Here is a 144179-nt window from a genome sequence, read left to right on the forward strand (position 1 = left end):
CCGGAAAGGTGCTGAACTCGCTCTTCCAGTCTGGTATATCCCTCTTGGAGCGACTTCACAGCCTGTGTAAGGGCCGCTAGGTGGGTGCAGATCTCCTTCATGGCAGAAGCTTCTCCCGCAGACTCAGTCATGGCTGTTTGTACTGTTAGGTACTTGGTGATGAGCCTGACTTGATGGAAGAAGACTTCTCTTACAGCTCTGGTTCAGGGACCACTGGAGTGGAGACAGTGGCCCGTGAGCGCAGCGGGGTAGGAGTGTATGACTGGAAGCAACAGCTGGTAACTTCTGGATGCTGGAACCGCAGAGAAGATGGTAGACAGGCAGGCAGCGATCAGCAGGCAAGGCAGCGGCAGCAAGGACTGGGTGCAGCACACTTGGACAGCAGAAGAATGGTCAGGCGGGCCGGGTCACAACGGATAAGCAGACAGGTAAGTATAGCAGGCAGAAGAGAAGTGCAGGCAGGCAGAGGTTCGGCAACGGAGGTACAGTCCAAAGAGGGGTCAAGCAGGCCGGGGTCAGAGCAGGAGAGGTCAGCAAGGTCAGACGGAAGCTGGGTCAGATATCACAACAGCAGGCAGATAGCAGGTAGTTCGGGTACAGAGCTGCTGACAAACAGCACTGAGTAGATGCAGCAGCCTCCTTTAAATAGGGCCACTGGCGCCAAACAGCGCTAATGCACGCACATGCGCATCTGCCCATTCCGTGCGGGAGAAACCCTGACAATCTACAACCTGTAAATCGCACATATCTGCATTCTGCAACCTGTAAATCGCACATATCTGCATTCTGCAACCTGTAAATCATACACATCTGCATTCTGCAACCTGTAACTTGCACATATCTGCATTCTGTAAATCGCACATATCTGCATTCTGCAACCTGTACATCGCACATATCTGCATTTAGGTGGGGTGGGGGGGGGGCATGTGCTGCCGCTGACCACCACAAAAGTTTAAACAAGTAGTTAAGATGGGGGCAGGTGGGTGCTGCCGAGGACGATCGAAAATGTGCAAACAAGTTATTAAGCGAGAGAGGGCTGCCGCTGACCACCATAAATGTGAAAACAAGTTGATAAGCGAGTGGGGGGGTTGTTTGTGCTGACACCGACCACCGAAAATGTGAAAACAAGTTGATAAGCCAGTTTGGGGTGCTGCCGCCGACCACCTACATTTCTTTTAACGGGACATGTTTATATATATATATATATATATATATATATATATATATATATATATATATATATATATATATATATATATTTTTTTTTTTTTTTTTTACATTAGCCACTGATACAAAATTTGCATATACACCTATGTGCCCCTTTTAACCAAAACCTGTAAATTGCACATATCTCATTTATGAAACCTGTAAATTACACATACGGTATCTGCATTCTGCAACCTGTAAATCGCACATATCTGCATTCTGCAACCTGTAAATCGCACATATCTGCATTCTGAAACCTGTAAATCGCACATATCTGCATTTTGAAACCTGTAAATTGCACATATCTGAAGTCTGCAACCTGTAAATTGCACATATCTGCATTCTGAAACCTGTAAATCGCACATATCTGCATTCTGTAAATCGCACATATCTGCATTCTGCAACCTGTAAATCGTACATATCTGCATTCTGCAACCTGTAATTTGCATATATCTGCACTCTGCAAACTGTAAATCGCACATAACTGCATTCAGCAACCTGTATTTGCACATATCTGCAACCTGTAAATTGCACATATCTGCATTCTGCAACCTGTAAATTGCACATATCTGCACTCTGCAAACTGTAAATCGCACATAACTGCATTCAGCAACCTGTATTTGCACATATCTGCAACCTGTAAATTGCACATATCTGCATTCTGCAACCTGTAAATTGCACATATCTGCATTCTATAACCTATAAATTGCACATATCTGCATTCTGTAAATTGCACATAACTGCATTCTGCAACCTGTAAATCGCACATATCTGCATTCTGTAAATCGCACATATCTGCATTCTGCAACCTGTAAGTCACACATAAGTGCATTCTGCCACCTGTAAAATAGCACATAACTGCATTCAGCAACCTGTAAATCGCACATATCTGCATTCTGCAAGCTGTAAATTGCACATAACTGCATTCTGCAAACTGTAAATTGCACATAACTGCATTCAGCAACCTGTAAATTGCACATATCTACAACCTGTAAATCGCACATATCTGTATTCTGCAACCTGTAAAACATACATATCTGCATTCTGCAACCTGTAAATTGCACATATCTGCATTCTGTAAATCACACATATCTGCATTCTGCAACCTGCAAGTCGCACATATCTGCATTCTGCAACCTGTAAATCGCACATATCTGCATTCTGAAACCTGTAAATCGCACATATCTGCATTTTGAAACCTGTAAATTGCACATATCTGAAGTCTGCAACCTGTAAATTGCACATATCTGCATTCTGAAACCTGTAAATCGCACATATCTGCATTCTGTAAATCGCACATATCTGCATTCTGCAACCTGTAAATCGTACATATCTGCATTCTGCAACCTGTAAATTGCACATATCTGCACTCTGCAAACTGTAAATCGCACATAACTGCATTCAGCAACCTGTATTTGCACATATCTGCAACCTGTAAATTGCACATATCTGCATTCTGCAACCTGTAAATTGCACATATCTGCATTCTATAACCTATAAATTGCACATATCTGCATTCTGTAAATTGCACATAACTGCATTCTGCAACCTGTAAATCGCACATATCTGCATTCTGTAAATCGCACATATCTGCATTCTGCAACCTGTAAGTCACACATAAGTGCATTCTGCCACCTGTAAAATAGCACATAACTGCATTCAGCAACCTGTAAATCGCACATATCTGCATTCTGCAAGCTGTAAATTGCACATAACTGCATTCTGCAAACTGTAAATTGCACATAACTGCATTCAGCAACCTGTAAATTGCACATATCTACAACCTGTAAATCGCACATATCTGTATTCTGCAACCTGTAAAACATACATATCTGCATTCTGCAACCTGTAAATTGCACATATCTGCATTCTGTAAATCACACATATCTGCATTCTGCAACCTGCAAGTCGCACATATCTGCATTCTGCAACCTGTAAATCGCACATATCTGCATTCTGAAACCTGTAAATCGCACATATCTGCATTTTGAAACCTGTAAATTGCACATATCTGAAGTCTGCAACCTGTAAATTGCACATATCTGCATTCTGAAACCTGTAAATCGCACATATCTGCATTCTGTAAATCGCACATATCTGCATTCTGCAACCTGTAAATCGTACATATCTGCATTCTGCAACCTGTAAATTGCACATATCTGCACTCTGCAAACTGTAAATCGCACATAACTGCATTCTGCAACCTGTAAATTGCACATATCTGCACTCTGCAAACTGTAAATCGCACATAACTGCATTCAGCAACCTGTATTTGCACATATCTGCAACCTGTAAATTGCACATATCTGCATTCTGCAACCTGTAAATTGCACATATCTGCATTCTATAACCTATAAATTGCACATATCTGCATTCTGTAAATTGCACATAACTGCATTCTGCAACCTGTAAATCGCACATATCTGCATTCTGTAAATCGCACATATCTGCATTCTGCAACCTGTAAGTCACACATAAGTGCATTCTGCCACCTGTAAAATAGCACATAACTGCATTCAGCAACCTGTAAATCGCACATATCTGCATTCTGCAAGCTGTAAATTGCACATAACTGCATTCTGCAAACTGTAAATTGCACATAACTGCATTCAGCAACCTGTAAATTGCACATATCTACAACCTGTAAATCGCACATATCTGTATTCTGCAACCTGTAAAACATACATATCTGCATTCTGCAACCTGTAAATTGCACATATCTGCATTCTGTAAATCACACATATCTGCATTCTGCAACCTGCAAGTCGCACATATCTGCATTCTGCAACCTGTACATCGCACATAGCACAAATCTGCATTCGGGCGGGGTGGGGGGGCATGTGCTGCCGCTGACCACCACAAAAGTTTGTCGACAACGATCAAAAATGTGCAAACAAGTTATTAAGCGAGAGAGAGCTGCCGCTGACCACCATAAATGTGAAAACAAGTTGATAAGCGAGTGCGGGGGGGTTGTTTGTGCTGACGCCAACCACCAAAAATGTGAAAACAAGTTGATAAGCCAGTTTGGGGTGCTGCCGTCGACCACCTCCATTTTTTTTAAAGGGACATATGTGTATATATATATATATATATATATATATATACATACAGTTCCTTGCGAAAGTATTCGGCCCCCTTGAACTTTTCAACCTTTTGCCACATTTCAGGCTTCAAACATGAAGATATAACATTTTTATTTTTTGTGAAGAATCACCAACAAGTGGGACACAATTGTGAAGTGAAGTGGAACGAAATCTTTGAAACTTTTTTAACTAATAAAAAAATGAAAAGTGGGGCATGCAAAATTATTCGGCCCCCTTGCGTTAATACTTTGTAGAGCCACCTTTTGCTGCGATTACAGCTGCAAGTCGCTTGGGGTATGTCTCTATCAGTTTTGCACATCGAGAGACTGAAATTCTTGCCCATTCTTCCTTGCAAAACAGCTTGAGCTCAGTGAGGTTAGATGGAGAGCGTTTGTGAACAGCAGTTTTCAGCTCTTTCCACAGATTCTCGATTGGATTCAGGTCTGGACTTTGACTTGGCCATTCTAACACCTGGATACGTTTATTTGTGAACCATTCCTTTGTAGATTTTGCTGTATGTTTGGGATCATTGTCTTGTTGGAAGACAAATCTCCGTCCCAGTTTCAGGTCTTTTGCAGACTCCAACAGGTTTTCATCCAGAATGGTCCTGTATTTGGCTGCATCCATCTTCCCCTCAATTTTAACCATCTTCCCTGTCCCTGCTGAAGAAAAGCAGGCCCAAACCATGATGCTGCCACCACCATGTTTGACAGTGGGGATGGTGTGTTGAGGGTGATGAGCTGTGTTGCTTTTACGCCAAACATATCGTTTTGCATTGTGGGCAAAAAGTTCGATTTTGGTTTCATCTGACCAGAGCACCTTCTTCCACATGTTTGGTGTGTCTCCCAGGTGGCTTGTGGCAAACTTTAGAGGAGACTTTTTATGGATATCTTTGAGAAATGGCTTTCTTCTTGCCACTCTTCCATAAAGGCCAGATGTGTGCAGTGTACGACTGATTGTTGTCCTATGGACAGACTCTCCCACCTCAGCTGTAGTTCTCTGCAGTTCATCCAGAGTGATCATGGGCCTCTTGGCTGCATCTCTGATCAGTCTTCTCCTTGTCTGAGCTGAAAGTTTAGAGGGACGGCCAGGTCTTGGTAGATTTGCAGTGGTCTGATACTCCTTCCATTTCAAAATGATCACTTGCACAGTGCTCCTTGGGATGTTTAAAGCTTGGGAAATCTTTTTGTATCCAAATCCGGCTTTAAACTTCTCCACAACAGTATTACGGACCTGCCTGGTGTGTTCCTTGGTCTTCATGATGCTCTTTGCGCTTTCAACAGAACCCTGAGACTATCACAGAGCAGGTGCAATTATACAGAGACTTGATTACACACAGGTGGATTCTATTTATCACCATCAGTCATTTAGGACAGTGGTCATCAACCCTGTCCTCAGGGCCCACTAACAGGCCAGGTTTGCAAGATAACTGAAATACATCACAGGTGATATCATTTGCTGCTCAGTAATTGCAGTATTCTAGTCTGCATCTCCCCAAGGTAATACATAAAACCTGGCCTGTTAGTGGACCCTGAGGACAGGGTTGATGACCACTGATTTAGGACAACATTGGATCATTCAGAGATCCTCGCTGAACTTCTGGAGTGAGTTTGCTGCACTGAAAGTAAAGGGGCCTTTTCAGTTTTTTATTTGCTAAAAAAGTTTAAATTATCCAATAGATTTTGTTCCACTTCACAATTGTGTCCCACTTGTTGGTGATTCTTCACAAAAAATTTAAATTTTATATCTTTATGTTTGAAGCCTGAAATGTGGCAAAAGGTTGAAAAGTTCAAGGGGGCCGAATACTTTCGCAAGGCACTGTATGTATGTATGTATATGTATATATATATATATATATATATATATATATATATAATTTTTTTATTTTTTTTACATTAGCCATTGATACATGCCACTGATACAAAATTTGCATATACACCTATGTCCCCGTTTTACCAAAACAAAAAAAAAAAAAAGTAAAAACACATTGACAAATTGTTAAGTGGGGGGGCGGGGGGATGTCGGTCGTGCCAAATATGATATGGTGTTTGCTGTCGGTTCCCAGGTAATAATAAAAAACAAGTTTCTGAGTGGGGGGGGGGCGGGGATGGGTGGGGATTTTCCGCCGACCTCCGAATATCAAAAACATGTGAGAGGGGGGTAAGGTGTCCTGCCGCCGACCAACGATAATTTCCACAAGTTCAAAAACAGAAGAGCATGCCTTATCTGCTCCTCTCAGGTGGGAGGTTCCACTGAGCAGCAGAGTGCAAACGTCATTTCCTGGAGTGACATCGGAAGCACCACCCATTAGAACTGAAAGTGCAAGTCTATGCACTCACAGAGACAGTTTTTTGGGGCAAATGAAGCACCGCATCTGCAATCTCGTGATTGCATAGACGTGGTGCTTCCCATATTGCACTGTGCCCGGCGCCCGCCGCCAGGACACAGTGCACATAAAGACATTTAAAAAAAAAAATTTTTTTTAAAGGGACATGCTTAACCACTTCCCACCCGGCCAATGTACATATATACGGTTGGGTGGGAGCCGTCTACTTCTGATAGGACGTTCAGGAACGTCCTTCAGAAGGAGGGGGATTGCGCATGCATGCCCACGCAGTGGCGCGATCCCGATGTGCTCGTGTCACCCGGACACGGCGCATCTCGGATCGGCAGGAGGGCTCTGTGATTGGCCCTCCTGATCACATGACGGCCGTGTCCAATCACGGCCATCATGTGATGTAAACAAACAGCCGGTTGCTAGGCAATCGGCTCCTCCTCTCCTCACACGGAAGTCATCGCTGAGGAGAGGACAGCAGATCGCTGCAGCCAGCTGGTGATCAGTGAGTATGAGCTGTTTTTACAGCTTTTTACTAACTGATCACCAGTCTAGTGTAAACACACATCACCACACAGTGTAAACACACATGTCACCACAATACACATGTCACCACACATGTCCCCAAATAATAAAAAGACATGTCCCCAAATAAAAAAACACATGTCCCCCACATATGTCCCACTAAAATCACATGTTCCAATGATTATCTGCACACATATGTACGTGATCACCTGCACACATATGTACATGATCATTTGCGTACATATGTCCGTGATCACACAAACCAATTATTATACACTTAACGGAATTTTTTTTTACCAAAAACATGTAGCAGAATACATTTTGGCTTAAATTTATGACAAAATTTGATTTTATTGGATTTCTTTTAAAATAGAAAAAAAATATATCGCAAATAAAAAAAAACGGAGTCGTGAATAAATACCACCAAAATAAAGCTCTATTTGTGCGAACAAAATGATAAAAATTTAATTTGGGTACAGTGTAGCATGACCGTGCAATTGTCATTGAAAGTGCGAGAGCGATGAAAGCTGAAATTTGGGCTGGGAAGGAAGGGGACGAAAGTGCCCTGTATTGTAGTGGTTAAATATATATATATTTTTTTTAACTTTTTTTTTTAAGCCACTGGTGCATAGGCTCGGAAGGAACGCATACCAATGCCGTTTCTTCAGAGCTGTGTACCATGGCAAAGACTCCCACATGCATGCGTGGTAGTGAAATCATCGCCATTCAAGTAGCTGCAGCCCGTGAACCCAGAAGAAAGACCAGGAGAAGATGAAAGCCTCTGCAGTGGTGGCAGCCAGCTTTGTTCCAAGGTAAGTGTTTCATAATGTGCAAGTTTGCGATGCATGCTAGCACATTATGATATTGTCTTGCAGTAGGAAACTTTTTTTTTTTAACTTTACTACCGCTTTAAGTGCTTGCCGACCGTATACTGTACATATACGGCGGCAAGGTGGCTCTTGTGCGCAGGATCACATACCAATCAGCGGGTGCCACTAATTGATCACCAGCACCCGGTGATTGGCTCCGGACAAGAGAGCCCTGTGTAAGTAAACAAACACAGTGCTCTCTGACAGCAGCAATGTGCTGTTTTTTTTTTTTTCATCCTGCAAAGTAAGAAGTAAAAAACAGCACATTGCTTAGTAAAAACAGCACACACAGTAACACATGTTGGCCACACATTTAACCCTGTGATCGCCCCCTATATGTTAACCCCTTCCCTGCCAGTGTCATTAGTGCAGTGTATATTTTTAGCATTGATCACTGTATGGGTATCACTGGTTCCCAAAAAAGTGTCAAAAGTGTCAGTTAGGTGTCCGATTTGTCCACCACAATATCGCAGTCCCACCTATAAGTTGCTTATTGCCGCCTGGTAAAAACTAGTAACTAGATAAAAAAATCCATAAATACATCCCATAGTTTTTGGATGCTATAAATTGGGATTATTTTACCAAAAATATGTAGCCAAATACATTTTGGCCTAAATTCATTAAGAAATGTGATTTTTTTACATTTTTTTATTGGCTGTGTTTTATACCAGAAAGTAAAAAATATTGTTTTTTTTTTGTTTATAGTGCAAAAACTTAAAACCGCAGAAGTGATAAAATACCACCAAAAGAAAGCTCTATTAGAAAAAAAAGGACATAAATTTTATTTGGATACAGTGTCACACGACCGCGCAATTGTCAGTTAAAGTAATGCAGTGCCATATCACAAAAAATGGCCTGGTCATGAAGGGGGTAAAACCTTCCGGAGGTCAAGTGGTTAAAAACTGACCACACTAAGCAGGAGAACACACGGTGTTCAGTTCTCTAGCTATGCTGGGAACTCAGCCTGCTCTCCTCCAATGATCAGACTTGTCCTAACAACAGTGTTGTTAACTCCCTGAAGTGAAATTTACTGACAGGAAGCCCAAAATTTACAAACAGCACCAATTTTTAACCACTTGCTTACTGGGCACTTAAACCCCCCTCAGTCCCAGACCAATTTTCAGCTTTCAGCGCTGATGCACTTTGAATGACAATTGCGCGGGCATACAACACTGTACCCAAATGAAATTTTTATCATTTTTTTCCCACAAATAGAGCTTTCTTTTGGTGGTATTTAGTTACAGCTCGGAGTTTTATTTTTTGCTAAACAAACAAAAAAAGATGCAAAAAAAAAAAAATCATGTTTTAATAGTTTGTTATACAATTTTGCAAACGGGTCATTTTTCTCCTTCATTGAAGTGCGCTGATTAGGCGGCACTGATGGCTGCATTGGTGGGCACTGATGGGCTGCATTGGTGGGCACTGATAGGCTGCATTGGTGGGCACTGATAGGCTGCACTGGTGGGCACTGATAGGCATAGTTAAGGCGGCACTAATAGGCACAGATAAGGTGGCACCGATCGGCACAGATAAGGCGGCACTGATGGGCAAAGATGGGCACAGATAAGATGGCATGGATGGGTGGCACAGATAAGTGGCACGGATGGGTGGCACGGATGGGCACTGATAGGTACCACTGATAGATGGGACTGATGGGCACTGATAGGTGGCACTGATAGGTGGCTCTGATAGGTGGCACTGCTGGGCACTGATGGGCGGCACTGCTGGGCACTGATGGGCGGCACTGGGGTGCAGCACCTTTAAGGAAGATTGTGGGCACTGTGGGTGGCACTGTTGGTGGCACTGCTGGATGGCACTGTGGGTGGCATTGTGGGTGGCACTGTGGGTGGCACTGTGGGTGGCGCTGTGGGCACTATGGGCACTGCTGGGTGGCACTGATGGGGGGCACTTACTTTCATTCAGGATGGCACTGCGGTGGGCACTGGCAGGAGGCAGGTGGTCAGCTGTATTGCTGGCCGTGATCGGGACTGATGTCCCGATCACGGCCGCCGGTGATCGGCTTTTTTTTTCTCTCCTCGCGCTGTCAGCGCGAGGAGGAATAATAGCCGATTACCGGCTCCGTTCTGTCACATGATCAGCTGTCATTGGCTGACAGCTGATCACGTGATAAGGGGTCGGGATCGACCCCTTGCACGGATCGGTGATCAGGCGAGTCTCGTGGACTCGCCGATCACAGAGCGCGCCACGCGCACCCCTCAGGGGGCGCGCAGGCCGCTCGTAACCGGGACGACGTCAATAGACGTAGTCCCGGAAAAGTAGATCCGCGCTAATGCCGTCATTTGGCAATAGCGCGGATCTCAAGTGGTTAACTGCCAAAAATCATGACATTTGCTGACAAAGCCACATTTTTTTACTGGCACTTCAAAAAAGTACATAAAACGGCTGTTTCAAGTGCAAAACAGTGCAAATATCAATATTTAAGCTTAAGTAACAAGTCAAAAAACATATTTCTCCATTTACATGAAGGTCAGGTTAACCACTTGCTGACCACTGGGAACAAGAGCTAGAATGGGGATTTGTGTGTGTAAACACACAAATCTATGTTCTGTCAGGGGTAGGAAGTTCCTAGTAAGTAGGAACAAAGATTTGTCTCCTCTTCCAGTCAGTCCTATCCCCATACAGTTAGAAACACTAACTAGAGAACACATTTAACCCCTTGATGCCCCCCTAGTGTTAACTCTTTCCCCACCAGTGACATTTACACAGTAATTTTATAGCTCTGATCACTGTATAAATTTCAATGGTCCCAAAAATGTGTCAAAAGTGTCCGATCTGTCCGCCGCAATGTCGCAGTACCGCTAAAAATTGCAGATCAATGCCAGCACTAGTAAAAAAATAAAATAATAACAAAAATGCCTTAAATCTTACCCACAGTTTGTAGACGCTATAACTTTTGCGCAAACCAATCAATATACACTTATTGCGTGTTTTTTTTTACCAAAAAAATGTAGAAGGATATATATCGGCCTAAACTGATTTGTTTTTAAAAACTTTTTTGGGGATATTTATTATAGCAAAAAGTAAAAAATATGTTTGCTTTTTTTCAAATATGTTGCTCTTTTTTTGTTTATAATGCAAAAAATAAAAACCGCAGAGGTGATCAAATACCAAGAAATTTTGTCTGGGTACAACGTTGCACGACCGCACAATTGTCAGTTAAACTGAGCAGTTAATATAACTTAGCACCAGAGTCCACAGCGTTACCCTTTACATCAGGGTCTGCAGAGTTCCCCTTGCACTGTAAGGGGGAATCCTGCAGACTCTGATGTATAGGGAATCTCTGAGGACACTAATTTAAGGGGGAACACCAGGAACTCTGATGTGGTTTAGACTCTGGTGACCAAAGACCACCTACTGCAGAGTGGATACGCTAAGGTAAGGGGGGGGGGTGGTTTGCTGATATAATGGGGAACCTTTATATTAGTGCCCCCTTACATCAGTGAACCCTCCCTCAGACTGGCTTTGTGGCACTGACCTCCTCTTGTGCACTGTGCAGCTCAGTCAGATGGTCCTCTTCAGGTTCCAGCTTGGCAGCTCTGGTTTCATCCTATAATCCCCTCTTCCCAGTCCACACACATCTGACTCCCGTGACCCTAGTCCCTGTAGCGCTCCCGTTCTTGACTCCTCTGCAGGCTTCCCCTCAGAGACTGCAGACATGATATAAGACATGAGATGGTTAGAGATTGTAGACATGATACAGGAGATGGTTATAAGCTGCAGACATGATACAATAGATGGTTAGAAGCTGCGGACATGATAGAGGAGATGGTTAAAAGTTGTGGGCATAAAACAGGAAATAGAGACTGCGGACCTGATGCAGGAGATGATTAAAGGCTGCGGACATGATACAGGAGATGGTTAGAGGCTGCAAACATGATACTAGAGAGGATTAGAGGCTGCGGACATGATACAGGAGATGGTTAGAGGACATGATAGAGGACATGATACAGAAGAGGGTTAGAGGCTGTGGATGTGATAGATGGTTAAAGGTTGCAGACATGATAGATGGTTAGAGGCTGTGGACAAGATACAGAAGATTGTTAGAGGCTGCACACATGATACAGGCAATGGTTAGAGGCTGTTGACATGAGAGTGGGGGATGGAGTGAGTTAGATGGAGGTGAAGGGGGATAGAGTCCTCAGCCTTACTCGACGGATCGATCCCAGGCATGATCATCCATGACAGAGCCAGGCGGATGGAGGAGAAGGGGGACAGAGCAAGGTGGATAGAAGAGGAAGGGGATGGAGCCAGGTAGAGGGGAGGATTATTATTATTATTATACACGATTTATATAGCGCCAACAGTTTACGCAGTGCTTTACAATGTATAGGGGGGACAACACAATTACAGTACAATACAAAAGGTAGAGGAGGGCCCTGCTCGTAGATCTTACATTCTAAAGGGAGGGGGTGGTGGTACAAACGGTAATAGCTGCAGAGAATGATTTGATGGGGGTGGCCCAATGTACAAAAGAGAGGGGGGATGGAGCCAGTTGGATGGAGGTGAGCGGGGAACAGAGTGATCAGCCTTACTCAACAGATGGATCCCAGGCATGGTCATCCATGATAGAGACAGGTGGATGGAGGAGAAGGGGGACAGAGTCAGGCTCAGAGGGGGGCGGAGCCAGCTGGACAGAAGAGGGAGGGGATGGAGCCAGGTGGAGGAAAGGATGGAGCCAGTTGGATAGCTGAAAGGGGAGGGTGGAGTCAGGTGGAGGGAAGGATGGAGCCAGTTGGACGGATGAAAGAGCGGGATGGAGCCAGGTGGTAGGGAGGATGGAGCCAGGTGGACAAAAGAGAGAGGGGATGGAGCCAGGTGGACAGAACAGAGAAGGGGTGGAGCCAGGTGGACAAAAGAGAGGCAGTGATGGAGTCAGGTGGGTGGAGGTGAGGGGGGGGACAGAGTCCTGAGCCTTACTCAACTGGATCCCAGGCATGATCATCCACACAAATCTCCTGGTCCCAAAACACTAGATGTGAATGGGGCCTCAAGGGGGTGGATTTATTAAAGGCAAATAGACTGTGCACTTTGCAAGTGTGGTTGTTCTCATTTCCCACTGAGCTTAGTAAATAAGTTTTTTTCTATTTCTATAATCTAATCATGTGCAAGCATAAATGCTAGGTGTAGTCCTGGACTCTGAACTCCCCTTTCAGTCCCACATTCAATCAATTTCCATAGCTTGCCGCCTAAACCTCTGCATCGTCTCCAAAACACGTCACTTCCTAGCAAATGACACCACAAAGCTCCCAAATCCACTCCCTGGTTATCTCTCGCCTCGACTACGGCAACTCCCTCCTCCCTGGTCTACCTTTACATAGGATATCGCCTATTCAGTCCATCATGAATGCTGCTGCCAGACTCATCCACCTTACAAACCACTCAGTGTCTGCTGCCCCTCTCTGCCAATCAATTCATTGGCTGCCACTCACCCTATATATTAAATCCAAAATACTAACAATAACTTACAAAACCATCCACATCTCTGCCCCCAGCTACATCACTAACCTGGTCTCAAAATACCAACCGAATCATTCTACTTGTTCCTCCTCCCAAGACCTCCTGCTCTCTAGTTCCCTCGTCACCTCCTCCCATATTTGCCTCCAGGACTTCTCCCAAGCCTCTCCCATTCTCTGGAACTCCCTAGAACTACCCCAATCTGTCAGACTATAGCCTACTCTATCCACTTTTAGGAGATATCCAGCCTCCACCTAACAACTGTATTTTTATTTTCTCCACCAGCTCATCCCCCCACAGTTATTACCGTTTGTATCACTTGACCCTCCCTTCTATATTGTAAGCTCTAACGAGAAGGGCCCTCTGATTCCTCCTGCATCGAATTGTATTGTAACTGTACTGTCTGCCCTCATGTTATAAAGCGCTGAGCAAACTGTTAGCGCTATATAAATCCTGTATTATAATAATATTATATTTATTTCAAGTCATATGAATTTTTGTCATTTTTTTATTCATTTACCGTATGTACTCATCAATTTGACTAGATAGCATACTTTAACCACTTTCAGACCGGACCAATTTGCTGGTCAAAGACCAGACCACTTTTTGCGATTCGGCACTGCGTCGCTTTAACTGACAATTGCGCGGTCGTGCGACGTGGCTCCCAAACAAAATTGACGTCCTTTTTTTCCCACAAATAGAGCTTTCTTTTGGTGGTATTTGATCACCCCTGCGGTTTTTATTTTTTGCGCTATAAACAAAAATAGAGCGACAATTTTGAAAAAAACGCATTATTTTTTACTTTTTGTTATAATAAATATCCCCCAAAAATATATAAAAAAACATTTTTTTCCCTCAATTTAGGCCGATACGTATTCTTCTACATATTTTTGGTAAAAAAAATCGCAATAAGCGATTATTGATTGGTTTGCGCAAAAGTTATAGCGTTTACAAAATAGGGATAGTTTTATAGCATTTTTATTAATAATTTTTTATTATTTTTTTTTTTACTAGTAATGGCGGCGATCTGCGATTTTTATTGTGACTGCGACATTGTCGGGGACCCATCGGACATTTTTGACACATTTTTGGGACCATTGTCATTTATACAGTAATCACTGCTATATAAATGCAGTGATTCCTGTGTAAATGACACTGGCAGTGAAAGGGTTAACCTGTGGGTGGCAGTGTAGGGGTTAAGTGTTCCTAGGGGTGTGTTACTAACTGTGGGGGGGTTGGGCTTTCATTTAGTGTACACTGATCTCTGCTCCAATCACATGGAGCAGAGATCAGCGTCACTAGTTGCTAGGCAGAATGGGAAAATGTTGTTTATACAGCATTTCCTCCATTCGGCCGCTCCGTGAGACGATCGCGGGGATGCCCGCGGCGATCGAGTCCGCGGGTCCCACGACCGGACTCACGGGGGTCCCAACCAGCGCGGGAGCGCGCCGCCGCGCTCCCGATGGCACGGCGGCAACGAATATTGGACGTACATGTACGCCAATATGCCTGCCCGTGCCATTCTGTCGACGTACATCGTCGTGCGCTGGTCGGGAAGTGGTTAATATGTATGAATTTCTTTTTGCACTTCTTGTTTGTCACATTGGGTATTATTATTTTCAGCGCGGTCACACTTATTTATTCACTTTTTAGACATCTGGGATGTTACATTCGACTGCAACGACCGGACTTTCCGGCAGACTAGGTCCGACGGACTTTCGGCAGAGTTCCGACTGACTTTCTGAACGAATGGGCTTGGCCACACACGAACAGACTAAGTCCATTTAAAAGTCCGTTTGTTTTGAAGGTGATGACGTAAGACAGGACTAAAAAAGAAAGTTCAATAGCCAGTAGCCAATAGCTTCCCTTGCATCATATTTAGTCCAGCATAAGGACGAACGGTTTTCCCGATAGGAATTGAGTCCGTCGGACAGATTTTAAACATGTTCTAGTTCTAGGTCCATAAGATTTTTTAGATGAAAAACGATTGGATTAACCCACACACGATCGGATTGTCCGACGGACTGATTCCATCGGACCTAGTCTGCCCGAAAGTCTGGTTGTGTGTACGCGGCATTAGTGATTGATTAATACAAATAATCTGAGGCGCAGACCATCTTGATTTTTGTTTTTAACCACTTGCCAACCACCCACCAGTGGCGGCTCGCTCCTGCTGTGATTTTACACAATGGGGGCTGATCAGTGGGACCTGATGTCCACTGGCACCCACTGATCGTTCGGTACACTGACAGAATGACCGCCTGAAGGGATGGATCCTATGTTTCTGTAAAGCAGAAACTCTGATCCGTGTCTTCTCCTAGTACAGGCACCTCCCTCACAGTATTAAAACACAGGTTAGGCACACCATTTGATCTTCTCTGATGTTAATCCATTCCCTGCCAGTGTCATTAGTACAGTGACAGTGCATATTTTTTAGCAATGATCACTGTAATACTGTCACTGGTCCTCAAATAAGTGTCAGTTATGCCGCGTAGACGCGACCGGACTTTCCGGCAGACTAGGTGCGACGGAATCAGTCCATCGGACAATCTGAAAGTGTGTGGGCTAATCCAATCGTTTTTCGTTTAAAAAAAATCCCTAGTCTGTTTTGAAAGTCTGGTCGTGTGTACGCGGCATTAGGTGTCCGATCTGTCCACCGCAATATCACAGTCCCTCTATAATTTGCTGATCACTGCCATTACTAGTAAAAAACATTAAACAAATATATATCTCATAGTTTGTGGACGCTATAACTTTTGCGCAAGCCAATCAATATATGCTTATTGTTTTTTTTTTTTTACCAAAAATATGTATCAGAATACATATTGGTCTAAACTGATGAAGAAATTAGATTTTTACATTATTTTAATGGATATGTTTTATAGCAGAAAGTAAAAAAAAATATTATTTTTTTCAAAATTGTCAGTCATTCTTTGTTTATAGCGCAAATATAAAAACCGCAGAGTTGATTAAATACCACCAAAAGAAAGCATTATTTGTGGGAAAAAAAGACATCAATTTTATTTGTCAGTTAAAGCAGAGTTCCAGGCATTTTATCAACTCCACCCCCACACCGCGTTCGTGACAAGTTCCTGTGTTTTCATGATTTTTTTTTTCTTTTCTTCCAAGCAGTGGAAATACCTTTTTTTTTTTTGTGATCCTTTCTTCCGCAGTACCTAGTTGCCGTGAGGTACATCATGCGCTGCGCAATGGCTCCTCGAATATGATTATCAACAATCCCAGGAGACAATGTACTGCCGCTGCTTGTAGCATCCCTATGGTGTTTATGCACATGATCAGGAGGTGCATGCTGGGTAGCCAGCAGCACCATATCCCAGGAGCACATACCAGTTGGCTTCGGCTGCCCACGCTCAAGATGGGAACGAGCTTGGTGGGGACTGCTAAATAACATTTAAAAAAATCTACATTAGATACTAATGCCGCTTGCTATAGGTTTTGTGCGAACATAATAGGGGTGTTTTTCAAGAAAAAAAAAAATGCTTTAACCACTTCAACTCCGGAAAGGTTTTGCCCCCTTAGTGACCAGGCTATTTTAATGCGATACAGAACTGCGCCACTTTAACTGACAATTGCGCGGTCATGTGACGCTGTACCCAAACAAAATCGATGTCCTTTTTGTTCCACAAATAGAGCTTTTTTTGTGGTATTTTATCTCCTCTGCATTTTTTTTATTGCACTATAAACAAAAAAAAAAATAGCAACAATTTTGAAAAAAAAACAAACAAAAAAAACAATATTTTTTACTTTCCCAACAATTTTTTTTGAAAATCGAATTTCTTCATCAATTTAGGCCAATATGTATTCTGCTACATAATTTTGGAAATAAAAAATCCCAATAAGTGTATATTGATTGGTTTCTGAAAAAGTTATATCATCTACAAACTATGAGATATTTTTATGGACTTTTTATTTTCTTTATTGTTTTTACTAGGAATCGCGGTGATCAGTGATTTTTTGTGGGATTGCGACGGACAGATCTGACACTAAGGCTACTTTCACACTGGGGCAGGCGGGCATCGGCGGTAAAGCGGCGCTATTTTTCGTGCCGATTTACCATCGTTTTAGCAGCAGTATTTGGCAGACAGATCTGACACTAAGGCTACTTTTACACTGGGGCGGGCAGGCGTTGGCGGTAAAGTGGCTTTACCGTCGTTTTAGCGGCACTATTCGGCGGACAGATCTGACACTAAGGCTACTTTCACACTGGGGTGCGCGGGTGTCGGGGTTAAAGCGACTTTACTGTAGTTTTAGTGGCGCTATTCGGCTGCTAGCGGGCCAGTTTTAACCCCCGCTAGTAGACAAAGAAGGGTTAAAACTGCTGCAGCAGCGCTTTACCGGCACTGCCCCATTGATTTCAATGGGCAGGGGCACATTAGGAGCAGCTCCTACAGTGCTGCAAAGATGTTGCTTGCAGGACTTTTTTTTACCATCCTGTAAGCGCACCGCTCTTTACAGGTGCTATGCAGGCGCTATTTTTAGCGCTGTAGCACCTCAGTGTGAAAGTAGCCTAAATGACACTATTTGGGGACCAGTGACACCAATACAGTGATCACTGCTTAAAAAAATGCACTGTCACTGTATAAATGACACTGGCAGGGAAGAGGTTAACACCAGGGATGATCAAAGGGTTAAATGTGCTGAGTGTTTTCTAACTGTGGGGGGTGGGGGGGGGGGGTGGATGCACTGGATGAAAATAAAGATTTGTGTTTTTGATTAGCAGAAACACAAGATCTCTTTTTTCCTCCCTGACAGAACAGGGAGGAAAAAGACTGCAGCTATGTCTTTCCCCTGAATGATCAGTTGGTCCCGACGGCCATCGGGATCGCCAGACCTGCTGATTGGCTCCCGCTTTCATAGCTCCCAATTGTCCCTGATTTTGAGTGGTTGTCTGATTTGGCACAATGGCCCTCTTTCCTCCTCATTTGTCCCTCATTTTTGTCTGATCTATATAGTTATATATAAAATGCACTTTTTCTCTTTCAAAAAGTGTTTCCCAGTGCTAAACCTTTCATCCTGTTTCTAAATGGCTGCATTTGTAAATTTGAAAAGCCAATATAAAGGAATAGAAGTGGTAAGAAAAAAAGCCCTTGTGGATTGAATTAACCTTTTGTTCTTGGTTAATTCTTCAAGAGGGGTGTGGCAGGGGGCGTGTCCTATGCCTACATACGTTTGCTAGTAGGTGTCCCTCATTCCCATCTCAAAATGTTGGGAGGTATGCCTGCTGTGTCCAATCACAGCAGGAGCTGCGCGCCACCAGATCGCGTGCACGAAATCACATCCATCTTTGGAGCGGTGTATTCACTCAATGGGACAGCGCGGCTATACCGCTGGCAAAGCGCTGTTGCAGCGGGCGGTTTTAACCCCTTTTCGGCTGCTAGCAGGGCGATTTTAACCCCCGCTAGGGGCCGCATACCACCACTAAAACGCCGCTAAAAATTGCGGCGCTTTACCGCCGATGCCCGCACAGCCCCAGTGTGAAAGGGGTCTAACTTTCACAAAGACCAAATAATATCCACTAATTTGGGTTATTTTTACCAAGGATATAAAGCAGTATAAATTGTGGCCAAAATGTATGAAGAAAAATTACTAATTTGCTAAATTTTATCACAGAAACAAAGAAAAATTTTTTTTTTTTTTTTAATTTTTCGGTCTTTTTTTCATTTATAACGCAAAAAATAAAAAACCCAGGAGGTGATCAAATACCACCAAAAGAAAGCTCTATTTGTGGGGGGAAAAAAGGACAAAAAATGCATTTGGGTACAGTGTTGCATGACTGAGTAATTGTCATTCAAAGTGTGAGAGCATCGAAAGCTGAAAATTGGTGTGGTCAAGAGGGGGGTTTAAGTGCCCAGTTGTCAAGTGGTTAAGTAAATAAACTCCAAGGATTCCCTCACTTCCTCTTTTGGCTACAGGACAGGAAGTGAAGGGAAATCTCCTCAGTGGGAGACCTATGATGAAAAAAATAAGAGAGGTTATAACCTTTTATATTCAAAATAATAGAGAAAATAAGTGTCGCCTTTAGTAATGAGCTGAGAAGTAGAGGGCTGGAAGGGGAGACTATGAGGTAAACAGAAAGTTGTGTGAAAGTGAAAGCAGAAGAAGAGGGGGGTGGGGATGTGTGCCCCCCTCCTTGCAGTGCCCCCCTGTGTATGAGGTGACACCTCACTAGCCCTGTCCTGCCATGCCAGTGACTTTCCTCCAGTGAGCGGGCTCTCCCCTCCCTGCCATGTGCCGGAGTGGGAGGTGTGTGTGCAGATGATGGAGCCGACTGGACTTCCTTGTTTAGCTTTGCCCCAGTAGCAGGCCTGGCTCCTCACCATGAAGACGGTGGGCCCGGCCCGGCTCGGCTGACATAGGAAGCGTTAGCACCGTGTGTTGTTCGCAGTGTGGACGGCTCTGGGATCTGCTATGTGACTGAACGACCATGGGCTGAGTGCGGAGCGGACACCACAGAGTCCCGGATGAAGAAGTTTCAGTCATGGCTGTGCTGAGCTCCGTCAGTGCGGATCGTTGTTAAGCCTTGTATACGGACATGAGCGGACTCGGTGCGGAGTGAGCCGCAGACAAGTGATTGGTCACTGTGAGGGGGGACTCCGGGGGACAAAGGCTTGGCATGTTCTCTCCTCTGTGCCCCCCTATGCCCGGGGGCTCTTCTCTCAGCCAACCCCCCGCCCCAGCCCTGTCCACCTCGTCCTCAGCCGCCTCCTCCGTGTCCGGACACCGCCACAGGCCCCGGGAATCGTCCGGGAAGCGGAGGAAAGAGCGGCACGGCAAAAGGAAACGGAGGCCCGAAGAGGCCACTATGGGCCTGATGGAGGAGGGAGAAGTGCCAGCTGTCCCTCGGGGAGCCCGGCACCATAGAGACAAAAAGAAGAGGCAGAGAGAACGTAGGAACCTCCTCAGGAAGGTCGGCACTCTACACAGCGCCCCGGTGGAATACGACGACGTCAGTTCGCTGTCCGAAGGCGAGCAAGGCCAGGAGTCTTCCTTCGCCCCGGCGCTAGGCCTCATCCCATCCCCGGCCTCCGATAGGTGCCCCTCGCCGCCTATGCTGCACCAGACGCCGCTGCCGCTCCTACGCCAGGCCGGGGACTCTGACCGGAGCGGCCGGAGGAAGAGGCGAAGGCAGGAGTCGGCTCCTAGGAACGATGGCCGGGGTGGAGGGAGGACCGAAGACAGGAGGAATAGGCAGGCCACGGGAAACCTGTTGCTCCCCGCCGAGCCTCTAATGCACGTTCAGCCCTGGAGGCCTCAGGAGGAGTCCGCCAAGAGGACAGAAGTCAGGGCCGCGGCCTCCCACAGGCCGAAGAGAGAGGAGGCCGCCGCGGCCTCGTACAGCAAGCAGACGCCCAAGGCCTACAGAGGGGACCGGGGCTCGTCCAGGGCCTCGCCCCAAGGGAACCATCGCAAGAAATCGGCCAGCCCGGCCCGATCACCCAGCCCTGGTTACAGTGGACACCGGCTAGGCCGCCGATCTCCCACCTATGAGAGGACAGACACTTCTCCGGGCCGCCGGAGATCTCGGAGCCCGTACAGCCCGGTCACTAGGTGAGCCCCGATCCCTCCATACAATGTTTGGGGGGCTGATTGCAGGTACTGGGGTCATCACGTGTGTCCTGCTGTCACCTGTCACCTGCTGGGAGCTTACATTGTATCTTAGGGCTCATTCACACATGGAGATTTGATTGTATTCCTTGTGGATTCACTTCTCTAAAAAAAAAAAAAAAAAGTAGGACATTTTTGCACAGTTCGGCTCATTTGGATGCACTGTTAAGCAGGATGATTGCATTTTCTTTCCTTCCACCACGGGTGGAAGGAAAGAAAATGACAAGATTCCCTCAACACAGTCAGACTCAATTCACACTTGAGCAACTCCAGAGTCCCGCGACTTTGATCTGACTTTACACACTCTATCAAAATTCACATCAAAGTAGCGTAGGCACCTTTTCAAAGTCGCATCAGTTTGTACGGATGCCATTGAACAGAATGGGCTGCAACTTGTCATGGGACTTTGATGGCACATGACAAGTCACACAAGTGTGAATGGAGCCCAAGCCCGCATTCACATTGGAGCAACTTGTCATGTGATTTGACGGGTCAAAAAGCATGACAAGTCACATCCTATTGCCAGCAATCGCACTGTTCGCTGATTTTGCTGTGCCGCATCAATTTGGAAAAGCAGTATATGCACTACTTTTTGGTGATTTGAGGTGCGTCTTGAGTAGAGGTCTTCAAAGTCGCACCCAAAGTCACACTAATATGCGGCTTTGAAATTTGTGTGACTTCAGATGAAGTTACACAATTTCAAAGCCACATTCAATGTGGAAGAGGGCTCAGTCTTAATGGGGGAATCCCTCCCGCAGCGCTAATATATCCTGTCGTCGGGGAGCCTTCCTGGCCGGCAGAACAAGAGGGTTACTAATAGCAGCTATAGCCGCCACCAAAGATCACATATAAAAAAAAATCCAACAGACTTGTTGTAATGAAGTCATCCCATGGATTGACTTGGGTACAACCAGCCTGCCCATGGGTGGATTGAATCTCTGCTGAAAGGCCCAAGATGGGATTCATTTATGGCTGGCTTTGGGGCTAATTTACATCAGCTGCTGATTTCAGTGCATCGCACTGTTCACTTGCTTTTTTTTAAACAGACTTTATTGAAATCTCACACAGACATTTCATAAAGTTCAGTTGGCCACCGCACTGTGTAAAGTGCTTGCCTCGTACTGCACTGAAAAAAGTGCTGCATGCAGTAGTGTTGTGGGTGTTTTTTTTTTTTTTGTTTTGTTTTTTGTTTTGTTTTTTTCAGCGCACACCACCCCATTGTAGCAATGTGACCTGGGCACACAGGAGACAGCATTTTGCCTTGTCATGTGGTGGGTGGCCACCACTAGCACAGTCCCAGCGCAGTCATATTGCATCTGGTATGAATATACGCTAATACATCACAATGCACTGGCACATAATGGTGTGTGTGTATATATATATATATATATATATATATATATATAAATTCTAAATTTTCTGGTGTGAATGAGCCCTAATTTTAAAATGTTTTTTTTTTTTTTTAAGGAAAGTACGCTTTAAAACTTTCCAGCTCTTCCTGGCCACCCTTTAAAGTCTACGATCTGTTTCACACAGGCTTCAGCTTTTATAAGAGCAGTGTGAACAGCAAGCTTTGACAAAGCATTTTCATAACTCAGCAAGCTTTGTTGAAACTTTTAAAGTACCATTTAGCTCCAGTTTGTAAATATTAAACACAGATCCTAATGGGTGTGTTGATTTCTGCTTTAGGCAAGCTGCTAGCAGGCTTCAGCACTCTAAAGCTTGTTGAAAGCCTACTAGCAGCTTGCCTAAAGTGGCAATCAACACTCCCATTAGGATCTGTTCAACAGTTACAAACTGGATTTGAATAGTAATTTAAAAGCTTCAACAAAGCTTGCTGAAGGCTCTGCAAATGCTTTGTCAAAGCTCGCTGTTCACACCGCTCTTATACAAGCGGAAACCCGTGTGAAACATGATTAACTTCAGATTTGCTTTTTTTAAATAGTTCATTTGGGCTAAGCTGGTCCAGATGAACTATTTCCTTTACTAATTGCTGGGGCTGCTGTCAGCGTAGTATAAACTGTATGCAGCGCTGTTTCAGTTGCCACATGGGGACTTCCATCTTCTGTTGGAACAAAAGTGAGTTGGGCTGAGGACTACTAGCAGAAGCTTTGTATTTTATTCATAAATACAAGGCTTTCCTCTGAATGGCTAAAGGGTGGAGAGGTGGGCAGATATCACAATTGATATCCACCTCAGCCAATCAGAGGTATTCCTTGATAAAATACAAGGCTACCCATGAATGCTAAAGCAGTGCCAAACTCTGTTTTGTTCCATGATCGAGAACCCTCCATACCGCTGCTGGCACAGTGTGCTGCAAACTGCATATAGCTAATGCTACATACGATTTATAGTGCTGATAGCAGCCACAGAAATTTCTTAAAGTGATACAGCTGGAATTGGGCTTTAAGTGGATTTTAATGCCAGTAGGCAGAACACACTTCTTGATCACATAATCACTGGGATTGGCTGTCAGTTTTCACATGATCAGGAGCCTGTCTTTGACAAACACTGTCACTATGCTGGAACTGCACAATGAGTGGGCTCTCGACAGAGAAAGCTCATTCCTCATTAATGCATACGTGGGCGGCGTTAAAACCCACCCTCCCTGCCACCACACATATGCATTACATGGTCAGCAAGAGGATAAGAAGGAACTTTACTCCCATCTATGCTTCCCCCCCCGTCTGCTGTTTGTCCTAAAATCTATACTCGTACACCCAGGGAATCCAGCGTTGTTTGGTGTAATACACTGCCCCATCCCCATGCTGGTTCCTGTGCTGCCATTTTCTCTTCTCATGTTATTCGGGTTGGAAGTGGTGCAGATATCTCTTTCTGGAACTTGCAGCGGACCCCCCCCCGTGACATGCCTTGGCGCATGCACAGTGTTGTGGTGATTGTCCTAAAGTTCCCTGGGATAAGTGACATGGTATATTAGGAGGCTGCAGGAAGCTGTCTGATGTCATTCTCAACCTAGGTTAGAAAGAAGAAAGTGCAGGGTCAGGCCTTGTAAAGAAAATGGTTTTCAAAATAAAACCCTCCTAAAAATAAACATCCAGTTGTGTAACAAGAAGGAAGGAGGAAAGTGGTGTAAAGTTGTTGCGGAGGGTGAAGGTCCGCTTTAAAACAATGTTCACTTATTGTCTTTGCCCTGACCTGACCAACCCCCACCTGCCCGCTTCACAGATGTATACTTACCGAGATTTGGTGGTTGCAGCCTCCTGTGATTGTTTACTTCTGGTGCTACAAGTCCTGGCGGTGCCTGTGCAGTACCGGCTCACTTACATTCGCCACCACCCTCAGGAGACAAATGTAAACAACTTCCATAGAAGTTTGTGGGGACAGTGAGGACTTGTGATGCTCTATGTAAACACACCCTGGAAATTGCAGTCATCTGATTTCAGTACAGTAAGTCTACATCTGTTGAGGGGGAGGGTGGGATTGGTTAGGTTGGAGCATAAAAGATAAGTGCGTTTTATTTAAAAGGACAGATATCCTGTAAACTTCAGGTAGAGTCAAGAATGGTTAGAACCCTCACAAGGTTCTCACTTCCTAATTTGTATACACAAGAGGAAGTGAAAAGAAATCTCTGCAAAGTCGGGGTACATTTCTTCTCTTTTTTTTTAGATGTAACTGGAAACAATTTTCCCATTGGAAGATTCCTCACCTTCAGTTCTGTGACAACCTTTTACATTTTGTTTCCCATTGCTTTCTGCTCTGAAGACAGTGATCACAAGGTCAAATATAAAAGTTGATACTCTCCAGCTGGTACACAGACAGTAATAATAACTCAGCAGCTCTGAGTTTCTATCCTTTTGCTACTCTATCCAAAATGAAAATATCATTTTTGGCTCTGCATGCACTTTACTGTCATTTTATTATCGAATAGCTCTTGATGACATCATGTTTGTTAAGCTGTCACCTGCTTTGCAGTAGTGATGTCATGTTTTGTAAATGTAGAACCCCATTTCTAACAGCAGATATTGCTGCCCAAATTGTCAGAATAACATTTTAGTAAATAAATACAGCTTTATTTAAAGCAGACCTCATGCAGGAATAATTATTTTCACCATTCCAACCCTCCCTACTCCTGAAAGTCCCCTGCATTTAGCCATTTTCTTATTCTCACGTTCAACTTGCCCCCGCCTCAATTTTTGCCTAGTCACGAACGACATAAATCTTGCCCTGCAGCCTCCTGGGATATATGTCCCATACTCCAGGAGGCATTGACTGAGGCACCACAAGCCATTGAAAGATGGACCTGGTGGCACATTGTTGGGGAAGACTGCAAGCATCCAGAAGGGACAGCTGTCTCCCATTGAAATGAGAAATGAAGATGACACCTCAGGGCCTGTTATTCAGAACAACCCTGGATTTACTGGGTGTATTATGTTTATGGAGAATAATTCAGCAAATAAGGTAAGTGGAGACTGAAACAACTTGCAGTGCAGCAGAGGATCTGTTACTGGAGGAGAAGACTTTGACAGTTGAGGTACCTGGGCTCCCCCCTAACTTTTTTATTTTTTTTTCCCCAAAATTCATCATGTTTACTGTTCTCAACTGGCATTGAGATCCCTAACTTGACAACATTTAGTTTGCTCTGTGCATAAAAAAAACTGCCATTTTTTTTTTCATAAAATACTGTTTTTAGCATTGCCACTTAGTTTATACTGCAGCGTTGCTTGTATTTTCTAGCAAGTGCATGTGTTATCACTTGATAATAGAAAATGCCTGAACCAGGACCTTGATTTTAGTAAGATCAAAAGATCTGGATTATAAGTGGCATGTTAGCACAATTTGCGTGCCACTTTTTTGCAGATCATGTTTCCAAGTGTCAGTTCAAACAACTGTTAGGAGTAATGTCAGTAGCATAAGTTTAACCACTTTAGCTCCAGGAGGTTTACCCCCTTAATGACCAGGCCATGTTTTGTGATACGACACTGCGTTACTTTACCTGACAATTGCGCAGTCGTGCAATACTGTACTCAAAATGTGTGTCCTTTTCTTTCCCCACAAATAGAGCTTTATTTTGTTGGTATATGATCACCCCCTTTTGGATTTTATTTTTTGGATTTTATTTTTTGCGCTATAAACAAAAAAAGCTGACAATTTTGAAAAATAAAAAATATTCGAAATAACACGGTTTAGGAGATATTTACCGCTATCTATGGCGCATTCCCCCGTAGACAGCGGTGTGCGGGCGCACTGTCGCTATGCATAGTAGCCCATTATGCTTTACCTTTGCAGGGAGACGGGTTTACTTCCTCTAACTTTCTGCTGTAAAACACATTCAGTAAAAAAAAGAATTTCTTCATCAATTTAGGCCAATATGTATTCTGCTACATATTTTTGGTAAAAAAAAAAATCCCAATAAGCATATACTGATTGGTTAGCACAAAAGTTATAGTGTCTACAAACTAGGGGAGAGTTTTATGGAATTTTTTTTTTTAATACTAGTAATGGCAGTGATCAGCGTAAAGGAACTTGCATGGTTCAAGAACATTGCATTTTTGGTATACAAGATGTTAACACTGTGGCCTATCAATTTAAGGCACAAAATAGGAAAAAAAAAAGGAAAAAGGAAACAGCTTTGGCATCTAAGTATAGTGTTGGTGGCTTGTAGCCATGCATGTATTTTAGACACCACGTGTTGTTCCTTTTTGCTTTGTGAGGAGAATCAAACTTAAATATATATATATATTTTTTTATCACGTTGGCAACAGTATTTACTTTGTATTCTTTCTTTTTTTTTTCGATAGGAGGTCTGCAAGGTCAAGGAGCAGAAGTCCTTATAAGTCTCGACGCTCTCGTTCACGAAGTAGACATAGGGTGTCAAGATCGAGAAGCAGACAGTCTAGCATCTCCCCAAGCACCTTGACGCTGAAGAGCAGCCTGGCTGCAGAGATGAACAAAAACAAGAAAGCCAGGGAAGCAGAGGCTGCTAGAGCATTAGCAAAAGCTTCCAGCACCTCCACCCCTACTAAGGGACAGCCAGAGGCTGCCAGCAACTCCCAACAAGCAAATCATGCCAAGGAGCAAAAGAAAACAAAAATAGACAATGCCCCTGCCCCCTCCCCTTCCCCTTCTGTCAAAAGTGACAAAACTAAGGTGAAAACCTTGACTCCAGCACTAACTGTGGATAATAGTGTACAAGCTGATAAATCAGCCAAGGCAAGTGGAAAGGTGAAGAAGATGGACACTGTGAAAGAGGAGGCATCTATTCCGAAAGAGAAAAGCAAAGCACATAAAAGTGTATCAACTGGCTCTGAGAAGACTAAAAGTTCAGGAATGTCGCCAGCAGTACCTTTATCTCTACCTCTTCCGACCGCCCTCTCTAGTGATGCAAATAGGTAAGCAATAAATATCACCTTTTTTAAATGAATTTCATTGTTTATCATATATATATATATATATATTTGTTTCTTCTTGATATGCAATCCTTCCATAATGACATAGTATGGGTTCCCAGTAAAGGATTTTAACTGGTTAGAATTTTTATTTTTTTTTCCCCTCAAAAGGGCAACTTAATGCGCTTAACACTTACCTTTCTCCTCTCACAAATCCAGCGCTGTCCCAGCTGCAGCACCATTCCTCTAATTCCTGGTCTCACAGGAGACACAAGCAGCGGCAAGGGCCATAGGCTCCTTCTGCTGTCAGTCAAACTCCTGCAAGGAGGGAGCGCGGGGGCGGGGGGGGGGGCTGACTTTCCAGTGCTATATGTATGTGTATGGATGCACACAGCCAATGTCGGGAGCATGCCTGCACGAGTCACCCCTTAGCATACAGTTTGCTCAGCTGAGGGGGGCACCTAGAGGAAAGAGGAGCAGAGAGCAGCGGTGAGGGGACTTTAGAAGTGCAGGGAAGTATAACCTTTTTTGTTTTAATGCAAAAAAAAAATCCTTTAGTATCCCTTTAACAGACTAGACCATTGAGGCCTTTAGTCTTGAATTGGAACATCCGGCAACAAATATTGTTTCAGGTAGAGTAGAAAAGTTTGATTCCCGGTCTGTCTTGCTGTTGGGGAGATTTCCCCTCGCTTTCTGTTAAGGCAGTGGTACAGAAAATAAACAGAGATCTTCTCTGATTCTTATTGCTTTCTGTATATCTCGAAGGAGATTTTTACGCTCATATCCTGCCCCAGTGATAATTGTTTTCCCAACTTAAAGTGGAGCCCCACCCAAAAGGAAGTACCGCTTGTTTGCACCCCCCCCCCCTCATTTGCCATATGGCACTTTTTGGGGGAGATGGGGCAGCGGGTACCTGGTTTTGACAGGTACCCATTCTCACTTCTGGGTAAGATCAACATTTCTGGCCCCTCCTGCTTTCCCCACCCCAGCCACAGCTGCCTTCTAGGACACACACAAGTCCCAGAAGTAAGCGGGACCATTCAGAAAGAGCAGTGCGACTCGCGAATGCACAGTAGGAAACCGGCTGTGAAGCTGAAGGCTTCACTGATTATTTCCCTTACTTACAATGCTGGTGCCGACATTGCGGGATCCCTGGATTAGTAAGTGCCCTTATATAATGTGCTGACATTTATTTATTTTATAGACTGGAGCTCCTCTTTAATTATAAAGGATTTAAGCAAAGCTATACAATATTAAAATTCCATACAAGGGTGTTTGGAAGGCCCTGCTTGTGAGAGCTTACAAATAAAGTCTTTAACAGCTTAAATGGCGCCCGCGTCCTTGGATTTGATTGACTGCAGCAGGAGCCAGTGGCTGCGCTGCTATCAGTTTATCCAATCAAGAGTCGGGACCCCGTGCAAAGAGGGAGAGCGCCTCTCCGTCGAGGAAATTTACGGATGTCAGGTGAGTAAAGAGGGGGGGGGGGGTCTGGGGGGCCGGTCACTGGCAGAAGTTTTTTCACCTTAAAGCATAGGGTGCATTAAAGTGGTTGTAAACCCTCCCACATAACTTTTTGCTCATGTTAATCAGCAGTGAATACAGTGCTAATCGCTATGTGTAGATGTCACTATACCTTCTCTGTTTACTTGTAATCTGTCCCGTTTTATTTAATGACGATGCTTGCGCATCTTCTCCCTGATTAACGCATGCTCTTTGTGCTGTCAGTCCATTAATAAGTATGCCATGTCCGTCATTTCCCCTCTCTGTAGCACTGCGCCGAGATACCATGAGATTTTAGTCCCATTTAGAAGTGCCTGATACCTATGTAACCTTAATCCTCAAAAGGTCTTCTATGATAGGCGGGACATGGTTGCCATAGCAATCCCAGGGCTAGAATGAGGCTTGGCTAAGGAAGAATGGTGCATGTGCGAGATAACAGCTAGGAATAGAAAAGAGGGCGGAAGTATATTACAATGCAGACTTGGAAAATCACACTTAAAATGGAGCTGACTTATACCAGGAAGCACGGGTTTTAAAACTGCTGCAGAAAAGTAAGAAACACGCAAATGGGGGTTATTATACTGTAGAATGTGTTGTAATACTTTTATACTGTGTGTTTTTTTTGTTTTTTTTTATTATTATTATTATTTTTTAAATGGCATCTGAGGGGCAGAGTTTACTTACTCTTTAAGGTGAAAAAACCCCAGGGCTCACAACACCTTTTTAATTAAGCTCTGGAAGTTTTTAACCCCTTCAGGATCAGTCCATTTTTTACTATTCGACACTGTGCTTACAATTGTGCGGTCATGCAACGCTGTACTCAAATAAAATTTCTTTATCGTACATCACAGGACACAGAATCATAGTAGTTACTATGTGACTTATATAGACCACTTTTTAGGTGATGTACACTGGCACACCCTAAGACAGGAAGTTGACTCCTTATATAACCTCTGTTTTTGGCCAGTGTCTTAGGTGTTGATCACGAGTAAAGATGTGCTTTGCTGAGCTCCACTGGAATAATCCTTTGCTGGGGCAAGCTATACAGCCGGATCCATTCAAAGTTTATTTTCATGCCGAATTGAATGGTACCTGGGCTTCGTGTCAGAAGAAACGAGGTTTAGTCTGTAACGCTTCTGTTCCCCAGGATGCAGTGCTTTGGTTTTTTCAGCCACAAAGCTTCCTGGCGGGGTGCTATATGGGTCCAAGGGTGTGGGGCCCCGGTCCTTGAAGGTTTTTTTTTAACGGAGCCCGCCATGAGGGGTGAAGATTGACTCTGTCTGTTTTTACCACAGAATCCCTGCAGCAGGATAAGGTAAGTGGAGATTCCTAAGGAATTTTACATTTTCTTACGGATTTCTCCTTTTAAAAGTAAATCATGTCATGCCTAAAGTCACCACTGGGGGCTGTTTTGAGCACATACCGTGTTCCTGCTTCCATACCTTGCTGCAGGCTTCCTCCGGCTAAGTAGTCCCAAGCCTCGGTAAGATGTTGGAGGGGGGATTTTTTTTCTTAAAATAACCCCCACCTGGGCAGAAGCTCTCCCCTCTCCCAGAATAGGCAGGGGGAGCCCAAAACGATTGGCGGATGCCACTCCACTCTTTCACCAAAGTTGTGAGAGCAGCAGAATAGGAGGGAATGCATAAATCAGTGAAAAATTTATTCCACGGGACGACCAACGCATCCGTTCCGCATGTTAGCGGATCCTACTCTCTCCGGGTCTGGTATTCCATCCTACCTTACAAACGTTAAATTTAACGGTTTGGCTATTGAGACCCACATTCTGAAGAAGCGTGGGGTGTCAGGTTCAGTGTTATCTACCTTGATTAATGCAAGGAAGCCAGCCTAGTCTACAATCTTATATTATAGAGTCTGGAAGGGATATGTTTCCTGGTGTGAATTCTGGGGTTAGCATCCCAGAAAGTATGTTATAGGAAGAATCTTTGCCGTTCTACAAATGGGGTTAGAAATGAACCTGGCCTTGAGTACTATCAAAGGCCAGGTCTCGGCCTTATCGGCATTGTTTTAACCACTTGCTTCTCATTCTTTGGTCCGTAGCTTTATACAGGGGGTAATGCGGATTTAACCAACGGTTAGATAACCCCTGAACCTTTGGGACTTGGATTTCGTTCTGTTGGCATTACAGAAACAGCCTTTTGAGCCAATACAACATATTCCCTTGGTCCTTTTGACAAGGAAGCTAGTTTTTCTGGTAGCCATATCTTCTGCAAGAAGGGTATCAGAGTTGGCTGCTGTTTCTTGTAAAGAGCCATATTTAATTATTCACAAGGATAGGGTAGTATTGTGTCCTCATTCTAACTTTCTACAGAAGGTAGTGTCAGGTTTTCATCTATACCAGGTTATTGTTCTACCTTCGATTTTTCCAGAACCCTGTTCTAAGGAAGAAAAGTCGCTATATTCTCTTGATGTGGTGAGAGCAGTCAAAACCTACTTGAAGGCGACTGCTCAGATTTGAAAAAAGGATGTTTTGTTTGTGTTGCCTGAAGGCCCTAAAAGAGGACAGGCAGCATCGAATTCTACAATTTCTAAGTGGATTCAGCAAATAATTGTTCAAGCTTATGGTTTGAAGAGGAAGATTCCACCTTTTCAAATCAAAGCATACTCCACCAGGGCTGTTAGTGCTTCGTGGGCAGTGCATCATCAAGCCTCCATGGCTCAAATCTGCAAGGCAGCAACTTGGTCTCGGCATGAGGCATATCGCCTTTGGGCGCAGTGTGCTGCAGGTAGCAGTATAGGTCCCCTGGTCTGATGGTGCCCTACTTTTGTTGTATCTCCCTCCCCTCAGTTGGCATTGCTGTAAGACATTCCACATAGTAACTACTATGGCTCTGTGTCCCATGATGTACGATAAAGAAAATAGGATTTTTAAAATGGCTTACTTGTAAAATCCTTTCCTTTTTTGTACATCACGGGACACAGAGGTCCCTCCCCTATTTTTTGATACACGAATATAGCTTTGCTACAAAAACTTAGATACTCCCAGTAATGAGAGGTGTTTATTTAGGGAGTGAACTTCTTGTCTTGGGGTGTGCCAATGTTTATATACTTTTTTTTTTCACATAAATAGAGCTTTCTTTTGGTGGTATTTAATCACCACTGGATTATTTTATTATATAAGTGAAATAAGACCAACAATTTTGAAAGGAAAAAAACCCCAATATTTTTTACTTATAAAACGTATAAGAACATGAAGTTAAGCAAGCTGCGGGAGGCAGTGGAGGACAGAAGAGCCTGGTGCTCTATGGTCCATGAGGTCACGAAGAGTTGGACACGACTGAACAACAATACATATCCAATAATGTAAAATGCTAAATAAAATTTTCTTCATAATTTTAGCCAAGATATTTTGTTGCAATAATCCCAATAAGTGTATATTGATTGGTTTGCGTGAAAGTTCTAGCATCTGAAAACTATGGTATATATACTGGAATTGTTTTTTTTTTTTTTTTTTTTTTTTTTTTTTTTTATATACTAATGACACTGGTTGTGAAGAGGTTAACATTTACAGTGCCTTGCGAAAGTATTCGGCCCCCTTGAACTTTTCAACCTTTTGCCACATTTCAGGCTTCAAACCTAAAGATATAAAATTTTAATTTTTTGTGAAGAATCACCAACAAGTGGGACACAATTGTGAAGTGGAACGAAATCTATTGGATAATTTAAACTTTTTTAGCAAATAAAAAAACTGAAAAGTGGTGTGCGAAAAATTATTCGGCCCCTTTACTTTCAGTGCAGCAAACTCACTCCAGATGTTCAGCAAGGATCTCTGAATGATCCAATGTTGTCCTAAATGACTGATGGTGATAAATAGAATCCACCTGTGTGTAATCAAGTCTCTGTATAAATGCACCTGCTCTGTGATAGTCTCAGGGTTCTGTTGAAAGCGCAGAGAGCATCATGAAGACCAAGGAACACATCAGGCAGGTCCGTAATACTGTTGTGGAGAAGTTTAAAGCTGGATTTGGATACAAAAAGATTTCCCAAGCTTTAAACATCCCAAGGAGCACTGTGCAAGCGATCATTTTGAAATGGAGGAGTATCAGACCACTGCAAATCTACCAAGACCTGGCCCTCCCTCTAAACTTTCAGCTCAGACAAGGAGAAGACTGATCAGAGATGCAGCCAAGAGGCCCATGATCACTCTGGATGAACTGCAGAGAACTACAGCTGAGGTGGGAGAGTCCGTCCATAGGAGAACAATCAGTCGTACACTGCACAAATCTGGCCTTTATAGAAGAGTGGCAAGAAGAAAGCCATTTCTCAAAGATATCCATAAAAAGTCTCGTCTAACGTTTGCCACAAGCCACCTGGGAGACACACCAAACATGTGGAAGAAGGTGCCCTGGTCAGATGAAACCAAAATCCAACTTTTTGCCCACAATGCAAAACGATATGTTTGGCGTAAAAGCAACACAGCTCATCACCCTCAACACACCATCCCCACTGTCAAACATGGTGGTGGCAGCATCATGGTTTGGGCCTGCTTTTCTTTAGCAGGGACAGGGAAGATGGTTAAAATTGAGGGGAAGATGGATGCAGCCAAATACAGGACCATTCTGGATGAAAACCTGTTGGAGTCTGCAAAAGACCTGAAACTGGGACGGAGATTTATCTTCCAACAAGACAATGATCCCAAACATACAGCAAAATCTACAAATAATGGTTCACAAATAAACGTATCCAGGTGTTAGAATGGCCAAGTCAAAGTCCAGACCTGAATCCAATCGAGAATCTGTGGAAAGAGATGAAAACTGCTGTTCACAAACGCTTTCCATCCAACCTCACTGAGCTCTAGCTGTTTTGCAAGGAAGAATGGGCAAGAATTTCAGTCTCTCGATGTGCAAAACTGATAGAGACATACCCCAAGCGACTTGCAGCTGTAATCGCAGCAAAAGGTGGCTCTACAAAGTATTAACGCAAGGGGGCCGAATAATTTTGCACGCCCCACTTTTCATTTGTTTATTAGTTTAAAAAGTTTCAAAAATCCAATAGATTTCGTTCCACTTCACAATTGTGTCCCACTTGTTGGTGATTCTTCACAAAAAATGAAAAAATTATATCTTTATGTTTGAAGCCTGAAATGTGGCAAAAGGTTGGAAAGGGGGCCGAATACTTTCGCAAGGCACTGTAGGGGCCATCAAAGGGTAGCAGTGTGACGTTTTTTACTCCCAGCTTTGCAGGGAGAGAAAAAAACCAGCACAATCGCTGCTGTTTGTAGAGAGTTCTCTTCTGTCATTCACTCAGCCAATCAGTGGATATTAGCCAGGACCCAGCTTAGTAAATTGAACCTAGTGAATCACAAAAAGATGGGTTTGTGGGCTTGTGGGCATGTGTGGAGCATCACACCATATTGTTCATCTTTGATGCTGTTTTGAGTCTGTTTTTGAGTCTGAGAAGAACAAAAAAAAATACTTGCCCTATAGATCATCATCCTTCGCAGTCAGAGCTGAAAACAATGTTGTTTATGGCAAAAAAAACATTTTTAAGCACCGCCCCACGTACATTTGCTGCAGCAGGGTGGCCCTTAAGTGCAAAATCAGGTACCTGTACGTGATCGCTGTTGTCTCTGTGATTGGACCCGCCAATCATTCAGATGAGAAACAACAGCGGATAAACAAAGCAGACCGCTGTTCTGTGAGGGGGGAAAATGGAGACTTTGTGTTTCTGCTATTTCCCCCACAGTTAAAAAGCACTCCCTAGGCACACACGTAGCCCTTTGATCACCCCAATGTTAACCCCTTCCCTACCAGTGTCATTTATACGGTGACAGTGCATTTTTATTTTTTATTTTTTTAGCACTGGTCCCCAAAAAGTGTCACTTAGTGTCAGATTTGTCCGCCCCGCAATGTTGCAGGCCTGCTTAAAATCGCTGATCTCTGCCATTACTAGTAAAAACAATTAAAAAATGAAAAGTCCATAAGTCTATCCCATAGTTTGGTTTTCGCAAAAGTTATAGGGTCTACAATCAATATATGCTTATTGGGATTTTTTTTTTTTAACCAAAAATATGTAGCAGAATACATAATGGCCTAAACTGATGAAGACATTTTATATATATTTTTTTTTTAAATTGGATGTGTTTTATAGCAGAAAGTAATTTTTTCAAAATTGTTTATAGCGCAACAAATAAAAATCGCAGAGGTGATTAAATACCATCAAAATACAGATCTATTTGTGGGGAAAAAGAGACCTAAATTTTTTTTTTGGGGTAAAGTGTCCTATGACTGCTTAATTGTTAAAGAAACGCAGTGCAATATAGCAAAAATTGGCCTGGTCAGGAAAGGGGTAAAACCTTCCATAGCTGAAGTGGTTAAAGTTTAGTGCACCTGCATCATTATAGAAATTGCAGCCTGTACGAGAACCGCTCAAGTGCAGAGCAGTTCCCAGTGTGGGAGTGATTTCCAGTACATGCGGCATGACATTAGGATTAATGACACCCGCACACATCTCTTGCGGGTTTCTGCAGCGGCAATTACCTACACAGATTTGTACCTTGAATATAGAACCTCCACCACAGAGGTATTCTCTGAACCCACATGTACAAAATGTAAATGGGGACATATGAAAACGTTACTCTAAATGCTGTGGCACTCCCTAAGGGCTCTTTCAAACGGGGCGGATCTATGATGATCTGCCCCTTGGATATCCGCTTGCTCAGCAGGGATTGCTCCGTCGATCCCCGCTGAGCAGGAAGGTGACAGGTCCCTCTCTGCACCCTGACTGATGAAAAAGTAGGTTTTCCCCTGTCACACTTTTTTTTTTTTTCTATCGGAGCGGGTCGGATGTCAGCGACATGTCACCACTGAAATCCGTCGCTCCAAAGAGGTCTATGGAGCATCCGTTCAGGTCTGCCTGAAAAACTGACAGGCGGACCTGAACGGATTGGTCGTGTGAACGAGCCCTAAAGCTGCACAACTTGGTGAAATATCCCTGGTACTTTTAGGACTGGTGTTTTTCACTTCATTTTCTGAAGATCCAGTGGTCTTTATTCTGCCATGATGTAACAAAGGACAGTCAGTTGACATAACTCAAGCACTATTGTTGTTGTTAAGCTAATATTTGAAACCAAAAATTTCCCCACCCGTAAGAAATGACTAATCGAAAAATAATTTTATATGTCCGCAATCCCTATGATGTAGACAAAAAAAAAAACATGGACTGGTTGATATTGGGTGAGTTATGTGGAGTTGTTACAGTCAACTGATTCTGCTTCATCTGGGGTTATTTTCTATTTGGTATGTGACCCACAAATTGGGCTAAGTTGCTAATGAACTCCTTCTTCTTCTTCTTCTTCTTCTTCTTCTTCTTCTTCTTCTTCTTCTTCTTCTTCCTCTTCCTCTTCCTCTTCCTCTTCCTCTTCCTCTTCCTCTTCCTCTTCCTCTTCCTCTTCCTCTTCCTCTTCCTCTTCCTCCTCTTCTTCCTCTTCTTCCTCTTCTTCCTCTTCTTCCTCTTCTTCCTCTTCTTCCTCTTCTTCCTCTTCTTCCTCCTCCTCCTGAACCCTCCCCCCAAAAAAAAACACCTCTCTCGCAAAACACCCTTAACTCGCCTAAGATTAACCAGTCCATGTTTTTGTTTGTCTACATCATAGGAATTGCCCTATACGGACATTTAAAAATAGTTTTTCGATTAGTCACTTCTTATGGGTGGGGAAATCTTTGGTTTCAAATATTAACTTAAGAACAACAATAGTGCTTGAGTTATGTCAACTGACTGTCCTTTGTCACTGTCCTTAAAGCAACACAGAACATATAAGGAGGGTCAAAGGAAAGATGATTTAATTAGGACCAACCGCGGTATTACAAAATGTGAAAAAAAAACACAGAGCGATGTCGAACTGACTTGCAACAACGAGGCTTGGTATGGATCGCGCATGTGGTGGTAGAGCAGATGAAAAGCTGTCAGCAGGCTGTAGTCATGACAAAGTGTTTTGGGCGTGGTCCTTTATCAAATTATTATTATTATTATTATACACGATTTATATAATGCCAACAGTTTGCGCAGCGTTTTACAATGTATAGGGGGACAACACAATTACAGTGCAATACAAAAGGTACAGGCGGGCCCTGCTCGTAGAGCTTACATTCTAAAGGGAGGGGGCGGTGGTACAAAAGGTAATGGCTGCAGAGAACGTTTTGATGGGGGTGGCTCGGGGACAGTTGTGGGTGTGGGATAGGCTTCCCTGAATAAATGAGTTTTCAGGGATCTCCTAAAGGTGGACAGGGGGGTAGGGGCTGATTGGGCAGACTGGGGCAGGGATTTCCAGAGGATGGGAGAGGCTCTAGAGAAGTCTTGAAGATGAGCATGAGAGGAGGTAACAAGGGAGCTAGAAAGCAAGAGGTCCTGGGAGGAGCGGTGGGGACGATTTGGGCGATAAAGAGCCACGCCACGCATTGTCATGACTCCAGCCTGCTGACAGCTTTTCATATGCTCTACCACCTTCTATCCCTCCCAAGCCTCATTGTGGTGAGTCGGTTCAACATCGCTCTACTTTGGTGAAGTAACATCCAGCAATCCACCCGACCACACCAGCTGCACCATCTGGCGGTTTGTAATCCTATGTCAAGTCTATTAGGGGCGTCTCCACATCCCCCAGCCCTCATCACTGCTGAGGTTTTGGTGACATGAGGTTCAAAATCAAGCATGATGTTTAACATTGATGGACTGTCAGCCATATGTTAACCCTTTGATTTTACAATAAATCTTTTTATCACAAAATTAGACCTTTTATGACTTTTCTGAGGTATGCTTTGAGTGGTTTGTAGTAGCCATTACCCTCCCAACCCCATCCCAAGCGCTGGATTTAGAGGCATCTTTTGTTTGTTCTTCTACAAGACTGCTATATAGCGATGATGAGAAAATGTATTTAGCAGTTTGTATTTACTAAAATAATTGCATTTCCATGTTCTGTGTACAGTGGGAGACCAGATATAGTGTATGCAGGGTCCTGGGTTTAGTGAATGCAGGGTCCTGGGTTTAGTAACGCTTTAAGGTTCAGTCAAATAACAGAAGCAGTAAACCTGTGGTTTGGAAACACACTAACAAGAAGCTTTGTGGTACCAAACCTGGACATTGTGTAAATAAACTTTTACTTTACATACCTCAGCATGCTATCTCAACTTTGAGCTGTGAATTACAATGCATCCAGAAAGTATTCACAGAGCTTCACTTTTTCTACATTTTGTTATGTTACAGCCTTTTACCAAAATGGAATTCAATTCATGATTTTTTTTTTCCTCAAAATTATACAAACTGTACCCCATAATGACAACGTGAAATAAGTTTGTTTGAGATCTTTGCAAATATATATATAAAAAAATCACGTACATACTTTCCGGATGCACTGTAAGGTTACCTGATGAGTTTACTTCCTCTTTCATTCCCTGCAAAGGCAAAGCATAATGGACTACTATGCATCGTGTAGTAGCCCATTATGTGTCACTTACCTGACACAGGAACCTGCGAAGTCACCGCTGTCCCCTGTAGTCCAGCGCATCCATCTTCTCGGTGGGGTCTCGCAGCTCCGCCGCTGTCATTCAGCGAAGCCGCGATGATGTCACTGCCGTGCATGCGCACGGGAGCTGACACGCGCGGCAGCTCCAATGTTGGAAATGCCGCGCTCAGTGCGCCTGCGCGCCGCTGTCTACGGCGCATGCGCCGTAGACAGCGGTGCCTGTCTTCGGGCAAATATCTCCTAAACCGTATAGGTTTAGGAGATATTTCTTGGACCTACAGGTAAGCCTTAATCTAGGCTTACCTGTAGGCCAAAGTGGTTTGTAAGGGCTTACAACCACTTTAACCCCTGTAGAATATAAAAGCTATTAATATTTGAAGACATTTTACCATCTCTTTTAAGTTACAACCACCATTACTCTTACTATGTAGCTACAGCAAGGTCTTGTTCACACAGGCTCACTGAAAGGACACCCGTATGGGAAGCAATTTTAACAAATGTGCTGGTGTGCATGCATCCTAAAAATTGAATTAAAGCTACGTTCATATAGGCGATTAGCACAGACTGTGCGAATTCCATTGGGAAGAATCTGCCAATACAAAGCAATGACAGGCTGGTAGAAAATGCAGGTATAAGTCTGTTTGCACAGCAAGCCATTAACTATGGACAGCTGCAAACTGTAAGGGATAGCTGCAGTCACCATGAGCCTGTCATTGCTTTGTATGGGCTGGGCAGCCACAGCTCTTCACACGCGCACACACACCTGTCATTTCAGCCCCAGGAATCAGCACATTCTTGCCACTGATATTTACAGTGTGTGCTAATCGCCCAGGTAAGCGCATCCTTATGGCCCGTACACACGATCCAAAAATCAAACAAAAAATATCCCCTTTGACGCAATCGTACGATAATCAGATAGTTAGTACAGAGCTTTCGAGAGCCGATCACAACAATACATCCAATATTATTAGATTGGACAAGCTTGAAAATTTTCCTCGTATGATACCAGATCGTACGATTTTAATTTAGTCAGTACAGTACAGAAAATACATTACAAATACACTACAACACATGACATCACTTCCGTTGTTTTTTTTTTATTTTTTTTTTATTTTTTTTGTCGTACGAGAATTTTCTTGACTTTAGTAACCTATTCAATTTCTAATTGCAACTAGTAAATGAAAAAAAGTCGGACGATCTGTCGTCTGATTTTCGGATCGTGTGTACGGGGCATTAAGGTCGAATTGTAGATACAAAATATTTGAGTCCGGTTACAGAGGTGAGGTGGGTCATGTGTTTTTAGATGTAGGTGCAGGTACAGATGTAGACCCACACAGGTCTATATTGGTTTATTAATGATATAAACAAAGGTGTAATATGCTTCTGTATCGTAAATAATTATGTCTTTAATTCAGTTTCCGAGTCTGTATCCCTGGAAAATTGGTCAAGAAGGAAATGGAGCGAAAACTTCGGCACTTGTTGTCTGACTTGCCCCTCCCACCTGTCCATTATGGAAGTGGAGACCCGTCATGTAGTCCAGAGGGGAAGAAATCGGCTTTAAAGAACAAACGGAGGCCTAAGTATGACTTTACTTTAAAAGCACAAATTTGATTATGTTTGTTTCTAATAATCACTAAAATACTTTAAGGCCACACACACACACACACACACACACACACACACACACACACACACACACACACACACACACACACACACACACCATTTGTCTGTGTGTTTTTTTTTTTTATCCATCCGTTTACAAATGAAAAACTGACATCAGTGCACCTCTATGAAAAAAACGGGTGTAAACAGATGATCATCTGCTTCTGTCAACATCCGTTTTTTTTTTTGTTTGTTTTTTTGGAACTTATCACCCTATTTTTCTTTTGTTAAAAAAAAATGGATCAGATGAAAAACCGATGTAAACGGACAAACAGTTTGTCTTTGCATGGAAAATCTGGCTCCAGAGACTCAAGTGGTCAAAAACCATAACTGGTGGATGTAAAAACTGATGGAAAAACTGATTCATACTTTATCCATTCTTTTCTTTGAAAAAAACTTGACTGAACTGATGAAACAAATGGTCCGCATGTGTGAAAGGAGCCCGTTTTTTTAAAAGTGTATATAAACACCAAAAACAAACTTTTTTTTCTTTTTGGTCTATTAATTATATAACATCTCCCCTTCATCTTCCTCATCCCAATAACATAGTGGGGGGGGGGGTGCCCTGTATTCCTAACACATTTCCTATCTGAATGTGATAACACTGCTCCTCAATAGATACAGCACAGTGAGTGAGTGGTGAGTGTTGTCCCGGACAGGAAGTGTTACTGGCAGGATCCCCAGTTAAAAATACAGAGAATAAAAGAATGAAGAAAAACGAATGCAGACACCACATGAAAAGCCTGTTAAGCTGTGAGATATTCTGCTTTGTTTTTGGGTTTAGATGCACTGGCGCCTAGGCTGCCACCAGCCCACTCGTTATAACTCCCGATACCCTAGACATGCAGTGCATTAACATTGACCGCCATCATCCTCCCTTCTCCACACTCAGCGCGGTGCTTGATGCTTGCCTGTGTGAAACTGACGAGTAACACAGAGAGGAGAGAGGAGGATCTGTCAGATTTGTGCTCAGTGTGAAACCTGCCACCGCCAATCAGTGCCACCTACCAGTGCCACCTGCCACTGCCAACCAGTGCTACCGCCAATCAGTGCCACCTGCCACTGCCAACCAGTGCCACCGCCAATCAGTAGTGCCTGCCATTGCCACCTGCTATCACAAACCAGTGCCAATAGTGCCACCTGCCAGTTCCAAACCAGTGTCACCTGCCAGTGCCCCTGCCAATCAGTGCCAACCAATGCCACCAGCCAGTGCCATCTGTCAGTTCCACGTGCCACCTGCCAGTTCCAATCCAGTGCCACCTGCCAGTTCCAATCCAGTACCACCTGCCTAAGCCAACCAGTGGCACCTGCCAGAGCCAACCAGTTCCATCTGTTGCCAGCCTTACTCTTTCTGATCAGCCCATAACCCTGATGTAACAGTGTTACATTGGAGTTATTGACTGGGTGCTCCGTTGTGAGTTAGGGTTAGGGGGTGAAAATGACTGGCCTTACCCCGGGAACTGACAATCCATACTACTCTAAAAAAAAAAACTGGCTCCTAACTTTTGTAACTGGCTCCTAGATTCAAAGCAAATTTGTCAAGCCCTCTATTATAGCGAGGTTATAGGTGCTTGCAGATATAGCCCTCTGCGGGGTCACAGGGTAGGCCTTGTCTCCGGAGCTCACTGGCAGTCATTGGCTGGCATCTAAGATATCTAGGTGGTGTCCAAAAATCATCCGAAAATCTCAGTGGGTCAGATGTCCCATAGCATAAGGAAAAGAGGCCGTTTCCTAATCAATATACAGCTGTCACATGACCCAGATCTTTCCGGGCCTGTCTGGGGAAACATAAGCAGGAGGAGCCTCTGGTGCTGGTCACAAAAAAAAAATCAGCCCTTTTGTCCACCAGATGTGCAGATTATCATTCATTGTCCCCTACCTTCCCCTTATGATGGCGTCACTCCTCTTTGGGATTCTGAAATGAGCTGCGCTGGACAGTCAATAAGAAGTGTCTTTTATCATGCAAACAGTGATGTGGAAACTTGAAGGACCAAGTCTATTCGCTCAGCAGGAATCCATGGTTCTCTCTGCAACATGTTCTCTCTCCGATATGTGTTCTCCACACCACAGACAGGGCCTACCCTGTTACCCCGCAGAGGGCTATATCTGCAAGCGCCTGTGACCTTGCTATAATAGGAGGTCTACACCTTCCGGTAAGAGTTCTCACAGAATGACCAATACATAAATAACTCCTTTCCCTTGATAGTGGCTGAATAGCTTTGGATCATTCCATCCTGCTGCAACTTTTTTCACCTTTTTGGAATCTTGTGGTTTCAGTATTGCACTCCTCTATCAGAGACATTATTCACCTATTAACTCACAATTATTTATGTCGCCATTTCAATACTCGCCTGTATTGCTCTAATCACTGGATTAATATTTTTGGCTTTAATTTGAATTAGCGTGGCTATACATACATGCATGTAAGACACGTCTACATCCTAGCGCGGTATGCCTCTTGCCTCTTTTGTATAATGTATGTATAGCCACACTTATTTGTAATGTGTGCATATTTTCCTATTTTTTGTTTTAAGGGGAATATTTAGTCTTTTTATAAGTTTTCATTTTTCTTATTTTACATAATATATGCATGTGAAAGTAGCTTAATTTACTTAAACTTATATGTTTTTATGTATATACATGGGGCAGATTATTTTGCTTAATACTGCTTTGAAGTGCTGCAAAATAGTTGCTCCTTGGTAATATTTTAAATGTACGTTTACAGGTCACGTTTGGCTATTTGAAATGTTGCTGGGAAATTCTCTTTCCAGTTCATGCATACACTAAATGATTGCAGTCAACCAGAGATGACCATTGGTGGAAGAATCTACTAATGTCTGTATTGAAGATCTGGTTCACACCTATGTGTTTTTCAATGCGTTTTCCATTTTGCAGAAACGTAGTGCAATCCATTTATCATGGGTTTCCTATGCTATGGGTCATGTTCACATCTCTGCGTTTTTTCCACTGGTGTTTTTTTGCTAAGTGTCAGGGACTTTTCTTTTCCTGCAGCAGGTTGCATTTTTGGTTCCGTAGACTTTAATGGAAACGCAGCAGAAATGCATAAAAAATGCAGTGCTTGCATTTTTTTATGCATTTCTTCTGTGTTTTTGCTAGTTTCTTCCTGCAAGACCAGATACCTGCTAAAAACATACAAAAAACACATCAAAAATGCCTGTGGAAACACGCATTGGGGAAACGCATCGATCGCAACCAGGCCTAATACAATAATGGAAGCATGGTACCACTAGCATGCAAAATGCAAGTGGTTGTAAAAAGTAACTTTTGTGGTTACTATGGGCATTATTTACTAAATCTGTAAAGTGCATAGAAACCGATCAGCTTCCAGGTTTTATTGCCAAAGCTTTATTGAACAGCTTATTGGCTACAATGCATAGTTGCACCGGATTCTGAGTGCACCAGTTTTAGTAAATCTGCCTCTATGTGCTCACTACGAGGAGCAGAGAATTTGGAGCAGCTCTGCATAGTAACCAGCTTCTTATTTCAGCTCATTGAAAATGAAAGCTAGAAACGTTTTTAATCAGCTCAGTGTATAGTGTATTTTTATATATATAATTATACTGTGTGTATGTATATGTATGTATGTGTGTATATATATATATATATATATATATATATATATATATATATATATAATAATAATAATAATTTTATGTTTATGCTTAAAAACTAAGATGTATTTTTCTTTAGTCAGGTAATATATTGCATATGAATATTTCCAGGCAGCAGGTGGACCTTTTATGCATACATTCTTTGCCAAAATGAACATTAAAATCCTGCTAGGGACCCCTACTGTCCTCTAGCTAATTGCTGCAACAATAAGCCTGATCTAAATGACCCAAATCTGTGGGTCCTGAGTTTTCTCTCTTCTAGGTTGCAGTGTCCTCCTTGTCCACATCACACACTGTCACTCCCCGCTGTCAGAATACAAAAGCTCTGCGTCATTTTTTTTTTTCTTTCAACCTGCGGATTGAATGAAGGAAAATGAATCGTGTATGCTCTGGCTTATGCTGAAAATTGTACAATGTGTACTCCCTATCCTGACCCGTTTCCCCTTTTTTTTTTTTGTTTTTTTTTTGTTTTTTTTTTGTTTTTTTTTTTTGTAATGTAATGATAAAACTATAGATAATGCATAAAAAACTGATTTTATTTCAAGAAATTAAAGATTTTACCACTAGTTTAAAAATGTAAAGTAAAAAAAAAAATCTGTTTATAATAACTAAATCTGTTATACTTCCCCCCCCCCTTTGTTCCTTATGTATTCCCCTGAGCTTGTGTTGTATGTTGCTTAGATTCAGGAACTTGTAATTGTTTTCATAAGATGGTGTTAAACCCTTATATTGGCCTCAAGAAGTAACTCTTTATTTCACTTTTCTTTTACTGTTAAGATAAACTATCATCCACACAGCTAGTGCATTGTATTTACCTTCACTTTGTAGCAGTGCAAAACAGAAACCAGAGCTTTTGTCTGTAGTCAGTAAATATGGCTGCCTTGTGTAAATGAATCTCTAACTACACATGGAAGCATAGTTTTAAAACTATTAATACATATGGATAAGCTTTCGATCAAACTGATATTCTAAACATATATGTTTCAAAATACATTGAAAAGTATTCATGTTGCTTTTAACCCCTTCACGCCTAAGGGTAAAACAAATGTTAAAGCCCAAGCCCAATTTTGCAACTTTGATATGGGTTAGTAAAACTACATATCAACACAACTACTTTGTACATCTAGATGCATATTTTTTTTTTTTTCAGGACAAATTAGGCTTTCATTTAGTTGTTAATGGATATCTCCTGAATTTTCTTTTTTATAATCTAAGGAAAACTGTCCCAAAATAGTAAAAAAAAAATGTTTTAAATATAATTGTATATTTCTTGCTACTATCATAACCTACCACCAAAGAACAACCCAAAATAAAATTTCCTGATGAATGCAGCAATACCACATATGCTTGTTGCATGTTGATGTATGTACCCGTAGTACAGCCCAGAAAAAAATGTGCATTTTGCTTTTTGTTTGATTTAAAAAAAAATTCTATCCTACCTATAACACACTGAAACTGATACTAATTAAAAAAAATATGCTGCCCAAAAAAGAACCCTGACCTTAGCACTAACCCCCTTTTTATATATAATATCGGAGGCTATTGCAGCGGTCAGGTGACCCGGAATTGGACATTCCAGTCCCAACCGTTAGAACGGGGCTCTCGGTGAGACCCCGGTCTTGGTGCTGGTAGCGCGCCATGCACTGCTTCCAGCACAAAGGGAGATGCACAAATATGTGGCCCTGCAATAAAAAAGCTCAGCCCAGTAGGGCCACATATTTGAAGAGGTTAATGGAGTCCTCTTCAGTCCTGTAGTATTAAAAGGTTTTTAAGGCTAAATGCACCTTCTGCACCATGTTACATGTTAAGCTGGCCATAGACAGAAAAAAAATGCTTGCTTGCTTCCCCCATCCAATAGCTGCTAGCAATAACTGCATGTAAAATCCGACAGGCTGGTTGTACCCAAGTTGATCGATTTTGATCAGCTTGGGCGCTATCAGCCTGCCCATACATGGTTTGAATCTCGGCTGGTCCCTGCTGAACCGGACAAGATTGGAACAATCTATATGTGGCTTTACACCTGTATTTAGGATGTAACATGACGCAAATTCTCCCACATGACAGCATGCATGGTTTCTTCAACTCCCACCCCCGCAGCCGCTGTCACTTCGAAATTTTTCATGCCTGTGCTCAAAGGGAGGCTTTTACAGGTAAATGCCATGCATAAAATATGTTAAATGCATGTTTAAACTAATATGAAGACTTTTGTTGAAATTATTGTTGTATACAGGGTCTCATTAATATAAATAGTGACTTGCTTTCTATTTATGGTTTAAAGGATCTGCGGGCCACGCTGTGGTGAAATACCTGAGAAAGACATTGACTGGGGAAAGCGATGTGTGGACAAGTTTGACATCATTGGGATCATTGGAGAAGGCACCTATGGACAAGTGTACAAAGCCAGAGATAAAGACACTGGTATGACTGCCTACTGTTCTATATCTGCAACACTTTAGACTACTCTTGAGACTTGTGTATATTAAAATAATCATTTCAAATTATTTGCATTCAACAAAAGTGAAGTGAGGGATGGATTTGCTCTAGTAGTAGCACCATATTCTTTTGTACACTTTGTAGCTGATAAGCAAGCAATATAATATTGAGGTAGATTTTGGCAGAGGCTCATTTTTTAAAGCATTTTTATCATTTTCAATTGCCATGATAGTGGCAATAATATAAAATGAACCCCCCCCCCCCCACCTCTTTGGTCAAAATACAAATATAAATGTACTACGTTTTTTAACCCTTACACTGCTACCCTCCCCCCCCCCCCCCCCCAATCGAAAAGATGTTACAATTACTTGCTCTGTGCAGTGGTATCGCACAGAGTGGCTCCTTACCTCCCCTTCCAGGGTTCTCCATACCTCCTCTTCTGGAAATGCCCCCATTTGCAAGACGGGACTCGTACGGGTGTGCTCTTGAGCTGGGCTCTGTGTTCGGCACCACACCCTCCTCACAGGACTTGATTGACAACAGCCTATGCCTCCCGTTGGAAAATTGTTGGTAGCCTCCACAGTCAGTATTAATGAATACATGAGATCAAACACAGGTTGTAACATCATCCAAAGAATTGAGAAATTATTATTTTTTTATTTAGAAATAAAGGGGTTGGGAGTCTGGTCCCCAGCCAGGGTTTGCCAAGAAAAAAATTATTGGCAAATGGGCTATCTCTGTACAGTACAATGAGGATAAATTCAAATATATGAGTAATTGTATAAAATGGTACAACATTTTATTGATACATAACGCATAACAAAGATATCAACGGTAAATTAAAACCTGAGTGACAGTCCATGTGTATCACCAAGATCATACTCCCCAAACGGGGAAGATCACAGTGGGATAGTGGATCAATCTAGTTTCGAGGACTAGGCCACTGCATCAGGAAGGTATCCGAATCCCGACAAACACAAGACACAGGGCATAAAGGGATCTCCAGCCGCGACTGGGGGAGACTAACAATTCAAGGGGCTGGAGTCTAGTTTTCAAGTAAGTTTTCAAGTAAGAGTAGATGAAGGCTGGATAGTCGACCCGAGAGTAGCCTTGTCATTCAATTAAACCTAATATCTGGGTGGGAGTGCGGTTTGTCTACGCTGTCGCTCTTCACCCTCTCTCCATAGTATCCTCAATTCAGTGGTATATATTGGTATTCCTCTTCAGTGGGACCTTAATGCATAGAATGATAAAACGTCTAGACAAATGTGAATACAGTCCTGCGTTGCCTCTATTCCCCTCAATCTCTCCCCCTCTCTCCCTCCCCAAAAGTTTTTGTTGTGCCTACCCCAAAGAATTACTCAAAGTAATCATCATGATGCATCATATGATGAACTGCAAAACACTAATTACATAAATTACATAAAAGCATCAAAATCACTTAATTGAAAAACTGTGCAAAAAAAAAAAGTCCAGATATAATAAACGTGAGTCTCTCAATTTCTAGTATTATTCATCTTTATAACGTGACTCTCAAATCCCCCATTCAGTTTCTTTCTCAAATATGTGCAGTCACTCCCACCCCCAATACACTTTTGCTCTCACCTCCGGGTATAGACCTGCAAACAATCAGGTCACACGCGGTTCACCTCTACAGGGCTGTACTCAAATTCCACTCTACCAATATGTCTCTCCACTCTTTTTCCTATGCCAAAAAAACTTGGGAAAAATTTGGAAAACTTCTGTTGAATGGATGATAAATTGAAAGGTTAATGTGTTTGTCAACCATAAAAAAAAATGAACTGTTCGCACTGCGCATATGTAATTGAGAAGCAAAAAACAAACCTGAAACTGATTCATTTATGTCCATTGAACAATTTATCGTTTGAAATTCGGTCATTGCACAATGGCAATATTGTTTGCTCTAGTGCCCGAGTGTTCATTTTTTGAAAACCGGTTTGAACGATTTGTCAATTGGTGTATGGCTAGCAGTCTTCAAACGAGGCTAGTCAGTTGTGAATGACAGAAGGCATTGTGTAGTTGCCGCTTTCCCTAGTCATTTTCATCTGTTTCTATCACTAAGCAGCTTTTCCTGCTGCCAGACGAAGGTGCCATGATGACACCATCACCGTAATCCAATAATTAGGAGTGGCTGAAAGATACTGTGCTGATGTCAGTCATGATTGGCATTTGTGATGCTAGAAGAAAAAGCTCGGCTGCATCTAATGGTCAAATTAAATGGCTATGATAAAACCCTAATAGCCAGCTCTAGATGTTAAAGTCAACTAGAACTGAAAAAGCAAAGGTTTGATATGTAAAAAGGAAGTTTTAGAAATGTTAATAGTGTCTAAGCACTACAGTGAAAAATTTTAATTTTTAAAAACATTGGTGCAATTTCTGATATGCAAGGGTGCCTAGGCACTTCTGCGCCATCAGCCTCGTAGCTGTATATGTGTGGGTTAAGGCCCCTTTCACACGGCGCCTCCGCTAAGCGGAATTTGCTTGCTCAGTGGGGGATCTCTCTGCTGATCCCCCCCCCCCCCCCAAAGACGACGCACGACAGGTCCGTGTCCGCTCTGCTATGCAGAGTGCACATGGGCACAGTCCCGCTCTCCTCTATGGGGCAACCGAATGGAAATGGCCTGTGTGTTTCCATCCAATTTGATCTGCTGGACGGATGGGGAATAGGACTACCATTCATCTGTTTTTGGGGGATTGATGGCAGCAGGTGTTAGCAGGTTACATCTGCCGCTCAATAGAACAGACTGGAAGGTCCGATCAGGACTCCCTGAAAAACTGACAGGCGGACTTAATCGAACAGCACATGTGAAAGGGGCCTAAGGCACTGTGGCCTCTGATAGTCTCAGGAGAATTTGTAAATTGACTTCTGCTCATTGTTTTGCTTTCTGGAGGCTTTGACGTGAGGAATCAAAGTTCTGCCTCTATCAAGATGGCCATCTTCACACATACAGTGCAGAACTATCTGTGCTAAGAATAGGGAAGGGTCAGCTGCAAAAGCAACACAGGCAACACCGATGACTAATCCTTTGCCCTCTGGCTACTTTTTTTTGGGGGGGGGGGGGATACAGAACAGCTTCTAGAGTTCCTTTTTAACTATGGGTCTGCTTTAAGTTATTGTGTTGAAATAAACACCCATGTAGTGCAGATAATGTTTACATCTTCAAAATATGAATATCCATCAATGGTTAGCTTCTCATTGTTGAGGATGTGATGCAAAAAAAAAAAAAAAAAAAGTTTTCTAAATACCAGCAGAGATTAAATTTGTACTTGATGCACTCTAAAATTTAAAAATGAGAGTGTATATATATTATCTAGCAGAAGTACACCTATGTGGTGTAATTAAAAATAAAGACAGATCATGATCTTGGCTGTAGGATATACCTCAGGTGAGGTAAGTACTGCTTATAAAGGTGACAAAAAATATGCCTTGAGTTTTCTTTACAAAAAAATAACTGTTATGGGCCCATCATGACTGCCTGGGAAGTAGCATTATGAGAAATTTAAGTCTGTTATGACGGCCTCCAGTATCCATGTCACATTTCCTTTTTCATGTGCAACTTTCATTAACTGAACTGAAAATGTGTAATATGTGTTGATGATTGATTTATTTCAGAAGCAAGTCAAAGTTGTGGTTTCCTCCTGGAAAAAAATATAAACTAAGAATTTTTTAATTTCCCAGTGTCTGAAAGTCACTTTAGGACCATGTTAAACCCATTGTCTGGATGTAACATGGTGCTAATTGGATGACTCCACCCCCAAATGGCACATTTTTTTTCCTGAAAATAAACGGTATGCGCATTTTATTATTTTTAGGCAGACTAAAACTTAGTATAGACTAACCAGTTTTAGACTAACAGACTAAAACTGAAGAGCTTGGGAGGAGATCCTGTACTAACAATCCAATGTTAGTACAGCAATCTCCCTGCTAAGCTATTGTGTTCTGACAGGAGGCAGCACCCCCGCTAGAACACATTGGCTGAGAGGGCTGATCGGATGCCAATCAGCAGACCTTTTTCGGTAATGGCCCTTCTATAGGAGCCGGACCCACGGACCAAATGTCAGCCGGTTTCTATTCAAGCGGCCAATGCCGTCCAATATTAGGCCCGTGTGTGCGAGCTTTAGCCTTAAAGGCAAAGAGTTGTTTAGGCAGGGCTAAAAAGGGCTGAAGTGATGCAATCTGCTTATTGTATAACTTATAGTAACTGTTTCCTCCTGCTTTGTCATAATAAAAAAAACAAAAGGAGAAATGGTGGCTTTGAAGAAAGTGCGCTTGGACAATGAGAAGGAAGGTTTCCCCATCACAGCTATCAGAGAAATTAAGATCCTTCGTCAACTCAACCACCAGAGCATTATTAACATGAAGGAAATAGTCACAGACAAAGAAGATGCCGTAGACTTTAAGAAAGATAAAGGTAATGCTGTTTGTTTATATTTGTATATGCTGTTTATTTATATACATTTATTATTTATATACAAATTCATGGGCATTCCTTTAATTTTTTTTATTTGTATTTATTTTGATCTTACTTTGACAAATTTCACAGATAAACACCAGTAAAAAAAAAAAAAGTCAATACAACCTGAATAGTTTGAGGTGATTCATTTTTCAGGTGTTGGTTGTTTCACAAATTGCTAATGATTAGTTACCGGGCAAGCAAATTTTATTATTATTTAAGGTGTTTATATAGCGCTGTCAGTTTACGCAGCGCTTTAAATATACATTGTACATTCACATCAGTCCCTACACTCAAGGAGCTTATAATCTAATGTCCCTAACTCACATTCATATATCAGGGCCAATTTAGACAAGCCAATTAACCTACCAGCATAGCATGTCTTCGGAGTGTGGGAGGAAACCGGAGTACCAGGAGGAAACCCACATAGGCATAGGGAGAATATGCAAACTGCAGGCAGGTAGTGCCGTGGTTGGGATTCGAACCAGTGACCCTTTTTAGCACTGCTAGGCAAAAGTGCTACCCACTACACCACTGTGCCGCCCATTTTATTGTTTTTTTTTTTTTTTTTTTTTATTCGACTTTATTAGATTTTAATGCAAGTTACTTAAATTAAAACCCATTAGCTCTGGATAACAGAATTAGCGGAGCTAAAGCTCGATCTCTGACCTCACGTTATAAAGCAAAAATAACTTTCCTTTAAACTGTAAAATATTAAATGAAAGGTCCTAACATGGTGAAGGCTATTAATTTCCTTGATGGTGCTCTGAAAGGCACAGAACACCATTGCTACTCCCTGTTTACCTTCTCCTGTATGGCAGACACATTGAGCAGCCGGGCACAACACTATTCCTGTAAAGATAGCTTAGAGGGCAAAAGATTGAGAGCGAAGTAGGTGAGAGGAGAAGACTGGCATAAAGCAACTGTCTGCCTTGTTCTTTACTGGCAGGATCCAGTTTACATGAATCTGGCAGCATAAACAAATCCATAGCCGTGTTTTTGTGTGGAAATGATTAGAATGGCCACTGTTTGTGTCAGCATTGCAGGCACAGTGGGCTGAAGAGCAAAAAAGAGAGATATGCATATATATAACAATACTGCAGTTCTGCTGCCTCACTCTGTGCTGGCAGAAACAAGACGCTGAGGTAGATTTACGAACACTGGTGATTGTAGCCATTCGGCTTTTAACTTCAGTTTGTTTAATTGAAGGTTTGGAAACTGAACTTGGAACCTGATTTGGTTTTAATGCAGATTTGCAGTTTCTAAATCATTGACCCAGAACAAGCAATGCAGCTTGTGAAGTTAAAGTACTGAGATCAGATTTTGAATTCTGAATTTCTAAGAGCCACAAGCTGTCTGGGTGGCCTCTTTATCATATGAGCTTACCACTGAGGAGTCAGTCTTCTGCCATTACTTCCAAATTGTTGCAGTATGTTATAAGTTCATCCCAATGCTTCCATCAGTACTATTCTCAATCTAGGATCTTTAAAGCCCCTAAGACCACCTGCGGGTGGGTGCGGGAACAGGTGCGACTACCGCAACCACCCGCAATAGTGTGAACCTAGCCTTACACATTCTGGTAAACGGACATTTAGGAGCAGTTGGGTTTTTCTTTTTCAGCTTCCCTACCCCTGAACTCTACTGTGTTATTTTATCAGTACATGCAAACAGGGTCGTTACTAGGCAGTTGAGTTTAGAAGCATTTTTTGGAAAGCAAATAAATGCATTCAGAACGGATGTTTGAAGGCATTTGAAAGGCCAAATGCCTGTAAACGCGGCAACTCACGTTTAGCCGCATTTTCTTTTACAGGTGTTTTTCATGGAGATACATGGACTTCTTTTGATGCCGACTTCAGGCATAAGGTCCTTCAGCCAGCCTTGAGCTGCATTTTCTTGGGCCAGTTGGCGTTTGTTTGCTGTGTGCTTAACCCTTAAAAGGACAGATTTGGACATTCCAGAGGTGAAAGACTTGCTTTGTCCCTCAATGGACAAGAAGAAAAAAGGGAATTTTGTACTCCACATTAAAAATCCTTTCATTGGATTTCATTAAAGCGGGGTTCCACCCTAAAGTGGAACTTCCGCTGATCGGAACCCTCCCCCCCTCCGGTGTCACAATTGGCACCTTTCAGGGGGGAGGGGGGTGGAGATACCTGTCAAAGACAGGTATTTACACCCACTTCCGGGCATAGACTCCCGTGGGAGTCTATGCCTCTTCCTGTCCTGCCGCGCTGTCTGCTGGGACACACACGGGTCCCAGAGACAGCGCGGACAATTCCTATTGCGCTGCGCGACTCGCGCATGCGCAGTAGGGAACCGGGAAGTGAAGCCGATTCGCTTCACTTCCTGATTCCCTCACCTAGAATGGTGGCGGCAGCAGCCGAGAGCCGAGCGATCGATCGGCCTCGGCTGCCGGCATCGCTGGAACCCGGGACAGGTGAGTGTCCATTTATTAAAAGTCCGCAGCTGTAGTATTTATAGCTGCTGGCTTTTAATATTTTTTTGTAGGTGGAATCCCTCTTTAAGTCCATTTGTTACAAAACTTTAACTGGAATCCCAAGAAACTGATTTTATGGTCAGTATATAACTTCTATTTTTCTGAGAAGATGAGCAATAGCAGCCGCAGTAATTCTCTCAGTACACGTTTCAAGTGCTCTCCCTCTGGCAAAAACCTTAGTGAGAATAGTTTCTTGAGTCATGGCAGAAAGTAAATGCCAGGTTTCACTTGAGTTTTATAAATGGCCTTCTTAGTGTAATAAGAAAATGATTTTCATACAGTTTTCTGCTTGCAGGAGCTTTTTATTTGGTGTTTGAATATATGGATCACGACTTGATGGGTCTGCTGGAATCAGGATTAGTGCACTTCAATGAACTTCACATAAAGTCTTTTATGAAGCAACTTATGGAAGGTTTGGACTACTGTCATAAAAAGAACTTTTTGCACAGGGATATTAAATGCTCAAATATTCTACTAAATAACAGGTATGTATTGTTTGTGATTTATATATTATATATAATATCTTAAGGGAACATTTTGTATTCTGTATAGTAAGCGAGGGACAGTAGCTATTTGAGAAATATATAGAATATACACAGTTGTTCTCATAAGTTTACATACCCTGGCAGAATTTTATGATTTCTTGGCTATTTTTTAGAGAATGTGAATGATAACACAAAAATGTTTCTTTCACTCATGGTTAGTGTTTGGCTGAAGCCATTTATTATTAATCAACTACCCAAATGACCCTGATCAAAAGTTTACCCCAGTGCTTAATACCGTGTATTGCCCCCCTTTAACATCAATGACAGCTTGAAGTCTTTTGTGGTATTTGCGGATGAGGCTCTTTATCTTCTCAGATGGTAAAGCTGCCCATTCCTCTTGGCAAAAAGCCTCCATCCAGTCCCTGTAAATTCCTGGGCTGTGTTGCATGAACTGTTTGAAAACTCCCCAGAGTGGCTCAATAATATTTGAGGTCAGGAGACTGAGATGGCCACTCTAGAACCTTCACTTTATTCTGCTGTAGCTAATGACAGGTTGACTTGGCCTTGTGTTTTGGATCATTTTTTGTATATTTTGGTAACATACTGCATTCATCTTGCCAACAATTTTGACCACATTTCCTGTGCCTGGGCTATTTATCCTATATAGAACAGGAGAGCACTGTTCTCCTAGTCGGTAGGCGTTGGGGTGTTGCACTCAAGGTTCTACATATTGAACCCACTCATCTGTTTAGGGTGCTGATGGTAGACTAGACTCCCCTGTTTTTATCTCCTATTGTGCATTCTCTTGGAGGTATAGGGGAAATTGGATCCGTTGAGTATTTCACAATTTGTCAGTTAGCCTTCTTCACTGTTGCAGCAGGTCATCTGACTTGAGAAACACGTCAAATTTACTTGGGTCCCATCACTACAATCTGCATGTAAGACTAAAATGATATCTTACTGATAAATATAATGTCTTTATGGCTGTGGTAACTACTGTATTCAGTGGAAAGGTGCATTGTAAAAACGGAGGCTCGGTTAGGCCTCCTTGGCCTAATGAAAGATTTTTAGTAATATATAATGGGGTTGATTTACTAAAGTTGGTAAGTGCAAAATCTGGCAGAGATGTACATGGCAGCCAATCGGCTTCTAACTTCAGTTTGTTCAGTTAAGTGTTGATAAAACCTGGAAGCTGATTGGTTTCTATGCAGAGCTGCACCAGATTTTGCACTCTCCAGTTGTTATAGTAAATCAACCCCAATGTATATTGAACCCATTTGAGATTTTGAGTTCATGAAGTAGGGGATGTGGTGCATGTACATTGGAAGCCAGCCACAATTATTAGGCATACAGAAAAAAAGTGCACTTTTATAAAATATCAGGGACCTTAGCTGTTTATAGCAATTTGTTCAGTGAGATTTGGTTAAGTACAACTGTAGAATATGTTGTGTTAATAAGTTTGTTATAGTTTCAAATTATTGCCTTGCTAAACAATTTGCTGGTCCCTTTTTTTAGGGAGTCCTGAGTATTTGTAATAGATTACAAATGTATTTGTGTGTTTGATTTGTCAGTATAGTCCTCATTTAACCTGTGAAGTACTTCAGTGATTTATTCCTTTTGATACCATGTAAAGATGCAGATTAAAATGCATTGTGGCCTGACACCTATACATTGATTTTAAATAAAAGAAGCTGCATTTTTATAATCTGTAAAAATGCTTTCTTCGTTTGCGGTGTGTTGTGATTGGTATACTGTTGTAGTGTATTGCTTCATTCTTTATATTTGTTTCCACAAGGGGGCAGATCAAACTTGCAGATTTTGGACTAGCAAGATTGTACAGTTCAGAAGAAAGGTAAGATCTTGTTCACCAACTTGAACTCACTGAGGGCTGTTGTCATTTATTGTAAAAATAACAAAATATAATACAATGATAACTAAAGTGCCAGCTGTCTCGTACACACTCTGTGGGAACTTTACTAACTTGAGACATGAAACATGAACATAAAAAAAATATAAGTAGTAAAGTTTTTATATTGTACATACAAAGTTAGTAACATACTTGTGTGTCTATTTAGTGTACTTTTAGTAATCTCTAAGACCGGGGTTGACAAATTTGCTTGGAATCTAGGAGCCAGCTAAAAAAGTTAGGAGCCAGATCTGGACCTGTCCCTGGCCTGACATGGAGACGAGTGAGGGGAAGATAGCCCCCAGCCCCCCACCTGTCTCCAAGTCATTGCCCATAGCTCCTAGAGGGACATTTTATTTTATTTTTTTCAAATGACAATTTTTTTTTAAATTGCATTTTAGTGTAAATATGAGATATGAGGTCTCTCTGACCCCAGATCTCATATATAAGAGGACCTGTCATGCTTTTTTCTATTAGAAGGGATTTTTACATTCCTTGTAATAGGAATAAAAGTGACACACTTTTTTTTTTTTTTTTTTTTTTTTTTTTTAAAAGAACAGTGAAAAAAATAAAATTTTTAAGTTAAAATAAGAAAGAAGAACATTTTTTAAACGCCCCCTGTCCCACCAAGCTTGCGTGCAGAAGCGAACGCATATAAAAGCAGTGTTCAAACCACACATATGAGGTATCGCTGCGATCGGTAGAGTAAGAGCAATAATTCTAGCCCTAGACCTCCTCTGTAACTTAAAATGTGCAACCTGTAGAATTTTTTAAACGTCGCCTATGGAGATTTTATAGGGTAAAAGTTTGTCGCCATTCCATAATCGGGCTTAATTTTGAAGCATGACATGTTGGGTATCGATTTACTCTGCGTAACATTTTCTTTCACAATATAAAAAAAATTGGACTAACTTTACTGTTGTCTTTTTTTATTTTATTAAATAAATTATTTTTCCCCAAAAAAGTGCGCTTGTAAGTCCGCAGTGCAAATACGGTGTGACAGACAGTATTGCAATGACCACCATTTTATTCTCTAGGGTGTTAGAATAAAAAAAAAATTATATATATATATATATATATATATATATTTATATTTTATAATGTTTAGGGGTTCTAAGTAAAGGGAAGGAGATAGGCTGGCAGGCAGGGGAAGCTCCATTAGCATTGCTGGTTGTCATTCCAACGGCCACCACAAGAGGGCGCCAGATTCCAGCAGGAACCATAGGATCGCAGAAGGCCTCAAAGCTGGGGGTTCAATCGGCAGCGCGGCCCGACGCGATCACGCCAGGGGGGTCCACGGAGACAGGATACCCCCAGCTATGCTGCGCCAGGTCGCTAATTCTAGTCGCAAATGCGACCTGGCGCCCAGGTTTTATCGAGCCCTCCTCTAAGATATAAAGTGCACTACACAATATACGGTGGGTGTATATACATTCTATAACTATTCTGTCCTCTTGGTTTACAGTGGCATATAGTGCATTACATTTGAGAAAAGCACAGAGCACAACCGAGTATCCAGCGGTATTTTGTCAAATGTCTGTACTGAATGGCATTTATATTCTGGATCAGTCGATTTCCATGGATATGGAACTGATGTTCCATATCCTGATGTTCCATATCCTTTATCCGGAAGGATATGCCCCTTTCCTGACTAAGCCATTTTTTTTTTTGCGATATGGCACTGCGTCGCTTTAACTGACAATTGCGCGGTCGTGCAACATTGTACCCAAACAAAATTTATGTACCCCCCACAAATAGAGCTTTCTTTTGGAGGTATTTGATCACCTCTGCAGTTTTTACTTTTTGCAATATAAATAAAAGTAGAGCGATAATAAAACAAAACAAAAAAAAACACAATTTCTTCATCAGTTTGAGCCGTTAACACTAGGGGGTGCTAAAGGGGTTAAATGTGTTCCCTCAGTGTATTCTAACTGTGGGGGCATGGGACTGACTTTGGGAGACCAGTCTTTGTTCCTATATACTAGGAACAACAGATCAGTCTCCTCACCCCTGACAGAACATAGATTTGTGTGTTAACAAGCACAAATCCCTGTTCTCGCAGGTGCCCGGCAGACATCACGCCTCGGCTCCTTAGGGACGCGGCAGGCGCGCCCCCTATACTCGCAGCTACGGTGATTTGTGCAGGAGTTCCATTCTGCTGTCGTCAAACAACGGCAGGCAGTTGGCAAGTGGTATATAGCTCTAGATTTTTGTACCTTTCTGTATGCCTTTTATATGTAACATTTTTTTTAAAGAAGTTTTTTTTATTTTTTTATTGTTTTAGTCGGCCTTACACCAATAAAGTTATTACATTGTGGTATCGTCCTCCTGAGTTGCTGCTTGGGGAGGAACGGTACACTCCAGCTATTGACGTCTGGAGCTGTGGGTGAGTAATATAAATGTGGACCACTATACTATATTTAGTATGTGCATACTAAATTGTTATTCACAGCTCCCTTTTATTCTGTAACCTTCATATACTATTTAAGTATTTCCAGTTAATGATTACATATGTTTATATTGTGATATTTGCTGACAGTGGACATGATTTTCCCCAGCAGTAAAATAACCTTGTAGTATGTTCTGTGATACTTTGCTATGATCTCATTGTTTGCTAGCATTTCATTTTAAAACTGTTATTTACTGTTTCTGTGAAATGTGACCCTTGTGTAAGACAGTGTTTTATAATGCGCAATATAATGTGCAAATAAAAAATTGCATATAGTAAATACGGTCCTTTGACTCCTTGTTTTAATGTCTTAGGTGTATTCTTGGCGAGTTGTTTACAAAGAAACCGATCTTCCAAGCTAATCAAGAACTTGCACAACTTGAATTAATAAGGTGAGTTCTGTTTTTGGCTATTTTTTATTTTTATTTTGCCATTGTGCCATAACCATATGGGAAGTGGCATTTTGTAGGTTCAGCCAATTGGGCCTCTTATCCCAATAGTGTCGTTAGTACATATTGAATTGATCAGTTGTTTTGTCTGTAATTACGGCATGCAAAGTATCTGCCTTTGTTTTTATGTACTGTACTTTCTTTATTTGCAGTCATTAGCACATTATATTTATAGCATTTATTTGATTTTCATTTTAAGCCGCATGTGTGGAAGTCCATGCCCTGCTGTTTGGCCTGATGTGATAAAGTTACCATATTTCAACACCATGAAACCAAAGAAGCAATATCGACGAAAAATCAGAGAGGAGTTTGCTTTGTAAGAATACTTTCTTTACCATAGGTTTCAGAACCAACAAATAAGTTAGGAGCTTGTGTCACAAATATTAAGATCTATTGAAAGATGTGTTAGGTTAAAGTGATATTAAATGCTTTCTTTAAAAAAGCAAGAAAAACAACAAGCAAGTAAACCCGTTATACTCAACTGCTTTGTGTAATGGTTTAGCACAGAGCAGCCCAAGCCTCCTCTTCTGGGGGCTCCCAAGCAGACTCGTTCCGGAGCCACGGCTCAGCTTGTTCACATACACACACACAGCACCCCCCCCCCCCCCCATTGGCTTATTGGCTGTGATGATTAACAGCAGTGTGAGACTGCTGCTGTTTCAGCCAATGGGGATGGAGAGTCCTCGAAGAGCCGAGGCTCTTGTGCACATCACAGAATGGAGTAGGTTATTTTTACCTTCACGCATAGAATTCATGATGGTAAAAAAAAATATATATATATATATTGAGCCTTTAGAACCACTTTAATGTTTAAAGGCTTAATCTATATGATCGTAAAAATGATGTGCTTGACGGATATTCAGTGACTGCCATCAGACCTGAAAGTGTGTACAGAGTTGAAAAACTGTTAGAAATTGCTTCTTGCTCCACCAAACAGGCCTGTGCCTGCTAAGCAATATTGTCCTATTAAAGTGTAAGCTAACCTTTAGTAACTTTCATCTAATCTAGTAAAATTCATCTATGCAAATCTAGATCCCATAAATAGTACATACCAGCAGTCCTCATTTTAAAAGGCTTCTGCTGCTTTCCTTTACATATGCAGCTGTGGGGGCCATTCCCCAAAACCTATTGACCCTTCTATCTTCCCCCATCTTGTCATTTGCAAGACAGGCTGGATGCTACAAGTGTACACCCCCTAGCAGCTGTTCAGTCTGTACACGCTCTCCTCCTCTAGCTCCAATATCTGAGCTTAGCCACTGCAACTAGAGAAGGTGAAAGCACACTGAGCTTGTGTGCAGTTTCGAAGGGCTGAGCAGCTTCTAGTGGCGTACACTTGTAGCATTGTGCAAACAGTAGGACCAAGCAGGATTGAGGGCCAGCAATTTCTTGTAGAGGCCCCCACAGCTGCATGTGTAAAGCAGGAACGCTGGTATGTACTATTTATGGGATCTGGAGTTGCATAGGAGGATTTTTGTGAAGAGTTACTAAAGGTCAATTTACACTTTAAATCTCCCTTTTACAGTTGGGGTAGTATAAAATTATATTCTAGGCAGCGAAGTCTAATGCCGACTTTCTTAAGAACATATTTGGAAAACTGGTTTCTGTCTGTAGTATATTTGAGTATCCTATGCCATAATATACCCCAAGATCTCTAATATTGAGGATGGGTGTACAGGGAAGCAAAATAGCGCTAATATGCATTATAAGTTTTACAGGTACATTTACTGTTGTTTTCTTCCACCAGCATACCCACTCCTGCACTGGACCTGTTTGACCACATGCTAGCATTGGACCCTAGCAAACGGTGTACTGCTGAACAAGCGCTACAGTGCGAATTTCTCCGAGATGTAGACCCATCTAAAATGGCCCCCCCTGAGTAAGCTGTTTCTAAAATATTTGTGTACAAGGCATTTTATTGATCTTGTATTTTTTACATTTTCATTAGTGTTGCTTCTTTAATAATTCTACAGAACATTCCTTATAGTTGGTACTGCTGCTCCTTTACAGCCACCTTCACCCAAAACTGATATACACTCACTGGCTACTTTATTAGGTACACCTGCTCAGTTGCTTGGTAACACAAATTGCTAATCAGCCATTCACGTGGCAGCAACTCAATGTATCTAGACTGGTGAAGACAACTTGCTGTTCAAACATCGGAATGGGCAAGAAAGGGGTTTTAAGTGACTGAGCAAAAATGCAACACAATGACAGATTGCAAAAGATAGTAGGGCAAACCCCAAAAAAATTCTTCAAATATATTAATAGTAAAAAGGTCAGGGCTGAGCATGTAGGCCCTTTACAAAATAATCTAGAGTGGGTGACTGGGGACAAAGAAAAAGGCAAATTAATTAAATACATTCTTCAGCTCTGTGTACACAAAGGAGCATGGGGGAGCTCATGTCCATAATCGTGATGGTATTGACAGCCCCAAATGATCCCTACTGGAATAAAATATTTTAAGTAACAGACAGCATGGATCCACGAAAAACAGAAGTTGTAAAACAAATCTAATTTCTTTTTACTAATTTATTTTTATGAAGAGGTAAGTAAAACCTTGTACAGAGGGGTGGCAGTGGACGTGGTATACTTGAATTTTTCAAAAGTGTTTCACACAGTTCGACACAGTTCCTCACACACTGCTAATGTGTAAGGTAAAGTCTATAGGCTTGGAAAAATCAGTTTGTAAATGGATAGAAAACTGGCTAAAAGACAGAATTCAGAGAGTATGGTCTAAGGTTATCAGTGGTGTATCTCAAGGTTCAGTGCTGGGACCCTTACTTTTTAATATCTTTTATAAATGATATTGGATCTGTGATTAAAAGTACAATTTCAGTCTTTGAAGATGATACCAAGCTATGCAGTGGAATGACGTCCTTACAGGATGTCTCCAATTTACAAGCCGACCTCAATGCTGTCTAATTGGGCGACACTGGCAGATGACATTTAATGTTGATAAATGTAGTTATGCACTTAGGGGTTAAGAATATGCATGCATCATACATGCTAGGGGAAGTACAACTGGGTGGAACCATAGTAGAGAAGGATCTGGGGGTTTTGGCAGATCATAAGCTCAATAATAGCAAGCAATGCCAAGCTACGATTTCCAAAGCGAGCGAAGTCCTTTCTTGTATTAAGAGAGGTATGTACTCCAGAGAGAGATATCATTTTGCCCCTGTTTAAATCATTAGTAAGCCCTCACCTGGAATATGCAGTTCTGTTTTGGGCACCAGTTCTCAAAAAGGATATTGGGGAACTGGAGAAAGTGCAGAGAAGGGCCACCAAACTGATAAGAGGCATGGAGGAGCTCCGCTATGAGGAAAGATTAGAGGAGCTGAATTTATTCTCTCTTGAGAAGAGGAAATTAAGGGGCGGATATGATCAACATGTACATATATATAAGGGGTCCATATAGTGAACTTGGTGTTGAGTTCTTCACTTTATGGTCAACACAGTGGACAAGGGGGCACTCTTTACGCCTAGAGGAAAACATATTTAATCTCCAAATACAGAACGGTTTATTCACAGTAAGAGCTGTGAAAATGTGGAATAGACTCCTTCCAGAGGTGGTTCTGGCCAGCTCAGTAGATTGCTTTAAGAAAGGTCATGAATTCTTTCCTATATATCATATAACTGGGTGCGAACATTTATAGATAAAGCTGATCCAGGGAAATCTGAATTTTTTTTTTTCCCCTGTTGTAGCAAATTAGATCATGCTTTGCTGGGGTTTGTCGCCTTCCTATGGATCAACTGTGGGTATAGGATTGGGTATATGACATTGTTTGATTTTTTAATTTTTATGGTTGATGGACTTGTCTTTTTTAAACCTGGCTAACTATGTAACTTTGAACATGGGATGGTTGCTGCTGCCACACGGACTGGTCTGAGTATTTCAAAAACTGCTGATCTACTGGAATTTTCACGTATAACCATCTCTAGGGTTTACAGAAATTGGTCCAAAAAAGAGAAAATATCCAGTGAGTGGCAGTTGTGTGGATAAAAACGCTTTGCTGATGTCAGAGCAAAATAGGCAGCCTAGTTCCAGATGATAGAAAGGCAGCAGTAACTCAAATAACCACTCGTTACAACCAAGGTATAAAGAATACCATCTCTGAATGCACAACACATTGACCTTGAAGCAGATGGGCTACGGCAGCAGAAGACCACACCGGATGCCACTCCTGTTAGCTAAGAGCAGGAAACTGAGGCTACAATTGGCACAGGGTCACCAAACTTGGACAATGGAAGACTGGAAAAATGTTGTCTGAGTCTCCATTTCAGCTGCAACACTCAGATGGTAGGGTCAGAATTTGGCGTAAACAACATGAAAGCATGGATCTATCCTGCTTTGTTTCAATGGTTCAGGCTAGTGGCAGTAGTGTAATGGTGTGGGGAATATTTTCTTGGCACACTTTGGGCCCCTTAGTACCAATTGAACATTTTTTAAATGATGTGGCCTACCTGAATATTATTGCTGACCATGTCCATCCCTTTATGACTACAGTGTACCCATCTTCTAATTTCTACTTCCAGCAGTTTTAACAGACTAGGGGAGCGCAGCAGATCCAGGGAGTGGCAATCAGTCAATGAGGATAAAATCCATAAGTACCATAAACAGTTTATCGATTAAAAAAATTGTGTATCCACAAAATACAATTGGAGCTATGTACACTGCGTGTAATTTGAGGAAGGGGTTAAACCCAGAAACATGTAGTTCAACACCTCAAGCTCTGACACCTTGTCATCCTGACTCCCTTTCCACTCCCTGCTCTGAGACACATGACCTGCTGTGGTCCGCCGATGTCTATCCGCGATTGGAGCGTGTGATGCGGCCAGGAAGGAGCTCTGTGGTGTCTGGACACCCGGAAGTGGTGTTTTGCTCTCATCGGTCAATGGGCTATTTTTCCAGTATCAATCCCTTGGTTTCACCAGCTCTGTCCTCCCCTCCCTGGGCGTACTGGTCATGTACCCTGGATCCATGCCAAGTCTCCTTCCCCTCTAACATCGTATGGTGATCTGGCCCATAATCCCTGCATCCAGAACCTGGAAGGATTCTATCTGGCTCTCCAGTATTTGGTTACTAGCCCCTTCCCCCTACAGCTTCCACAGAAGTGAGACCGCCATCCTTTCACCACCTTTGGTTTTATCACTGGCATCACCACAGTGAGTTCACGTTCCCTTGACTTTTTTTTTTATATATGTCTTCAATTGTATTTTGTGGATACACAATATTTTATCTATTTATCAATAAACTGTTGATGGTACTTATGGATTTCATCCAGGTTGCCTGATTGCCACACTCTGGATCTGTGCTCCCCTAGTCTGTCATTTCTGTCCCTTATCATTTTGGTCATTTTGAGTGTGGTAGCTGCGGTTCAGCGTGACGTCTAAGTTTTGGCTCCTTGGTTTTACTTTTTGCGCCTAGCTTCCTGTTTGAACTTCCAGCAGTATAATTCACCGTGTCACAAAGCTCAAATCATCTCAAAGTGGTTTCTTGAACATGACAATGAGGTCACTGTACTCCAATGGCCCCCACAGTCACCAGATCTCAATCCACCTTTGTGGATGTGGTGGAATGGGAGATTCGCATGATGTATATGCAGACAAATCTGCAGCAACCACATGATGATATCATGTCAATTTTGACCAAAATCTCTCAGCAATGTTTCCAACACCTTGTTGAATCTATGCCACTAAGAATTAACCTCCCTGGCGGTACGATTATTTCAGATTTTAGGTGCTGAAAGCGGTACAATTATTTTGCATGAAAATTTTGGCGTTTTATATTGTAGTCCTCTAATTCTTAGAAATAACTCACTTAAATCTGTCCAAACCAGAGTCTTAGGGCCGGTTCACACTGCAGGCGAGGCGAGGCGACTCCGACTTGCCTCGCCGCGACCTGCAGCAGCCTCGGCGGCGACTTGCAAATGACTTCTGTATAGAAGTCAATGCAAGTCGCCCCGAGGTCGCCCAAAAGTAGTACAGGAACCTTTTTTCTGAGTCGGAGCGACTCAATTCGCTCCTCTCAGAACGGTTCCATTGTACAGAACCGGGGCGACTTGCGAGAGCGAGGCGAGGCGAGTCGTGTCGCCTCGCATCGCCCGCTGTGTGAACCGGCTCTAATAGACATCCCGGGTATGATAAAGTTTGAAAAATTAAATCATAAATGATAATATAACTATAAATAATTGTACCAAATAATAATATAACAATAATAAAAATTATTCAATAATGTAATCAAATCAAAAACCCTGAAATTTGCTCAGTTGCAGAATTGTTACTGTCATTACTTTTCAATATTTGATGACGGATCTCCCCACAAATCGCTATCGCTCAATTCTGCAAGTGATTCCAATTTATTATCGCTGTTTTCTAGCTTCTCTAAAATCATTTTTGATGTAAAGGGACAGTTTTGGTTGCTATGGACAATCTCCAGTTTCCAGGCATAAAGAACAGTTTTTATAATATAAAACTGTATGCAGGACACTGGGCAGACCACTAGGGACAAAGGGGATGTGAAATAATTACATACAGCAATGTAATCTCGCAGGGAACGGAGATCGGCTCCGTGATGGATTGAGCGGAGGACGAGCCGCTCGTGCAGCGGGGGGAAATCGCTGGATCCAAGGGAGAAGGTAAGTAAACCTCTCCCTGCATACAGCGATGCGGTCCCGAGTCTGGCTCGGGGTTACCACTTTTGGTACAAAACTTCCACCCCGAGCCAGACTCGGAAACACCGCCAGGGGGGTTAAGGCAGTTCTGAAGGCAAAAGGGGGTCCAGCCCTGTACTAGCAAGGTGTAACTAATAAAGTGGCCGGTGAGTGTATGTTTTGGGTCAGTACCACTGGTTTTATTTAGCTGCCAGGCACATTTCACTCACAGAAGAGATAATGGAGAAGATGTATCTCTTACAGCTCACAACAATTACATTATTTTAGAATCTGTTAGGGGCATATGATAGCATTGTCTATTGGTTTTACAACAGGCACAGCTGTTGGGATATATCTCACAGTTCTCACCTTGGAGTCCTGAGAGAGGTATAGGAAACCGTGTGACATTGTTTTCATGCAAAGACACATAGACCCCTTTCACATTGAGGGAGTTTTCCGCCTCCCATTCATTTCAGTGTGACTTTTCACACTGGGGCAGTGCGCGTGTGCGGGACCTTAGGAAAAGTCCTGCAAGCAGCACCTTTAGGGTGGTTAGGGAGCACTGTATTTAGTGCTCCCAAAACGCACCCTGCCCATTGAAATGTGCTTCGGAAGTGCCAAAACATGGGCGCTTTTAACCCCTGCCTTGTCCGGCTAGTGGCCGAAAAGCGCAGTGGTCCCAATGTGAAAGGGGTCATAAGTGAATAAATAGAAATCCAGTCAAAACTTTTTTGATTTTGTGTGGAGCACAGAAGGGTTAAAAGCTGTTGGGTTTTAGTGTTTTTTTTTTTCCTACAAAGAGGAGACATTTACAATCTTAAACCTCTATTGTCTGGCCCCAATGCATAAGCTTGTACAGTAGCATATTCCGATTGCTGTCTATGGGTGGTTGTATGCGGCAGCAGCTGCAAGCCCTCTTGCGGCCGTGTGCATGAACCCTCAATGTAGAACTAAAGACATTGTTCTGGATTGAGCAGGAAGGTTTTGAACCTCCTGGTCATTTTTATGAAGCTTGTCTCCATAAGACCAAACGTTCAATGATTTTGTTAAGTAATGTATTCCTTTCTGAGTCATTTTGAAACTTTGTGGAATGTTTTGCAGTATGCCACTCACTAGAAATGTAAGCAGTGTAACTTCATTTTTGTATATAGGGTTTATATGGTGAATACCTGGAAGCAAGGATCTCAAGTTAAACATGCGTTTGGTTTTAAAGTATAACTAAAGGCAAAACTTTTTTTAAATTTTGGATAGAGTGGAGTTGGATTAGAACACCTGTCAGTGTCCCTGTTAAGGAGATTCCCCCTCTTTATTTGTCCTGTTTACATTCAACCCCTGAAAGTGAAAGTTTAAAAGAAAATCCCACATTTTGGGTTGTTCCCAGAAAAGGGATTGTGTGGTTATCTTTTAGTGGGGACACTGGCTCTGGTGACAAGGGATTTCCTTTCACTTCCTGTTTGGCTATGGGGCAGGAAGAGAAGGGGTATCTCCAATGTGACACAGTTGTCAAAAATAACCCTTAAAGGGATTATAATCCGCCCCTAAGAATTCTTCCAGAAAACAGTGTTGCATTGTTTTTAAATGTGATTGGCATAAACAATAGCTTCAATATATTGGCTGTATGCAGAAGAAAACCTGTCTAATATTATCAAAAATATAGTTAAGCTTAATAAAAAATTAGTGGGTGAACCAAGGAAGATGCTGCCCGACCAGATATAGTCAGTGTATGGCCTCAGTTGGCACTGCTCCAGCCGAGCCAGCTGACGCGTTTCACCCCACTTACTGTGAGCTTGATCGCCGAGACCAAGCCCCCGGTGGGTAGAGCAAAATTTGTCAGCTGTGGCCATATACCTTGACTATATTGAGTCAGTTGGAGCTGCTTATCTTCCTCGGTTTACCCACACTTCTGGATTGGTGCAATCGAACGCCTGCTCCTGTGTTCTGGGTACCAGCAGGGAGATCCTGAAACTTCTAGCTTGGAGTGGCGTTACAATCCTTTTGTGACTTTAATGGAAAATGAATTTTATTGTCTCCAGGCTTGTAAGCAGTTACTGGTGTGATTTTTTTTTTTTTTTATTCTAGTTAAAAGCAACTAGTTTGATGTAGTTTGTCAATCAACCCTTGACCTCACCTAGTCCTAGCCTAGTATCTGATTTACCAAGACTGCTCCTGTTACTGAAACCCTCCCACTGTGAGCATCTAGTACACAAATGGAGGAGGATTTGGTTCAGTGAGGAAAAGTAAAGGAGGTTTGAGGATTGTACATCACATAGTAACTAGATTTGGGACTTCGAGCTATGTAATGATTTGTTTCCCTCCATTTCCTGTAGCCTTCCTCTTTGGCAAGACTGCCATGAGTTATGGAGTAAGAAACGCAGAAGACAGAAACAAATGGGAATGATTGATGATGTAACCGCACCAAAAGTACCAAGGAAAGATTTATCTGCTGGAATGGATGACAGCAGAAACAGCACTCCTCAAGGGATGCAGACATCTTCTCAGATGAAGCCTCAGGGATTTCCTGGTGTTGGATTAGGTAAGTGTGTGTTGGCTTTATGTATGTGTCAAACTAAAGTTTCTTTTTTCATACATCATGGGACACAGAATTAGGCTAATATTCATTACCTGCTGGGTTATACACCATCTCTAGGTGAATGGACACTGGTAGACAAAGTCTTAGACCAGAAGTGGTCCCCTACATAACCCCTCCCATACAGGAAATACATCAGTTTTTTGACCAGTGTCTGCAAGGTGGGTGGGCATGTTTGTTTGAGCTCGCTGAGCTCCAGTTCTCTAGTCCCACAATCATTTCCTAAATGAATCAAGGGATTCACTGATTGGATCCATTTGACACAGGCTCAATATGCTTAGATAAATGGTACCCGAGCCTCTAAAAGAAGACATTTGATCCTGTGAGGTTTTGCCTGTAATGTGACCTCCGGGCGCTGGACCCTGCAAAGTGGAATCTTGGACACCACAGTGCTAAGGCATTCCTGCAGGGTGCTGTACAGGTACAAGGGAGTGGACCCTAAACATGAAAAGGGTACCCAGTCCTTGAAGATCCTCAAGTGACAGGAACCCACAGTGATGAGTGAAGATTGGGCTCTTAGTTTCTAAGCTTGCTGATCGCCACCGTTACTAGTAAAAAAAAAAAAAAAAATATATATATATATATATATATATATATATATATATATATATATATATTATATTAATAAAAATGCCATAAAACTATCCCCTATTTTGTAGACGGTATAACGTTTTGCGCAAACCAATCAATAAATGCTTTATGCTTTTTTTATTTTTTTTCCAAAAATATGTAGAAGAATACGTATCAGACTAAACTGAGGGATTTTTTTTTTATATATATATATATTTTTGGGGGGATATTTATTATAGAAAAAAGTCAATAATAATGCGTTTTTTTTTTCAAAACTTTCGCTCTTTCTTTGTTTATAGCGCAAAAAATAAAAACCGCAGAGGTGATCAAATACCACCAAAAGAAAGCTCTATTTGTGGGAAAAAAAGGACGCCAATTTTGTTTTGGAGCTACGTCGCACGACCGCGCAATTGTCAATTAAAGCGACGCAGTCCTGAATCTCAAACGCTCTGGTCAGGAAGGGGGTAAATCCTTCTGGGGCTGAAGTGGTTAATACTACACCCAAGTAATCCCTTTTTTTGAGGCTTAAGAGGAGCGGAAATAACACTACAGGGAAGGGCACACCTATGTTGTGTATGTCAGTATCTCTTGATGAACCTAGTTGTATCCCCTGAAAGACCATAGGCTTCCGGGCAATCTGAGCCGCTGCGCCTATCTGGTATGGTGCCTACAGTTGACCATGCTGCGTCACTCTTTATCACCAAGGTTGAAATGTTTAGAGCAGAGGATTGCTGGCATGATTGCCTCCATCCCACAAGGCGCCAAGAAACCTAACAGATCCCCCTCCCCTGAGCTTCCTAGTTTGGAGCAGGAATGGGTTGAGGATGGGGAAGAGCTAAAAGCTCAGGATTCTGTGGAGGGTCTAGCCCGATGAGTCTGCTTCTGAGCAAGAAGATATCTGGGCAAGAAGATATCCAGTTGGTGTCTGCCTCTCAGTGGCAGAGGCTTTTATTCCAGACTTATACTGAGATGGTTCTTTCTGCCTTTGTTTCCCCCGTGCAGAGGTTACTGAGCCCCCCTGGTCCTCTTTGTGGTTCCTGAGGCCTCTTCAGGCCGCACAGGCTTTCCCCTTACACCCACTGTTGGAACAGGCGCTGTATGCTGATTGGGAATATCCTGACAGGATTTTTGTTCCTCCTAAGAGGTTTTCCCTTTTTATATCCCATGGATGAAAAGTTCATCAAAAAGTGGAGCATGCCACCCGTAGATGCAGCAGTCTCTTCCTTAAACAAGAACTTAACTTGTCCAGTGGATAATACACAGGGCTTGAAACTGGACAAGAAACTGAAGTCATTATTAAAGACTTGCTTTTCTTTGGCCAATTCAGCTATTCAGCCAGCTGTACATATGCATAGACTTTTGTGGCTTAAGAACTGGTCAGCCGAGCTTCCTTAAGAAGTTATTGGCAGGTTTCTCCTTTCATGGTGAACGTTTTTTGTTTGGTGATGATTTGCACAAATATATCCAAAAGATTTCCGGAGGGAATGCTCTCTACTTCCTATAAAGAGAAGCACCAGGCGTCCCTCGTTTTTAAAACCTCAGGGACTGCTTCCTCAGGTGTCTCAGTGCCAAGGCAGTTCCGCCGTCAATGGTGCTAGAGCCAGAGGCAAGCCACAAGGCCAGGGCCAGAAAAAGCCCTGGGTCCAAAACGCTTCCAAACCCGGCACCAAGACCTCCTTTTGAGGGGATGCCCCCCCACTCTATCGGGTGGGGGGAAAGGTTGCTGCACTTTGGAGAAGAGTGGTTCAGGACGAGTGGATCACCTTGACTATATCTCGCGGTTACGAGCTGGAGTTACAGGGGGTTCCCCCTCAGGTTTCTAAGAACCAGTGTTCCCTCGGATCCTCCAAAAATAAACTTACTACAGGCACTACATCATTTAGTGCATCAAGGAGTGATTGTACAGGTTCCTGTATCCGAAAGGGGTTTATTCAAACCTGTTTACGGTTCAAAAGCCAAACGGGGACACAAGGCCCATATTGGATCTAAAATCCCTAAACCAGTGTCTACTAAATTAAATAAATACCAGGAGTCGTTTAGCTCTGAAGGAGGTGAACGGCTTACTAGCCTGGGCAGAGGGACATGTGCCGATTCTATCGGCAGTCCATATCCCGAGATTAGAGCATTGGAAGGCAGATTATTTCAGCCGCCAGAAGACGTGCCCGGGGGAATGGTCCCGACACCCAGGGGTGTTCCAGGAAATTTGCTAGCTTTGGGAATGGCCAGAGGTTGAGTCATTGGTTTCCAGGTACGACAACGAGCTACCGCAGTTTGTGTCCCAAACACAAGGGATCTTCTGGCAATCGAAGCAGATGCTCTGGTAGTTCCATGGAGTCAGTACTCCCTGGTTTATGCCCCCCCCCCAATCCCTTTACTTCTACATTTTGTTGCGCAGAATTTTGGAGCGCGAGATGCTGTCACTAGGAAGATCTATCATAAGGTCTTGAAGACTTATATTGCTTGGTTATGAAGCCAGAAAATGGCATCCTCAGAAATTCGTGATTGGGAGAATTCTCTTTTTTTCTTTTTTTTTTTTTTACAGTCAGCTGTGGAAATCAGATTGGCTTTGAGTACAATCAGAGGTCAGATTTCAGCCCTGTCAGTATTCTTCCAAAGGCCTCTAGCCTCCCATTCGCTAGTCTGAACCTTTATGCAGGGGGCAACTTGTTTGCTTCCCCCCATTAGGTCACCTATGTGTCTTTGGGACTTGAAATTGGTGCTGTCTGTGTTGCAGAAACAACCATTTGAGTCTATCAAGGAAATTCCATTAGCCTTCCTGATGACCATCACCTCGGCTAGAAGGGTGTTGGAGTTAGCGGCCCAAGGATCGGACTCCTTTTTTGTTTACCAAAAGGAACCAAGAAGGGGCAGGCAGCTTCCATTGCCAATTGGGTCCATTAATTGGTAATTCAGGCCTGTGGTCTGAAACGTACAACACCTCCCTTTTAGGGTGAGAGCTCATTCTACCAGGGGTGTAGGAACCTCCTGGGCTTTTCACCATTGGGTATCTGTGGCTCAGATTTGTAAGGGTGCATACGTTCACAAAATCTTATCAAGTGGATGTTCGAGTAGCCACAGTGTACAGTGGGCTGCCGTTTAAGGTCTGATGGCTATTGTTTGGCAGGGTGTCTCCCTTGCCTCAAGGCTAGTACTCTGGGATGTCCCAGTAGGTAATGAATATTAGCCTAACTAACTCTGTGTTCCATGATGTATGAAAAAAGAAAATTTAGGATTTTTACGTCATACTTACCTGTAAAATCCTTTTCTTTGAGTACATCCTTCCCCTCTTTTATGAGGATTCAGTGCTTGCTATAAAACTGATGTACTTAATGTATAAGATGGGGTTAAATAGGGGATCACTTCCTGTCTAAGACTTTCTTTACCAGTGTCCGTTCACCTAGAGATGGTGTGTAACCCAGTAGGTAATGAATATTAGCCTGTGTCCCATGATGTACTCAAAAGAAAAAGATTTTACAGGTAAGTATGACAAAAAAATCATATTTAATATTTTTTTAGGTGGAAAAAAGTGATCAAAAATATATGAAAGCCTTACAATTTATATTCCATTAAACATCTCTGTATACTTTTCCTAAGGTCACCCAAGTTCTGGACAGCAGCTGAATCAGAATTCAGTGGCCATTTTACTGAACTTACTACAGTCCCAGACCAGTTGTGTCAGCATGGCACAGTTGGCACAGGTTATGAATATCAAGGTGAATCCAGAAACTCAGCAACAGCTGAACAATCTAACTCTTCCAGCTGGTATTCTTGCATCTGCCGATAAATCCCCAGAGTCAAAAGAGGAGCCTCCCATTCCATCTGTAGCACCGGAACCTGAACAGCCCACCTTCCCATCACTGACTATACCTAAGGCTAAGCCTGATGCAGCTCAGACAACCATGCAGCGCACTTTTTCAGCCTTACTGGCTCATTTATTAAAAAATCAAGAACAAAAACAACAAGCGGAGGCAGCACAAGAGCCTCCTGAGGAGAAGTTAGAAGAAGAAACGCTGAAACCCAGACGACCTCCAAGCCCTGCACCTATTGGTATGAATTTATTTTTTATGGTCTCAGGGCTGCTTCACAACAGAATGTGCCATTTTGTGTGGTCCGTTTTTGATAGCCCATTTGTTTCAGTGGGCTGTCGAACACAAAAGAATGCACAAAAAGTACTGTAGGCACAACTTATAAAAATTAGCGCCACACCAAACCACATGGTACAGTGGTACCTTGTTGGTTTGGTGGCCCCAAACATGCTGCATTTGTTAAATGATTTTTGGGTGCCCTTAACAATTAATGGCACCTTTGCACATCTAACAAGGGAAGTGTGTTCCCATGCGGTACAAGCTTGAACATGCCCTTAAAGCAGTAATTTCTAGTAGCATCTTGCATATTTTTTGAATGAAATTTGATCGGTTGAGATATTAGAAGGGTTTTTGGGTTTAGTTTAAGAGTTATAGTGGAAGTCCACCCTAAGACCCCTTTCACACTAGGGCGCTTTGCAGGTCGCTACATCGCTAAAAATAGCGCCTTCAAAGCGCCCTGAAAGAGCCGCTCCATTCACTCCAATGTGAAAGTCTGAGGGCTTTCACACTGGAGCGGTGCGCTGGCAGGACTGTAAAAAAAAAAGTCCTAGCAACATCTTTACACACCGCTCCTCCACTGCTCCTGCCTATTGAAATCAATGGGGCAGCACGGCTATACCGCTAGCAAAGCACTGCTGCAGCAGTGCTTTGAGGGTGGCTTTAACCCTTTTTCGGCCGCTAGCGGAGGTTAAAAGCACCCCGCTGGCGGGCAAATACCCCCAGCAAATACGATGGTAAAGCGCCACTAAAAATAGCGGCGCTTTACCGCCAATGGACCCACCGCCCCAGTGTGAAAAGGGCTTAACACTTAAATTCTCCCCTGCAATTATTAACCACTTAAGGACTAGGCCACTTTTTTAGATGTGTTTTACAAGTTAAAAACTGTTTTTTTTGCTAGAAAATTACTTAGAACCCCCAAACATTATACATTTTTTTTTCTCTAACACCCAAACTACGGCCCTCCAGTTGTTCAGGAACTACAATTGCCATCATGTCTAGTTATGTCTGTGAAGGTCAGAGTTTTACAATGCCTCATAGGATGTGTAGTTCCGCAACAGCAGGAGGGCCGTAGTTTGGAGATCTCTGCCCTAGAGAATAAAATGGCGGTCGTTGTAATACTTTGTCACACTGTATTTGCGTAGTGGTCTTGCAAGCGCACTAGTTTTGGGAAAAAAAAATATTTTTTTATTAAAAAATAAGACAACAGTAAAGTAAGCTCAATTTTTTTTTTATATTGTGAAAGCTAATTTTACGCCGAGTAAATTGATACCCAACATGTCACGCTTCAAAACTGCAGCCGCTCGTGGAATGGCGACAAACTTTTACCCTTAAAAATCTCCATAGGCGATGTTTACAAAATTCTACAGGTTGCATGTTTTGAGCTACAGAGGAGGTTATTGTTCTCACTCTATCGATCGCGGTGATACCTCACATGTGTGGTTTTAGGGCCGTTTTCATTTGCAGGCCCTACTCGCATATGCATTCGCTTCTGCGCGCAAGTTTGGCGGGACAGGGCACGGCTAAAAAAAATTTTCTTTATTTTTTTTATTTACACTGTTAGAAAAAAAGTGTCACTTTTATTCTTATTTCAAGGGATGTTTAAAAAAAAATAAAAATATATGACAGGACCTCTTAAATATGAGATCTGGGGTCAAAAAGACCTCAGATCTCATATTTACACTAAAATGCAATAAAAAAAAAATTGCAATTTAAAAAAAAAATGGCCCTTTTTAAAAGCTAATGGCGGAAGTGACGTTTTGACGTCGCTTCCACCCTGCAGTGTCATGGAGACTGGTGGGGGCCATCTTCCCCTCACTCATCTTCATGTAAAGCCACTGAGAGGACAGGATCGCCTCCGCTGCTGCCCACGGCTCTGGTAAGCGGTGGAGGGCACTGGAATGCGGCAGGAGGGGGGGGGGCCTTTCCCACCGCCGATAAAAGTGAGCTTGCGGCGAATCCGCCGCAGAGACCACTTTTATATTGTAGCTAGCAGAACACGGGGATACCGGGATTATGGTTAATTTGAGCTAAGTTCAGCTTTATGCCTCAAAATTAGAAAATACCAGTTTTTCTACCTTTTTATCTTGCAGTATCCTGTGCTGTCACATGACTACAATTCTACTTCATAGTTACATAGTTAGCAAGGTTGAATAAAGACACCAGTTCAACCTGAGTGAGGTGTCTACAATTGTCCCTATCCCTGTACATTGCACACTCACATCGGTCCCTACCCTCAAGGAGCCCACAATCCAGGTCCCCATTAATATACTAGGGCCACTTTTGGACAGAAGCCAATTAACCTACCTGCATGTCTTTTAGAGTGTGGGAGGGAACCAGAGTACCAGGAGGAAACCCACGCAGGCACAGGGAGAACATGCAAACTCCAGGCAGGTAGTGTTGTGGTTGGGATTCAACTTACTGCTAGGCGAGAGTGCTAACCACTACACCACTGTGCTGCCCCACAGCTTCCACTGTACTTCCTTTTGAGTCTAAAAGCAGCCAGTGGGTTTGGTTACTGAAAGCTAGTGACATCACTTCCAGGGAGGGACACTGTTCTTGTGTAGCCAGTGGGCATATACAATATGGGAGGAGCTGATCATAGGTTCCTGCTCAGTGTTCTCTCATCAGTAAGGATGCATTGTACATCCTAATTCATGAGAAAATTAAGAAATAAAAAAATAGCCATCCACACAAGAAACGGGGGGGGGGGGGGGGGGGACAGTATAGCTGTGCAGGGCTTTGAGTGAAGACTACCACAGGAGAAGGGAGCTGGACGCCGGAGGGAACTGTCAGTGTAGCTGGAAGTGCTCTGGGGTCTCAGCTCACAGTCTACATTGATCACTATACACTAAAGGAACAGTACAGGCAACCAAACTAAGGCTCAGTTTCCGCTAGTATGACTTGTCATGCGACTTTGGGCATATAGTCACATGACAAGTCACAGCCCATTGATTTCAATGGCACCCGTTCCCACCTATGCGACTTTGAAAAAGTACCTGCACTACTTTAATGCAACTTTTGATTCAGAGTGTAAAGTTGGATCAAAGCAGCACTCGGTTGCACTCCAGCCTTAGGCTACGTTTCCATTAGTTTGACTTGAGTCCCACGATTTAGAGTGCGGCTGAGTGCAGCCTTGATCTAACTTTACACTCTGCATCAAAGTTGCATCAAAGTTGTGCAAGCACCTCTTCAAAGTCGCATTGATGGGAACGTTTTCCATTGAAATCAATGGTCTGACTTGTGATGATACTTTGTGTCCAAAGTCGCATGACAAGTTGCACTAGTGGAAACGGAGCCTTAAACTTGTTACTCGCATGTAATGAGCAATAGAAATTGATCTGTATCCTTCCAAACTTTCCAAAAATGTTCCTTTGTACCCCATTTCTTTCATATTTCTTCCCCAGCTCCTTCTGCTATTCACGCCAGCTGGGCGTATGCCACACCATGCATACAGTGCCCATCAGTACCATGCAGAAACAACCACGTGGTTCTACACTGTAAAAATCTGCAGCATGTTGCATTGTAATCTATTTTACAGTTTATAACATACTTCCAAAGCCAGCCTGCCTCTCCTCTCTCAGCTGCTGACCAAAACAAGGCTATGAAGCTGGGAGAGGATTATGTTCTGTGAGGGATAGGAGGGGTGGGGCTGGGCAGGTCTAGGCATTCGACTTTATTTTAAGGGATTAAGTTAAGTTTTCTGTTGAGGGTTTTAAACTGTTATGGTAAGCTTAAAAGGTTAAAGCCCAAATAGTCCTGTAGCTTTATATATTATGATGGGAAAAATTTTTGCTAGTTAACTACTGTATTAATCGACGTATAACACGCACCCCAAGTTTAGGAGGAAAGTTTAAGGGAAAAAAAATGTACATTTTAAATGCCCATCAATGCAGCCTTGCACACTGTCCATCTGCAGCCTTGCCCAAAATTGCAGCATGATGGATTTTTAAATCTAGCACAGCCGAGATACACAGATGTTGTGTGTATTCAGCTCCTCTCCGCTGTCTCTGAGGGCAATAGGGGTGCCACCGACATATGCCGAGTGTGCTGTGTACTCTGCTCCACTCGCAGTAGCTCCCCATCCCACCCCTTGGCCCGGCTGCTATGATGGACACAACACTGGTCCAATGGCGGGACATAAAGGCTAAAAGGCGTGACTGCTAGTTGAGCCTAGCTGAGTACACAGTACGCTCGGCTCGGTCAATGTTGGCGGCACTCCTCTTGCCTTCACAGACAGCGGGATCGGAGTATAACACACACCCACGATTTTTCCCCTGATTTTAAGGGGGGGAAAAAATGCGTGTTATACTTTATACTTAAAGCGGTTGTTACCCTAACACTTTATATTCCTGATATGTGGCTGCTGTATCATGTACTTGTATGGGAAAATATCCTGTTCTCTTTTTGTATTACTTCCTTTGAGTGAAAACCTTTGGTGTTCCTGCTAGTCCCCTTGTTTTCCTATTAAAAACTGACCACGCTAAGCGGAAGTGCACACCCTGGTCAGTTCTCTAGCTATGCTGGGACCTCAGTCTTTTCCTCCTTCAATGATAAGACTTGTCCTGACACATCCCCCTCCACACCCATTCACTGACAAGCTCATTGTGCTGCTGCTTCTCCTCCCCCAGCTCTCATGCAGCTAAGAACAGAGGGAATCTAATAATTTATTTAAAAAAAGGAAAAAAGGTATTTTATAATGTGTGTTTTTTATATATATATATATATATATATATATATATATATATATATATATATATATATATATATATATATATATAATTTTATTATACTCTATACAAAAATGTTTTGCCCTTCATTTATATTTTAAACTGAATGGGTTGTGTTAGAAGGTGATCATTTACAATCGCTTTAAATTGCCCTTAAAAATGTTGATTCCATCCCTCACACTACAGTGTAATGCCCAGTTTTTACAGAGCTTACTACCAGCAACAACCCTCATAGATTTTTTTTTTTTGCTGAGAATGTGGGAGGCGGTGTGTTTTGAATCTTGTTTGGTTACATTACAGAGAACAGTGGTTCTTGGGGCTTGTTTACACTTGTGGTTGAGGGGTAGTTAAAACATGCAGTTGAGCCACAGTACCCCCCCCCCCCCCAAATACTTTACATTAAAGCGTTTGTAAACCACAAAAAAAAAGAATCTCCCAGCAAATGAATCTTCTAATGTGCTAGTATGCATCGTATACTAGCACATTATGAAAGACTTGCCCAACTCCTGTCCTCAGGACCCACTAACAGGCCAGGTTTGCAAGATAACTGAAATACATCCCAGGTGATATCATTTGCTGCTCAGTGATTGCAGTATTCTAGTCTGCATCTCTCCAAGGTAATGCATAAAACCAGGCCTGTTTGGGGTTCCTGAGAACAGGAGTGGAGAACCACTGCTGTAGACTCACCGCTGACGGGCTTTCATCTTCACCCAGTCTTCCTTCTGTTTGGCTGAGTTGCGATGATGCCACTCCCATGGCACGGCTCTCTATGAATGGCAGGCCATCCATTGAGAGCGCAGTGCCTATGTGCTGGTGACATCACCAGGGCTGCTAAAGTAAATATTTCCTAAACTGTGTACATTTTAGGAGATATTTACTGTACCTACAGGTAAGCCTCATGTTTAAGGCCTCATGCACACTGGTTTCCTGTAAACACTGTTTATACTAACAGGAGAAAATCTGCATTCTAAGCCTAAGCTTCAATCAAGTTGAGCACAGTTTATCAGTGTTTGGCATTGATCGTGTGTGTATTTCATTTTCCAGAAAATATAATTGGCTTTTGAGTGAGCCTACTCGTCCCCATAGCAAGCACTTGTTATAGGGGCAGACACTTGAGATGAGGAGGGGACAGTGCCAGTGGGGGACCCCAGAAGAGGTTATTCAGGGCTGCTCTGTGTAATAGAGACAGACAGTGAAACTGAGACCGACACACATTGAGATTATGATTGTAATCCTGTTTAGTTGTTAGAATAGTAGCTGTTCTTAATATATGTTTGTGCTTTTAGATGAAAATGAACTTGTTGATCACCGTGATCCATCACTGAAAAGCATATCGCCTGAACCAAATCATCCTCAAATACTGCCTCCAGATCAGCGGCCCCCAGAGCCACCAGAACCTCCTCCTGTGGGAGAGGAAGATCTTGATTACCGGACAGAAAGGCAGCAAGTACCCAACACCAGCATGTCTGCTTGTGACCCCCATGCAGAAGTTAAAGCAGCACTATTGCAAATAATCGCCCAGCACCAGGCTCAGGAACAAGATACAGTTGGTGTAGACTACTCTGGTGGCAAACCATTTACTAAGACTTCAGACAGCACTGAGCAATGTGGACCATCTTTCCTCACAACCCCCTATAGCAGTGACAGACCTAGTAACATGCCTGCTACTGTTTTGGAAAGGCACCCGGAAAACCAGCCTGTTGATAAATACAGTACTCCTTCATCTCAGATCAGTAACCGGCTTCCTGCAAACCCTCCTTTTCCAGAATCCTTCTGTAATTCTGCCACTACTTACAGGGACAGCTACCTCAGTGCTGGTTCCATGTTATTTAGTGGTGATAAAGACCATAGATTTGAATATAGTCACAGCCCCCCAATTATTTTGGCAAACAATAATCTCTCTGCAGGAATGGACAGTCGTACAATGCCAACAAAAATGCCTAACTTTAGCTACAGCACTAATGTACCAGAACATCCTGGTCTACCTGCGATAATGCACAGACCTGTGTGGGCGTCCCCCCACCAGGCACCTGCTTTCTCTCAAGGACATGGGGGACATATGGGTACATATGTCAGAGGTCGTGGGAGGGGCTTACCATTTTGATTTATTTGATTTTTTTTTTTTTTTTCCCTCAGGCAAAGTATTTCTATCTGGAATGACTTTTTAATTTTTGTCAAAGCTGCATTTTCCAGCAGCTGCAAAATAGACTTAAGAATGAGTCTGACAACAGCTTTATTTTTTATGTAATATAAAATGGTTTTGCAATACGACAGCAAACAGTGGCGGGGAGGGCAAATACTGCAATTTATGTATTTGAGAGCTAAATAACTAATTTACACATTGACAAATATTGGTTAAAAAATCTTCATTTTGTACTTTACCATTTTTGAAGTTTAATTATTTTACGGGCATCAACTTTGTTTTCCCCACTGGCACTTGCAAGAATTTAGAAGAATATGGCACATTTGTGCTTATTTTTTGTACATTTGGACCAATGACTGGTAATTACAAGGCAGTGCTTTAATTCCTTGGTATCTGTTTCTTTGTACAAAAACTACCTTTAGTCAAAGGTCATTGTCGGTTCTTTCACTGCTTTCAGTGTCATTGTGAAACTAGTGCTCATTTCAGACAGAATAATAAAACAAGCTTTTTCTTGTGATGCAAACGTTTGATCAACTGTTTTTTTTTTTTTTTCTTTACGCATAAAGAAATAAATGTTGATTAAACCATATTCTTTTGATGACTCCTTTTTATTAAGATTTTACCACAGACAGGTGGATTCCTGCTTCCAAACCAAAGGATGGCACTCCATGGTCAACTGTAAGCAGTAGGAGAAACATAAGCTGTCACAGGTAATATTATGTTCATTCAATTAAAGATTTGGCTTGAAAATCAACATTTACAATTGTTCTTTTTTTTCCTCTTCATTGTTCACGTTTGGGTTTGTGTTTCGCATTTATGAACTGCGGCTTATACTGTACTTGCAGGAGATTGGACACTAGGCACAAAAAAAGGTCAGCCGCTAGGACCCAAAACTCCCCTATTACCATCTTGCTGGGGCATCCCTATGTTTATATAAATTCAAAGGGTCCAAAGTTTTGTCAACCCACACTGAAGATCCCACCACTGCGCCAATGATGAGTCAACACTAAAATTGAAACTTATCATTGCCACTTGAATGAATAACTACCATAAAAACTTCTAAAGTGAATAGTGGCGCTGTGAATAAATAACTGAATTAACCTAAAATAATACAAAGATCACCCAGTGACAAGTGATAATATATGACGACATGCAAGAACAAACGAGTAAATTAAGTCCTTGTATGTGACGGTGATTAGTCAATAAAGATTCACAATGTGTTGGAAGCAGATTCAATATGATTCATCCACCACAAAACACGTAAACAGTGATTCCACTCCCCTCTGGGTGTCCACTCACCAGATGACGTTCCCTTGCACTCTCATGCTCGGCAAATAAGCCTCAACCCATAAAGGATTAAATCATCCAATGATCTCCCATCCATATGACCGATCCCATGAAAAGATCCACATAAAAAAAAAAAGTGCTCCAATAGTGCAGTAACGTATGATAAAAAATGTATTAAAAAGATTTCAAACATTGCACTCACACAGGTTGAATTCAAATTATGCATGTAATGCATCCAGTGCAGCAGCATAGGATTGGCAAAGCATGGTCTCAACGAACTCTGCATGTAATAGTCTCACCCACACCAGAATGGTCACCACCTGAACGCCGCTACCAGTGTGGGTGAGACTATTACATGCCGAGTATGTTGTGACCATGCTTTGCCAGTCCTATGCTGCTGCATTGGATGTATTGCATGCATAATTTGAATTCAACCTGTGTGAGTGCAATGTTGGAAATCTTTTTATAAATTTTTGATCATACTTTACTGCACTATTGGAGCACTTTTTTTTTTTTTTTTTTTATGTGGATCTTTTTATGGCATCTATCATATGGATGGAAGATCGTTTGATGATTTAACCCTTTATGGGTTGAGGCTTATTTGCCAAGCATGAGAGTGCAAGGGAACGTCATCTGGTGAGTGGACGCCCAGAGGGGAGTGGAATCACTGTTTACACGTGGTGTGGTGGATGAATCTTCTTCCAACACATTGTGAATCTTTATTCATTAATCACCGTCCCATATAAGGACTTAATTTACTCTTGTTTGTTCTTGCATGTTGTCTTATATATTATCACTTGTCACTGGTTGATCTTTGTATTATTTGAGGTTAATTCAGTTAATTATTCACAGCGCCACTATTCACTTTAGAAGCTTATATGGTAGTTTCTCATCCCCGTTGGTATGCTCAGTCCTTCAACGGTTACTATTGTGCTGGTTGCGTAATACCTTGTAACTTTTTCTCTGTATGTAGGCCGTTTGGTGCTAGTCCTTTTTTGGAATCATTTTATTTTCACTTTCCTACGATTGCTGCCAATGCTTTAATCATGGTGGCCATTGTGCAAGCTTTGCTCAGTTTTTCTAAGGGGTATACGTTGTTTTAAGGGTTACCCATTCCCATCTGACCTCACTAAATTTAGTAGGTGAGGGAACCCGACTAGCTTGTCAGTCCTTTTTGACTCAGGATGTGTGGCTGCATTTTGGCCTTGGTCCACATATCCACTGAGCTGTTTTGGTGGATGTTGGCTTGAGGTTGTATGGTTTTGCTGCATGCAGGTGACTAGGCAATTCCTGTTTTCTTTGCTGCTTGAGCTCTGTTTATATGTGCTGCTGGATTGCCTACTCCTCCGTTTCTTTATTTAACCACTTCCCGACCAGCGCACGACGATGTACGTCGACCGAATGGCACGGGCAGGCATATTGGCGTACATGTACGTCCAATATTCGTTGCCGCCGTGCCATCGGGAGCGCGCTGCCGGCGGCGCGCTCCCGCGCTGGTCGGGACCCCCGTGAGTCCGGTCGCGGGACCCGCGGACTCGATCCCCGCGGGCATCCCCGCGATCATCTCACGGAGCGGCCGAATGGAGGAAATGCTGTATAAACAACATTTTCCCATTCTGCCTAGCAACTAGTGACGCTGATCTCTGCTCCATGTGATTGGAGCAGAGATCAGTGTACACTAAATGAAAGCCCAACCCCCCCACAGTTAGTAACACACCCCTAGGAACACTTAACCCCTACACTGCCACCCACAGGTTAACCCTTTCACTGCCAGTGTCATTTACACAGGAATCACTGCATTTATATAGCAGTGATTACTGTATAAATGACAATGGTCCCAAAAATGTGTCAAAAATGTCCGATGGGTCCCCGACAATGTCGCAGTCACAATAAAAATCGCAGATCGCCGCCATTACTAGTAAAAAAAAAAATTATTAATAAAAATGCAATAAAACTATCCCTATTTTGTAAACGCTATAACTTTTGCGCAAACCAATCAATAATCGCTTATTGCGATTTTTTTTTTTACCAAAAATATGTAGAAGAATACGTATCGGCCTAAATTGAGGGAAAAAAATGTTTTTTTATATATTTTTGGGGGATATTTATTATAACAAAAAGTAAAAAATAATGCGTTTTTTTCAAAATTGTCGCTCTATTTTTGTTTATAGCGCAAAAAATAAAAACCGCAGGGGTGATCAAATACCACCAAAAGAAAGCTCTATTTGTGGGAAAAAAAGGACGTCAATTTTGTTTGGGAGCCACGTCGCACGACCGCGCAATTGTCAGTTAAAGCGACGCAGTGCCGAATCGCAAAAAGTGGTCTGGTCTTTGACCAGCAAATTGGTCCGGTCTGAAAGTGGTTAATCCAAGAAGTTGACAAAAGAGAACAATGTGTTACTCAATAGGCAATGAAGAAAATGCAATTATTGTGCTCCTTGAAAAATCTTTCTTGGAGTCCACTAAGTGACACTGTAGCCTTGCCTGTTGTGCTACATGTTGCCATGTTCCTATGAATTGTTTCAACAGGACAGGATGATTAGAGGAGTTATGGGGCTTCAATTTTTGCACATAGTGTCCATTCATATTGTTTTAATATATAGTTTTTGCTAGTATATTTAAAAAAACAAAAACAAAAAAAGGATTTTTATAACAGTTTACCTGTAAAATCCTTTTATTTGGAGTACATCATGGGACACAGAGCCATAGTAGTTACTATGTGGGTTATAGGCCACCTTTAGGTGATGGACACTGGCACGCCCTAAGACAAAGTGTCCTCCCTATATAACCCCTCCCGCTACTGGGAGTACCTCAGTTTTGTAGCCAAGCAATACACGTGTATACCAAAGAAGGGAGGGACCTCTGTGTCACGTGATGTACTTCAAAGAAAAGGATTTTTACAGGTAAGCTGGTATAAAAATCCTATTTTCATATCATACATCACAGGACACAGCTATAGTAGTTATTATGTGTGATGTCCCATAGCAATGGCAACTGAAGGGAGGGAGACACAGCAAAAATGTAGGGCACCCAAAGGCGATATCCTCATGACCTTTTAGATCGATCTGATAGAATCTGGTAAATGTATGGACTGAAGACCAAGTTGCAGCCTTGCAGATCTGAGCCATGGAGGCCCTGGTGATGCACTGCCCAAGAAGCACTAACAGCTCTGGTGGAGTCCGCTTTAACATGAAAAGGAGGAATTTTCCTCTTTAGACCATAAGCTTGAACAATCACTTGACGAATACATTTGGAAATAGTAGATTTTGACGCTGCTTCTCCTCTTTTAGGACCTTCTGGCAATACAAACAAAACATCTGTTTGCGAATCTGAGCGGTCACCTTTAAATAGACTTTGACTGCTCTCACTACATCAAGGGAATGTAGTGACCTCTCTTCCATAGATCGAGGTTCTGTGAAAAAAGAAGGTAGGACAATATCCTGGTTTAAAGGAAAACCTGTCACTACCTTTGGTAGGAATCTAGGATGAGGCCGTAATACCACCTTATCCTTATGAATAATCAAATATGACTCTACAAGAAAGAGCCGCCAACTCCGACAGAGGATATGGCAACCAAAAAATCTTCCTCGTCAAGAGGACAGAGGGAATATCCCGTAAAGGCTCAAAAGGCTGTTTTTGTAAAGCCGACAGGACTAAGTTCAAATCCCAAGGGTTCAGGGGTGTCCTGACTGGAGCATTACCCCCTGAATACAGTTACAAAGCAGAGAGTGAAAAGCAAGGGGCCATTGAAACAATACCGATAAGGCTGACACCTGGCCCTTGATAGTACTCAAGGCCAGCTTCATTTCCATTCTCATCTGTAGGAATTCAAGGATCCTATGACTTATTTTCTGGGTTGCCAACCCCTGGATTCACACCAGGAGACATATGCCTTCCAAACTCTATAGTATGAGTCTGGAGGCCGGATTCCTAGCATTAACCAATGTAGACACCACTGAAGGTGACAGCCCATGGTCCTTTCGAATGTGGGTTTCAATAGCCAAACTGTTAAATTTAGCATTTGTAAAGTAGGATGGAATACCGAACCTTGCGCGAGAAGGTCTGGCCACAGTGGCAGGGTCCCCTACCGCCATCTTTATGATCTCGGCAAACCAAGATCTCCTGGGCCACCCTGAGGCCAGCAGAATCGCCTCCTTCCCTTCCTGCTTGACCCTGCGAAGAAGGAACGGAAACAGCAGAACCGGAGGAAACGCATAAATCAGGGAAAACTGATCCCATGGAAAACCCAAGGCGTCTGGTCCGCATGCCAGCGGATCCATCGTCCTTGACACAAAGTTGTCGACCTTGTTGAATCTGGATGCAAACAGATCCATGTCTGGAACACCCCATCATTGATATATCGACAGAAAGATGTTGGGGGGGGGGAGGGACCATTCTCCTGGAAACAATTGTTGGCGACTCAAGTAGTCGGCCTGACAATTTTCTATCCCTGGAATGAAAATCGCGATAGGCAAGGAATGTTGCTTTCTGCCCAAGATGGAACATGATTCACCTCTTTTTGGGCTGCATGACTTCTTGTGCCCCCTTGATGATAGCCACAACTGTGGAATTGTTGGATTGAATCCTGACAGGACAATTCTGTAGCCTGAGTGTCCAGGCCTCTAGGGCCAGACGTACTGCCCAAATTTCTAGAATGTTGATGGGCAAGGTAGTTTCTGACTTGGACCACTTCCCCTGGACAGATGCTTCTTCCAGGACTGCTCCCCAGCCAAAAGGCTGGCATCCATTGTTAACACTTTCTGGGATACTGGTAGAAAGGATTTCCCCTTTTTTGAAGGTTGCTGGATATCAACCACCAATTGAGGCTCTGACGCACCTCGGGGATAAGCGTATTGGAAAGTCCAAAGCCTGGACCATCTTGTTCCAAGTCAACAGAATAATGTTTTAAAGCAGTCTTGAATGAAACTGCGTACAAGGAACGACCTTGAAGGAGGCCACCATCTTTCCTAACGACTTCATGCAAAGCCGAATGGAAGGATTTTTCTTTGTTTTGATAAGCCGGATCAGTTCCTTTTATTGAACTGATCCTTCCCTGGGGTAAGAATATCTTCTTTTGAACTGTATCTATGATCAGCCCCAAGTACTGCAATCTCCTTGATGGTTTTAAGGAGGATTTTTCTAGGTTGAGAATCCAGCCTAGGAATTCTAGGTAACTTGCCTGTCTAAACCAACGTTTAGTCTCAGCTGTAACTAACTGGTCTACTAAGAGTAGATCGTCTAAGTAGGCTAGAATTGTTATACCCTGAGCCCTTAACCTGGCTAAAGGAGGGGCCAGGATCTTTGTGAATACTCGTGGTGCAGTGGCTAGACCGAAAGGCAAAGCCACAGTCCAAAAATGATGATTTTCGCAGAAATTTCTGATCGGGGAAAATTGACACATGCAAATATAAAGCCATCTCGCATGGTAATAAAAATTACTCTAATCCATTAAATGGAATCCACCACGCCACTACCTGCCTGGAGTTTGCATGTTCTCCCTGTGCCTGCGTGGGTTTCCTCTGGGTACTCCGGTTTCTCCCACAATCCAAAGACATGCAGGTAGGTTAATTGGCTTCTGTCAAAAATTGGCCCTAGTACATGAATGGGGACCTTGGATTGTGGGCTCCTTGAGGGTAGGGACTGACATGAGTGTGCAATGTACAGGGATAGGGACAATTGTAGATACTCACTCAGGTTGAACTGGATGGACTGGTGTCTTTATTCAACCTAACTAACTATAAGGGATAAAGTGCCAGAATATTAAAGCGCAAAATACTGGTGTCTCCACAAGGTGGTGTAGACAAAGTGTGCAAAAAAGTATAAACAATAAATATCCAAATAATGATATAAAAATATATGCAATAAATGCCCAAATGGTGTTCAAAATCCTGTGAACAAGTGATATACTCGTGAATAAATAGCTCAGAAGAACCACTGGATATAGTCCTAAAAAAAGAGATAACGTTGAGGGAAACCCCAAATATGGAAATTGATGCACTCTGTTTATGAATTATATAGTGGGCAAATATATAAATTGTATTGTCCATATATGACTCCACGGGTTGTCTCTTTGAAACTAGTCACACAGAACTCACCTTATGCAAATGAAGTAAATTGCATCAAATAGTTAACTCTCCACATCATCCTATTGGGATCTTATTAGGTTAACATACACTGCTGATGAGGCTATGGGTGCTTCTCCACCTGTATGTATCCACCACCAAAACACCCTAATTCGCTCCAGTATCACTGGTTCAGCACCCAAGGTGCCTACCCCCCGTGTTGCCTAAGGCTCTTCCCACTTTTTAAAAGTAAGCCGGGGGGGGGGGGGGGGGGGGCTGCAAGCCAAACTGAGCGACCCGCTGATCGTGGCAGTTTTCCTGCTTTTTTTTTTTTTTTTTTTTTAAGAAAACTTCTGAGCGCTCCTTCCCCTGTATCAGGGGGATGATAAGCAGGGAGAACCCCCCCCCCCCCCAGCTTACCGGAGGTCCTGCTGTCTGGCTGGAGGAAGAAGCATTTCAGCTCTCTGACACAGTGTTTCCAGCATGAGGCGGTGAGTGCTCAATACAGCCCCCAGTGGTGACGCATATGCTTGACAGCATTTTACTGATCTTTAACCACTTAAGGACCGCCGTATTGCCATTGTACGTCATCACAATGGCACAGGCAGGCACAAGCATGTACATGTACGTGCCTGCCTTCCAGCGGGTGATATCAATTAGGTTTTAGGGTCAGGGTCTGCGTCGCCCCAGGCAGCGCTAGGTTAGTGCCAGTACCGCTAACACCCACGCGCAAAGCATACACCTCCCGTAGTGGTATAGAATCTGAACAGATCAATATTTGATCTGATCAAATCTATACTAGCGTCCCCAGCAGTTCAGGGTTCCAAAAAAACGCATTGTTAGCGGGATCAGCCCAGATACCTGCTAGCACCTGCGTTTTGCCCCTCTGCCCAGCCCACCCAAGTGCAGTATCGATCGATCACTGTCACTTACAAAACACTAAACACATAACTGCAGCGATCGCAGAGTCAGGCCTGATCCCTGCGATCGCTAACAGTTTTTTTGGTAGCATTTTATATTTAAATTCGGAAGGCAGTGCTTGGTTTTCGGGGTCCCGTACGTGGCTAGGCTCCCAAAAAGTCCCCCACATGTGGTATCCCCGTACTCGGGAGAAGCAGCAGAATTTATTTTGGGGTGTAATTTGACTTCTGCCCATAGCATGTGTGAGCAATATATCATTTAGTGACAACTTTGTGCAAAAAAAAAAAAGTTTGTAATATTCCCACAACTTTTGGCAAAATATTAAATATTCCATGGACTCAACATGCCTCTCAGTAAATAGCTTGGGGTGTCTACTTTCCAAAATGGGGTCATTTTGGGGGGTTTTGTGCTATTTTGGCATTTTATGGCCTTCGAAACTGTGATAGGTAGTGAGGAGTTAAATCAAAAATTTGCACCCTTAGAAATCCTGAAGGTGGTGATTGGTTTTCGGGGTGCCGTGCGCGACTAGACTCCCAAAAAGTCCCACACATGTGGTTTCCCCATACTCGGGAGAAGTAGCGGAATATATTTTGGGGTGCAATTCCACATATAACCATGGCATGTGTGAGCAATATATCATTTAGTGACAACTTTTTGTAAAAAAAAAATAATTTTTTTATTTTTTGTCATTATTCAATCCCTTGGGACAAAAAAAAAATATTCAATGGTCTCAACATGGCCCTCAGCAAATAGCTTGGGGTGTCTACTTTCCAAAATGGGGTCATTTGGGGGGGTTTTGTGCCATCTTGGCATTTTATGGCCTTCAAAACTGATAGGTAGTGAGGAGTAAAATAAAAAATGTATGCCCTTAGAAATCCTGAAGGCGGTGCTTGGATTTCGGGGTCCTGTACGTGGCTAGGCTCCCAAAAAGTCCCACACATGTGGTATCCCCGTACTCAGGAGAAGCAGCAGAATGTATTTTGGGGTGTCATTTCACATATGCCCATAGCATGTGTGAGCAATATATCATTTAGTGACAACTTTGTGCAAAAAAAAAAATTTGTAATATTCCCGCAACTTGTGGCAAAATATTAAATATTCCATGGACTCAACATGCCTCTCAGTAAATAGCTTGGGGTATCTTCTTTCCAAAATGGGGTCATTTTGGGGGGTTTTGTGCTATTTTGGCATTTTATGGCCTTCGAAACTGTGATAGGTAGTGAGGAGTTAAATCAAAAATTTGCACCCTTAGAAATCCTGAAGGTGGTGATTGGTTTTCGGGGTGCCGTGCGCGACTAGACTCCCAAAAAGTCCCACACATGTGGTATCCCCATACTCGGGAGAAGTAGAGGAATATATTTTGGGGTGCAATTCCACATATAACCATGGCATGTGTGAGCAATATATCATTTAGTGACAACTTTTTGTAAAAATTTTATTTTTTATTTTTTTGTCATTATTCAATCCCTTAGGACAAAAAAAAAAAAATATTCAATGGGCTCAACAATACCCATCAGCAATTTCCTTGGGGTGTCTACTTTCCAAAATGGGGTCATTTGGGGGGGGGGGGGGGTTTGTACTGCCCTGCCATTTTAGCACCTCAAGAAATGAGATAGGCAGTCATAAATTAAAAGCTGTGTAAATTCCAGAAAATGTACTCTAGTTTGTAGACGCTATAACTTTTGCGCAAACCAAAAAATATACGCTTATTGACATTTTTTTTACTAAAGACATGTGGCTGAATAAATTTTGCCCTCAATGTATGACTAAAATTTAGTTTATTCGATTTTTCTTATAACACATAGAAGAAAATATCTTTTTTTTTTCTAAATTTTCGCTCTTTTTCCATTTATATCGCAAAAAAAAAAAATCGCAGAGGCAATCAAATACCATCAAAAGAAAGCTCTATTTGTGGGAAGAAAAGGACGCAAATTTCGTTTGGGTGCAATATTGCATGACCGCGCAATTACCAGTTAAAGCAGCGCAGTGCGAAATTGGAGAAAGACCTCTGGTCCTTAGGGTGTTTATTGGTCCGGGGCTGAAGTGGTTAAAGGAGACATTTATAAGAAAATTTTAAAAATCTCTTAGAAACCTTCACTTACCTTTCCCGTCGCAGGGTTTTCTGTGGTAAACCAACAGACCCCGGCCAGTAAAACTTTATGGCCTTACTACCAAAAAGTACTGGATCCCGGGGTCCAGCTCTCTAAAAAGGGAAGCATTCACAGGCAAAACCTTGTTTCTTTGGATACGAGGCCCGGTTACCATTCAATTTGGCCAGAAGAGACACTTTGAATGGATCCGGTCAGCATGGCTAGCCCCAGCAAGGATTGCTCCAGAAGAGCTCAGCACAGCACATCTTTACTCATGACCAACACCTTAGACACTGGCAAAAAAAACTGAGGTACTCCCAGTAGTGGAAGGGGTTATATAGGGAGGACAGATCAGACTTTCCGACAACAAAACCGTGGATTTTTGTTCGAAGGATGTTCGCTCCAACTTGTCTTGCATACAGATGGTCACACAAATGTTGGCCAACAATTTACGAATGTAGTGACGTACGTTATATCTCTGGCTCGTACTTGACTCCAAGCTAGCTAGCTGCTGCCATAACAATATTCCTCTTCAAAGCGAGGAAGTATATCGGCGTGCGGCGGTCCGGAAGTATTTAAAGCTGCAGGCATCATCCAGATTGTTTTGTTCATCCGGTGATTTCCTGCAATGTAAAAGCAATCATAGTGGCTCTTCAGCTGCTTAATTGCTTTTACAGGAGGTGGGAGGAGACACTCCCATTGCCCTCTGGCTTCTCCCATGCGATCAGGGAGCCAGAAAACAAAACCGCCATCGGCTTACCATAGAGCTGACCAAGGACCAGATGGTCCCCAGGCCATCTCTAACCCTCGGAGGCCGAAAGTGATGGCATGCCGTCTCATGTAAACACTCCCTTTTCTTTGGGGGGAGGGGGGGGTTTGTTTTTTAGCTGGGAAGCCCGAGATGGATTTTTATTTCATTTTTATTTTTCTCATGCTTTCCAGAATATAGACTTTATAGACCCCAGATCTCTCCATAAAGAGGATTTGTCATTCCCTATTACAAGGGACGTTAACATTCCTAGTAATATGCATAAAAGTGGATAAAAAAAGGGGGGAAAATGTAAAAATAAAATAATTTTAAAGCGCCTCAATCCCCTCCTGCTGGCACGCAGAATCGAACGCATTCGTAGATCGCGCCCCACATAAGTAAACTGCATTCAAACCACACGTGAGATATTTCTGCAAACGTTTAAGCGAGAGCAATAATTCTAGCCCAAGACCTCCACTGTAATTCTAAACTGGTAACCTGTAAAAATGTAGTCGCCTATGGGGATTTTTAAGTATCTTAGTTTGTTGACATTTCACAGGCGTGCACAATTTTAAAGCCTGGCATGTTGGGTATCTATTTACACTGTAACATCATGTTTCACATTATATAAAAAATTGGGGTAAATATTGTGTTTGTGTGTGTTTTTTTTTTTTTTTTAATTGATGAAAGTGTTTCTTTTTTTTTTGTTTCTTTTTAAACTCGTTTGAAAAATTGCTTCACAAAGACTGTCGGACATAAAAAAAATTGCAATCACTGACATTCTTTGATAGTATATATAATATAATATGTGTATGTATGTATATATATATATAATTTATAATGTTTGGGTGTTCTAAGTAATTTTCCAGCAAACAAAAGCAGATTTTTACATATATGAGAGAAATGACAGAATTGGCCCGGTTAGCAAGAGGTAAATCCCCCCCCCCCCCAGATGCTTGTAGTGTTGTACGATGCATGTGTGAGATGTGTGTATTGTGCATTGTTACTATCAGTAGTAGGGTCCAGAAGCAATATTGAGATTTTTTTATCCACCTATATAAAGCACACAGGCATGGACACTAAATATAAAGAGATTCACGGGAAGCTTCTCTTTAACCACTTTAATATAGCATGACTGTCATTTTGGGAGGGCATCCATGGATGTCTTCCCAGAGCACGCCTTCCGTGCACGCTCTGTGATCATTTGGCCTTTTATCATGTGATCAGCTGTGTCCAATCACAGCTGATCACATGTAAACCAGCTTACTGGTTATCTGCATTCCTTTTCTAACGTGCTGTCACAGCGTGAGTAAAGTCGGTAACTGGCAAGTGTGACAGGGCACATTTACACTGATAATTAGTGTCCCGATTACCAGTGCAGCCCCAAGAGTGCCAATCAGTGCAGCCTTACCAGTGCCCATTAGTGAAGAAGAAAAATTACTTTTGTGCAAAATTTTAAAACAGAAATGAAAAAACTTTTTTTTTTTTTATTTACTCCTGTTTGGTTGTTTAGCAAAATACCACCAAGAGAAAGCTATCGGTCTCAAAAAAAAAAAAAAAAAAAAAAAAAAAATGGGGTGTTTCGTGACTGCAATTGTCATTCAAAGTGCGACAGTACTGAAAGCTGAAAATTGCTCAGTACTGAAGAGGTTAACCACTATAAAATATATATATATATATATATATATATATATATATATATATATAATTACACACATATACATACACTTAATCCTGCACTTCTGGCAGCAGGGGGGCCGGGCACTCGATGTCTGCTAATACCCTCTGATCTTTGAGCAGACACTCAGAGCGGAGCTCTGCCTATGTAAACAAGGCGGACTTTCTTCCTGACGGGAGAAGGGATGGATTCTGTGTTCCTGCAAAGAACATAGTTAACCCTTTGAGCGCCCTAGATTTTTAACCCCTTCCCAGCCAGTGTCAGTACAGTGACAGTGCATATTTTTAGCATAGTTTGTAGATGCTATAACATTTGGATAAACTAATCAATATACACTTTTTTTTTTTTTTACCAAAAAAAGTAGCAGAATAAATTGGCCTAAATTTATAAAGAAATTATTTGATTTTGATTTTTTTCAGTTATTTTTTTTTCTTGATATGTTTTATAGCAGAAAGTTTTTTTTTTTTTTTTTTTTTTCTTGCCAGTCCAAGCTCAAAAAAAAAAAAAACGCAGTGGTGATCAAATGCCACCAAAAGAGCTTCATTTGTGGGAAAAAAAATTACATACATTTTATTTGGGTACAGCATTGCATGCAATATTGAATTAAAGTAACGCAGTGCCACATCGCAAAAAGTGGCCTGGTCATTAAGGGGGGTAAATCTACCGGGGGTCATGTGGTTAATAGAGAACACTGTGATCAGGAATTGGTCCCACTGATCTGCTGATCGTTACACCGAGACCAGGAACTGTCCATGACAGCTCAGTCTCAGGCTGCATTCACACCTGAGCGTAGCGTTTTCAAGCAGAAAATCGTGCGAATTTACCGTGATTTTGCTGCATTTTTTACTGTGATCTTGCAACGTTTTTACGGCGTTTTGCCGCGATTTTATGCAGGGCAAAAGGTCACCAATGTAAAAAGAAAAACGCCCAAATCTGCTCGATTCGAGCGACAAAAAAGGATCCAGAACTTGTTTGAGCTTCAGGCAACATGGAGCGGAGATGTGAACCATCTCCATTGAGAATAATAGATTTTTTTCCCCTCTAGCATTTTGTAGCTTCAGGCTTCAAGCTACAAAATGCTCAGGTATGAATGGGGCCTCAACGCTTAGGGGCACGTGATTGAGCAAAAAAAAAAATATCAAAGTTCATTTATTTCAGTAATTCAAATAGTAAAATTCGTATATTATATAGATTCATTATACACAGAGTGATACATTTCAAGCATTTATTTCTTTTAATTTTGATGATTATGGCTTACAGCTAGTGAAAACCCAAAATTCATTATCTCAGAAAACTAGAATATTGTGAAAAATTCAATATGGTAGATTCATGGTGTCATACTTTTATCAGCTAATTACCTCAAAACACCTCTAAAGGTTTCCTGAGCCTTTAAGGCCTCATGCACACGAGACGCAGTTAAACGCGCGTTCAGATGCAGTTGGACAGTTTTTTTCAACTGCCCCTGAACTCATTCAATGTTATCCTATGTGTCCATGCACACAGTCTCGTTTTTTTCCGTTTTTATGCAGTTGCGTTTAATCTCGTTTTTCCAGAAGCAAAAAAATGCGTTCAGAAGCAAAAATTTCCACGTTTCAGACGCAAAACGCGGCAAAACGCGGTAAAACGCCGCTACCGCGTTTAGCCGCGTTTGCGTTTATATGCGTTTTTAAAGGTGACCTTTTTTTTTACATTAAAAATCTCAAAAATGATTGCAAATGATGAAAAACCATTAGAAAAATATTTTAAACAATTGCAATTGCAAGTGGACAATCCACAACTTGTGGCAAGTGACATGGCAGGTGGCAAGTGACGTGGCAAGTGGACAATCCACAACTTGTGGCAAGTGACATGGCAGGTGGCAAGTGATGTGGCAAGTGGACAATCCACAACTTGTGGCAAGTGAAGTGGCAAGTGACGTGGAAAGTGGACAATACACAACTTGTGGCAGGTGACCTGGCAGGTGATGCAGCAAGTGACCTGGCAGGTGACGTGGCAAGTGGAAAATCAACAACTTGTGGCAGGTGACTGGCATGTGACACGGCAAGTGGACAATCCATAACTTGTGGCAGGTGACGTGGCAAGTGGACAATCCACTTGTGGCAGGGGACGTGGCAAGTGACGTGGCAAGTGGACAATCCACTTGTGGCAGGGGATGTGGCAAGTGACGTGGCAAGTGGACAATCCACAACTTGTCAGGTGACGTGGCAAGTGGACAATCCACAACTTGTGGCAGGTGATGTGGCAAGTGGACAATCCACTTGTGGCAGGTGACGTGGCAGGGGTCGTGGCAAGGGACGTGGCAAGTGGACAATCCACAACTTGTGGCAGGTGACGTGGAAAGTGATGTGGCAAGTGGACAATCCACAACTTGTGGCAGGTGATGTGGCTGGTGACGTGGCAAGTGGACAATCCACATCTTGTGGCAGGTGATGTGGCAGGTGACGTGGAAAGTGGTGTGACAAGTGGACAATCCACAACTTGTGGCTGGTGACGTGGCAAGTGGACAATCCACAACTTGTGGCAGGTGGCATGGCAGGTGACGTGGAAAGTGGACAATCCACATCTTGTGGCAAGTGATGTGGCAGGTGATGTGGCAAGTGACGTGGCAAGTGGACAATCCACAACTTGTGGCAGGTGACGTGGCAGCTGATGTGGCAAGTGACGTGGCAAGTGGACAATCCAAAACTTGTGGCAGGTGACGTGGCAGGTGATGTGACAAGTGGACAATCCACATCTTGTGGCAAGTGACGTGGCAGCTGATGTGGCAAGTGACGTGGCAAGTGGACAATCCAAAACTTGTGGCAGTTGACGTGGCAAGTGACGTGGCAGGTGACGTGGCAAGTGACGTGGCAAGTGGACAATCCACATCTCGTGGCAAGTGACGTGGCATGTGATGTGGCAAGTGGACAATCCACAACTTGTGGCAGGTGACGTGGCAGGTGATGTGGCAAGTGATGTGGCAGGTGATGTGACAAGTGGACAATCCACATCTTGTGGCAAGTGACGTGGCAGCTGACGTGGCAAGTGGACAATCCAAAACTTGTAGCAGGTGACGTGGCAAGTGATGTGGCAGGTGACGTGGCAAGTGGACAATCCACATCTCGTGGCAAGTGACGTGGCAGGTGATGTGGCAAGTGATGTGGCAAGTGGACAATCCACAACTTGTGGCAGGTGACGTGGCAAGTGATGTGGCAGGTGATGTGACAAGTGGACAATCCACAACTTGTGGCAAGTGACATGGCAGGTGGCAAGTGATGTGGCAAGTGGACAATCCACAACTTGTGGCAAGTGACGTGGCAGGTGAAGTGGCAAGTGACGTGGAAAGTGGACAATCCACAACTTGTGGCAGGTGACGTGGCAAGTGACCTGGCAGGTGATGCGGCAAGTGACCTGGCAGGTGACGTGGCAAGTGGAAAATCAACAACTTGTGGCAGGTGACTGGCATGTGATGCGGCAAGTGGACAATCCATAACTTGTGGCAGGTGACGTGGCAAGTGGACAATCCACTTGTGGCAGGGGACGTGGCAAGTGGACAATCCACTTGTGGCAGGGGATGTGGCAAGTGACGTGGCAAGTGGACAATCCACAACTTGTGGCAGGTGACGTGGCAGCTGATGTGGCAAGTGACGTGGCAAGTGGACAATCCAAAACTTGTGGCAGGTGACGTGGCAGGTGATGTGACAAGTGGACAATCCACATCTTGTGGCAAGTGACGTGGCAGCTGATGTGGCAAGTGACGTGGCAAGTGGACAATCCAAAACTTGTGGCAGTTGACGTGGCAAGTGACGTGGCAGGTGACGTGGCAAGTGACGTGGCAAGTGGACAATCCACATCTCGTGGCAAGTGACGTGGCATGTGATGTGGCAAGTGACGTGGCAAGTGGACAATCCACAACTTGTGGCAGGTGACGTGGCAGGTGATGTGGCAAGTGATGTGGCAGGTGATGTGACAAGTGGACAATCCACATCTTGTGGCAAGTGACGTGGCAGCTGACGTGGCAAGTGACGTGGCAAGTGGACAATCCAAAACTTGTAGCAGGTGACGTGGCAAGTGATGTGGCAGGTGACGTGGCAAGTGGACAATCCACATCTCGTGGCAAGTGACGTGGCAGGTGATGTGGCAAGTGATGTGGCAAGTGGACAATCCACAACTTGTGGCAGGTGACGTGGCAAGTGATGTGGCAGGTGATGTGACAAGTGGACAATCCACAACTTGTGGCAAGTGACATGGCAGGTGGCAAGTGATGTGGCAAGTGGACAATCCACAACTTGTGGCAAGTGACGTGGCAGGTGAAGTGGCAAGTGACGTGGAAAGTGGACAATCCACAACTTGTGGCAGGTGACGTGGCAAGTGACCTGGCAGGTGATGCGGCAAGTGACCTGGCAGGTGACGTGGCAAGTGGAAAATCAACAACTTGTGGCAGGTGACTGGCATGTGACGCGGCAAGTGGACAATCCATAACTTGTGGCAGGTGACGTGGCAAGTGGACAATCCACTTGTGGCAGGGGACGTGGCAAGTGGACAATCCACTTGTGGCAGGGGATGTGGCAAGTGACGTGGCGAGTGGACAATCCACAACTTGTGTCAGGTGACGTGGCAAGTGGACAATCCACAACTTGTGGCAGGTGATGTGGCAAGTGATGTGGCAAGTGGACAATCCACTTGTGGCAGGTGACGTGGCAGGGGTCGTGGCAAGGGACGTGGCAAGTGGACAATCCACAACTTGTGGCAGGTGACGTGGAAAGTGATGTGGCAAGTGGACAATCCACAACTTGTGGCAGGTGATGTGGCTGGTGACGTGGCAAGTGGACAATCCACATCTTGTGGCAGGTGATGTGGCAGGTGACGTGGAAAGTGGTGTGACAAGTGGACAATCCACAACTTGTGGCAGGTGATGTGGCTGGTGACGTGGCAAGTGGACAATCCACAACTTGTGGCAGGTGACGTGGAAAGTGGACAATCCACATCTTGTGGCAAGTGATGTGGCAGGTGATGTGGCAAGTGACGTGGCAAGTGGACAATCCACAACTTGTGGCAGGTGACGTGGCAGCTGATGTGGCAAGTGGACAATCCAAAACTTGTGGCAGGTGACGTGGCAAGTGACGTGGCAGGTGATGTGACAAGTGGACAATCCACATCTTGTGGCAAGTGACGTGGCAGCTGATGTGGCAAGTGACGTGGCAAGTGGACAATCCAAAACTTGTGGCAGGTGACGTGGCAAGTGACGTGGCAAGTGGACAATCCACATCTCGTGGCAAGTGACGTGGCATGTGATGTGGCAAGTGACGTGGCAAGTGGACAATCCACAACTTGTGGCAGGTGACGTGGCAGGTGATGTGGCAAGTGATGTGGCAGGTGATGTGACAAGTGGACAATCCACATCTTGTGGCAAGTGACGTGGCAGCTGACGTGGCAAGTGACGTGGCAAGTGGACAATCCAAAACTTGTGGCAGGTGACGTGGCAAGTGACGTGGCAGGTGACGTGGCAAGTGACGTGGCAAGTGGACAATCCACAACTTGTGGCAGGTGACGTGGCAGGTGATGTGGCAAGTGATGTGGCAGGTGATGTGACAAGTGGACAATCCACAACTTGTGGCAAGTGACATGGCAGGTGGCAAGTGATGTGGCAAGTGGACAATCCACAACTTGTGGCAAGTGACGTGGCAGGTGAAGTGGCAAGTGACGTGGAAAGTGGACAATCCACAACTTGTGGCAGGTGACGTGGCAAGTGACCTGGCAGGTGACGCGGCAAGTGACCTGGCAGGTGACGTGGCAAGTGGAAAATCAACAACTTGTGGCAGGTGACTGGCATGTGACGTGGCAAGTGGACAATCCATAACTTGTGGCAGGTGACGTGGCAAGTGGACAATCCACTTGTGGCAGGGGACGTGGCAAGTGACGTGGCAAGTGGACAATCCACTTGTGGCAGGGGACGTGGCAAGTGACGTGGCAAGTGGACAATCCACTTGTGGCAGGGGATGTGGCAAGTGACGTGGCGAGTGGACAATCCACAACTTGTGGCAGGTGATGTGGCAAGTGGACAATCCACTTGTGGCAGGTGACGTGGCAGGTGACGTGGCAAGGGATGTGGCAAGTGGACAATCCACAACTTGTGGCAGGTGACGTGGAAAGTGATGTGGCAAGTGGACAATCCACAACTTGTGGCAGGTGATGTGGCTGGTGACGTGGCAAGTGGACAATCCACATCTTGTGGCAGGTGACGTGGAAAGTGGTGTGGCAAGTGGACAATCCACAACTTGTGGCAGGTGATGTGGCTGGTGACGTGGCAAGTGGACAATCCACATCTTGTGGGAAGTGACGTGGCAGGTGATGTGGCAAGTGACGTGGCAAGTGGACAATCCACAACTTGTGGCAGGTGATGTGGCAAGTGATGTGGCAGGTGATGTGACAAGTGGACAATCCACATCTTGTGGCAAGTGACGTGGCAAGTGACGTGGCAAGTGGAGAATCCAAAACTTGTGGCAGGTGACGTGGCAAGTGATGTGGCAGGTGACGTGGCAAGTGGACAATCCACATCTCGTGGCAAGTGACGTGGCAGGTGATGTGGCAAGTGACGTGGCAAGTGGACAATCCACAACTTGTGGCAGGTGATGTGGCAAGTGATGTGGCAGGTGATGTGACAAGTGGACAATCCACATCTTGTGGCAAGTGACGTGGCAGCTGACGTGGCAAGTGGACAATCCAAAACTTGTGGCAGGTGACGTGGCAAGTGACGTGGCAAGTGGACAATCCACATCTCGTGGCAAGTGACGTGGCAGGTGATGTGGCAAGTGACGTGGCAAGTGGACAATCCACAACTTGTGGCAGGTGACGTGGCAGGTGATGTGGCAAGTGATGTGGCAGGTGATGTGACAAGTGGACAATCCACATCTTGTGGCAAGTGACGTGGCAGCTGACGTGGCAAGTGGACAATCCAAAACTTGTGGCAGGTGACGTGGCAAGTGACGTGGCAGGTGATGTGGCAAGTGGACAATCCACAGCTTGTGGCAAGTGACATGGCAGGTGGCAAGTGATGTGGCAAGTGGACAATCCACAACTTGTGACAGGTGACGTGGCAGGTGATGTGGCAACTGGACAATCCCCAACTTGTGGCAAGTGACGTGGCAAGTGGACAATCCAAAACTTGTGGCAGGTGACGTGGCAAGTGACGTGGCAGGTGATGTGGCAAGTCACGTGGCAAGTGGACAATCCACAACTTGTGGCAGGTGACGTGGCAGTTGGACAATCCACAACTTGTGGCAGATGACATGGCAAGTGACGTGGCAGGTGATGTGGCAAGTCACGTGGCAAGTGGACAATCCACAACTTGTGGCAGGTGCCGTGGCAAGTGACACGCTAAATACAAGTACACTGCAGCTCTCACAGCTGCTGCTACTCACTCTGGTCTCACAAAATTGCTGAAATAGTTAATTTTTGAGCTGGGGAGGGTCTATGATGTTAGCTTAACTACTTGTGACAGGTGACGTGGCAGGTGATGTGGCAACTGGACAATCCCCAACTTGTGGCAAGTGACGTGGCAAGTGGACAATCCAAAACTTGTGGCAGGTGACGTGCCAAGTGACGTGGCAGGTGATGTGGCAAGTGGACAATCCACAACTTGTGGCAGGTGACGTGGCAGTTGGACAATCCACAACTTGTGGCAGATGACATGGCAAGTGACGTGGCAGGTGATGTGGCAAGTCACGTGGCAAGTGGACAATCCACAACTTGTGGCAGGTGCCGTGGCAAGTGACACGCTAAATACAAGTACACTGCAGCTCTCACAGCTGCTGCTACTCACTCTGGTCTCACAAAATTGCTGAAATAGTTAATTTTTGAGCTGGGGAGGGTCTATGATGTTAGCTTAACTAAACGCTTCTAGACGCAAACACGGTAAAACGCCGCTAAATCGCGGTAAAATCGCGGCAAAACGCGCGTTTCTAAACGCCGGTTTCAACATGTGTCCAGCAGCGTTTGCATCTGCGTCTCGTGTGCATGAAGCCAAAATGGTCTTTCAGTCTGGTTCAGTAGGTTACAAAGTCATGGGAAAGACTACTGACTTGACAGTTATCCAGAAAACACTCATTGACACCTTCCACAAGGCAGGTAAGTCACAAAAGGTAATTGCTAAAGAATCTGGCTGTTCAGAGTGCTGTATCCAAGCATATTAATGGAGAGTTGAGTGGAAGGAAAGTGTGGTGGAAAAAGGGGCACAAGCAACAGGGATAACCGCAGCCTTGAGAGGATTGTGAAGCAAAGGCTATTCAAGAATTTGGGGGGAGATTCACAAGGAGTGGACTGCGGCTGGTGTCAGGGCTTCAAGAGCCACTACACGCAGACATTACCAGGACATGGGCTACACCTGTCACATTCTTTGTGTCAAGTCTTGAACCAGAAACCATGTCAGATGCACCTTACCTGAGCTAAGGAGAAAAAGGACTAAACTGTTGCTCAGTGGTCCAAAGTCCTCTTTTCAGATGAAAGTAAATTCTGCATTCTATTAGGAAATCGAGGTCCCAGAGTCTAGCAGAAGAGTGGAGAGGCACAGAATCCAAGTTGCATGAGGTCCAGTGTGAAATTTCCACAGCCATTGATTTGGGGAGCCATGTCATCTGCTGGTGTTGGTACACTATGTTTTATCAAGTCCAAAGGCAGTGCAGTCCTCTACCAGGAAATTCTAGAGCACTTCATTGCTGACCAGCTTTACGGAGAAACTGATTTAATTTTCCGGCAGGACTTGGCACCTGCCCACACTGCCAAAAGTACCAATACCTGGTTTAATGATGATGGTATTGCTGTGCTTGATAGGCCAGCAAACTCACCTGACTGACCTAAACCCCATAGAGAATGTAAGGTATTGGCAAGAGGAAAATGAGACACAAGACCCAACAATGTGGACAAGCTGAAGGCTACTATCAAAGCAACCTGGTCTTCCCATAACACCTCAGCAGTACCACAAGCTGATCGCCTCCATGCCACGCCACATTTATGCAGTAATTCATGCAAAAGGAGCTCCGACCAAGTATTGAGTGCATACAATACTGTACATGGACATACTTTTCAGTAAGCCAACATTTCTGTATTAAAAATCTTTTTTTTTTCTTTTTATTGGTCTTATGTAGTAATCAAACTTTCTGCGATGCTGAATCTTGTTTTCACTAGCTGTAAGCCTTAATCATCAAAACTAAAAGGGGGAAATACTTTAAACATATCACTCTGTGTGTAATGAATCTAAATAATGAGTTTCACTTATTGAATTACTAAAATAAACTTTTTGATGTTTCAATTTTATGAGATGCACCTGTATATGGCATAAGGCCCAGTCTGTGCTGTCACATATACTATATGCATATGGCCAGAGGGCAGGGTTAAACATGAAACCACTTTGTCCTATTAAGAACTGCAGTGCTGTGTAGAGCATGACTCCCAATGTGCTCACAGTGTGAAGTCTGTCACTGCACAAAAAAACAAGTAGGTGTGTGTACTGTGATTATGCATGCTGTATCAAGAGCCTCCATGGCTGGCTGAGTAGCAAGTGTCCAGTTGAGACATTCCCTTGGACATGGGTGGATGGGAACCATGCGCTGTAAATGTGTTAGTTGAACTGTTTTCCTTCTGTGAGACTTTGATAAACAGGGAGTGTTGAATCCACTTTAGCAGTGGTTTAGAAAGAGCATGTTCGATGTGATTAAAAAAAAAGTATACTGGTGTGGATAACAGTTGCAATTCAAAGATACACTGTGCTCAATAGGGTATTAGCTTATTTACGTTCATTGTATAGGTTCTAAGCTTTCAGTGACTGTGGGACTTTGTACTTAATTGAAATAAAATAGCTTGCCAAGAAAGTGGCTGTTCAATTTCTCATGTGATCTGCATATACAAATGGATGAGGAATGTATTTGCATGAACATCATATGCAGATTGCTCTGTGATATAAACTGCCACACGATGCCTTTGTGATTGATTGCACAGATGTTTTAAGCGTGATGACATGAACTAACATTATTGTAGAGGCTGTGCACTTGTTGGGGAGTGCCAGTCTTTATACCAAACTGCATAATTTGATGTAGGGATGGGGTGAGCGTGGAACACCAATACTCCTACAGAGGCACCATCCCAGAAGATATATGTAAATATATTTAAAAAAAATAATAGAACAAAGTGTGCCTCAGAGTAGTACAAAAAATTGAAAGACAATATACAGTGCCTTGCGAAAGTATTCGGCCCCCTTGAACTTTTCAACCTTTTGCCACATTTCAGGCTTCAAACATAAAGATATAAAATTTTAATTTTTTGTGAAGAATCACCAACAAGTGGGACACAATTGTGAAGTGGAACGAAATCTATTGAATAATTTAAACTTTTTTAGCAAATAAAAAACTGAAAAGTGCTGCGTGAAAAAATTATTCGGCCCCTTTACTTTCAGTGCAGCAAACTGACTCCAGAAGTTCAGCAAGGATCTCTGAATGATCCAATGTTGTCCTAAATGACTGATGGTGATAAATAGAATCCACCTGTGTGTAATCAAGTCTCTGTATAAATGCGCCTGCTCTGTGATAGTCTCAGGGTTCTGTTGAAAGCGCAGAGAGCATCATGAAGACCAAGGAACACACCAGGCAGGTCCGTAATACTGTTGTGGAGAAGTTTAAAGCCGGATTTGTATACAAAAAGATTTCCCAAGCTTTAAACATCCCAAGGAGCACTGTGCAAGCGATCATTTTGAAATGGAAGGAGTATCAGACCACTGCAAATCTACCAAGACCTGGCCATCCCTCTAAACTTTCAGCTCAGACAAGAAGACTGATCAGAGATGCAGCCAAGAGACCCATGATCACTCTGGATGAACTGCAGAGAACTACAGCTGAGGTGGGAGAGTCTGTCCATAGGACAACAATCAGTCGTACACTGCACAAATCTGGCCTTTATGGAAGAGTGGCAAGAAGAAAGCCATTTCCCAAAGATATCCATAAAAAGTCTCGTCTAAAGTTTGCCACAAGCCACCTGGGAGACACACCAAACGTGGAAGAAGGTGCTCTGGTCAGATGAAACCAAAATCAAACTTTTTGCCCACAATGCAAAACGATATGTTTGGCGTAAAAGCAACACAGCTCATCACCCTCAACACACCATCCCCACTGTCAAACATGGTGGTGGCAGCATCATGGTTTGGGCCTGCTTTTCTTCAACAGGGACAGGGAAGATGGTTAAAATTGAGGGGAAGATGGATGCAGCCAAATACAGGACCATTCTGAATGAAAACCTGTTGGAGTCTGCAAAAGACCTGAAACTGGGACGGAGATTTATCTTCCAACAAGACAATGATCCCAAACATAGAGCAAAATCTACAAAGGAATGGTTCACAAATAAACGTATCCAGGTGTTAGAATGGCCATGTCAAAGTCCAGACCTGAATCCAATCGAGAATCTGTGGAAAGAGCTGAAAACTGCTGTTCACAAACGCTCTCCATCCAACCTCACTGAGCTTGAGCTGTTTTGCAAGGAAGAATGGGCAAGAATTTGTCTCTCGATGTGCAAAACTGATAGAGACATACCACAAGCGATTTGCAGCTGTAATCGCAGCAAAAGGTGGCTCTACAAAGTATTAATGCAAGGGGGCCGAATAATTTTGCACGCCCCACTTTTCATTTTTTTATTAGTTAAAAAAGTTTCAAAAATCCAATAGATTTCGTTCCACTTCACAATTGTGTCCCACTTGTTGGTGATTCTTCACAAAAAATAAAAATTTTATATCTTTATGTTTGAAGCCTGAAATGAGGCAAAAGGTTGAAAAGTTCAATGGGGGCCGAATACTTTCGCAAGGCACTGTAATTATACAAAAATAAACACATTTTTATTTTCTAAAAAACAAAATTTAACATACATTACAGTCTTAATGATTCAATTTGAGTTCAAGGAAGTGCTAGTTCCCAGCAGGTTATACAGAAAATTGCCTACGTGTTTCGCGAGTGACTCCGCTTCGTCGGGGCCTTGAGGATAGCACAGATGTAAACGTTGTGTAAATTCTACAAATAGTGTTTATGAATGTACCATATAATGTAAATACATAATGATGCAATCAACATTGATATGTTAATCTATTTGTCTTTACATACACTTACATCAGAAAATATAAACATTTACAACAGATGTTGATAAAATTCCTATACCACATTAAAAGATATTAAATATATAAACATAGTCCTATCTATATACAGTGGGGGCGGAAAGTATTCAGACCCCCTTAAACTTTTCACTCTTTGTTATATTGCAGCCATTTGCTAAAATAAATTTTTTTTTCCTCGTTAATATACACACAGCAACCCATATTGACAGAAAAACACAGAATTGTTGACATTTTTGCAGATTTATTAAAAAAAAAAACTGAAATATAACATGGTCCTAAGTATTCAGACCCTTTGCTCAGTATTTAGTAGAAGCACTCTTTTGATCTAATACAGCCATAAGTCTTTTTGGGAAAGATGCAACAAGTTTTTCACACCTGGATTTGGGGATCCTCTGCCATTCCTCCTTGCATCTCCTCTCTAGTTCTGTCGGGTTGGATGGTAAACGTTGGTGGACAGCCATTTTTAGGTTTCTGCAGAGATGCTGAATTGGCTCAGAGCTCTGGCTGGGCCATTCAAGAACAGCCATGGAGTTGTTGTGAAGCCACTCCTTCGTTATTTTAGCTGTGTGCTTAGGGTCATTGTCTTGTTGGAAGGTAAACCTTCAGCCCAGTCTGAGGTCCTGAGCACTCTGGAGCAGGTTTTCGTCCAGGATACCCCTGTACTTGGCCACATTCAGCTTTCCCTTGATTGCAACCAGCCGTCCTGTCCCTGCAGCTGAAAAACACCCCCACAGTATGATGCTGCCACCACGCTTCACTGTTGGGACTGTATTGGACAGGTGATGAGCAGTGCCTGGTTTTCTCCACACATACCGCTTAGAATTAAGGCCAAAAAGTTATATCTTGGTCTCGTCAGACCAAAGAATCTTATTTCTCACCATCTGGGAGTCCTTCAGGTGATTTGCTTTCACGTGTCTAGCTCTGAGGAGAGGCTTCTGTCGGACCACTCTGCCATAAAGCCCACACTGGTGGAGGGCTGCAGTGATGGTTGACTTTCTACAACTTTCTCCCATCTGCCGACTGCATCTCTGGAGCTCAGCTACATTGATCTTTCTGTTCTTCTTTAACTCTCTCAACAAGGCTCTTCTCCCCCAATAGCTCAGTTTGGTCGGACGGCCAGCTCTAGGAAGGGTTCTGGTCGTCCCAAACGTCTTTCATTTAACCACTTAAGGACCGCCGTATTGCCATTGTACATCATCGCAATGGCACAGGCAGGCATAAGCACGTACATGTACGTGCCTGCCTTCCAGCGGGTGGGGGGTCCGATCGGACCCCCTCCCGCTGGATACGGCGGTCCGTTTCCCTCCGGGAGCGATCCGTGATGAGGGGATGGCCGTTGGTTTCTGGCCACCCCCTCTCGATCGCTCCTGGCCAATGAGAAGCTTCCTCCCACTGTGTATTGTATACACAGGAAGGAGAAAGTGATGTCATTCTCCTCGGGGTGGTCTTTTTGACCGGACTACGAGGAGAAGACAAAGTAAGTGTGCACCAACACTACACTGACATGTAGGTACACACAGGCACACAAACCCCCCCCCCCGATCGCCCCCCCTCCCCCCCCAGTCACAGTGTCACTGATTGCAGTGATCATTTATTTACTGATCACTGCATTCAGTGTCAGTTGTAAAAGTAAAAACTGTCAGGGCAGTTAATGTTAGGTCCAGGGTAGCCCCCTATCACCCCCCAATAAAGGTTTAATCCCCTGATTGCCCCTAGAGTTAACCCTTTCACCCCCTTTTGCCAGTGTCACTAAGCGATCATTTTTCTGATCGCTGCATTAGTGTCACTGATGTCGCTAGGTAGCTAGTTATTTTTTTCGGTTCACCGCCAGGTTTTTATAGCGCTAGGTACCCCGATATACTACCCAATAATGGTTTTAACCCCCTGATTGCCCCTAGTTAACCCTTTCACCCCCTTTTGCCAGTGTCACTAAGCAATCGTTTTTCTGATCGCTGCATTAGTGTCACTAGTGTCGTTAGGTAGCTAGTTATTTTTTTAGGTTCACTGCCAGGTTTTTATAGCGTTAGGTACCCCCATATACTACCTAATAAAAATTTGAACCCCCTGATTGCCCCTAGTTAACCCTTTCACCAGTGATCACCGTATAAGTGTTACGGGTGACTCTGGTTAGTTTGCTTTTTATAGCATCAGGGCACCCACCATTTATTACCCAATAAAGGTTTAACCCCCTGATCACCCGGCGGGTGATATCAATTAGGTTTTAGGGTCAGGGTCTGCGTCGCCCCAGGCAGCGCTAGGTTAGTGCCAGTACCGCTAACACCCACACGCAAAGCATAAACCTCCCGTAGTGGTATAGAATCTGAACAGATCAATATCTGATCTGATCAGATCTATACTAGCATCCCCAGCAGTTTAGGGTTCCAAAAAAACGCATTGTTAGCAGGATCAGCCCAGATACCTGCTAGCACCTGCATTTTGCCCCTCTGCCCAGCCCACCCAAGTGCAGTATCGATCGATCACTGTCACTTACTAAACACTTAACACATAACTGCAGCGATCGCAGAGTCAGGCCTGATCCCTGCGATCGCTAACAGTTTTTTTGGTAGCATTTTATATTTAAATCCGGAAGGCAGTGCTTGGTTTTCGGGGTCCCGTACGTAGCTAGGCTCCAAAAAAGTCCCCCACATGTGGTATCCCCATACTCGGGAGAAGCAGCAGAATTTATTTTGGGGTGTAATTTGACTTCTGCCCATAGCATGTGTGAGCAATATATCATTTAGTGACAACTTTGTGCAAAAAAAAAAAAAAAAAATTGTAAAATTCCTGCAACTTGTGGCAAAATATAAAATATTTCATGGACTCAACATGCCTCTCAGTAAATAGCTTGGGGTGTCTACTTTCCAAAATGGGGTCATTTGGGGGGGTTTTGTGTTATTTTGGCATTTTATGGCCTTCGAAACTGTGATAGGTAGTGAGGAGTGAAATCAAAAATTTGCACCCTTAGAAACCCTGAAGGCAGTGATTTGTTTTCGGTGTGCGGTACGCAGCTAGACTCCCAAAAAGTCCCACATATGTGGTATCCTCGTACTCAGGAGAAGCAGCATAATATATTTTGGGGTGCAATTCCACATATAACTATAAATATAAATATATATGTGGAATTGCACCCCAAAATATATTCTGCTGGTTTTCCTGAGTACGAGGATACCACATATGTAGGACTTTTTGGGAGTCTAGCTGCTCACTAAATGATATATAAATATATCATTTAGTGACAACTTTTTGTAAACTTTTTTTTTTCTTTGTGTCATTATTCAATCACTTGGGACAAAAAAATATTCAATGGGCTCAACATGCCTCTCCACAACTTCCTTGGGGTGTCTACTTTCCAAAATGGGGTCATTTGGGGGGGGGGGGGTTTGTACTGCCCTGCCATTTTAGAACCTCAAGAAATGAGATAGGCAGTCGTAAATTAAAAGCTGTGTAAATTCCAGAAAATGTACTCTAGTTTGTAGACGCTATAACTTTTGCACAAACCAATAAATATACGCTTATTGACATTTTTTTTACTAAAGACATGTGGCTGAATAAATTTTGCCCTAAATGTTTGACTAAAATTGAGTTTATTTGATGTTTCTTATAACAAAAAGTAGAAAATATCATTTTTTCTCAATTTTCGGTCTTTTTCCATTTATATCGCAAAAAATAAAAATCGCAGAGGCAATCAAATACCATCAAAAGAAAGCTCTATTTGTGGGAAGAAAAGGACGCAAATTTTGTTTGGGTACAACATTGCATGACCGCACAATTACCAATTAAAGCAGTGCAGTGCGAAATTGTAAAAAGACCTCTGGTCCTTAGGGTGTTTATTGGTCCGGGGCTGAAGTGGTTAAGGATTATGGAGGCCACTGTGCTCTCAGGAACCTTAAGTGCAGCAGAAATGTTTTTGTAACCTTGACCAGATCTGTGCCTTGCCACAATTCTGTCTGAGCTCTTCAGGCAGTTCCTTTCACCTCATAATTCTCATTTGCTCTGACATGCACTGTGAGGTGTAAGGTCTTATATAGACAGGTGTGTGGCTTTCCTAATCAAGTCTAATCAAACACAGCTGGACTCAAATGAAGATGTGGAACCAGCTCAAGGATGATCAGAAAAAATGGACAGCACCTGAGTTAAATACGTGTGTCACAGCAAAGGGTCTGAATACTTAAGATCATGTGATATGTCAGTTTTTCTTTCTTTTTTTTATAAATCTTCAAAAATATCAACAATTCTGTGTTTTTCTGTCAATATGGGGTGCTGTGTGTACATTAACCAGTTCCCAACCGGCCCATAGCCAAATGACTGCTACAGTTCACCACCGGGTCTGCATCACGAAAAAAAGGCTGCTGATTGCGGCCGTTTACCATGTGATCACTCCGTCAAATGACAGAGCGTTCACTTGTAAACAAACCAACATCATATCATGGCGCTGGTTCCTCTCTCCCCTCTGTGTACTGATCTGTACAGTGGAGGGGAGAGATCGGATAGCAGCAGTGCTGTAGGCTGGATCTGTAGTGCCCACAGCACTGCTCTGTGACAATTGCAGTCACATCCATGGATCCATCCATCCATACCCTGCCAATACTCTGCAATACCCAGCCATACTCTGCCATACCCTGTCATACTCAGTGATACCCAGCCATACTCGGTGATACCCAGCCATACTCGGTGATACCCAGCGATGCTCGGCCTCTGTATGTGACCAGGCTGTGGAAGTCTCACATGTGTTATCGCTGTACTGCGGAGTAAGAGCATCTATTTTGGGGCGTCATTTTTGGTATGTACATGCTGTGTTAGAAAAATTGTATAAATTGACAACTTTGTGTTTAAAAAAAAAAAATGCATTTTGACCACTTCGATATGACGTCCTTTACTTTGTGCAGGGATATCTGAATGATGGGTGCAGCTACAGGCATCATTCAGATATCCGCTTTTTCAGCCGGCAATTCCCTACACTATAAAAATGCTGTTCCACTGCTTAATCGTTCTTATGGGAGGCAAGAGAGGACCCCCGGTGCATCTACCGACACGCCAATACAATCAAAGCCAGGATTTGCAAAATGGGTGTACATGTATGAACTAATCTGGAAGTTGAATTGGAGGGCGGTTTTTGGATTACCCTACATTTATGTATTTATATGCCATGAATTGTGTATTCACTTTTGTCTAATTATTTAATTGCTCTCTGACATGTCCTCTTGCCTCCCCCCTATTGAGACCGCGTCTGAAATTGGCTCCTGACTCGTGGCGCTGTTGGCCATGTCCATACACTGCCTGGGGTCTGTGTATGTGCTGTAACTCAAAACATGCAACCAGTAAAAAAAATTTAAAGTATCACCTATGGGTATTTTTAAGTAGCGAAGCTTGGCGCCATTCCACAAGTGTGTGCAATTTTGAAGGGTGACATGTTAGGTATCTACCGTATAATACGCACCATTGTATAACAAGCACCCCAAGTTTAGGAGGAGAATTTAAAAGAAAAAACTTTTAGGAGGGAAGTTTAAGGAAAAAAACTTACATTTAAATGCCCATCAATGCAGCCTTATCAGTCATTTGCAAACTTGCATTGCAGCCTTGTCCGTCGTTTGTAGCCTTGCATTTGCAGCCTTGCATTTGCAGCCTTGTCAGTCATTTGCCATTTAAAAATGGCGCCGGTAGTTCTCGGCGGCTTTCAGCTATTTTCGGCCGCACTCGGCTATTTTTGGCCACACTCGGCCGTTCTTGGCTATTTCCGGCCACACTCAGCCGTTCTCGGTGGCTTTTGGCTTTCTGAAAGCCGCCGAGTGCAGCCGAAGATAGCTGAGAGCAGCCAAAGATAGCCAAGACCGGTCGAGTACGGCCAAAAATACACGAAAGCCGCAGAGAATGGTAGAAATAGGTAGCAACAGCGGGGGATTGGCGTATAACGCGCACTCCCGATTTTAAAAAGTGCGTGTTATACGCCGATAAATACGGCATTTACTCGGCGTAACTTCATCTTTCACATTATGCAAAAACATTGGGCTAACTACTGTTTTTTGTTTTTTAAAAGCACAAAAGTTTATTTTTATTTTTAAAAAGCATTTGAAAAATTGCTGTGCAAATACCGTGTGAGATAAAGTTGCAACGACTGCCATTGTATTCTCTAGTGTCTTTGCTAAAAAAAAAAAACATATATAATGGGGTTCTATGTAATTTTCTAGCAAATAAATTATGATTTTTACATGTAGGAGAAAATTTCAGAATTGTCCTGGGTGCTCCAGAATGCCTGAAGGTGCTCCCTGCATGTTGGGCCTCTGTATGTGGCCATGCTGTGTAAAAGTCTCACACATGTGGTATCTCCATACTCGGGAGTAATAGAATGTGTTTTGGGGTGTAATTTGTGGTATGCATATGCTGTGTGTGAGAAATAACCTTCTAATATGACAATTTTGTGAAAAGAAAAAAAAAATATTGATTTTTGAAAAGAATTGTGGGAAAAAATGACAACTTCAAAAATCTCACTATGCATCTTTCTAAATACCTTGGAATGTCATCTTTCCAAAAAGGGGTCATTTGGGGGGTATTTTTACTTTTCTGGCATGTTAGGGTCTCAAGAAATGAGATAGGCCGTCAGTACTTCAGGTGTGATCAATTTTCAGACATTGGCACCATAGCTTCTGGACACTCTAAAGCTGACCATACACCTATAGATTATCTGCAGATTTTCTATGGTTAGATGGAAAAAGTGCAACAGATTTCTCCATGTTCGCTAAACTATGTGGATGGAGGAATCTCCCACTTTTTCCATCTAACCATAGAAAATCTGCAATACCACCAAAAGAAAGCTCTATTTGTGTGAAAAAAAGGACAAAAATTTCATATACCGTATATACTCGAGTATAAGCCGAGATTTTCAGCCTCTTTTTTGAGGCTGAAAGTGCCCCCCTCGGCTTATACTCGAGTCATCGCCGTCTGCCTGCCCGATCAGCGTGTCGAGCAGACAGACGGCGGCCATTCTACTATTCAAAAGCCGCGCCTCCGTCTGTGATAGGCGGAACACTCAATTTCCCAGCAGTCAGTGGTCCGCCTATCACGGACATCCGCTCATCCTCATACTACGGACAAGGATGAGAGGATGTCCGTGATAGGCGGAACACAGACTGCTGGGAAATTGAGTGTTCCGCCTATCAGACGGAGGCGCGGCTTTTGAACAATGGAATGGCCGCCGAGGCGCCGACGAAGAGCGGCGATCCTGGCATGGCAGAAGGACGGAGGCTCGGCTCGGGACGGGACGGAGGCTTGGGACACAGGTAGTCTGGACACACAAGGCTGCATGGACACACACACAGGCATGGATGGACACACACACAGGCATGGATGGACACACACACAGGCATGGATGGACACACACACAGGCATGGATGGACACACACACAGGCATGGATGGACACACACACAGGCATGGATGGACACACACACACAGGCATGGATGGACACACACACAGGCATGGATGGACACACACACAGGGATGGATGGACACACACACACAGGGATGGATGGACACACACACACAGGGATGGATGGACACACACACACAGGGATGGATGGACACACACACACAGGGATGGACGGACACACACACACAGGGATGGACGGACACACAGGGATGGACGGACACACAGGGATGGACAGGCATGTCTCACCCTCGGCTTATACACGAGTCAATAAGTTTCCCAGTTTTTTTGGGGTAAATTGGGGGCCTCGGCTTATATTCGGGTCGGCCTATACTCGAGTATATACGGTAGGTACAGTGTTGCATGACTAAGTAATTGTCATTCAAAATGTGAGAGCAAAAGCTGAAAATTGGCCTGGTTAGGAAGGGGGTTTAAATGCCCAGTGGTCAAGTAGTTAATGTGGAAAAAAGTGAACTTAAATGATTTTAGCAAATGGCTGCAATATAACAAAGAGTGAAAAATGTAAGGGGGTCTGAATACTTTCCGTCCCCACTGTGTGTGTAACATATACATACCCAAAAGTGTACTAACACTTTTTACATAAAATGACTTAAATGACATAAATGCAAAAGGTCAAAATAGATAAAACCAGATAACTATGTAGCACATTGAGTGCAAAATTTCCATGGCATGCCCCTCAACTCACCAAAAAAGACCGCAACTGGAGAAAGATTTGAAGTTTCAGGTACTGGCCCGGGTGCACTCCCCATCCCATGGGGGAAACTTTGGTCAAAAAATCCTCCAAATAGAGGCCACCAGGAATGAATGATGCGATCAGTTATGCTACTTTTTTTTATAATAATGCTATTTGACCTATCCACTTACCTCTATTTACTTCTATCTAATATTTTTGGGTTTAATATTTGTATTCTAGCAACTAATAGAATGTTTGTTTAATCTAAAATCTCTGTGGCACAAATCAAAAAACTCCCTATATTCGCTTTACCCATTTTGTCTTTTTATTATGTGTGTAAATTTGGGTGTACATGTATGGACTAATCTGGAAGTTCAGTTGGAGGGCTCTGTTTTTGGATTACCCTACATTTATGTATTTATATGCCATGAATTGTTCACTTTTGTCTAATTATTTAATTGCTCTCTGACATGTCCTCTTGCCTCCCTCTACTTAGACCGTGTCTGGAATTGGCTCCTGACTCGTGGGACTGTTGGCCATGTCTATGCATTGCCTGGGGTCTATGTGCTGTCTTCACAAATGGCTACATTCTTGACAGTTTTTTGGTTCATTTGCCAAGTCCCCCCAGAGGCATTCCTATAAGATCTTCCATCGGTGGACTCCGACATCTGACAGCCTTGGGGCTGACGCGTGTATGGTTCCTACCCGTGGAACGCAGCGCCGCCGACACCAATCCACCTGCGCCGGCTTCACAGCATGCCGTTCGGTTCCCCCCCCCCTTCTCTGCACGGATCGGCTTTCTCCCCGTCCATGGTTATTTTCCATGGCTGGGTTTAGTGATCCCCTCCCCTCCTTCCATCTGGACTATGGAGTATTTGGGTTGTGGATCGGGGGTTTCTTTGTACGCTATTCTCTCAGCATGCATCACCCACGGCATTTAGTGCATGGATTTTTTATCCGGGCGACTCGAGCAACTCCAGGAATCCTCTTGGCCCCTGTACACACGGTCGGACATTCTGCCAACCAAATCCGTTGGATTTTGTCTGACGGATTGTGTCCGAAACTGTTGCATACACACGGTTCAGAACGTGATGACGTTATTTCGTTACGACGGGACTACGTCCACGCTAGTAGCCAATAGCTTTGGTGTAGGAATTTGATCTGAGCATGCGTGGCACTTTGTCCTAACGGAATTCTCTACACACGATCGGACAAGTTTGTCGGAAAATATTTCCAACAAGTTGGAAATTTGGGTCCGACGGAAACAGTCTGATGCATACCACACACAGTCGGATTATCCGACAAAAAGGTACGATAGGACACATTCTGTTGGAATCTCCGACCGTGTGTACAAGGGCTTACACCTCCTGGGACCAATTATGTTAGTTAGGCTTCCCTATATAACACACATTCCCTCAGTCTCTCCTCAAGGGCTCATCCCTCCACTTGTCAGGAACTCTGTGCAGAGACTGTGGGTATAAAATTGCAGGTTTTTTATTTTGAATATCATTTTTTTTCTTTACACGTTTTTTCATTCAGCCATCTTTGCTCTCAGACTAATATTATTTTTGGATTAGATTACTCTTGGCTGCAAATCACACCCCTGTTTCCACCCTGGGACAAGTTTTGAAAGTATACTCACACTACCTTTCATCATAATTGAAAACAATGATTCAGATTTCTTTGGAAATTATTTATGCGCCCCCAATGGTGCATCAACTCCACAATTAGGTTTATCCTAATTTCCACGCTCTCACTTGGTAAGTAAACTTTAATTTTTTTATTTTTACCCATGGCATTTAGTGCATAGATGGACTTGCTCCGGTCCCTCCGGATTTTCTCTCTCATATACCTCCTGGGGCCAATTATGTTAACCTTTCCTATATAACACACATTCCCTCAGTCTCTCCTCAGCGGCTCATCCCTCCACTTGTCAGGAACTCTGTGCAGAGACTGTGGGTATAAAATTGCAGGTATTTGACTTTGAATTATTTATTTTTTTACCACTGTATTTATTATCATTCAACTTTTTGCACATATAGGAGTCCCTCCATTTTTGTCTGCCCAGGTGGGGAGAAGTATTCCCATGGGCTCCCAGGCCTCACCTGTCCCACTGAGCCGGCTTTCTCCATTTACGGTCTTTTTTGGTGAGGTGAGGGGCATGCCATGGAAATTTTGCATGCTTATTTGCTGCATAGTTATCTGGTTTTATCTATTTTGACCTTTTGCATTTAAGTAATTTTATGTAAAAAATGTTGTTACACTTTTGGGTTTGTGTGTGTGTGTATATATGTATGTGTATATATATATATATATATATATATATATATATATTTAATACCTTTTAATGTGGTATAGCAATTTTATCAACTTCTATTGTAATGTTTATATTTTCTGATGTAAGTGTATGTAAAGACAAATAAATTAACATATCTTGATTGCATCATTATGTATTTACATTAATTATATGGTACATTCATCAATACTCTATTTGTAGTATTCACACAACGTTTACATCTGTGCTATCCTCAAGGCCCTGACGAAGTGGAATCGCCCGCGCAACGTGTAGGGCATTTTCTGTATAACCTGCTGGGATCTAGCACATCCCTGAACTCAAATTGAATCATTAAGACTGTAATGAATTTTAAATTTTGTTTTTTAGAAAATAAAAATTAGTTTATTTTTGTACAATTATAGTGTCTTTCAATTTTTTGTACTCATCTGAGGCACAATTAGAGTCCCACTCTGTTCTATTATTTTTTCTTTTTAAATATATCTGCATAATTTGAACTTTCTGATACCTTACGTTAATGGATGGTTGTTCAGGTCCTAAATAGGCACGTTCTACCTCTAAATGGAGCCCTACCAACATTGAAAAAGATAATTTTCCTGATTGTTCCCGAATAGTTTGGGGGTGTAGGTGTTAATAGGTAGGCTAGTGTGCAGTACTAGGTTTAAAAAAAAAAAAAAAAAAAAAACACTTTACCTGCTCATATTAGTGTCTAATTTTTGGACTTCATGAGAAGTAAATACATTTATGCATTTACAGTGCATACAAAAAGTATTCACAGCCATTCACTTTTTCCCACATTTTGTTATGTTACAGCCTTATTCCAAAATGGATTAAATTATTTTCCTCAAAATTCTACAAACAATACTCCATAATGACAACGTGAAAGAAGTTTGTTTAAAATCTTTGCAAATTTATTAAAAATAAAAAAAATCACATGTACATAAGTATTCAAAAGCCTTTGCCATGACACTCAAAATTGAGCTCAGGTGCAACCTTCTCCACTGATCATCCTCAATGTTTCTACAACTTGATTGGACATGATTTGAAAAGGTACACACCTGTCTATATAAGGTCCTACAGTTAACAGTGCATGTCAGAGCACAAACCAAGCCATAAAGTCCAAGGAATTGTCTGGAGAAACTGCCCAAAAATAGGTGTGCCAAGCTTTGTAGCATCATACTCAAAAAGACTTGAGGCTGTAATTGCTGCCAAAGGTGTTTCAACAAAGTATTGAGCAAAGGCTGTGAATACGTATGTACATGTGATTTATTTTTATATAAATTTACAAAGATTCGAAAACAACTTCTTTCACGTTGTCATTATGGGGTATTGTTTGTAGAATTTTGTTAATTTTATTCATTTTGGATCAAGGCTGTAACATAAGAAAATGTGGAAAATTTTAAGTGATGTGAATACTTTCCGTATGCACTGTATAAATTCAAAAAAATTTTTTTAAGTGCAATAGGATCTCCTACTGTATGTCAATCTTTTATTTCTTTTTGCTGGTATTTGATGTTATATTTCCAGTCGGCTCCCACTCTTCTGTCCATATTTTAGGTATAGAGAGTGTGTTCATAAATAGCAAATATTTTTGCCTGGGGGGGGGGGGGGGGGGGGGGTCGTGACCAGATGGAGACCTGAGCAGACGTGCCTGTGCTGAGCTCCTGCCACCCTGAGCTTATCCTGTGGGTCAGAGCCGGGTAATCGGGTTTTCTGGCACTGTGGATGAACAGAGATCTTTACCTTGGGGGAAGAGCTCCATGGCAGCTAAACGGCGATCCTCTAACACACACCATGGCCAGGCGCCGGCTTCAGCCCTCCCCTCGTGTACCGACACCATCTTGCTTAGCAGACTGCAAGCTCTGCTCACGGAGATGGAGGGGTGCACTGCAACGTGCTCTGCTCCCTCAGTGGTGGAGTTGCTGACAGCACCAGATACACCTCTCATGCTGGCAGCTATAGAGCAGAGCAAGACATAATTTTTATTCCGCATTGATCATCTCTGAGGAATGTAACCTCATCAGGAATGACCTGGACAAAATAAGAGGCCGCATGAAGGAATCAGACATGTGTTTCAAATGTGGAGGATGGCTGGTACAGCAAGCTGGTATGATCTCTGAGCTGCAACAGTCAAGTATCCACTAAACAAAGCCGACAGCGCTGAGAATCACATGTGTAGCAACAATGTGCGGGTAATGAAGCGAACGCCCGCATATGTAAACGCCATTCAAACCACACGTGAGATATCGCCGCGTGCATTAGAGCATGAGCAACAATTCTTGCACTAGACTTCCCCTGTAACTCTAAACATGTAACCTGTAGAGCTCTATACACACACTATCGGTTCTGCTGAGTTTTTCCTTCAGATTTACCAAAACCATATAATATGAGGTCAAACCTTAGGAGTTTCAATTTGTATGCAATCAGGCAGGCCCTTGCACTACGTGTTCTTGGTAAACCTGTAGAAAAAAATCTGCAGAAAATCTGATAGTGTGTATGAGGCATAAAATATTTTAAAGTGTCGCCTGTGGAGATTTTGAAGTACTTTATTTTGGCGTCAATTGTCCGCAATTTTATAAGCGTGACATGTTGAGTATCAATTTACTCAGCGTAACATCTTTCACATTATATAAAACAATTAGGCTAACTTTACTGTTTTGTTATTTTTTAAATCCTGAAACTGTTTTTGTTCCGCAAATACTGTGCGAGATAAAAAGTTGCAATGACCGCCATTTTATTCTGCTAAAAAAAATATATATAATGTTTGGGGGTTCCAAGTAGTTTTGTAGCAAAAAAATTATGATTATTACATGTAGGAGAGGAGTGTCAGAATAGGCCTGTTATGGAAGTGGTAATTAACCACTTGCCGCCCGCCCAGCGTCATTTTTGGTCTTTTTTTGGGCGGAAAAACCCAGGAGTGATTAAATACCACCAAAAGAAAGCTCTATTTTGTGTGAATAAAATAACAATTTCACATGGTTACAGTGTAGCAATTGTCATTCAAAGTGTGACAGCTGAAAATTGGCCTGGGCAGAAAGGGGGGTGAAAGTGCGCTGCATTGAGGTGGTTAATGTAAGCTCTGTAGGGTATTTTGTGGAAACTGATTATTTCTTTAGTTAATCTGTGGTTCGAGCGTACAGTTGTGTTTTTTTTTTTTTGTGTGTTTGAGCCTGGGTATGCCCTATAGGCTCTGTATTGTTACCTTGAAAACAATAATAAAAACAATTTTCAAAAAAATATATATATTTTTGGGTGCCGTTCTAGAGCCCTCATTATAAATCAATTTCATGCCGGTGCCAGGGATTTGCAGAACCAGCCTGGATGAGGACAGCGCTGGATTCTTGGACAGGTGGAGTGTCTGCTAAGTCAGCAGCTATAATTTTTTGTATTGTGCAGGTCCAACTTGCAGTTTTGGAGACCTGGAACCAATTAAATTTAAACTCCACAACTACAGCTCTTTCAGTAGCTTGCCCATCAAGACAGATATTTTGGCTCATGCAATGTGGACACAATCCAAAGTGCATTTGATTCTCTTTGGCACACAAACACCTTACTCCAGATGAAAAAATCTCCAATAAGGATACTTGAAGAGAAGGGAGGGGGATGTGTTTGCCACCTGTTTTGGAATTTTTTATTTTTTTTCGGCCACTAGGCAAGACCAAGCCTTTTCTGCTTTGTTTAAATCCAGTATTTTCTGCCAGAAAATTACTTAAAACCTCCAAACATTTTTTTTTATATATATATTTTTTTTAGCAAAGACCCTAGGGAATAAAATGGCAATTGTTGCATTTTTTTTTTGTCAAAGCTGTTTTTCAAATCTGATTTTGTTGGAAAGAATACACTTTAATGAATAAAAAAAAAAAAAAAAAAAAAAAAAAAAAAACACGCTATATACCAAATTTTTTTTTGTAAAATATGAAAGATGTTGGGCTGAGTGAATAACCTGTCACTTTAAAATTGTGCACGCTTGTGGAATGGTGATAAACTGTTAAAAATCTCCCTAGGCAACACATTAAACTTTTTTTACAGGTTACCTGTTTTAGAGTTAGAGGGGATCTAGCTCTAGAATTATTCTTCTCCCTCAAACAATAACAGCGATGCCTCACATATGTGGTGCAAACAATGTTTACATGTGTGTGTATGACTTATGTATGCGTTCGCTTCTGCAGGCGAGCGTGGAGGAGGGATGGGGCGTCCTAAACTTTTTTCTTTCTTTGCCATTTTATTCTCAAAAAAATAATATAATGTTTGGAGGTTCTAAGTAATTTTATTGTTAAAAAAAATTACTGAACTTTATACTTAAATCTTATAAATAAAAAATGCCAGAAAACACTTGGTATTTAAAGGGGTTATAAACCCTCATTTATACATGGTCCTCTTCTTCTGGGGTGCCCTGCTGGTGCTCTAGGCCCCTCTTCTTCATCAGGTGCTCCGACGGCAATCCGTTTTTCTTGGGGGCACCCGTGAGGGCTTGCTCCCAAGTCCCACTGCTTTGTCCATTGACAGACAGCGGGACTTGGCCCCGCAACTGGGTTTGATTGACAGCAGTGAGAGCCAATGGCTCCTGCTGCTATTAATCTGTCTGCTGAGAGACAGCAGCTGGAGCCACCGCAATTGTGCACATCGCTGCATCAAGCTCAGGTAAGAAAAGGGGGTGCAGCACAGAAGGTTTTTCAGCTTTAATTTAAGGTGTTGAACATAAATATACAGTACAAATTTTAGGAACTGCAACCATTTTTATACACAGCCCCCCCCCCCTCAAATGTAATTGGACAAATGAATATAATCATAAAATTATATTTTTTAAAATATTTTGATGAGAATCCTTTACTGACAATGATTGCCTGAAGTCTGGAATCCATGGATATTACCAAAGGCTGGGTTTCCTCCTTTCTGATGGTTTTCCAGACTCTAACTGCAGCTGTCTTCAGTTGTTCTTTGTGGGTCTTTCTGCCTTTAGTTTTGACTTCAGCAAGTAAAATGCATGCTTAATTGAATTGAGATCAGATGATTGACTCGGCCATTGCAGAATATTCCACTTCTTTTCCTTCAAAAGCTCCTGGGTTGCCTTTGCAGTGGGTTTTGGATCATTGTCCATCTGTACTGTAAAGTGCTGGCCAATCAATTTGGCTGAATCTGGATCTCGAAACACTGCAGAATTAATCCGGCTACTTCTGTCACATCATCAATAAACAGCAATGACCCAGTGCCACTGGAAGCCATGCATTATACTGCCTCCACTATGTGTACAGATGACTTTGTGTGCTTTGGATCATGAACTGTTCCAGGCATTCTCCACACTTTTTTTCTTCCCTTCCTTCTGGTACAGCATAATCTTTGTTTCACCCCGTCCAAAGAAGTGGTCTGGCTTTTTTAGATTTTTTTTTATTTTTTTTTTTACAAAGTCTAATCTGGCTTTTCTATTCTTTAGGCTTATGAATGGTTTGCCCCTTGTGGTGAACCCTCTTAAAATCAACTCCAGACCTTTTACCTGCGTAATCGATGAAGAAATAACGAAGGAGTAGCCCACACCTGGCCATGAAAGCTTTTGATTCAATTGTCCAATTACTTTTAGTCCCTTGTAAAAGGGGGGGATAGCTAATCTTAAGAGCTGTATTTCCTAAACCCTTCCTCCGATTTCCATACCCTAAAATTAAACCTGAGTGTGCACTATAAGGCCATACCCCAATACCTGGAAAAAAAATATTTTAATGTGCCAAAATAAACAATGTATTCATCAATGCTTATTCTCGGAGTCATATAGTGCCTAATTACAACCAATATTTGCTCACATCAGTGTGCTTAATATGTGCATAGATCCTCAATCAAATATACATACACAAAATTAATTAAATACAATAAGTCCCAGTTTGGATTCTTCATAAATGAATTCCATGTGCCAAATATAAGTGGGGTGCAATCCAAGACACTTGTGATTAACCTCCACCTTCCACAATATGCACTCACCAGAGAATGGTAATAAAAAAAAAGTCAGTTTTATGCCTCAATCTGTCTTTTAATATGGTTGGATCAGAAATGTGCCCAGCAGATAGTTGTACTTTTACCATGTACCATTCTCAGATGCTCATTTAAAAACAAACGGCCATCATTGTGCAATATTCCACAACATTTATTTCTCTTAAAATCTTAAAGAAAGTTTTCCACTTATATTTAATTGTGCCTTTAGACTGACACTGAGTCTTTCCAGCGTTCCAGTAACCGCTTATATATGGCACATGGAATTCATTTATGGAAAATGCAAACTGGGACTTTTCGTATTTCATTTTCTGTATTCACATTTGGTTGAGGATCTATGCACATATTAAGAACACTGAGTAAATATTTGTTGTAATTAGGCACTATATGACTTTGAGAATAAGCATTGATGAATACATTGTTTATTTTGGCACATTAAAATTATTTTTGTAATGGGGTTGGTGCTGAGATTATATATATATATATATATATATATATATATATATATATATATATATATATATATATATATATATATATATAGTAGCAGAGCGTCCCTGAGAGAGACAGGAAAAGTCCTGTTCGGGGTTTATACGTCTCCCAGGCTCCTCTCGTATATATTCCGAAATCTCTGATCCATGCTCCAGTTCGTGTCTTGGTCCTCTTCCCCAGGCTAATTTAAGCTCACCTGAGCAGACAGCCTTTGCTCTCTGCCTGGGACATACACACAAAGCTGGTCTGTGAAGAGAGTAAGGTTGGTAAAAGCTGTTAAGCAGTTTTTGTAGAGACTGCCAAGCGTTAGGCTTGGTCAGCCTGGTAGGGAGGGCCTGCAGATTGTATAGTTAGAGCCGAGACACGGCTAGGATTTTTGTTTTGCTATTTTGTCCTTTATTTTGTTTTCTGGAACACTGTACAGCACCTGTATTTGGACTTGCATATAACACAAATAACCACAGCACTGTTTGTCACTTCATCTCTGGATTTGGTATCTGTGCCTGAGAAACTGCTCATCCCAGGGAGCTTTGTTCCTGCTACCTGTCCCCCAGGTTACATATGGTGGACAATGTGGGCAGCTGTAGTAAGTTACTACTTAAAAGGCCAGTACCTAGAGTGACTAAACATGGAGGAAATCCTAAAACAATTGATGATATCCAATGCTGCACAACAGCAAACGCTTAACTACGGCAAGCCAATGCTGCACAGCAGAAAGCTAATGCTATCGCACAGGAGCAATCGCAGAGGCTGTTTGAACAGCTAGCCACTGATGCAAAAGCAGATAGGAAAACCGTGGCTGAGGTTGTAGAGATGCTAGCACAGTGGTCACCTGCTAAAGTTGCTGATGTTGGAGATAAGCCCTCAGTCATCCATGTGGGTCACTTTCTTTCTAAGATGACTGCAGATGATGATCCAGAGGCCTTTCTGCTAACGTTTGAACGGACCGCTGAGAGGGAAGGTTGGCTTAAAACCTAGTGGGCAGGACTGGTTGCTCCCTTGCTTTCTGGAGAATCGCCTATGATTTGGAATCAGCAGAAGCGGGAGACTATGAAAAGGTCAAACTGGAAATCCTGGCACGACTTGGTGTCACTTTGGCAGTTCGAGCACAGCGGGTCCACAGCTGGTTCTTTCAAGAGGAGAAGCCCCCAAGATCGCAGATGTTCGACCTAATTCACCTGGTGAGGAAATGGCTACAGCCGGAGTCCCTGTCTGGGCCACAAATAGTGGAGCGCGTGGTCATGGACCGGTTCCTGAGGTCACTACCAATTCCCCTGCAGAGTCAAGGAGACCCCAAATCGGCAGACAACCTCGTGGAACTCGTTGAAAGGTACTTTGCTGCAGAAAACCTGGTCACCACCCCTACAACTGTGCAGACTTTCCACCCAAAGCCACGGTCTCCCCAGGCAACCGGTAAGACTGTTCCAAGGGAAGTGGGGGGTAAAGATGGCAAGGAAATAGGGTGGAGGAATTTTGTTGCCAGGACTGAAGTTTGGCATCCCAAACAAGGGAAGCCATTGCCTGTCAGCAAACCAAACTTGGGAAACGTCAGGTGTTTTCATTGCCAAGAACTGGGACATGTTGCAGCAAATTGTCCATTGACAGATGAATATGGGAAAACCAATGTGCCAAATGACTGTTAATGATAAGCCTATTACAGCCTTGCTGGACTCTGGAAGTCTAGTGACTTTGGTTACAGCTGAAATGATTGAACCTGTGAATTGTCATGCTAAAAAAATTGCTGTGATCTGTATTCATGGGGATAACAAGGAGTTCCCTATAACCACTGTTCGGTTTAAAACTGGCTTAGGTACGGTGACCCATCAGGTTGGACTTGTCCCCAACTTGGTGCACAGGGCCATCATTGGTAGGGACTTCTGGCCACTACTGACAAGGTGGGTACAGGGGATTCCTTTCAGGGCTCCCTGGGTTTTCCTCTATCGGTTATGGCAGGAGAACTGGAGGGGTCTGAGGAAGTCCCCACCACCAGTAGAGCTGGACAGCCGTCTGCTGAATCAGAGCCTACGTTGGAGTTTGCTGACCTTAATGTGCACAAAGAAAATTTTGATACCGAGCAAAGAAAAGACCAGACCCTTGCCCGGGCCTGGGAAAATGTAACAGTGATTAATGAGGTACCTGTCGAACCAGGGGACAGGCCCTGTTTTCCTTATTTCAGCAGCAGTGAGGATTTACTGTATCGTGAATGTAAAATGAATGATGAAGTGGTTGAACAGGTGGTGGTCCCTAAGCCATACAGACGGGTGGTGTTGGAACTTGCCCATGGGCACTTGCTAGGAGGCCATTTAGGGGTTGAAAAAACGACTGAAAGGGTGTTGCGTAGGTTTTACTGGCCCGGGGTACAGAAAAATATTAAGAATTATTGTCAATCCTGTCCTGTGTGTCAGATGTCAGCCCCATTACCCCACTTCCGAAGTCCTTTAGTGCCATTACCTATTCTTGAAGTGCCCTTTGAGAGGATTGCCATGGACCTTGTGGGTCCACTCCCCAAGTCTGCCCGGGGTCATCAGCATATCCTAGTAATCATGGATTATGCTACCCGTTACCCTGAAGCGGTTCCCTTACGCACCGTGTCTTGCCAAAGAGCTGTTTATGGTGTTGAGTCGGGTGGGCATCCCTAAAGTACAAACCAGGGCACCCCGTTTATGTGACGAATAACTAGGGAGCTCTGCAAGTTGTTTAAGGTGACACAGTTGCCTACCTCGGTGTACCATCCTCAAATGGATGGCTTGGTGGAACACTTTAATAAGACGTTAAAGAGCATGTTAAAAAAGGTTGTTGACAAGGATGGGAAAAACTGGGACTTCCTGATACCATACTTGATGTTTGCCATCAGGGAGGTTCCCCAGTCCTCTACGGGGTACTCTCCATTTGAGTTGCTTTATGGGAGACACCCTCAGGGACTTTTAGACATAGCCAAAGAAACTTGGGAGGGGGAGCAGACACCCCATAAAAGTGTAATTGAGCACATCGCTCAAATGCAGGAGAGGATTGCAGCAATCATGCCGATGAACACTTACTGCAGGCCCAGGCAGCCCAACAGAGAATATACAACAGGGGGGCCCAACTCCGGGTTTTCTCACCTGGTCACAGGGTCCTGGTGTTGGTTCCTACTGTTGAGAGCAAGTTCCTGGCTAAGTGGCAGGGTCCCTTTGAAGTAATTGAAAGAGTTGGGGAAGTCAAATACAAGGTGTATCAACCAGGAAAAAGGAAGCCCGAGCAGGTTTACCATGTAAACCTGTTAAAGCCCTGGAAGGATAGACTGGCGTTAACTGCGAGGTCCCTCCCAGTAACGCCTAAGGGTACTGAGTCCCCTCTGATCCCTGAGGTCACAATTCCAGATACCTTGTCATGGTCCCAAAAACAGGAAGCTAGAGAGTTCCTGATAAGGAATAGAGAGAAATTTTCAGAGTTACCTGGCATGACTTCAGCAGTTCAGCATGATATTGTTACTGAACCTGGGGTACGTGTCAAGCTCAAACCATACAGAATTCCTGAAGCGAGGAGAAAAGACATCAGCAATGAAGTTAAGAATGTTGGAGCTAGATGTTATTGAGGAATCCAATAGTGACTGGTCTAGCCCCATCGTGTTAGTCCCAAAACCGGATGGCACTTGGAGGTTCTGTAATGACTTCAGGAAGCTTAATGCAGTGACAAAGTTTGACACATACCCAGAGTAGACGAACTTATAGACCAACTTGGCAAAGCTCGCTATATTACCACTTTGGACTTGACAAAAGGGTATTGGCAAATACCCCTGACTGGTAGCGCCAAAGAGAAGACTGCATTTGTGACCCCAGAGGGTTCATTTCAATATAAAAAAAATGCCTTTTGAGTTGCAAAATGCCCCCGCGACATTTCAGAGGGCCATGGATAGGACCCCAAGACCCCACCGACGATATGCAGCAGCCTATTTAGATGACATAGTGGTATATAGCACTGACTGGGAGTCTTACTTGCCTCGTGACCAGGCTGTCTTTGATTCCCTCTTCAAAGACGGTTTTACGGTAAATCCCATTGGTCTAGAGCAGTGTTTCTCAAATCCAGTCCTCAGGCCCCCCCAACAGGTCATGTTTTCAGGTTTTCCATCATTTTTCACAGGTGATTTGATCAGTTTCACTGCCTTAGCAATTACCACAGCCGTTTCATCTGACGGAAATCCTGAAAATATGACCTGTTGGGGGGGCCTGAGGACTGGATTTGAGAAACACTGGTCTAGAGGAAGCCAAGTATTTGGGCTACACTATTGGCCGTGGTGTCATAAAACCTCAAGTGAGTAAAATAGAAGCCATCCAGGAGTGGCCACGTCCTGCAAACAAGAAGCAGGTCAGGGCCTTTCTTGGCATTGCTGGGTATTATAGAAGATTTATTCCAAATTTTGCAACTATAGCTGCCCCTCTAACAGACCTGACGAAAGGTAAAGACTCTGTAATGGTGAAATGGTCCTCAATAGCAGAGGAGTCTTTCCAAATCCTGAAGAAGGCTCTTTGTGCACAGCCAGTACTGTACTCCCCCGATTTTTCGGTTCAGACAGATGCATCTGATGTTAGTATCGGCGCAGTACTATCGCAGGTACACAATGGGGAAGAACACCCTGTGGTGTACCTAAGCAGAAAGCTCAATGACTATGAGAAAAAGTATGCAGTCATTGAAAAGGAATGTTTGGCCATAAAGTGGGCTGTGGATGCGCTCAGGTACTATTTTTATTAGGGCGCCAGTTTGAGTTAATAACTGACCATGCTCCCCTGAAATGGATGGCCCAAAAGAAGGAGACTAATAGACGGGTGAACCGGTGGTTTTTGGCTCTACAGGATTACTCCTTCACCGTAAAACACAGGCCAGGTGTTGAGATGGGGAATGTAGATGCCATGTCCCGTGTTCACTCCTGTTGGGCCACAGGTGTTCCAACCCTGGGGTTGAAACAAGGGGGGAGGATATGTAGCAGAGCGTCCCTGAGAGAGACCGGAAAAGTCCTGTTCGGGGTTTATACGTCTCCCAGGCTCCTCTCGTATACATTCCGAAATCTCTCATCCATGCTCCAGTTCGGGTCTTGGTCCTCTTCCCCAGGCTAATTTAAGCTCACCTGAGCAGACAGCCTTTGCTCTCTGCCTGGGACATACACACAAAGTTGGCCTGTGAAAAGGTAAAAGCTGTTAAGCCGTTTTTGTAGAGACTCAAGCGTGTTAGGCTTGGTCAGCCTGGTAGGGAGGACCTGCAGATTGTATAGTTAGAGCGGAGACACGGCTAGGATTTGTGTTTTGCTATTTTGTCCTTTATTTTGTTTTCTGGAACACTGTATAGCACCTGTATTTGGACTTGTATATAACACAAATAAACACAGCACTGTTTGTCACTTCATCTCTGGATTTGGTATCTGTGCCTGAGAAACTGCTCATCCCAGGGAGATTTGTACCTGTGTGTACACACACACACACACACACACACACACACACACACACACACACCCCTCTTTACACTAAGTGAACATTTTAGCTGCAGCAAACCCCATATGTTAAGGATTTTAGGAATTATTGTTTTGCGCCGGTGGCACATATTACATGGGTTCATTTTACTTCAGTGTAAATATTCCCAGGCAGCAACAATGGATGTATTTTCATTTTTAGAAAACAGGATAGATTTGGGTGAACTGTTTGAGAATTTTAATAACACTACTGAGGTGATTTTGGAACAGGGATTTAAACATCTTAACAATGCCATGGATAAACAGATCAGAGTATGGTGGGATATTGCCACATTAGACAGTTTATTTTCATATTTATTAAATAATCTATTGGATATTATCATTGAAAAGCTAAGAAAGAAACTAGCCAAAATAGAAAGTAATAAACACAATTAACAAAAGCATGGTACCATATGTCGACACCAATGAGTACAAAAGTAGAGCCAATAGATTGCAAGAATTCCTAACTAAACTGGATAATGAGATTATTAATAAGAAAATGAAAAAATACCAAAGAGATAAAAAGGATTAGGCAGTGGGAAAAGAATACAAATGGCAGGAAGATGACATACCAACCGGCTGTAATAACACCTCCTTGAACGAGGATATGGAGGTACAGGGGGGAAACAGAGGGAGGAGAAATGAGAGGTACCAGCACGCCTGCTTACAGAAATGATAGGAATCGGAATCCCCCACCGAATAGTAATACTCCAACACATACACTAACTCAAACCAGGGCCACCCCACATAGACCAGAAGCAGCAGGGGAGGAATGGGAATGTAGCAAACTACTGTTTTTTTTTTTTTTTTTTTTTTTTTAACCACTTGCCGCCCGCCCTATAGCAAATGGACGGCGGCAAAGTGGTTTCATAATCCTGACCGGACGTCATATGACGTGATCAGGATTATGAGCCGCTGCGCGCCACCGGGGGCGCGCATCGCGGCGATTGTTGTTGCGGGGTGTCAGTCTGACACCTGGAAACTACGATCTCTGTAAAGAGTCTCCGACGGAGACTCTTTACCACGTGATCAGCCGTGTCCAATCACGGCTGATCACAGTGTAAATAGGAAAAGCCGGTGATCGGCTTTTCCTCACTCGCGTCTGTCAGACGCGAGTAGAGGAGAGCCGTTCGGCTGCTCCTCTGACGGGGGGTCTGTGCTGATCGATTATCAGCACAGCCCCCCCGAGGATGCCCACACTGGACCACCAGGGACGCCACCAGACCACCAGGGATGCCAAGGATAAGGTATGCCACCCTAGACCACCAGGGATTCTAGTCAGTGCCACAATGGATGCCAATCAGTGCCCATAATGGATGCCAATCAGTGCCCACAATGGGCATCACTGATTGGCATGCATTATTGATTGGCACTGATTGGCATCCATTAGTGCAATATATTATAATACAATGCCGCCTATCAGTTCCCATCTGTGCCGCCTATCAGTGCCTACCCATGCCCACCTGTGCCGCCTACCCATGCCCACCTGTGCCGCCTACCCATGCCCACCTGTGCCGCCTAACCCATGCCCACCTGTGCTGCCTAACCCATGCCCACCTGTGCTGCCTAACCCATGCCCATCCATGCCAATCCGTGCCAATTTGTGCCACCTATCAGTGCCCATCCGTGTCGCCCATCAGTGCCACCCATCACTGCCGCCTATCAGTGCCACATATCGGTTTCCATCAATGCCATTTCATCAGTGCCACTTCATCGGTGCCCATCAGTGCCGCCTTATCATTGCCCATCAGTGTAACCCCATCAGTGCCCATCAGTGAAGGAGAAAACTTACTTATTTGCAAAGTTTTGAAACTGAAACAAAAAAAAAAACATTTTTTTTTCAAAATTTTCTGTATTTTTTTATTTGTTTAGCAAAAAATAAAAACCGTAGAGGTGATCAAATACCACCAAAAGAAAGCTCTATTTGTGGGAAAAAAATGATACAAATTTCATTTGGGTACAGTGTAGCATGACCGCACAATTGTCATTCAAAGTGCGACAGCGCTGAAAGCTCAAAATTGGTCTGGGCAGGAAGGTGTTTAAGTGCCCTGTATTGAAGTGGTTAATGGTGGAAAAAGGGTATTAAAAGGTATAAAACCTAAACGAACTAAGGATAGAGTATGGCAAGGAACAAGAAAGTTGGAAAAACTTAAAAATTTAGTAGTAAGACCTGCAGATAAGGGACGGGGGCTTGTCATTCTTACCAAAGAGGACAATGAAGTGGAACTAGATAGATTAGTTAATGACACCACCCACCTATCAAAAATTAAGAAAAAACTCCACTAGGGAACTGTAAAAACAAAATTAAACGTTCCTTAATAATAGAATATTGCATAAAAAAAGAAGGCAGATATCTTATCAGAGGCACCAAGAGTACCTGTAATATACCAGGCTCCAAAGGTACATAAGCATAAAACTTGGATGTATTCCTACAGCCTCTAGCAACTAAAGAACAAGCGTTTATTAACCACTTCAGCCCCGGAAGGATTTACCCCCTTCCTGATCAACACCTTTTTTTGCGATACGGCACTGCGTTGCTTTAACTGACAATTGCGCGGTCATGCGACGTTGTACCCAAACATAATTTTTTTTTCTCCACAAATAGAGCTTTCTTTTGCTGGTATTTGATCATCTCCGCAGTTTTTATTTTGTGCACTATAAACAAAAAAAAGTGACAATTTTGGGGGAAAAAGGCAAATTTTTTTACTTTTTGCTATAATATATATCCCCAAAAAATATATAAAAAAACGTTTTTTTTCCCTCAGTTTAGGCCAATATGTATTCTTCTAAATATTTTTGGTAAAAATAAAAAAACGCAATAAGTGTTCATTGATTGGTTTGCGCAAAAGTTCTAGCATCTAAATAGGGGATAGTTTTATGGCATTTTTATTAGTAATGGCAGCGATCTGCAATTTATATCATGACTGCGACATTGTGGCGGAAACATTGGACAATTTTGACACATTTTTGGGACCATTGGCATTAATACAGTGATCAATGCTATAAAATTGCATTGATTACTGTAAAAATTTCACTGGTAGTGAAGGGGTTAAGTGTGTCCTAGGGGAGTGTTTCTAACTGTCTGCGGGATGGGCTCTGTGTGACGTCACACTGATCACTGCTCCCAATGACAGGGAGCAGACGAGTACATATGTAGAAGAATAAGTATCGGCATAAACTGAGGAAAAAAAAACTTTTTTTATATATTTTTGGGGGATATTTATTATAGCAAAAAGTAATGATTTTTTTTTTGTTTATAGCGCAAAAAATAAAAACCGCAGGGGTGATCAAATACCACCAAAAGAACTCTCTATTTGTGGGGACGCCAGTTTTGTTTGGGAGTTAAAGTGATGCAGTGCCAAATCGCAAAGAGTGCTCTGGTCAGGAAGCGGGTAAATCCTTCCGGGGCCGAAGTGGTTAAAAAGAGTAAACAGTTGATTGATTGATAAATGGCTTTAGCCAAACACTAACCATGAGGGAAAGAAAAGTTTGTGTTATCAATCATATTCTTTGAAAAATGGCCAAGAAATCATAAATTCTGCCAGGGTATGTAAATTTATGAGCACAACTGTATGTAATGTATCTATAAGATTTGTAGAAATTTTTATGAACTATTAAAATAAGAATATTAAAGATTTGATAGGATTGTAAAAGTCTATCCAGCCATTACATTAAAGCCTGAACACATTAACGACTATAACAGCTAAATTATTAGAGCTATCACTTCCTCCAATTTATAGCCTTTCATAAACAGGGGATAACCCAGAAGATAACAGGTAAACAACAAGAAAAAAGCACCAGTAGGCAAAATGGCAGAAAACTGACTTCTGGTCCGCGGAGAGCTGATTGGATATAAAAAAAACAAGCAAGGGCATAAATACTAGGGGTGTTGAAAAGAATCATTGAATCGATGCATTACAAATCGGCCTTAAACTAAACTATTCTCTATTGATGCGGAGAAAGATTGCACCAATGTCGTCACCCCAAGCCTCTGTCAGTCCTCCCCTCTCTCCCTCCTCCTGTTTGAAACTCATCTTCCCCGGGGCGGCCGCTCACTAGTGTCTGGATGGATCATACACAGTGGGCATCTTTGATCTGCATATCCTGGAACACCTATCCTCCTCCTCCTCCTCCAGTGGCCGCTGTAGCAGAGTCCTGCCTCCTAGACCAGTCCTGTGATAGATGGAACACTGATCCAATCGGCGTTCTGTCTATCATAGGACCCAGTCTTGGAGGTGGGACTCTGCTACAGCAGCCACTTGAGGTGGGAGGATGGGCGTGCCGGGATATACAGATCAAAAGCTCCTTCACAAAGCAGGAGATGGGCACAGTGAGGTTGATTGATGGGCACAGTGACTCTGCATTAATGGACACGGTGAGGCTGATTGATGGCCAAAGTGACTCTGCATCGATGGGCACAGTGACACTGATTGATGGGCACAGTGAGGCTGATTGATGAGCACCGTGACTCTGCATTGATGGGCACAATGAGGCTGAACTGATGGGCATAGTGAGGCTGATGACCACAGTGAAGCTGCATTTGTTGAGCACAATGACTCTGCATTGATGGGCAAAGTGACTGCATTGATGGGCAGTGAGGCTGATTGATGGACAGTGACTCTGCATTGATGGGCACAGTGAGGCTGATAAGCACCGTGAGGTTGGCTGATTGATGGGCAATGACTCTGCATTGATGGACACAGTGAGGCTGCATTTTGGCAATGGTGAGGCTGATGGGTTTTTGATGAAAACCATGGGCAGTAATTGCTGAATCAAATAGTTCACATGATAATCGAATTGTGAGACCAGTGAAGATGCACAGCTCTAGTAAATACCATAAACAAGGTGGCAGAACTAGCTTCCTGATGACGCATTATATATGTGAAATGCGTTGAGGTTAGTTCTGCAACACTGAGGCCATATCCATGACCCGCATCGAAATTGAGCTTGAACCACAAGCCAATTTCCTGAAATAGAACACTGGAAAAACTCAGTGGCGGTCTAAAGGCACAAATAAATGTGAGTGGAAAACGTTCTTGATGATTTTAAGAGAAATAAAAATTGTGGAATATTGCACAATGCTGGCCGTTTGTTTTTACATGAGCATCTGAGAATGGTACATGGTGAAGGCCCATGAAAAAGTACTGCTGTATCTGCTGGGCATATTTCTGATCCAACCATATAAAAGTCCAATGAGATTAAGGCATAAAACTGGCTTTTTTATTAGTTTTCTGGTGGCTGCATATTATGGAAGGTGGTGGTGAATCACAACTGTCTTGGATTGCAAACCACTTGTATATGGCACGTGGAATTCTTTTATGAAAAATGCAAACTGGGACTTTTTGTATTTAATACATTTTGTGTATGCACATTTGATTGAGGATGTGAGCAAATCTTGGTTGTAATTAGGTACTATATGACTTTGAGAATAAGCATTGATGGATACATTAAAATGATTTTTGTAATAGGGTTGGTGCAGCTACCATTCTATATTTACAACTGTTTACACTATTATTAATGAAAATTGTTCTTGTTTTGTGCCGGTGGCACATATTACACTGTTTTATATACAGTGGATATAAAAAGTCTACACTCGACTGTTAAAACGTCAGGTTTCTGTGATGTTAAAAAAAAAAAAAAAAAAGACAAAGATAAATCACTTAAGAACTTTTTCCACCGTTTAACGTGACCTAAAAACTGTACAACTCAGTTGAATAAGAAATTGAAATCTTTTAGGTGGAGGGAAGTAAAAATAATAAAATGGTTGCACACCCTTAACCACTTCCATACAAGGCCTATTCTGGCACTCCTCTCCTACATATAAAAATCATTAATTTATTTTTGCTACAAAATTATGCAGAACCCCCAAATGTTGTATATATATTTTTTTTTTAGCAGATACTGTAGGGAATAAAATGGCAAACTTTTTACGTCACACAGTAGTTGCGCAGCAATTTTTCCCTTTTTTTTTTGAAAAAAAGTCATGAATTTAAAAAACCCAGTAAAGTTAGCACATTTGTTTTTTGTATAAGAAAGTTTCTGTTACACTAAGCAAATAGATACCTAACATGTCACACTTTAAAATTGTGCACACTTGTGGAATGGCGCCAAACTTTGGTACTTAAAAATCTCCATAGGCAATGCTTTGAATTTTTTTTTTACAGGTTACCAGTATAGTTACAAAGCAGGTCTTTTGTTGCTCTCACTCTAATGCACGTGGCGATACCTCATGTGTGATTTGAACACTGTTTACATATTTACATATGTGGGCGTGACTTGCGAATGTGTTCGCTTCTGTGCATGGGGACAGGGCCACTTTTTATATTATATGGAATGTAAACATTCCTTGTAATAGGAATAGTGCATGAAAGGTACTCTTTATGGAGAAATGTGAGGTCTACAAGACCCCACATCTCTCCTCCAGGCTGGAAAGACCGAGATTAAAAAGAACTAATCTATTTCTGCCTTTCCAGCCACGTCCCCGGAATTGTCTTCTTCCACCCGCCCCGACATGAAGTCATAACGTTGTGCCCAGACGAGCTGATCACTAGAAATCTCTATGGTAAACTTCTGGCGGTGACTAATTCATTCTCCGGCTCACCAATTGCACAAGCGAGTCGAATGATCAACCTGCTGAACTGCTGCTATGATTGTTCTTATGGTGCAGGGAATTGCCAGCCAACAAAAGATATCTGAATGATGCCTGCAGCTGCAGGCATTATTATTAAGATAACCCCACTCAAAGTCCAGGACGTCATCTGACATCCTTGGGCTGGAAGTGGTTAAACTAATACTTTGCTAAAGCACCTTTTTATTTGATTACAACACTCAGTCTTTTTGGGTATGAGTCTATTAGCATGGCACATTTTGACTTGGCAATATTTGCCCACTCTTCTTTGCAAAAATGCTCCAAATCTTTCAAATTGCAAGGGCAGCTCCTGTGCACAGCCCTCTTCAGATCATGCCACAGAATTTAAATCTGATTCAGGTCTGGGCCATTCCAAAACTTTAAAGGGTATGTTCACCTTTACAGAAAAATCTGTAGGGTGAACTTACACAGGACCCACTCACACCCCCCCACAGTCCCACTGACCTGCAGCACGGCAATTTGCCATTCTGGACCCCATAGAGCCGCCTCACGGTTCCATGGCTTAGAAATCCCCAGAGCTCAAGCTTCTAAACGTACCCTATCTGGAGAGGTGTTTAGGAGCATTCTAATTGCTCAGCACCGTCACATGGGTGGTGCTGACCAATCAGAACCTGTGTAGCCTGTCCTCGCAGAGTGGAAGACGACATGTGGTGGCTAAGGGCATTTCTAAGCCCCACAGCCATGAGGTGGCTGTACAGTGGCTCAGAATAGGAGATCTTCATGCTGCATGTCAGCTGTATGTGTAGGAGGGGGGCCTGTGTAAGTTCACCATACAGATTTTTCTGTAAAGGTGAACTTGCATTTTAATCTTCTTCTGGTGAAGCCATTCCTTTGTTGATTTGGATGTATGCTTTGGGGGCATTGTCATGCTGAAAGATGAAGTTGCTCTTCATATTCAGCTTTCTAGCAGAAGCCTGAGGGTTTTGTACAAATATTGAAGTGTAAATTAAGCTTTGGCGCTAAAACCTTTTTTAACGTGCACTGTGGGTGCCAAAATTATGTATATGTGTGTGGTGATCTATTATCTCTGCTGATGATCTAAATAATTGATGTGAACTAATGTGGAAATCTCCTAAAATCCACTATATACGTGATATCTACCAAAATACGTGTTGGTATATCCAAGTAGATATTAAAATTGAGAAAGGAAAAAAAGGAAAAAATGCAGAAAAAAATGTGTGTCTGTTGACTTGCCACTCAGAAATGCACATGTGTTGCAAGAAAATAGTGAATAAATCGCATGAGAATAAACAAATTAAAAATAATACATATGTGCTTAGTAAAGAAATCATATGCAAACCAAAAATCAATATCTATAAATTATGCTCTATGTTCAGAATCCTCAAAAGTGACAGTCCAAAAGCGTTTGTGAAAGTACCAAGAAAAAATAACAAAAAAATCTTTCAATGTCCAACAGAATTTTTTTTTCAAAGTCGCATCATTCAGTTGCTGAAAAACGCATGGAATTTTTTGTCAAGTGAGGGGGGTAGAGCAAGGTGACTAGTGCAGAAGGGTTAAAGGCATTCCTCTCCGGTGCGCCACTCTGTGTTAGGAAAAAGATATATATATGCGCTCACCAGACCAAAAACCCTCAATGGGTTAACCGAGCAGTCACAGTATGAGCCACTGTGCAGCTTTCCTTGGGCTCTGCTTCTGCTATGCTGGGGGAATGCTTTGCACCTTTCCTTCCACAAATAGTCCGTTTAGCAAATACACATAGGAGGAAACAGAAGTACAACCATAGTGCAATACTGTTTTTGAACGATTTATTTGTTTAAAAGTCAGGTTACTCACAATATCCAGTAAAAACAGATGTCCTTAATAGTAACTGCGCCGGCGTTGCTGCTTGTATACCAATATGAGGTGCACGTCCTACGCGTTTCGTCAGAACGGTCCAGATGACGTCGCTCTGACGAAACGCGTAGGGCGTGGCCTAGGACGTGCACCTCATATTGGTATACAAGCAGCAACGCCGGCGCAGTTACTATTAAGGCGATCTGTTTTTACTGGATATTGTGAGTAACCTGACTTTTAAACAAATAAATCGTTCAAAAACAGTATTGCACTATGGTTGTACTTCTGTTTCCTCCTATGTGTATTTGCTAAACGGACTATTTGTGGAAGGAAAAGTGCAAAGCATTCCCCCAGCATAGCAGAAGCAGAGCCCAAGGAAAGCTGCACAGTGGCTCATACTGTGACTGCTCGGTTAACCCATTGAGGGTTTTTGGTCTGGTGAGCGCATATATATATCTTTTTCCTAACAGAGTGGCGCACCGGAGAGGAATGCCTTTAACCCTTCTGCACTAGTCACCTTGCTCTACCCCCCTCACTTGACAAAAAATTCCATGCGTTTTTCAGCAACTGAATGATGCGACTTTGAAAAAAAATTTCTTTTGGACATTGAAAGATTTTTTTGTTCTTTTTTCTTGGTACTTTCACAAACGCTTTTGGACTGTCACTTTTGAGGATTCTGAACATAGAGCATAATTTATAGATATTGATTTTTGGTTTGCATATGATTTCTTTACTAAGCACATATGTATTATTTTTAATTGTTTATTCTCATGCGATTTATTCACTATTTTCTTGCAACACATGTGCATTTCTGAGTGGCAAGTCAACAGACACACATTTTTTCCTTTTTTTCCTTTCTCAATTTTAATATCTACTTAGATATACCAACACGTATTTTGGTAGATATCACGTATATAGTGGATTTTAGGAGATTTCCACATTAGTTCACATCAATTATTTAGATCATCAGCAGAGATAATAGATCACCACACACATATACATAATTTTGGCACCCACAGTGCACGTTAAAAAAGGTTTTAGCGCCAAAGCTTAATTTACACTTCAGTTTTCTAGCCTACTCCTATATTTAGGGGCAGGTTTCAAGCACAGGCAGCTTCAACCTCTGGAGTTCATCTCACCATTATTAGTGTCATTCACTTTATATAATTGATTTTTACTTGATTTCACTTGATTTTATAGTTTTTTTCTTGACCCGTGTAGTGAATAGGTAGAATTTGTCCATAGCGCAATCTTATTTATTTTATTGCTATTTTGTGCAAATATTCACTGGTATTGGGAACTGTTCATAATTCCCTCTACCTTCAAGGTCTCTGTTCCAGCTGAAGAAAAACAGTGCCAAAGCAGGATGCTACCACCACCATGCTTCACTGTGGGTATAGTGTTCTTTTGGTGATGTGCAGTGTTGTTTTTGCACCAAACATCTTTTGGAATTATGGCCAAAAAGTTCAACCTTGGTTTCATCAGACCAGAACACATTTTCCCCACATGCTTTTGGCAGACTTAAAGTGGAATTAAACTCCCCTATCGTTTTCAGCCAAGGAACCTGCCATCTTTGCTTGTTTAATCTTCAACTGCTATGGTGCTGCACATGTGATTCGTTATGACACCAGCCATTGGAAGGTTTGATAGTTTGGCTGAGAGCACAGCCAATGTGCAGTTAGCATTCCCGGCATGCTTTTTTTTTTTTTTAACTGTTTAAATCTATGGGTTTACTTCCACTTTAAGATTTGTTTTTGGAAAATTTAGCCAGGCTTGAAAGTTTTTATTCGAAAGAAAAGGATTCCGTCTTGCCCCTCTACCCAATAGCCCAGACATAGGATATATCCTTTAATATTGCTGTAGACCTCTTGCCAGCCTCCCTGACCAGTTTTCTTCTTGTCTTTTCATCAATTTGGAGGGACATCAAGTTAGTTCTTGGTAATGTCACTGTTGTGCCATATTTTCTCCACTTGACGACTGTCTTCACTGTGTTCCATGGTAAATTTAATGCCTTGGCAATTCTTTTGTACCTTTCTCCTGACCCATACCTTTTTAACAATGAGAGATCCTCCGATGCTTTGGAAGCTCTCTGCGGACCATGGCCTTTGCTGTAGGATGTGACTAAGAAAATGTCAGGAAAGACCTACTAGAACAGCTGAACTTTATTTGGGGTTAATCAGAGGAACTTTTAATGATGGCAGGTCTGTCTTGACTCCTTGTCAACATGAGATTTAATGTGATTGCTAAAGATTTCAGTTTGTTTTTTTTTTTTCAATTGAGTTGTACAGTTTATTAGGTAACATTAAAAGTGGAAAAAAAAAAATAGTGAAATGCTTTCTCTCTCTTTTTTTTACATTAGAGAAATCTAATATTTTAACAGGGGTGTGTAGATGCACTTGTCACAGTCAGGCTCATGTTTGAGGAGCTTTGTACTGGAGTGGGCAGACCCCAATGAGTTAAAGATTCTTTCTTTCTCCCCCCCCCTTATACAGGTTTGCTTTTTATTACTATTTTAACTACATCAGCTCCAGAAGGTTCACACCACACCACCCCTCTTTCTGACCAGGCCATTTTTTGCAATACACCACTGCATTGCTTTAACGACCTACAGCCCGCCCACCACGTAGATACTCCACTATTTTGACATTAAATACCCAGTTATGGAGCAAACAGCTGGCATAACCTCACTATATTTTTCATCGGCAGGCAGTGAGCCCAGCAGCAGATTCACTATGGGATCACTTTTATGGGCAGCAGAAGAGGTCCATCCATCGGTCTATGCGGGGGGGGGGGGGGGGGGTACGGGAGCATGCGCACTGGTCCTGCAGAGTGTCCACAGCAACCCGTGGGGGAACTGCTGATGTAAAGAAGGCAATTTCCCATTCTACCTAGTGACATGTCAGATCTTCGGTTCCCAGTCATCACCAACAGCTATCTGTCATGTCCAATGAAGCCCATCCCCCTACAGTTATAACATGCTGTGGGAACACAGTTAACCCCTTACCTGCCAGTGACATTTATACAGTAATCAGTGGTTATTTATACCACTCATCGCTGTATAAATGTAATCTATCCACTGCAATCCCACTAAAAATTGCATATCACCGTCAGTACTAATATAATGAAAAACTAATTATAATAAAACCGCCATAACGCTATTCCCTAACTTTTTAGGCACTATAACTTTTGCATAAACCAATATACGCTTATTGCAAATATTTTTGGTAAAAAAAAAAAAAAAAAAAAAAAAAAAAAAAAAAAAAAAATGTAGAATACATATTGGTCTAAACTGATGAAGAAATTAGATTTTTACATTTTAATGGATGTGTTTTTTTTTATCAGGAAGTAAAATAATTTTTTTTTTCCTCAAAATGGTCAGTCGTTCTTTATAGCGCAAATAAAATAAATAAATAAAAACGCAAGTTGATCAAATACCACCAAAAGAAAAGCTCTATTTGTGTGTGGGGGGACCATCAATTTCATTTGGGTACAGTGTCGCATTATCAAGCAGTTGTCAGTTAAAGCATTTTTTATTTTGGGAGATTATAGCAAAAAGTAAAAAAAATTTTTACAAAATTGTCACTTTTTTTGTTTATAGCACAAGAAAAAAAAATGCAGAAGTGATCAAATACCAAACATTTTATTTGGGGTACAGCATCGCATGACCGCGCAATTGTCAGTTAAAGCGACGCAATGCTATAGTGCAAAAAATTTCTTCAAGGCTGAAATGGTTAAAAACACATGCTGTCACCAGTGCGGTCAAGCATAGTCATAGTGGGTGGGGCAGTGATCAGGGACAGTGAATGAGCGTGCGTTCGCTCTGTCTCTTTCTCCCCCCATTTAACCACTTGATGTCCATTTTTTGTGATACGGCACTGCAGTACTTTAACTGACAATTGCGCAATCATGCAACCCTGTACCCAAATAAAATGTATAGAAAAAAACAGGGAGGGAGAGGTGCCGACCCGAGTGTAGTATTAAAATGACTTTAATAGGATAAGATTAAAAACATTGACAAGTATGCATCTTCTATCATCTTGTAAAAGTAAAGTGCAAAGTGCAGTCCTGCCATTCCACATGGCTCTGTGGGTCCCACCGCTATTCTGGATAGCTGGAATGGATCATTGTTTCTCCAGGAGCAAAGGAACCAAGCAGCTCCACAGACCAGCATGGACCATGGAACAGGAAGTGATGTCACCAGCATCTGATTGGACCGAGGCAGGGCTGGAATCTTGTCAGATGCCAGTGACATCACTTCCTGGTCCATGCTGGTCTGTGTGGAGCTGCTTGGTTCCTTTGCTCCTGGGGAAACAGTGATGCATGCCAGCCAGCTACTCAATCCTTTCCAGCTATCCAGAACAGCGGTGGGACCCACAGAGCCATGTGGAATGCCAGGACTGCACTTTACTTTGACAAGCATGCATCTATCATCTTGTAAGGGTTTTTAATCTTATCCTATTAAAGTCATTTTAATACTACACCCTAGAGGTGCATGATTCTGGCCAAAATGAGAAACACAATTTTTTTTTTTGCTTAGCATAAAAAGGATCATGATTCTCTCAAGATGTACAGTAATAAAAAAAAAAAAAAAAATTGCATTTGAAAAACCGCAGCGCAAATACAGTGTGAGGTAAAATATTGCAACAACCACCATTTTATTCTCTAGGGCAGGGGTTGACAAGTTTGCTTTGAATTTAGGAGCCAGTTAAAAAAGTTAGGAGCCAGTTTTTTTTTTTTTTTTTTTTTTAGAGTGGTATGTATTGTCAGCTCCCGAGGTAAGGCCACTCATTTTCACCCCCTATCCCTAACTCACAATGGAGCACCCAGTCAATAACTCCAATGAAACGCTGTTACATCAGGGTTATGAGCTGACCAGAAAGAGTAAGGCTGGCAACAGATGGAACTGGCTTGCAGTGGTTGGTGGTTGCAGGTGGTATTGAGTGGCGGTGGCACTGGTTGGTGGTGGCATTGGCAGGTTTCACATGGAGCACTCCGTTACTGAAATGTAACAGAGGAGCTGTCAGAATTGAGCTTAATGTCAGAATGGGCGGGACTTAACAGCTATCAAACACCAGCCAACGATTGGGCTGCTTAAGAAAAGGGACGGGCCACATACACGTAGCGGCCCACCCAGATCCCATTGGCTGGTGTTTGATAGCTGCTGGGTCCTGCCCACCCCGACATCAAGCTGAAATCTGACAGATCCTCCTCTCTCCGTTGCTTGTCAGTTTCACACACTTAGCACGGCGCCGCTGAGTGTGGAGGAGGGAGGACGGCAGTCAGTGTTCATGTGCTGCATGTCTGGGGCATCAATGGTGAGTGGGCTGGTGGCAGCTTAGATGCAAAGTTGCGATTTCTGGTCGCATTGGCGACCTGGCGCCTGGGGTTTGTCGAGCCCTGCTCTAGGGTGTCTACTAATAAAATAAAAATAGAATGTTTGGGGGTTCCAAGTAATTTTCTAGTAAGAAAAAGATTTTTTTTTTTTTTTTTAAAGATTTTCACTTGAAACCAACAAATGTCAGAAAAACGTTTAGTGTTTAAGTGGTTAAACTTTTTTCACTAAGGGTCCTTTCACACGGGGCGGATCAGTTCTGATCCGCCCCGTGGATATCCGTTTGCTCAGCGGGGATCACTCCGCCGATCCCCGCTGAGCAGGGAGATGACAGCTCCGTCTCTGCACACTGCGCAGGGACGGATCTGTCACAGCGCCGCTCTCCCCTATGGGAGATCGGATGACGACGGACCGCAGTGCCCGTCGTCATCCGATCCGATCCGCAGACGGATGGAAAAATAGCTTTTTCCTCCGTTACACTTTTTCGGATCGGAGCGGGTCAGATGTCAGCGGACATGTCACCGCTGACATCCGACGCTCCATAGACCTCTATGGAGCACCCGTTCAGGTCCGCCTGAAAAACTGACAGGCGGGCCTGAACGGGACGTCAGTGTGAAAGAGGCCTTACTCACAAAGTCTATTCCATTGACAAATTGTTACAATGTTTATACTTAAGTTCAACTGATAAAGAATGTTTTGATTCTTGGCAGACTGGCCAGTTTTTCTCTCTCTTTCTTTTGAGGGCTGTGGCTTCAGAAGAGCTGAGAGAATGCTTTGTATAGCAAGAATTGATAAACACTTATCAAGACTGCAATGGGGAAAGAATCACGATAACCAACCATTCTTGACAATTAATCATGCGGCTCTAACTAGCAGATTTAAATACACTCACAAAATACAGCCACACTCCAGTTTACCATTTATAATCCGTTATAACAAATAGTTGAGGGCCCCCCCCCCCCATGTGATGTTATAAAGGTTTTCCATAAATAAAAGCTGATTATTGTAAGCACCTCAGTGGTAAAAGGTTTGTCTCATCCCTGTAACTAAAAGCTTGTTCTTTTTAATAAAGAAACAAAAAAAAAAAAACCACCAAGTTATTGGCTGAATCACCAGATGAAAATAGAAAAAAAATGCTTAGGCTCAGTTCACACCTATGCAGTTTGCCTTTGATCCATTTTTGCATGTGAATTTTTACTGCCATTTGCTTTTTGTGTTGTTGTTGGCCAGATTAAAAAACGCAAATTGTAACAAAAATGTGCTACATGGTTTTCTGCAGCTTCTCACTTGAAGGGAAAAAAAAAAAAAAAAAAAAAACACAGTTTTACATTCAACTGTAGTGCATTTCTGCAAAAAAAAAAAAAAAAAAATTGCATAGGTGTGAACCAGGCTAGACGCACATGTCTGATGCAAAATCCCCAAGCAGCAGTTTAGCTGCTATCTCCACATACGTTTCAGATGTGAATTTGCTTTAAAACACCAGTTGGTAAAGTAAAAACCTCTTGCCCCAGAAGTGCAACTTTCACAAATCTCTTGGGGTATGTGGTGCAAATTGAGCATAGTTTGCACAGCTAGTACTGTGCTTCTAGAAGACACCAGCGCCATTTCTTTCATGGCCATAAGTGTTCTGCAACACTGGTGTCCAGTCTTTTATCCTATTTTGCCAAGTGCCATGCCTTCATAATGTAAAGAGCCAGTGTAACGAAGGGGTTGTGAATGAAAAGAGTTAGCATATTATTGCCATACATCACCCCCTTGAGCACCAGGTAGTGCTAAAGCATATACAGAGCTTTTTATAGAAAAACCATTAAGAAAAATTTATAAAAAAAAGTTAGATTTGTTTAGGAATACCCTTCTAATTATAATAAAAACAAGACAGCAAAAAAACAAACACACACAGTATAGATTTTATTTAGAGTGTAATTTGGAAAACTGGAGTTAGACTTACCAGTAACTATTTCTGGTAGTTTTCCAGCACAGCCCATTAAATGTAGCACGCCTCCAAGCAGAACAGAACACGTTACCGTCACAAGTTAAAAGGGGGTCCTCCAGACTCTCACATCAGATCACTCAAGAACCAAAGGACGAAACTAAAAGTGAACACAGTACAAAAAACACGCACAAAACAGGAATCAGGCTGTCCTGGAAGACTACGGAAAATAGAGTAACTGATAAGTACAACTCTGGTACTCCTCCAGTCATCTTTCAGAACAGCTCATGAGAAAATAAAACGAGAACTTACCAGCCTAGGGGGGTACCACCACCTGGAAGGACATTCCTCCCAAATACTTGATCCCAACTAGATAAGTCCAAAAAGGTAACGCTTCATGAATGTGGAAAAATTAGACTAAATAGCCATCCTACAAATCTGCTCAGGAGTGGCACACGTTCTCTCCCCCACAAGGCTATCAAGGCTCTATAGAAATGATTAACAAGAGGTGGCGATGTTTGCATGATCGGATAAGCTTTGTAAAGGGCACATCTTTAAAAAAAAAAAAAAAAAAAAAAAAAAGGGAGGACAAGGTCTCCTAAAGCCCCGTACACACGAGAGGACTTATGTCCGACAGACTTCCGAAGGAGTTCCGTCGGAGTTCTGCCGGACTTTTCGGCGGAGCGGACTTGGCCACACACAATCACACTAAACTCAGACGGATTCGAACGTGATGACGTACGACTGGATTCGAATACGGAAGTTCATAGCCAGTAGCCAATAGCTGCCCTAGCGTCGGTTTTAGTCCGTCGGAATAGCATACACACGAGCGGAGTTTTCGAAGGGACCGGGTCCGGCGGAGTTCCATCGGGAAAATTTGAAGCATGTTCCATATTCTAAAGTCCTTCGGACTTTGGCGAGTCAAAAGTCCGTTGCAGCCCACACACGATCGAATAGTCTGACGGACTCAGTCCGTCGGACTTTGGATGTTGAAAAGTCCGCTCGTGTGTACGCGGCATAACACTGGTTCTAATGGTAAAAGGTATCCTCCATTTGGTGGGAGGAAACACTGAAAACTGAGGTAAGGGCTTAGAGAACCTCCTGTCTGCTTACACCTCTTAAGCTGACTGTTGGCTTTCTAGTGGAAGTGCTTTGGTAGCTGCGACACTGATGGTGGGCATCAGCGGGGAAAGCGGAGGATGATCACAAAATATCCATTTGCTGGTTGCCTCCTGTATGTATATATATATATATATATATATATATATATATATATAAAAAAAAAAAAATAAAAAAAAACAGCCAGAAGCAACAAGCATTTTGTCACATCCACTTTCCATAGTACAATTCTGCTGCCTCTGATTGTTGCTCGATTCGTTTCTAACAGACCCTTAAATGTCAGTCTTTCTAAAGAGGACATGTATTTTCCATTATGTTATCATATATGTTAAGTGAAAAGAAAAAAGGTGGTACTTTCTGCTATAAACCAAACCAATAAAAACAAAATCCAAATAAGTGTATATTGATTATAGTTTGTAGAAGCTATAACTTTCAAGCAAACTAAAAAAAAAAAAAATATATATATATATATATATATATATATATATATATATATATATATATATATATATATATATATATATATATATATATATATATATAACTACTAATGGTGATCAGCAACTTATAATGGGACTGCGACAGTGCAGAGGGCAATCTGGGGGAGGGGGACCAACTGCCATTGACATCACCAGTGACAAGAATACGGTGACCTGTGGGATTCAGTCACTGTACTGACAGTGGCTGGGAAGGGTTGAGGGCCAAGTTCACCTTTTTTTTCTAAAATCCTAATTATTTGATTTTGAAAAAAAGGCCTAACTTATCCATGGTTGTATTTTGCAGATCACTTCAGAAACTCCCCGGTATACAGACAGGACAGACTAGCCAGTACGACACAGGAAGGAGTTTACCAGCTGACCTCATTAGCACACCTTGACCCATCAACTAAGTTTTCACAGCACCC

General features: G+C 42.7%; 1 protein-coding gene across 1 annotated transcript; it reads left to right on the forward strand.

Annotated features, from left to right (window-relative positions):
• Nucleotides 1–19664: 19664 nt before the first annotated feature.
• Nucleotides 19665–79777, forward strand: CDK13 (cyclin dependent kinase 13). The gene is made up of 14 exons (XM_077491675.1): nucleotides 19665–21062; nucleotides 26879–27469; nucleotides 39854–40018; nucleotides 46014–46153; nucleotides 50431–50601; nucleotides 53433–53622; nucleotides 55418–55474; nucleotides 57813–57914; nucleotides 58292–58369; nucleotides 58626–58742; nucleotides 60171–60302; nucleotides 67404–67609; nucleotides 71828–72280; nucleotides 78332–79777. Exons 1-14 carry the CDS (start codon nucleotides 20128–20130, stop codon nucleotides 79147–79149), a joined length of 4155 nt encoding a protein of 1384 aa, XP_077347801.1. The 5' UTR covers nucleotides 19665–20127; the 3' UTR covers nucleotides 79150–79777.
• Nucleotides 79778–144179: the final 64402 nt, after the last annotated feature.

This window comes from Lithobates pipiens, unplaced genomic scaffold, assembly GCF_037356315.1.
Source record: "Lithobates pipiens isolate NorthernLeopardFrog02 unplaced genomic scaffold, aLitPip1_a1.2 Scaffold_19, whole genome shotgun sequence".
NCBI lineage: Eukaryota > Metazoa > Chordata > Amphibia > Anura > Ranidae > Lithobates > Lithobates pipiens.

Excerpts from the sequence above, each read along its gene's own strand:
- CDK13 (XM_077491675.1), top strand. The coding sequence starts at position 20,128 with ATGTTCTCTCCTCTGTGCCCCCCTATGCCCGGGGGCTCTTCTCTCAGC. Across the intron at positions 53,623-55,417 it reads AATATTCTACTAAATAACAG|GGGGCAGATCAAACTTGCAG; the intron begins GTATGTATTGTT and ends TGTTTCCACAAG. Across the intron at positions 67,610-71,827 it reads ATTTCCTGGTGTTGGATTAG|GTCACCCAAGTTCTGGACAG; the intron begins GTAAGTGTGTGT and ends ACTTTTCCTAAG.